Here is a 144,179-nt window from a genome sequence, read left to right as displayed (position 1 = left end):
ATCCACATTTTTGAAACACATTCCATGTTAGATTCAAATTAGCATTTAATAACCAAGCTTACGACTAGATAAACAAAACATATAATTGATACATTAAAAATAAATAAAAGATTTTAAAATTTTGATCTCTAATTTAAAAATAAACAAAATTGATATAAATCTAAATGTTAGAACCTCACATATTTCCACAATTAATGTAAAAACAGCGGTACTTGTGAGATTAAATACTGTAAGGTGAAAAAGAATATATATATTTTTAAGGTTGTTTTAGTGAAATAAGGGTCTTGGTGTCTTTGTCTACTTTAACAGAGTAGTTGAGTGGTGCAATTGTTCCTTTTAGAAAATTACAGACATTATATTTAATTTATTTAAAATATTTTCTTCCCAACATTGGGTGTTTTCTTTTGTGTGGCCCAATTTCAATTTTTCAACCAAAAATCTTATAATATGCTTTGCAAGAAGATCAAAAGATACTTTATCTTACCTACATTAGATTGGCTTTTCATGATTTGACTAATTTCAATCCTATCTTCAATACTAACTTCCAAAATCATTAATGGTGTATATATGGTTAAATTTTGTTGTTAGTCCTTGTATTTTGATAAAATTTATAATATAGTAGTCTTTATTTATAATTCCTTAACTATTTATTGTTTTTGTCATTGATGATGTGTCATATTATGGTCCAATGGATGAAGTTGGAAATCTTATATTCGAGTTTCAGTAATTACATGAGTTTTCTGGAAATTTTATTTTTATTAATTAGTCAATTATTTAATTTAATACTTACAATAATTAATTTTAATTAAAACTGATATAATTATAATTAAAACAACTCCATTGAAATAAGCGTGCAAGAGATCATCATAGTAATTACTTATAGCTTTTCATGATAGCTAGGAAAAAAAAGTTTCACATTCATAACTTTTTTCCTTAAAAAAAGTACGAGACATTGTTTGAATTTATGGTCAAGCTATGGTATTAGTCTCTCCATTATACTTAAATTCGCGATTTAGTTTTTATACTCTTTTTTTAGTAAATTAAAAGAGAGGCGACTAGCGCGACTCGAATCTAGGCCACACTTGGAGCGATGAACATCTTGGCCATCAAGCCAAGACATGGGTTTTAGTTTTTGTACTTTAATTGTTCGTAATGTAATTCCTTTAGTTTTATAGTATCATTAGTTTAACCCGAATATTAACTATTTCAATTAAAATGTTGATATGAACTTTTTTCTTAAAATCACTTATTTTGACACCAAAAATTAATGTCAATTTGATGTATTAGGTATTTTTATTAAAAAAAATCCATCACTATTAATGGTGTTAATTATTTGAACAAACTAATAATATTATAAAAGTAAAAGGACTAAATTATGAAAAATTAAGATGTGAGAACTAAATCCAAAATAGAGCATAATAAAGGGATCAAACAAAGAATTTAACCTGAAATGATTGACCCCTTGATGTAATAATTTCTCAAACAAGAAGTCCATATATATATCGGAGTGTCGTGTACAAAACGAGGGTAAAAGAATCGGCTCGCCGCATTTGAACGGCGGTGCTTTAAACAATTGGACCGCTCTCACCCAACTACATGGGTCCCATGCTTCAAAATTAGATTCTCTTCTTTTCCCTTAATTTTTTGTTGTTGTTTATTTATTTATTATTTAAATCTAAAAGTTTTTAAACAACTACCCATAATTCAGCAATTCAACCAATTTATAATATACTGATAACAATATCAATTGAGCTAAAACGTCGGTTTTATTAATTTATTTAAGAACTCTCCACTGTTTAATTTTTACCATAAAATTTTAACCCAAATTTGTATTTAAAGAACATTAAACTCCCAATCCACTTGAACTAAAAGAAATTTATTATTATTAAATTTCATTTTCTGTACATCCTAAAGAAAATATAAAAGTGAAAATTGCAGACAGGCATTAAAATTTTCTCTCCGACAGTCTTGTCATCATTTCAAATTCAATGGTCTGCCACATTCCATTTCTACCATAGAAAAAAAATGCACAAAATTCCAAAATCCTTATGATCTTGAGGACATGGTATTTTGATGGTTCCCACATGTAAATGCTGTAAGGGATAGTACAAATTATTATTAAATTATCTTAAGCTTTGGCAAATCAAGTTTTTTTTTTAAATTATTTCAAACATAATTATTGATTCCCACTTGAGATAAGAAAAAGATGGTAAATAGGGCCTTCCATACATGACACAACAAAGGCATCCAACTCTACCCATTTCTCAACAAAACATTGGCTGGTCACTTTCTAACCATATTGGAGGCCTTCTCAAAATTAGCAATTCCAGTTCCAGTTCTCTACCACCTGCAATAACTATGAAGTTGATGCACAAAGCTCTACCATAGTCACAACATAAATGTATATGCATATGTATATATAGTTTTCTAGCATAGTCACATGGTCACAATATATACATGTATATATGGACACTGAAGCAATGAACTTACTTTAGAAGGGTGAAGAAGATGAAGGAAGAGTGCGTCATGGAAACAAGGGCTGGTAGAGAAGCCCTGTATTTTCTGGATAACCAAGCATTATATTAAGATTTTGTAGTGCTTGACCCGAAGCTCCCTTCACAAGATTATCAATCTGCAGAACGGGTTTTTTTAAGAGCTCAGAAAACAATGAGAGGAGAGCACATTGAAATATCGTGCGTTTAATACATACAACTGATATGATTATTGCTCTTCCAGGTATTCGATCAGGAAAGACATTCATAAAACAATAGTTGGAACCGCGAACATTATGAGTACGTGGTACAACTCCCTTGTCTAACAGTTTTACAAATTCTTCATCCTGAGAAAAAAAAAAAAAAGGAAAGAAAAAGTAAAACAAGTATTTAGGCACATGCAAACTACAGCCATTGAGAACCCTCAAATAAGATGAGATGCACAAAGTATAAAACCAATCATGCTAGATAAGATGTACCTCGTAACTTTTTCTTAGTTGCTGGTATAAATCCTCCATTGTAACTCCTTGAGACATTTCGACGTATATTGTTGATTGCATTCCACGGATCTGGTATGACAATTAAGGAAAAGAGAGTCCCATGTTCTCAGTTCTTTCGAAAGGAAAAGGAACACACTGATTATTAACACAGGTATGCATAGACATCTCACCATTGGCATTAGGTGCGGTGTGAAACTAACGTTTATTTTTGACTGAGCAGCATCAGATAGTCCTTGTTCAATTTCGGGAACTGCAGTGCAAAACAGAACAAATATCACAGCCTCAGGTTTCATTGAAGAGGATAACAATATTATAAACTTTAGGCCTCAATAGTTCCATTAAAACTAAACATCCCACTACCAAAGTTATCATAGTTACATAAAATAATTAAGTAGAATTAACAGTTCTAAATTGGGTATAAAGAATAGAACAAAAATAAGTACAACAATTTCAGAGAGGCCAGGATCTGTTTACGTTATTACAAGACGTAGACAACTATGAACGCCCCAAAGTCAAGAATGCATTTACTCCACATACTCACCATGGCGATGTTTTGTAACACCATAAGAATATATGCCTTCAGCTATTTCAGAGTATAAATTTGCTTCTTTGGCTCCACGTCCTGAAAAAGTAACCTGGATCAGAAAAAAAATAAAGGAACGCGGCAAGATAGAGAAAAAGCTTATAAAAGGTGCATGTATATGTAGAAGCCAATGAAGGAAGCCAACCAGCTCCACTGACACCAGATTTTGAGTCGATAATGATATTTCTGTGTTCAATGAGTTTAGCCTGCAAGTCTAAGGCAAAAAAAGTAAAACACTGCAAGTGGATAAGGATAGATTCAAATGGTATGGCATTGGCACGACAGCAATCACGCAACAAGATTTTCAATATGGTAGAGATATTAAAAGCAACATTAATATAACATCTACATCATTGAAGAATGAAAACATTGTCTCCTCAAGTCAATAAACTGTGACATGAAACTACTTAAAACACAATAAAAGGACATTAACCTTTATCAAGGGAACGAGCGGAAGCTGAATTGATGTTGGATAACAACCAGGATTAGCAACTAGGCGTGCATTTTTTACATCCTCTCTTGAAATCTCAGTCAAGCCATATACAGCTTCTTTCTGGATTATGGGGAAAACTAACTAGTTAACATAAAGAACAACATAGCAAAAAGCAAAACAGAAGAAACTTTCAAGAACGGAAATGGAAAAGACCATATCATTTGGCACCCCTTCCTAGAAAAGAAACAAGAAAACCATCCAAAAAGGAAAAATTGCAAAAAGAGTAACTATAGGAAATCTCAGGGGTTAAAGAGAATTCTTTCAAAAGGAACTTGCAGTGATATATAATGATTAGGTGCAGTAACTTCTGTAGACTGTATTAAGTAAAGAAATTATCTTGTATTTATATATAACAATAAAAAGAAGAACCTGCAAATCTGAAGCGCTATGTGGTTGACCATACCATTCCTCATACTCAGCGATATCTCTTAGCCGAAAGTCCTGAAAATCATTTCATTAACATTACGTAATCAGCAAACTTTGCACCAGACATGTAAACAGATCTTTAGAAGAACAGAAACATAAGTTAATTGAAAAAGCATACTGCAGATAGATCAACAATCTTCAAATGGCGAGGGAGGCCTTTGATGATATCCTAAAAGATATCAAAATAAACAAATTTTGTCATGATAATTGATAAGAATGAATCTACTACATTAATTGCAAAGAAGAAAAGCTGTCAGGTAATGAAATTACAGAGCACCTGTGTAGTTCCATGAGGCAAACAACAGAATACAGCATCCACACTGGAAAAGTCTGCATCCTTAACCGAAACCATGGTCGGCAGATCCTGCGAAAAACCAATGCACTCAACAATTACCCTAAAGAAAACACAACAATGACATACTTCAGCATTTACAATCAATTATTATATGGTAGTAAAATTCATTCATGCCCCAAACTCGAATTTTTAGTTTCGGAACAAAGAAAGACTGTTTGCTTACTTGTGTTATCAAATGAGGAAACACTGAACCCATAGATTGGCCAGCTTTTCTATCAGCAGTCATCAATGTAATACCAAAGTATGGATGGTTAGCTAGAAGCCGAACAATCTGTGAGAAAATAAAATAGAATTAACATACAACTAACTTCGCTAGAATCAACTTAATTGTAATACTTAACAATTAACATACAACTAAACAACACATTGTATATAAACTCAAACCTCAGCTCCAGTATAACCACTAGCACCAAGGAGACCAATGCGGACTTCCTTTTTGTTCTTTTCTGAAGATTGCATGCATTTTGTTGATAATACTGAGGCTCCTCCTACATAAAACTTTACTCTTTGGTTTCTATTCTTCACTTTTGAAATCTTCACTTCTCCCTAAAATTTGGAACACCCCAAGTTAGATTTTGGGGTAAAAGAAAAATAAAAAAAAAGAAGATATCTTGAAACTAATGAACTTGGATTTTGTGCGTGTGTGTGTTTTCCCCCAACATTTTCTAGGGAAACAAACAGAAAGCTTTTGGTTGAAAACAAACGTACCTTCCGCAAATAACCTTGATTGAAACAAATTGAATTGAAAGTAGCAGTGCTCATTTTTCCAACAAAATTCTGAACCCCAAAATCCAAAGACAGGAAAAAAGAAGAAAGGATGATGGTTGAAATATTAGAGAACCCAAATCAAATCCTAAAACCCTAGAATCTGAGAAAGGGGTTTTCTTTTGTTTGTTAGTGTTACCTTGAAGGCATGTGAAAACTCCGTGCAACTGTGTGACGTGGAGAAACTGAGAAGAGCACGTGCGAAATTCAACGGAACCTTTTCACCTTAGCACCCTACAACTAAAAAATATATTTATATTTATTTTAATTTAATAATTATAATATAATTTTATATATAATTTTTTAAGGTTTTACATTATAGTAGTATTGTATATTGCTATAGATTTAAATTTTATATGTTATAAATTATATAATATAAAACATCATCAACTTTAAAAATGGGAAGAGTTTAAGCCTGAACTCGACCCATATTTTAAATGGACCCTTTTTTGTCTAAATCTATTTTTCGGGTCTAATATTTTTGCTCAAATCTTCTCAAATTTCGAGAGGGCCTTCAAGTATGGACAGGTAACCTACCAGTGAACAGATCTAGACATGATGAATTAGAGAAAAAATTATAGGAAAATATTAACTAGATTTAATGTAAGACCACACGAATCTAAGATTACTATGTTTGATTCATTTGACTATAATGTAATATTGAAATGTTTGGTTATTTGATTGATTTTATCATAAAAATTTAATCAAACAACCAGTAAATATTAAAATTATAACGAGTGATAGGAAGAACCAAAACTGTTAAGCCGGAAAGCTTTGCTGCGGATATTCCGTCTTCCGGCTTTGCCATACAATCTGCCATGGCATCATATAATTAGGTGGTGAGAAAGGGTCTGGTTTTACGAACTCTAATTGCTAGTCTTTCACGAAAAACGATTATGCTTAAGCTATATCCGAATCCCTCTATCGATGATGCAACACTGATTCTTCGAAGTTTTTGGATCCATTATCATTTCCATGCAAATTATATATATGCAGAAGCGGAGATGGTTCATTGGTTGTGCGTCGAAGTTATCGAGTTTTCTAATGCTTTCTTGATTTTTCAGCGAAACTTCTAAAGTATCACAGTAGTTCTAAGCCATTGGAATGAGTAAATTAGATGGTGGGGAATCCACTGCAGACCGTTTGAATTCTCGGGTTAAAAGCAAGTCAGAAAGTCCATTTCATCCAATTTATAACCCAAGCAAGATTAAATTGCACTTTAAGTCCTCAATCTTTTCAAACCTTTCGATTTGGTCCTTTGATCACACTTTCAAATCTAAAATTCTTTTCATTTATTCTCATATCCAAAACCAATTTATTTTCAAAAGAAATCTTTGAATTAACAAATTTTACATTTTTCTCCAGAATTCACTACATCTATTACCGAAATAGTGTTACGTGTTTTTAAATATAATTTTAAAAACAAATAGTAAGATGAAAACTACTATTTCATAACTGTTAAGATAATAAAAATATTTAAATCTAAAGTACATTGTAATTAAATGTATTAACTTGCATGTAATTAAAAATATGTTAGCTTAATTTGATTCATATTTAATATACATTTAAATGAAAGAACAGGAAAAATATAAAATAATATTATTAAAATTTTAGTTTTGAAATGGGAAAGAGTGTAATTTTCTAAAATTCTACATTGAACCACGTGATTTAGGAAAGAGTGTAATTTTCTAGGGATAATTTGACGATCGGTCCTTTAGTCTCTTCTTTCGATTTAATTTAACCTCTAATTCACAGTTTTTTTTAATTACTTGATTTATTTCTTATTTTTAATTTAATTTATTAATATATTAAAATAAATAAAGGCATGCAAAGAGACACCAAATTTACGTGGGAAAACCCTTCCAAATTTAGAAGGGAAAAAATTCATCACTAAAATTCATATGTAGAGTTACATGAGGCATTTACATCAACTCTGATCGGAGTTCAAAATGTTGTCCAGTTCTTGCAATGTGAAGAAAATATTGACGTCGCCATCCTCACTAGCTTCTTTCTAGATATGCAAATCAATACCAATTGTTTGTTTTGACAATCAAATATATACGTATAAACTAGATGTATATATATACAAATTAGCATGCATGAACAAGCTTATGAATATATAAGCTAAATCATAAACATGTAAAATAGAGCAAGGGTTAGGCAAGAATTATAATCAGGCACTCCAAGATTGCCACCAACACTTGCCAACGTCCCAAGGGTTTGGTTGTTGGTTTAAACATGCAGTGAAGGGTGGTGGCAGTGCTTCTGGAGCCATATAATTCCTGACGGGCACGATAGCAAAATCATTTGTTGAATCCGACGGCACCTCCATCGACTCACGTTTCTTGTTCTTCTTGATTTCTTCGTAATCCGGGCTCACAACAGCAGCATCCTTATTCTTAATCTCACAGATAACGAAATCACTCAAACCAGCAGCTTCTTGGTCTTTCAAAGAGAACTCATGCATAATTCATTGACCAATTGATTTCTTGCTGGTGTACGTGAAGTATTTATCATACCTTATGTCTTCGCCGTCCTTGTTCTTCACGTTTTTGATATATCGTCCGAGCCAACATCCATCTCCGGCGGTTCTTTCGGTTCTTGATGTGCTCTTTTTCTTCAACTTCCAGAAAGAGTCTGCCAAATCATGGTCGAAAATATTCCAAGGTTCGCGATTTGCACCGCCATCATCACACCAGAAGGTATGGGATCTCCCTTGATGATTGGTTTAAGGCAATCACAAAGGATTTCTTCTTTGGTGGGAAGAAATCGAAACCCTACAGGAATTTGAAGCTGCGATCTAACAATTGACATGATCGGGGTTTCGTTGTGATAGACGAAGAGAAAGATGGGATTAATTTGGTGGTTTTCAAAGGAATTTCTAAAAGGTTCCAGAAAGATGTCAGGTTATAACCCCATATATATATATATATATATATATATATATCTTGTATCAAATAATTCTTTTATATGTTACCAAAAATTTAATTCGTTTATATATATAATATTCTAAAATAATAATAATAATAATTCGTAATTCAAATTTCATAATATAAAATTGACAATGTTAACCTCATAAGTCATTTTTCTTCTTTTCATCATCACCAAGATTTCAAAACTTGAACATGCAGTATGAATGTAGCTTAATATTCAAAAACAAATGAATTAATAAATATAAAATCAAATCAGAAAATTCTGTTCTGAAATATCAGCTTAATCCTTTTGCTTTTAACATACCTCCTTTCCTGTATTTAAAGCCACGGACTCGCCGGAAAGTTCCTCGTACCGGTGTCGACACGCCGGCACAAACACATCAGAATACGGCCCAAACATAATAATAATAAAAATTAGACACGAAAGTCATTAAAAAGATCAGAATAGTGATAGAAAATCTCTGTTTGAAACCTAAATCTGCACTTTATCATTAAGATATTTAGAATCTAATATGGTGCATGTTATCAGGAGGTTCAGAGAGGTATAATGAGCGTATTTTTGAATATTTCGACACCGTTGACGACGGTCGGAGTGGTAGCGGAGGGTATAATGAGCTTCAGAAAGAAGAAAATAGTTACTATACAATCAATTTTCTCTATTTTGAAAATGTCATCTCTCGAAACCATTTTTAAAAAGTCAAAAAAAATTTATCGACTTATTAAAAATGAAAATTGGAGTCACCACCGATCTTTTATTGCGATGTGATCGGATCACCTTGAAAATAATTTTAGGTCTGCGAATTTTGAGAAAAAATAGGTTCGGGAGTCGGTTACGTACGAGAAAGGGTTAGCACCCTCGTAACGCCCAAAATTGGTACCGAATTGATTGTTTAATGTCTTAATGTCGAAACTTTGAAAAGATTTTAAAATACGATCCTTCGAAAAGAAAATTTGAGTAAAATGAATTGGACGATGAGATTCACTTATTTCAAAGAAATAGATCATCACACTTAGTAAGTTAGAGTGCAACATTTTAAATCCTCAAAATTAAATTTATCTCTCGACTTTTAAAACCTATGCATTATGAGAAAGATATCTGATTATTTGGGTCAAATGAGAAAATCAAAACCCAGTAAGTTAGGGTTCGATTTCACAAAATTCCTAAATATCGAACATTGCATTTATTTTTAAAATCCTCGTCTCGAGAAAATAACATGTCATATCCGATGCGTTAGGACACAACGTGTTGAATTCCCGAGAATGGGTTTTTATTTGAAATTTGTATGTTAAAAAAAATCGATTATTTAGATTCGACGAGGGAGATTGGAACCCAATACGTTAGGGCTCAATTCTCTCGAGGATTCCAAACTTCGAGTATTTTGAAGATTTTTGAATAAATTGATTTTGATACTTAAATGATATTAAGCATAACCTTTTAAACGAATAAAGTATGATGGAGCGATAATGTACATCGTGAAGTGATAATTCGTAAATCACAATACATGTCAACGAGCATAAATAAATCAATAAATACCAATAGATGCATACCATACATAAAGATAATAATCTCATGCCACGCACCATTTAAATACTAGTATGAATGATTAGCAACGAATTGATTATATAATACGAAATAAATTAAAATGAAATAATTGTAAAATAAATTTCAACCAAACGTTTTTAAAATAAATTGGATTTAAGATAAGATAAGTAAAACAATATGAACAAATGGTAATAAAAAATTTAAATAGATAGCACACGAAAACAAAATAAAATAATAATAAAAACTAATACAAATAGATTTAAAGCTAGTGTTGTGGAACAAATTTAAAATTTGAAGTATAAAGCAACTAAAAATGAAATCATATAAAAATAACTTAAGGTAAATTATTTGCAAAGTAGGTTAAAGCAACACATAATAAATTGAAAGAGGATTTTAAAATAAATAGATTTAAGAATGATTAAATTTTAAAACAATTCAAACTAAATAATATATTAAAATAGGTGTTATATACAATAGTTTAAAATATGTAAATAAAGTAATTAAAAAGGAAATGAAATAGCTTGAAATGTAAAATATATTAAAACAATTTAAATAAAGGTTACAATCAACTTGGAACTACCACAAAATACGAGGGTATAAATAATAAATAAAGAAAAGAGGCCAGGGACCATATTAACATATGCGCGAAGATAACAAGGATCTAAATGGAAAATATCCCAATAACCCTATGCTCAGTGCTACATTGGACTAGAACGCTATAAAAATAAAATGCTTGATGCAATTCGAAAATAAAATAAAATAAGGCGAAAGAGGTAAGAATGATTTAGAGATAAATTACAAAACCCGGGGGACTGTATGCGCAAATAGACCAAACGCCCAAAGTACGCGGATCCTTCCCTGGATCGGGTCATCGCACAGGTCGCAGGCCATTAAACGGCGCTGTTTCTTTCGTGGTTAAAAACAAAACCCTAAGCTATCAGAAGCTTTCCTAATATAAAAAAAACTCTCAAGAATCAAAAGCCTCCCCCCTCGCCTATTCAATCTTGGCCTGAATGAAGGGGGATTCGGCGACACACCGAACCAGGTAAAGTTTCTAAACACGCCGAACCAGGTAAAGTTTCTAAACCCTTCCCCCTTTTATTTTATAAATATGCCTATATATATGATTAAGATCGAGCAGTAAAAGAAAAAAAGCCATTAAAAAGGAACCGAAAAGAGAAAAAGGAGAACCTTTTTTTCGTATTGATTTCATTTTTTTTCTTTACAGTATGCGTGAGGGTTCCCCCCTTTTACAGATTCAGTTTAATGGCCTATATAGCTGAAAAGAAAAAAATCAAAGAAAATCCAAATATCCAAATTCTCCCTTTTTTACAACTACTATATGTCCTCTTTTGTTTGGTGCTGCGTTGTTTGTGTTGCAGGTACGGGTATGGAGGCGTGGACGTGGCACATACGTGGGGAGAGGCATGCTCGTGCGGAGGGAGAGCAAAGGGGTTTCCCTGCTGCGGCGCTGGGAAGGGCTACTGCTAGGGTTTTTTGATTTTGGTCTTTAGGGCTTAGGTGATTTGGGCCAGGGGTAACCGGGCTGTATGTAATGTATTTTGGGTCTGGGTAATGGGTTTAAGCTACTATTGTAATTGGGTTATGGTATTGGGCTGTATGAATTTGGCCCATTGTAATTGCCCATTGTAATTGGACTTTATTGACATTGGACTTTTAATAATTTTATTTGGTTTTTATTGTCTATGTTGGGCCGGGCAATATTGGGTCATTACAGCTGCCCCTCTTTGCTCTTTGTCGTGTAACGGGAACGGAGCAAAGACTTTAAAATGACCAATTTTGCCCGGTCATGCTAGACCTTGGCGCTCTTTTTCTTCGAGTTGTCTCATTCCATCCTACTGCATCTTCAAAGGTATAGGAATTAGTATTCGATCCACTCCACCGCAACGTTGGGGAGATAGGATTTGTAACTCGTAATTTTAATTTGCTTAGCTGTGATGTTGGGGAAGCAAGATTCGCCATTATAGCTTCAATCTGCTCCACTGCACCGCTTGGGTAGTAAGATTTGCTATTCTCAATCTGCCCCATTGCAACTTCAGGGGGATAAGACTTGCTTTCTCAGTCTGCTCCATTGTAACCTCAGGGAGATAAAACCTGATGCGATCTACTCTATTGCAACTTCAGAGAGATAATATCTACTATTTTAATCCGCTCCACTACAACTTCAGGGAGATAGGATTTGTGGCTTAAATCTGCTTCCTTACACTTGAAGATAAGATTTGCCGTCTTCGATCTGCTTTGCCGTCAGTACAGGAAGGCAAGATCTGCTATCTTTAACCTGCTCTACTGCAACCGAGGGAGGCGAGGCTGGTGTCTTCGATCTACTTCGCTGTCTACGCAGGAAGGCAAGATATGCTATCTTCAATTTGCTCCACTGCAACCGAGGGAGGCAAGGCTGGGGTCTTCGATCTGCTTCGCTGTTTATGCTGGAGGGCAAGATCTGCTATCTTTAACCCGCTCCACTGCAACCGATGGAGGCAAGGCTTTGTTTTCGATTTGCTTCGCTGTCCATGTAGGAAGGTAAGATCTGCTATCTTTAACCAGCTCCACTGCAACCGATGGAGGCAAGGCTTTGCTTTCGATCTTCACTGATCTGTTCTCTGGGGAGCATGACCTGTATAATGAACCTAATTATGCCTAATGATCAGGATGGCATGATCAAAATGAATCAAATGCTCCTACCTAGACATGTGTGAATGGTGTTTGCATGAATGCAGAATTTTATTTTTCTGAGAATGATCCCGCTTAGGTTGTCATTACTCGAAGTTTATTAAGGCTTTGTCACTGAAGTGCTATAACACCTTCCTTCTCTACTGGCCTTTTTTGAAGAAACACTTAGTTAGATTGCCCCCACTGTAAACTGAAAAAGTTCAATCCATTAGGGCGCAAGATTTGTACCATCATTCTCCCACTGTAATCCAAGGGTAGAAATATGACTTTTCCTCAATCCTCTTTTATCACAATTCAAGGATTTGGGATCTACATCGTTCTGGTTCCTTACACCATTCCCAGGGTGTCGTACCAAAGACTCAAGCGCAGATGAAGGCTCTCTTCTCTGAGGTAACCTCCTCCTCTTGCCTAGTGATCGTTGCTTGCTTGTTTGTTTAAGCTTTGTCACCAACATGGCATCTTGTCATTTTGCTCAATCAATGCATTTGACCACAAAATCCAAAGAGATAGTCCAAATTTAGACCTCTGCACCTAATAACAGGAAGCTCGTATGAGTTATGTAATGGGAAGCTTATTCGGGTTGTATAACGGTAAGCTCATAAAACCATAATCGGGTAGCTTCGAAGAACTATTAACAGAAAGCTTCGGATAGCCATATATCGAGAAGTTCAAGTGAGCCATATCAGGAAGCTCCGGAGTGCCATTAATCAGAAAGCTCACGAAGAGCCTTTAATCAGGAAGCTTACGAAGAGCCACATAACGGGACGCTTATAAGAGCTGCGGTGTGTCTGCAACACATACAGGGTTAAAACCGATCGGGATGCTCCCAAGAGCTATTAACGGAAAGCTCACAAGAACCATATAACAGGAAGCTCAAAAGGGCTAATAACAGGACGCTCTTTCAAGCTGTGATGTGTCCGCAACATATGCAGGACCACAACTAATACGGGAAATCTTTTATCTATCGAATTTTATTTATTCAATCGGTACTTGATGTTTATCACGCATTGTCGGATATAATATTAATTTTATGTTCATAGCAACAATAAATCACATACACAATATTCAATTCAGGCATATAAACATACACAATTTAGTTACACGAACTTACATTGACAATGTTTGTGAACTTATATGCTACTAATCCGTTACTTTTTCTTTACCTCGATCTAGCTCCGTATTTGGTCTATCCGAATCTATACGAGTAAATTTAGCTCAATTTAATACAATTCATATTCAATTCAATTTAATTCACATATTAGGCAATATTATCATTTTGCCCCTATACTTTTAATTAATGACAATTTCATCCCTAGGCTCGAAAAATGAAATTCATACAATTTAATCCTTATTTCAAGCCTAGCCGATTTTTACATGTCACAATAGCAGCCCATTAATTTTATAAAATTTAGAATTTTTCCATGAATTTTATAACTTTTAATTCATCCTAAATCATAATTTCATCGAATTCACTTTACAAAAGTTGTTTATCTATCAACAACCTTTCATTTTCTATCATAAATTTCATAATTCATGCATATCCATCCATAGAAAAACTTTAATACTTTGATAACTTTACAAATTAATCCCCAAGATAGCTAGATTAAGCTATTACTATCTCGGAAATATAAAAATGACTAAAAACGGGACAAGATTACTTACCCAATTAAGCCAAGTAAGCTTGCTTGAACTCTTTTCTCATAGCTAGGGTTTCCATGTAAAATAATTTGGGAAAGATGATAATATGATGACATTTTTATTATTTTATCATTTTTCATCGTTTATTATTTTACTTTCCAATTTCATCCTTTTCTTTATTTAATTTTCTATGGTTGAATCATCAAACTTATCTACTAACTCCTCTCAATGGTCTATTTGCCATATAAGGACCTCCAATTTTGAATTCCATAGTTATTTGATACTAATAGCTACTAGAACTCAACTTTTGCATTTTATGCAATTTGGTCATTTCCATCTAATTGAACATGAAATCGGTAAAATTTTATTAACGAAATTTTTATATGATATTCCTATCATACAGTAGACCATAAAATAATATTAAAATAAATTTTCTTTCGAGCTTAGATTTGTGGTCCCGAAACCATTGTTCCGATTTCATTGAAAACGGGCTGTTACATAGCAATTGTAGAATTGAAATTTTTTTTATATATCTGTTGATTATGGCATATACATATGCTTACTTTGGGGAGTGAAAGAGCTAGAGAAAGGTGGGACTAGTAAAAGAAAGGAGAAAGTTGAAAACTGATTAAACTAGGAGGGTTGTTTCACAATTTGGAGGAAAAAAAGAGATTGTTTTCTCGTTTTTCAAATAATTTATGTCTATAATGACATTATGTTTTGTTTTAGACAATATGGATCTTCTTCTGAATAAGTTACTTTGAAGAGAGTTTTTCTTTCAAGATGCAATTCATAATAAATAAATCATTATATTATTAGGTTTATAAATAATCAAAATGAATCCAATATGATCTTATTCTAAAATACAATCTCTAAACTTATATTTTCCTTTAAAGCTTCTATCTACCAAAATAATATATCAACTCACACAATCACTTTTAATCCATGTCTAATCTTCCCTTTTCTTTGTATAAAATTCATTATTTGCCCTTCAAAATATACTTATTTTAATTTGTTTTTCAATTTAATAGTTCAAGTATATCACGTTATGCTTTTGGCACCTCTTTTAATTTAACCGACCTTAAGAAAAAATCATTGGTTACACTGAGCCAAAGAAAGAGTGTCATTTATCATGTTGTAAAAAATTTGCTCGTATAAATCATAAAAATTCATAAAAATAAAAATAAAATCTAAAATTATATATGTCAATTGTAAAATAAAATTAAATATAAAATTATTTAAATAATCTTAATAATATATGTGAAATAATTAAATATATAAAAATAAAAATGGATAAAATCTAAATTATTAAAATAGAAAAAAAAGTATAAAAAATCATATATAAACTATAAAATATAGGTTAATTTATATAAATACGGTGAAAAAAATTATTTTAGAAAATAGGCTAAAATTTTTAAAATTTATCAATCTACGTGTCCTATATGACATGTTTTCACTACCACATCAGTGAAAACGCATCCTTTAAGACGCGTTTTCCTTTCAACGATAACTTTTCCAATGGCTAACAAAGCTCCAACAGTCATAAAAATTCCTATATAAATTCCTCCAAACTTCATTTTTTTCAACCAAATTCTCCATACTCATTCCTCCTGTCACATCCCAAAAGCAACGAATCCAAAAAAGGTGAGTAATCTGCCAATGGTAGTATAAATTCTTCCTGTCACACTCATTCTTCCTATGTAAACTGTTTTGGCGCATTATGGTAGTATAATCCGCCACCCTGCTGACCTACTGGTGAGTTAGAGTATTAGTGCATACTAGCGTTAAAGTATTCGCTTGTTAGCGATATCTAATAATTTAGTTATAGGGTATCTTCAAGTGAAAAAAGAGTACGCCCCAAAGTTTCGGCTGAACACTAAGACCCTATCAAGTGCATAAGAAAGATGTAGGAGACTTAATTGTCTTTAAGACCATGACATACATGAATCGTCACCAAAAGATAGTACGTTTAATAAATAATATAAATATAAAAGTCAAAAATAGAATCATTAGGTTTAAATTATTGTATAGATGATAGTTAAATTCAACATAATAGATGCATACGCTAAAAAACTAGTATGATTTAATTTGACTGTATTTTGTGATTAGCATGCAGTCCATAATATTTAAATCTCAATATGATTCCCGAATCAAGGCATATCCAATATTATACATTTTAAAATGCATTGATTGCCCTGCAATATATATATATATTTATATATTATATAAAGCATGATTTCCTGAGAAATGGGATATTTTAAATGACTAAATGAGTTTAGTTTTAATATTTAATTTGGTATTTAAGTTTAATTAGGTACTTAATTGATATGTGTGCTTTAGTAAATAAAACATTGGTACTTAATTGGAATTAAGAAAAGTTTTAGGTATCAAATTAAATATTAAAACTAAACTTAAGTGTTAAATTGAGACAAAAGAAAACTCAAGTGTTAAATTGAAAAACTCGGATACCAATTTGAATATTAAAACTAAAATCAAATATGAAATTAAGAAAAAAATTAAAGTATCAAATTAAATATTAAAACTAAACTTAAATACTAATTAGTATATTGAACCTTTTCTAAACCAACAAAAATCACGTTACTCCCATGTACATTTCAATTAATTATTAAACTAAACCACGTAGGGTTTGTGGTGTGGGTATTCATATTAACAACCTCAACCATACATGTTGCGACGCAAGATTATTGGCGCTTGATTTGCATGGTTGTTTAAACGCCATTGGTTTAGCCATTTCCCCTCGCTTGGTCCTCGTTTTCAATAATTAATAATGTTTGTCCTGTATTCATGATGGGCGAGAACAGTCACCATCAAAGTTTAACTAGTGTTTATGGGTTACATTCAGCCGGCTGTAATTTTGAAGTCTTTGGTTATAGGGATTGTGGATTTATTATAATTTAATATGTATAAAATGTCAAGAATAAGTCATATAAAGATTAATTATTTGATCATTTCAGTTTGACGCTTAAATTGAAATTTTTAATTATCTTCCTTTCACATTATTCTTGATTTGACTCTACTTATTTTTATAATTATCTTATTATTTTACTCTTTGTCATATAATAGTCACTGATCAGAGATCCAGATAAATTTTTGGTTATTTACCCACCAGACCCCACTAAATAGATACACGCTAGACATACAGCAAGAGGATAGTTAAGGGAGCTCGCGGTGTCGGCTCGCAAGAGTTGAAGGCAGTTTACGATCCCAACTGACATACACACAAAGAGTTTGTAAAGAGGGGACCGCGAACTCCAACGTGTAATCTAGAACAATACACGCGTCCAACATATCTAAGACTCACTCAGAGTGTTTGTATTAAGAATAAAGGGGTCAAATCATAAATAATAAAATCAAACATGAACAATAATAAAAATATAAATACTAGCATATTTCCTTTGACACTAGAAAAATTACTCTAACACTCTTTTATATATTCACCTTTTACTAACTTTAATGGCAAAAAGTATGCCAAAAGGTTATGATATTGTTGACAAAAACTTTCAAATAGATAAGGCAATAATTACTTGATCTGGTACCAACTAGAAGACATGTGGGTAAATAAAATGATTTTTTGAAATAATCGAAATTTCCAAGAAACAATTAACCAATGACACAAAAACGACCTTTGGATGTTCCAGAGGCCGTATTTATCTATCCTTTAAACAACCCTTTTTTTATTCCCAGTTAGCGACGCCATGTCTTGCATATATAAATAGCGACGCGAAAAATAGAATTAGCGACCCAAAAAGAAAAACAAGGAAAGAGCTTTTGCGGGAATGGTGCTGCAGAGATTAGAGATGTGCGTGGAGATGGTAAAACTAGTTATAAAGTTTGTCATCGTTGTGGCTGAAGCTGTTGGGATTGTCATTCACCAAAATGATAGTAACCGGCCCGTCATAATGTCGATGCCTATCCGCTCTCATGCTGCTCCTTCGGTTCCATTTGTTGGGTTTCTTCCTTAAATTTAGTTTTTTTTGGAATAATTTCTGGGGTTTTTGTTTCTATGCGAAAAACAAACAGATGACTCCTTCTTAAGTTTGAAAACTTTGAGGTTTGCACCTTTTCTTTTGATTGTAATTCAATTTGAGTGTATATGGAAATAAAGGACTTTAAACTCTGGTCATTAGTTTCAATGAAGTTTAATCATGGTTTGAAGGGTTTTTTTTTCTAAAACATATTATATGTTGAATGTATGGCACCTCATATCTGATTCAGACAGTGGACTCGAATTTGAGATGATACGTTTCGTTATTGAAGCAATTCGAGTTATAATCTTTAATTTCTATATGATATAAAATCAAAATTTAAAACATTTATATAAATTTACTGGAAATAGACAAGTTACGAGGGCTTAATTTTTTGGAGACATGTCTTGATTCAGGTCATGCCTGTCAAATCAGTCGTGAATCATCGAAATTTTTTTGAAAATTTATACTAAAACAATGAATGAAGTCAGGTTATCGAAACAAAGAAAGTCACTATGTCACTAATTATTTAGTGAGGTCGCAACATGAATCAAGCATGGTCACAATGTTGGACGAGGAAGTCGTGACGTTGGGATGCCAAGATCGCAACATCACCTATTTTCTAACCCCCAAGAGCATACCTATATAATCTTTTAAGTCATGTAAATGGTTACCTATTTGTGTATAAACAATACCGACACATTTGACATTCTCATTCTTAACCATAGCACTCAATTTACGACATCTAATGCATTTTATCTAAACATGAGTAAGTTAGCAATTTTAAACTCAAAATATATATACATCTCAAACATTCGAAAACATTGCATTTACTGCATCATGCCTTGAAATAAAGAGCGAGGGGTTGAACTTATGGAAACATGCATTTAACCATCATAATTATGTTTCAAATTTCGACATTAGGACCCTTATGGGTCCAAAAGATATCAAATGACCAAAATAACACATAAGACTCATAATTCTTTCTATGTACATACTACCTACTACTTAGGTTTAAAAGGAATATAAACACTTGCTGAGTTGAGTCACAAAGCTTTGGATGCTTCAGAGTTTTTCAAACTAATCTAGGATCTGTTCATTACTTGTGCACGGAATGACCACTTCTGCCATTGGCAAGCGAACACCGGGGCAAAGAATCAACACTAAATAATCAAATATAATGTGATATGCTTCAAGTGTGACAGGGTAGTTGTAATATTTGTAATGTTCACTTAAACACTCAAGTATTCCAAGGATCGAACCCACACGAGTCAGGATTAAGTGATCCTAAATAATTGACATGCAATTAAGAAGTCTAGCTTACTACTCACTATGTGTAATATTATGACAAACCATAATTGAGGTTAATTGTGCTACTTAATTTCCTAATTACGAACAATGACTAAATTGTGAAACAAACAAAATTACAAAATTGACTAATCAATAACAGACAATAGTTGGTTGACTTCCATGTTGTTAATTAACCTTCGGATTAGGGATCTAAATCACTTGTATTCCTAAATTGGCTTAATTTTACCTCTCAATTTCAATTTTACCAAGTTAGACAAATTAGTCCGATTTATCTCTCGACCTCACCAAACTAATCTAGGAATATTGAATCGGTGCTCAATGAGATCTCCTCTTAGTCTCACTCATCTGAAAGTTTCCTTAGCGGCGTCAATCCTAAGTTTTGAAGTCTATTCAATTTAGTGCAAATTTTGCGATTTAATCCCTAAACCAAAAAATAACTAAACAACATTTTCATCAACCAGTCACCTAGGATTTTACTACTCATATTCACTTCTAACCAAGTAACATCTGACATTCAAGCAAAATATGTATCAAAGTAAACCCAAGGAAAAGTTGAGAAGAAAAACTTAAGCTTTCTTACAAAAGCTTGAAGAAAACAACAATGGCAGCAATAGTAGCAAGTAAAAACACAAAAAGATAATATTTTTAACAGGTACAATAAAACAAGGCTGAGTTATATTAAAACTAAGGATTAAAGTGCAAATACAAAGAAATTTTAAGGTACTAAATAACAATTAGCACCAAGCTACAGTAAACTTAACTAACTAACTATTTAACCAAAAATCAGAAAAGTTGAAGCCTAAACCCTAAAAAGATAAAAAAAGTAACAAAACCCTAAACTAAAAAGATGATAAAAATTAAAGAAAGTGAAAAACTTTTTTTTCTTACAGCCAAAAGGTAGTTTTTCAGCTGATTACAACCCAATTTTGTGACCAAAATGCCCCTCAGGGTCTAATTTTGATTGGTGTTGAGGTTGGACAAGGACTACCCCTACAGTAATCTTTTGTCTCCGCTTGACAGGGGTATCATGATACCAAGGCTCTGGTATCACGATACCCACGACTGTCTTGAAATGGGGGGTCCTTGGATGTCTCAGTATCGTGATAGCCATGGTTGGTATCGCGATACCACTGAAGATGGCTTCAATTCTTTTCGTTTCAACACTGGTAACTTTCATGTTTCGATATCACGATACCTCATTCTAAGTGATGTTTTCTTCACGTTTGGGCCACCATCAACTCCCTACAACACTCAATCAACTCGTTCAGTTCCCAATGGCATATTTGGCCAACTTGGGTCTAAAAAATAACATAAATCACACCAAATCACTTATTGAAGCGAAAAGCTAAAACAAAATAAAAACACGAAAAAGACATCCAAATTGCTAGAGAATAAACTCTTCCAGCGTAATGGAGAGCCTAATTTGACATATCAAATTACGACAAATCACGAAACAAACACATTCGCATGCTAAGCATTGATAACTCAGTGATGCTAACATATTTTGTATTCAATGCATGACAATATTAAATAAATAGACATATTAGTATGAGATAGTTTGTCACCTAAAACGATAAGGTAGGTGTTTATGAGTGAAGATAATTCCAACAATACTTTAAGTTTACGTACACCATGTATTGAGCAACATTATTGTAGGCCCTCAATGGAGAGAAAAAAGGTTTGGGAACGTGGTCTAAGAAAAAGATGATGCTTTAAAAACTACTGTTGTAACACCCCAAACCCAACCTAGATGTTATAGTTGAATCAGAGAGTGTTACAAAAAAGGGTTTTAAAACACATCTTTTTGGTTAAAATAAATCGCGTTATTTGATACCAAACAGAGTCTATATGTTTTGAAGAAACTCGTTTTTATAATCTTAATAAAAATGATTATACATTATCCTTTAAAGTATCTGATTAATTTGCAGCGGAAATATGAAAAATCATTTTTGTCTTCAAAAACCATTTGCCAGTGTTTTCAAAACATTTATTCGCATAAAATCGCAATTTGTCAATCATCATAATTTTAAAAAACTTAAACGCAACCAAACCAAAACCAACAGTTAAAACCATATAGTCTAGAGAGTCCCAAAAATTACAAACTCTCAAATAAATCCAGAATTTAAAATACCGCACTAATGGTAATGGGGAAATAGTTTCCCAACAAGTGGTCACCAATGAGCCTCCATCGCACCAACCCGCCTATGACTGAGGGTTACCTATACAGATAAGACAAACAGATGTGAATTTTCGTAAACTCAATGTCTAACCCAACAGAGATAGTTATGCAAAATTCACAGAATCTCATATGCAGACAAAAATAGAATCGAACCTAAGTCCTTAACAAATACAGATATCAAAATCAGATGTACAAAATAGATATATAAAATCTTACCCTCATCCTCTACACACCATCTCTGACCATCCCATCACACCATGTGGGGTTAAAAACACCCACCCATCCCTACACACCATATAGTGTCGATGCGACACATAACATAATAATATACAGCCAAGTGCCAGATAATAGGCGAAAGGTCGCCGTACAGATCACTTCCTCCACATATGCGAATCTCACCCAAAATACAGAAACAAAATATAGAATTAACAGGATTATCATGCTTAACATGCTCGTATACAGATAATATATATTCTAACAGAACAATCAAACATGCATATCAATTTCCTACTTAGATCAGACTATTAGAATATCAGATCATATGAATTAGGGTTTGGTTGGCCCTTACCGACCCTACGGTAGGCCCATAGTCGATCAGAACAACCTGTACGACCCTAGAAAAAAATTCAGAATTTTGGGCCCACATGCCCAAATTGGCCTTGCTCGTGTGGCCTACACGACCTGGCCTAAAACCCACATGCTCGTGTAGCCCACACACCCAATCTAGCCTAGCCTATGTGGCCCATATAGCCACACCTTCGCTGTTACACGGCCATGTCTCGCACACGGCCAGACACACGCCGATGTAGAGTCGACAGTGCCCTTTTTTAGCTTTTGTTGAACCTCAATTTTTCGTGTCTAGGGTACACACCTGGTATAATTTTTGTAACACCCCTAACCCATATCCGTTGCCGGAATAGGGTTACAGAGCATTACTAGAGTTTACAGATTAATCAGACAGAAATTCTAAACATTACATTACATATCAATAGTCATAATAAAACCAATTAAAATCATATTTACTGTCCCTTAAACGAGCCCTCAAGACCCAAAATAGATATTAGTAAAAAATTAGGACTAATTCGAAAACTCAGAGAATTTTTTTCAGAATTATTCAAAATTTTTAACACTATAGGGGTCATACGACCAAGTCACACGCCCGTGTGCTAGGCCGTATGAGCATACTGACTTGCACTCTTTAAAAGATACAGGGGACACACGGCTGTGTCACCTAGTCGTGTGCCACACGGCTGAGACACATGCCCGTGCCTCTGCCTGTGTGGATGAAAATAGGTCATTTTACAAGCCATATTTATCATCCAATTTAGTATCAACCTACAATCATCATTATGCATATTCAACTACTATTTTACCTATCATCATTCAACCACTAATCAATTCACACATAAACATTATAAAACAAATCATGCACCAACCAAAATACCAAAATACAAGCCAAATAATTGGCTAGTCCCAACAAAGTACATATAAGCCAACATTTAGCCAAAATAACATAAACATGCCATTATAACCAAAATCAAACATCCAGAAGTATCGATAGAATTGATGGATAGTGTGATATATCTCCGATAAGCTTCCAACCCGATCAAGCTTCTAATAATTTAAAAAATAAAGAAAAATAAATACGTAAGCAATGATTGCTTAGTAAGCTCATATAAACTTTAATCGTATCAATCCATTTTATTATGAAATTTATACTTATCAAGAATAAACATTTATTGATACCACACGATTCAAGAAACCATATTCAACAACTCACAAAATGAGTAAATCCACAGCATCACTTATACACATTATTTCTAGTATAGTAGAGTTTTAAACAACTTTATACTCTTCCAATTTTCTTTATTCTCATTTGTATTTCTTTACTTTCCACACTCGTTCCATAGGTGTAACACACAAGTCATAAGCATATCATACTTCCATAGCCACAAGCTAGTGCATCTAAACATAGCATTTTTTCAAATTAATCATATGAGAAGCCATTTCACAAGCTAGTGATGAATTAACATGGATTTAGAGCTTTAATTTTGTTATATGATGATTTTATTAAGTGATTTTAATATAAATTGATTTTAGAACTAAATTGTGAAAAGATTAAATATTAGGGTTTGATAATAAATTCTATTGATCAAAGGCTATATGATAGCTTAGAATATTTAGATAAATTGTCAATTGAGAAAAATAACTCATTTGATAGGCTAATTTGTGAGGGACTAAATTGTAAAATTGTAAAAAATTAGGGTAATGTGTAATTTCAAAATTGAAGGGTATTAATTGAGAAGTGAATTGAAACTGAAATGTGTGCTAATGAATGAATAATTTTATATTTTGGATCAAGAGCCCGTAGACAAACGTGAAAAAGAAAAAATAGCAGAATAGTCTCTATACTACTACAAATCTTACAACTTAACTTAGGTAAGTTCGTATGGTTAAAATTTAATGTTTGTTTATTAAATTTATGAATGTTATTATATATTTATTCATATCTATTGTTGAAAATAAAATTATTGTTAAATTATGAAATTGAATTGAATGTTTAAAACGAGTGGAACACGGGGCTGAGTACAATCGTTCTGTGGCAAAGGATGAATTGACAGAAAATGCAAAGGATGAATTGATAGCAAATTACCCAAGTAAACCGAGGTTCAGCAGTTGTTGCGAACATTCTTGTTTACTCTCCGTTTAGATTTCACGAGCTTCTGTTAACTCATATAAGTTTTTGTTTAACCCTAATGGGTTTCTGGTCAGCTCTTTTGAGCTTTTGTTTAACCCTTATGGGTTTTCGTACAGCTCTTATGAGTTTTCATTCTGTAATGGCCCAAATTTAAGGTTATCGGAACAGTGGTTTTGGGACCACAAATCCGATCAGGAAAATTTTATTTTTCTTATATTTTTATGGTCTACGATTTCACAAAATGATTTCGTGAAAATTTCGTTCGAAAATTTCGACGTTTGAGCACTCAATTTAGTCAAAAGGACTAAATTGTAAAAAGTGCAAAAGTTGAGTTCTACATGTTAGAGGTGTCCAATTGTTATGAAACTTTAAATTGGAGGTACTTATATGGTAATTAGACCATTGGTTAAGTTGGTAGACAAAAATGGACATGAGATAAGTGAAATAGAAAATTTTTAAGTTAGGGGCAATTTGGTAATCTAGTAATTAAAATGAATTAAAAGGGAAAAAGATGGCAAATTATGCTCATCTTCTTCATTAGGACGAAATCAGCAAGGGGGGAAGCCATAGTTAGGGTTTTCAAGCTTCCAAGCTCCATAGTAAGTGATCCCAAGCCCCGTTTTTAATGTTCTTTACGTTTTTGGAGTCCCGGTAGCTTAATTTAGCTTATTCTAGCAATAATTTAACCTAGGGTTTATATTTGGAAAAATACCCATAGGTGAAAAGTGTTTATTTTGATGTTTTATGATAGAATATGAAGCTATAAATTATGTTAAACTACTTTTGCTAAGCGATTTTAAGTGAAAACGAGTAAAACGACATAATCGGTAAAAATACCTAATGTTCATAAGTACATGTTAGAGTGGGAATTTGATGTTGCCATAGAAGGGAAAAATGTTCAGCATATCATAAAACATAAGAATAAGAGATGAAGTTTAATTTCCGAGCCTTGAGGCAAAAATGTAATTATGTAAAAGTTTAGGGGCAAAATCGTAATTTTGAAAAAGTTAGAGTCGATGGCTGTTTTGATGAATGTGAGTATTAAATAAGTTAAATTTGCTATTTTAGATCAAGAAGAACGAAACTCAAGGTTAGACAAAGGGAAGAAAAAAGTTGACTAAGTTGGTGAATTGGACTATATTTAATACCAAGGTAAGTTTACGGTAAATAAATACAATATTTTAATAATTATTATTAATGTTGTTATTTTCCAGCAATTATGCATTTATTTTATGAATTTATTTAATGTTGATCCAAGCATGAAATGATAGATAATTAAAATTAAAAAGTCCCGTTGATACATAAGGATGGTACTGGATACAAATGTCATGACATTTGGGTAAAGAGGTCCCATGTAAGACCATGTCTGGGACATGGCATTGGCACCGAGATGAGAGGTCTCATGTAAGACCATGTCTGGGACATGGCGTTGGCACCGAGATGAGAGGTCCCATGTAAGACCATGTCTGGTACATGGCGTTGGCACCGAGATGAGAGGTCCCCTATAAGACCATGTCTGGGACATGGCATGGGCACCGAGATGAGAACATCCCATGTAAGACCATGTCTGAGACATGGCTTTGGCATGTTATTATCAGAAGAGACCCGAGTATCCTTATTGTTCCAATGTAGCTCAACGGGCTAATAAGCGAATCATATTCATGAAAGTTCAGTTTAAAGCATAAATGGCAAGCTCAGGTAAGTTATAAGAGTTAAGAACTTATTATACTATCAATTGATGTTCAACGATGCAGCAAGAGATGAGTAAGTTATGCACACAAGTATTCTAAGTAAATAAGCAAGAGAACTAGAATGAGATTAACTAAAGAGTAAACTAGAGATATAGTCACTTGAGTTTAATTATTTGTTTTTAATGTTGTTATTTATTTGCTAGTAAACTTACTAAGCTTTATGCTTACTTCTTTTATTTCTCTTTCTCTTATAGTATTGCAAAGCTACTTCAAGGATCCTAAAGAAGTCGGAGATCGTCCACACTATCAACCACAATCGCTTTCGGTATTTTATGTCAAAACACGTTTGAGTTATGGCATGTATAGGGATTTAGTTATTTTGTATGTTTGTAATGATGATTTTGCTAATGAATGATGTGTAAGCATTTGATGATGTATGGTCATTAAAATGGTTAAGTATGAAGGTGTTTGTTGTTATGAAAGATTAGGTGATAAATTATGCATGGAAATCATGAAAGGATAAAATTTTGCAAAGAAACAGAATTCAGGCAGCACAGTGACGTGAATTTGAAAAATCACCTAGAATGGTATAAAATGAATTAGAGGGTGAATAATATATGGAATTAAATCTTGTTGAGTCTATTTTCAAGGAAGAATAACGGTGTAGCAAAAGGAAATTTATATTTTAAGATATGTGAATTTTAGTGAGACAAGGTCAGAACTGTTTTTGGAGTCCCCTGTTCTGAGTTTATAAAATCATTAAAAATTGTATAAAAATGGTTATGAGATGTAGTTTATATGTCTAGATTACTTATTGAGTCTATTTTCTATAGAAACAAGTAAGAACTTCATATGAAAATCCTACAGTGAGAAAATTTATTTTTAGTGACAAGAGGTCAGGGCAGTCGATTGGTGAAACATGGGAGACTTTAACTAATAAACTGTACTAATTGGCTAAGCCAAAAATTCTAAAAATTTTATGGTAGGAAGATATATGAGTCTAGTTTCAGGTAAAATTTATCAAATTAAATTTTGAATCCCGTAGCTCGAGTTATAATCAATTTAGTAACTGCTACGCGATTGGACAGGTTTGCTGTAAATAGTGAAATTAATTTTCAAAGTAAATTTTTAAGCTCCGAATTAGTAAGATAAGCTAAGTAATGCCTCATGCTTGACTCCGGCAATGGTCTCGAGTAAGGGGTGTTACACATTCAACCCTTATGAGTTTCTGTTTAGCACTTATGTGCTTCTGTATAGCCTTCGGGCTTCTGAATACAATGTACTCATATCCGTAAGTTGTTCTTCAATACAACAAGGGTTGGTAAGTAACGTATGAAATTAATGTATAAAAACTTAATGTTATGATTGGTATTGATCTTAGATAAGTGAATTCATCAATTAAAGTTGTGATTGGCAGGAATTGTACATTGAATGATTTATTTAAATGATTTGTTATAATATGTATGTTAAGATTTATGTTTAACCTATTGAACTTATTAAGCTTCATTAAGCTTACTTGTGTTGTTTAATGTTCTTGTAGATTAACGTGAGGTAGGGAGATCGGATCAATACATCAAGTCACACTATCTAACTTAATCCGGTAGCTTTTGCAACGTATGTTTTGGTTTATATGGCATGTATAGGGTTGGAGTGGAAATGAAGTACTTAAAAATATGGTTATAAAGGTTATATATATAAATAGAAGTAGATTTTGATAAACCAATGAGATGGATTAAATAGGTAAATTTAAGTAATTGAGTGTTTGTGATGTTATGTTTATCTTAAAACATGATTTTGGCTTGTGTTAATTGTTTGTTTGGGATGTATTGATGTATTGAAATATTGTGTATAGTTTGATAATAAAATGGGTGAGAAAAGTGGCCTTAAAATGACCTATTTTCGTCCACACGGGCAGAGACACGAGCGTGTATCTCAGCCGTGTGTGACATACGGCCTAGCACATGGGCGTGTGTTTAGGCCGTGTGTCTGCATCTTTAAATTTTAGAAACAGGAGGCTCAAGTATTTTCACACGGGCAGAGACATGGACGTGTATCTCAGCCGTGTGTGGCACATGGGCGTGTGACTTGACTGTGTGAACCCTGCACCTTAATTATACAAGTTAGTATGTTTACACGGCCTAACACACGGGCGTGTGGCTTCGCCGTGTGACCCAAGTCAGTAGCCACCCTAATTTGGACACGGCCTGAGACACGGGCATGTCTCTCGACTGTGTGAGACACACAGCCTAGCCACATGGGCATGTGTCCCCAGTACCTTGGAAATTTTTTTTGAAATTTTGCAAAAATTCTTTGAGTTCCCGGTTTGGTCCCGACTTGATTCTAATGTGTATTTTGGGCCTCGAGGGCTCATACAAGGGACAATGTGAATGAATTGTGATTAGTTTCTAATATGTGTATTAAATGATATAAAATGTTCGTAATTAGCCTATAAAGTTCGGTAATACTCTGTAACCTTATTCCGGTAATGGATAAGGGTTAGGGGTGTTACATATTATCTGAGTGGCTTAGTCCATATACATGGTGTGTAGGGTTGGATGGGCCTTTCGAGGTCCTACGTGGTGTGTCTGGTTGGATGAGCTTAAACAACTCTATTGGGGTGTGATTGGGGGACGGAGAGGTGTTTTGGCTAGATGGTGGGTTTTCACTACTTGACTGCATTCATAAGCATCTGATTAAGTGATTGGGTGTAAGTTTGTTTGTCTGCGTTTTATCTGTTTGACTTATCATTTGTGACTGTTCTTGCGTGTGATGAGGTTTTGTAACACTGTGTGTGATGATAAGTGCTTTGCTTGAGTACGTTCGCTTGGGTCGTAGGCTTCGTGTATGCCTTCTGGTTCTGTATATCTCTGTAAATACGTTTCACTGTTGTATTGCTATTTGGAATTCCGGTCTGTAATTTTGTTGTTAGTCTTGTCTCAAACTCACACTGAACTCGTGTAGCTCACCCCTTTAGTGTTCCCCTTTCAGGTACATTACCGAATTCTGATGCTGGATTCGGCATGCTGGAGGTATATATTTTATTATAATCTATATTATAAAAATAGACATATATAATAGTAGTATATTACTTATTACTTATTATATATTATTGTTTATTATTATACTAGTTGAAATATGCTCTAAGTCCCTATACGTTTTTATACATTTGAAAGTTAGCCTTCCTACTATATTATATAATGTTATATCATATCATATATATTAATAATCTACTTTTTAAATATTTGTTTCTTTTTATACAAATTTATTTACAAAACTTATAAATTTTAAATTGTGATTCTACGTTGAAATTTTGGATGTTGCTCATACTTGAAATTCGAGAATTGGACTTAGGATGGTTTGATTTTATGTAATTATATTAAAATTGAATTTATGTATTTGTTTTGTATGACTTTATCAATTTTGAAATATTTTTTATTAATATATTTTATGTGGAATTTTTCCTTTAATTATTAAAAAAATTTAAGTTTTCTAATTTGCATTGTTATAGATTTTTATTAAAAATATATGAATCAAAATTAAATTTATTAAAAATATTATTATATAATAAATCATATTTAATCATTTATGATAAATATAAGCAAAGTTGAATCATTAAATATTAAAACTTGAAGCTGGGGACTCTACATAACTATAGAATAGATTTTAGGACATAAAATCTTTGGTGTAGCTGATAAAAATCTTAGAATTTTTTAATTGTGTTCCTGATATTAACAAAAGAGGAGCTACTAGTAATTGAGATTCATAGATAAAGATAAGAGCTTTGGCAATCATGTTAGAAGAGGAAACTAAGAAAAAGAAAAGGTAACTACCTCAATTGTTATTTATGAACTTTTCTTTGTTATTTTTTTATACCCGAGATGGAGAACATACAAAATAAAGATGTCAAAGCTATAATACTATTTAATAGCCTGGAAACATTGGTGGAGGTGGCGATTGGTATTGGAATCCTAAGTTTGGTGGGAGGACAATATCTTTTGTAGGTGGTGGTTTAGACAATACAGGAGGAGGAGATAGAGTTGGTGGAGGTAAGGATTTTACTGGTGGTGGTGGAGACTTGACGGGTGGAGGCGGTGAGTAGACGGGTGGTGGTGGTGGTGGGAGAGGACGGGTGGGGTGGTGAGCGCACTGGTGGGGGTGGGGAGAGGACGGGTGGGGTGGTGAGTGCAGTGGTGGGGGTGGGGAGAGGACGGGTGGGGGTGGAGAGGGCACAGGTGGGGGTGGGGAGCGGACGGGTGGGGGTGGGGAGGGCACAGGTGGGGGTGGAGATGGAACAGGTGGTGGTGGTGAGGGCACCGGTGGAGGTGGGGATTTTACTGGTGGTGGGGGTGAAGGAACCGGTGGTGGTGGTGGTGGTGAGGTCACCGGTGGAGGTGGGGATTTTACTGGTGGTGGGGGTGAAGGAACCGATGGTGGTGGTGGTGAGGGCACCGGTGGAGGTGGGGATTTTACTGGTGGTGGGGGTGAAGGAACCGGTGGTGGTGGTGGTGAGTGGACGGGTGGGGGTGGGGAGGGCACAGGTGGTGGTGGGGATTGGACGGGTGGTGGTAGGGAAGGGACTGGTGGAGGTGGAACCGGTGCTGGAGGTGGTTTTGGTGGGCGAATAGGAAACTTTGGAGAGAGTTCAATTTTATCAGGTACTGGTGTTGGTGCTGTTGGTGGCTTGGTAGGAACCGTTGGAGATACACGATGTGGCGTAGGTGTGTTTTGGTTAGGTGGAGACCCTCCAGTACATTTGTCCTTGCTACAATCAACCGGGTTGCTCACCACCTGCTTGCACTCTTTATCTGTCTTCTGCTTCATCCGACCAGCCACACAATTACCACTATCATCCACCACAATGTTCTTCCTTTCAGGCTTTATACAAGCCATATGCTCCTCACTGAAATAGTTGTAAGAAAACTTGAAACTAGACAAGCTCGGCAACTTGCAAATATCCTCCGGCACACTCCCCGTCAACTTGTTCCCGGAAATATCTAAAATGTCAACCTTCTCAAAGCCCGAAAAGTTTGCCGGCAAGCTACCCATGAACGAGTTCTTGCTAGCATCGAAAATAGTAACATTGCGAAGCAATCCAATTTCTTGAGGGAAACAACCACCGAGGTTATTGTTTGAGAAAATGATCTCGTCCAAGTTCGACATCTTGCCAATGCTACGTGGTATACATCCTTCGAACTTGTTATTGGCGAATGTCACAACGGAGACAGTCGATTTGCCAATTGTTTCAGGGATGTTGCAAGTGAAGCGATTATCGTTCAAAAACAATGCATCTAGATCCTTTTCGAAGAGCTCAGGTGGTAAACAACCTTCAAAATTATTGAATCGGAGATCAATATACTTGACGCTCGGCCATGACAGTACAACTTTGGGGAAATCCCCCACGAACCAATTGTTGCTAACATCAAATTCATGCATAAGTGTAAGCTCAGATAAGCTCTCAGGGACGATCCCACAAAACCTGTTGGAGTTTAAATGGATCAATGCAACATCCGTCAGCAACCCCAACTCCACCGGAAGGTAACCGGCGATGTCAGCATGGTTAAGATCAATACCAGCCACAACTTTTAATTTGGGGTCATCCATTGCTCGGACACAATAAACACCTTTGTAATCACACACGTTGGGCCCGAACCAGTTGCTCGTGATGTTCTTGGGGTCAGAGTACATAGCCTTCTTCCATGCTTGAAGAGCAATGAAAGCCCTCCTAAGCCTTTCATTCTCGAATTTCTCTGTCGTTTTCACCGTATATTCATACCCGTCGGGGAGTTTACCATTTTTGGGGAGTGACAACAGGTGACGATCAGCGATTGAAGACGCTTCGGCTGTGAAAGTGGGTGTGAATGAACGAAAGAAAATCCAAAAGAACAAATGAAAGCAGCCGAAGGCCTGAAAACTTTGACGACTTGCCATTTTGTTTGTTCACCTTGGAAGGCCCGAGGCTGGTTAGGCAATGTTGATGGAGATGGAAAGGAGCTTATATCGGGGACGAATGGGATGTTGGGTTCTTGCTTTAGTTCTCGAGAAGTTTGCTGGTTTCACATATAATTAGAGGTTCTGTAACTTTAGAGGCGAAGCGAAATGTAAGGCTTATGTATAGATACTATTTAACCAATTTTAACTTGAATTTTCTATCTTTATTTTATAATAGGTCAAACTATATGTTGGTCCTTCTACTATATCTAAAATTCATGATTTAGTTTTTATACTCCAATTCACTATGATTTGGTCATTCTATTTTTATATCAATTTTTTAGCATTGTTAATTATTCTTTTTTAATTGTGCTTTTCTAAAAAAATTAATCAAAAAATTTTAATAAAAATTACGTATTAACTAAATGCTTAACACTGATTTTTTTAAAAAATCATATAAGTATTTTGATTAAAATAGTTAATGGTGTTAACATTTTAGATTAATTAATAATGAAGTAAGAGGGCCAAATTATGCTAAATTAAAATAAAACAGACTGAATTTTTAATTCTAATATAGTAGAGGACAAAACCGAATTTGACCTTTTAATATAAAAAACGTCATAATAATATGTGATTAATTATACCATTTTGGAAGATTAATTACACCAACATTGATGGCACTAATTAAGATGAATACCTTTATTATATAAAAGCAACGAAATTTGGGTATATGATTTTTCCTTAAGCTCGCTATATTTAATTTTAATATAATAAGATCTTTAGAATTTTATAATATTATTAGTTAGACCAAATAATTAATATTGTTGACTGTTCTATTATAATATTACATGATTATATATAATTTGAATGCCTTTAGTGTTATATTTGGATTTGCTTTTGTTGACATTATAAGTCAATGCTCAAGTGAAACATGTAATTGCAACTCATGGAGATCATAATGAAGATTTCTTGAATATTAGACAATTTCATGGAAAATATGTGAAATTGGATGATTTTGATTTTTGATTTGAGGGTATATGATGAAAAGTAACAGTTTTAGGGAAAAATAAAAAGTTTTAGAGTTTGGAGAGTAAAATTTTGAGGGGGAATATTCAAAAAAAATATTGGGGGGGTGGAGGAATGGGTTTGGGGGTGGGATAGGAGAGGAGTAAAAGTTTTTAGGAAAAGTAAAAAAGTTTAGGGGTTTGAAGTAAAAATATAAAATATTATATTTAGATATTTGAATTCAATAAAATCGAACAAAAAAATCGAATTGAGTTGATTTGGGTGGCTTTTTCCATCGAATTTTGTACACCCTTAATAAGGCTTTACAAAGTAAGAATGTTATATGAACTATGTTAATAAATCTTGTGTGTTATTTCTATTTGAAAACTTTTATTAATCCATCTTATTCTAATTTATGTTGGAACATAGTTGCGATATCAAATTAGAATAAGGAGAAAACCAAAACTTTTTCAAAAGTAAATAATCAAACCTACCCAATTCCAACATATAAAAAAATCAAACTTAAAAACATGAATAAAAACTCGAAATTAAGTGTCACTCTTGAAAGAAAAAAATAAACATAAATGATCAAAAATCAAATTGATCCGATTGAAATTGATGCAACCCGAAACCAACACAACATGCTGAAGTGACATATAAATTATATATCACAAATATTTATTTTTCCAATATTAACAAAAGAGGAAGAGGGAAAAGATGAAAGTTACTAGTAATTAAGATTCATATATAAATATAAGAGCTTTCGCAATGATGTTACAATTTGAATAGTAATTGCAAACGCAAGAAAAGGTAATGACATAATTGTAATTTATGGCTCTTTTTTTTTTCCTTTTATGCCCGAGAGCGAGAATATACAATACAAAGATGTTAAGGCTGTAGTACTGTTTAGTAGCCTGGAAACATTGGTGGAGGTGGCGATTGGTATTCGAATCCTATGTTTGGTGGGAGGACAATATCTTTTGTAGGTGGCGGTGTAGACACAACAGGACGAGGAGATGGAGTTCGTGGAGGTGGAGATTGTACTGGTGGGGGTGGGGACTGTACTGCTGGTGGTGGTGGTGGGGAGTGGACGGGTGGGGGTGGTGGTGGTGAGTAGACGGGTGGTGGTGGGGAGTAGACGGGTGGTGGTGGGGAGTAGACGGGTGGTGGTGGTGAGTGCACTGGTGGTGGTGGTGAGTAGACGGGTGGGGGTGGTGAGTACACTGGTGGTGGGGGTGGTGAGTAGACGGGTGGGGGTGGTGAGTGCACTGGTGGTGGTGGTGAGAAGACGGGTGGGGGTGGTGAGTGGACGGGTGGGGGTGGTGAGTGCACTGGTGGTGGTGGTGAGAAGACGGGTGGGGGTGGTGAGTGGACGGGTGGGGGTGGTGAGTGCACTGGTGGGGGTGGGGAGTGCACTGGTGGGGGTGGGGAGTGGACCGGTGGTAGTGGTGGTGATTTAGGCTTAGAAGGTGGAGACCCTCCAGTACATTTGTCCTTGCTACAATCAACCGGGTTACTCACCACCTGTTTGCACTCTTTATCTGTCTTTTGCTTCATCCGGCCAGCCACACAATTACCAGTATCTTCCACCACAATGTTCTTCCTTTCAGGCTTTATACAAGCCATATGCTCCTCACTGAAATAGTTGTAAGAAAACTTGAAACTAGACAAGCTCGGCAACTTGCAAATATCCTCCGGCACACTCCCCGTCAACTTGTTCCCGGAAATATCCAAAACGTCAACCTTCTCGAATCCCGAAAAGTTTGCGGGCAAGCTACCCACGAACGAGTTCTTGCTAACATCGAAAATAGTAACATTTCGAAGCAATCCAATTTCTTGAGGGAAACAACCACCGAGGTTATTGTTTGAGAAAATGATCTCGTCCAAGTTCGACATCTTTCCAATGCTACGTGGAATACATCCTTTGAACTTGTTGTTGGCGAATGTCACAACGGAGACAGTCGATTTGCCGATTGTTTCAGGGATGTTGCAAGTGAAGCGATTATCGTTCAGAAACAATGCATCCAGATCCTTTTTGAAGAGCTCAGGTGGTAAACAACCTTCAAAATTATTGAACCGGAGATCAATAAACTTCACGCTCGGCCATGACAGTACAACTTTAGGGAAATCCCCCACGAACCGGTTGTTGCTAACATCAAATTCATGCATAAGTGTAAGCTCGGATAAGCTCTCGGGGATGATCCCACAAAACCTATTAGAGTTTAAATGTATCAATGCAACATCGGTCAGCAACCCCAACTCCACCGGAAGGTAACCGGCGATGTCAGCATGGTTAAGATCAATACCAGCCACAACTTTTAATTTGGGGTCATCCATTGCTCGGACACAATAAACACCTTTGTAATCACACACGTTGGGCCCAAACCAGTTGCTCGTGATGTTCTTGGGGTCAGAGTACATAGCCTTCTTCCATGCTTGAAGAGCAATGAAAGCCCTCCTAAGCCTTTCATTCTCGAATTTCTCTGTCGTTTTCACAGTATATTCATACCCATCGGGGAGTTTACCATTCTCACGGAGTGCCAATAGTTGACGACGAGTGATGTAAGATTGTTCGACGTCAGTTAATGCGAAAGTGGGTGCGTATGAGCAAAATAGAATGCAAGAGAAAAAAGTTAAGCAGCCGAAGGCCTGAAAACTTTGACGACTTGCCATTTTATTTATTCACCTTGGAAGGCCCAAGGCTGCTTAGACAATGTTGTTGATGGAGATGTAAGACAGAGTTTATATAGAGGACGAATGGGATGTTGGGTTCTTGTTTCAGTTACCGAAAAGAGTGCTGGTTCACATATAATTAGGAGTTCCGGTAATTTTACAGGTGAAACGTATTGCATATATATAGATATAAATGCAACCACCACTTGACCGAGATTGAATTGTACTTCTACCCTTTGTTTATAATAGGTAAAATTCTGATTTTGGTCCTTCTACTTTTTTTAAAATTCTATATTTAGTTTCTAAACTTCAATTTAGTATAATTTGGTCATTCTATTTTTATATTATATTATTAATTTGTTCAATTTTTTAGCATTGATAATTATACTAATTAAGATTAATACTTTTTTACTTCAATTAAACTAATATATTAAATGTAATTTATTTTCAAATGATAATTGAATCATGCTTAGTATTTGGTGAATATAATTATTTTGGTTAAAATATGTCATAAGTTTTACATTTTTCATAAATTTAGAATTTAATTCTTGCACTTTTATTTCTAGAACTTTAGTACCCCTACTTTTTAGATTTCAAAATTCGTATTTATACGGTTAGAATTATTTTGTTGAACATTATTTTATTGGATACATAGCAACCGAACAAATATTTTTTATTTTAAAATATTACACCAATAAATTTAATAAAAATATTTGTATAGTGTTAACAAATAGATCTAAATTTAAAAGTTCGAAAAGTATAATAACTAAATTTCAAATTTATTAAGAGTAAAAACCGATAGCATATTTTAACCAATTGCTTTCTACTTGTTAACATTGATAACTTTGATATTTTTAAAGTCTTAATCTTTTTTGTAATATGTTATTTTTTTGTGAATTATAATAATAGGACAAAACGCAAACTACCAATGCAACTAACGCAACTCGAACCCAAGCCACATTTAGGACAGTGAATACTCTTGACCATCTTTTATTATTAATTAATTGTATATAAAATATACATACTGACGTTACATCAAATATTCTTTTTACATGTTATAATATGTTATAACTCTCGATTTTATGATACATTTTATTGTTCTTTATTTTTATGATTTAGATTTATTATACAATATTCAAACCTTTAGTTAGATGTTATAGTTTCTAGTTAAGTTTAAAAATATAATTTCAATTGGATCTAGGTATAAATTATTTTATATCATTTCGATTTTTAAATTTGTAATAATTTTAGGTTAAAATCATTCAAATTTAATTATCTTGAGGTAAAATTAATTTAAGTTTAAATTATTTTAAAATTTAAATTAAACAAGTTGAAATTACTAATTTAAATCACTTAAATTAATTGGATAAGTTTTGGGTTCCTGTCAAGATAAGAATAATCATGTCGACAGAATTTAAAAACATAGAATTTGATATTTTCTAGTGTCATGCCATTTCAACAATTATTTATATTTTTTAATTTCCTAAAATTATATAATATTTTTAAAGTTTTATAAAATTCAAAAATATTTTAAAATTTTAGAAAATATGAAAATTATAAAATTCTTCCATGATAATTTTAAAATATTATATTTTTTGAATTAAAAATATTTAATTATTGACATAACACACACATAGATGGTCATGTACATGCCATGTTAGCAAAGTTAATGTTTGCTAATTTTTCCCTCCATTTTGGGTTGTTTTGACAAAAAAACGGTAGTTTATGGGTTAAAAGAGATGAAAAATTAAATGAGGGTTAAAATGACTTTTTTCCCAAAAATTAGAGGGTCAAATAAGTCATTATGCATGTTTTCATTGAAAACAAGGTTAAAATTTTTCCTCCTCTTTTATTATACTTAAATTTAGAATTTAGTCTCTATATATAATATAATATAATATAATATAATATTTTATTTTATTTTGATAATGTTATTAATTAGTCAAATAGTTAAAAATAATTGTCGATTAAGTCTGAACTTTATTAAAATCATTGATGTTGCAACAACTTGAAGGACGTAGGTTTATGTATAATCTTTTTAGTTAGGGATTAGGGTCATGGACAGTTTAAGTATTGCATTAAAAAGTAAAAAAATGTAACAATAGTTAACGATATAAATTATTTGAACTAACTGTGATGACCCATTTATGCCCAGGCCCGAAATAGAACAGTCCAGATTACAAAATAACTAGCCCAAAAAAATACAATGGACCAAAAGGCCCACATGAAAACCTTAAGCCCACAACCTAAAGTTTTCAGAAAAGAAAACCTAAACCCTAATGCTTTCCCTCGCGCCGCAGCCTACCCCATGTGCGCCCTCGGCGCGCACACCGCCCGAAGCATGGCAGCCTTGCACCAAAATGGAAAAAATCGCGAACTCCGCCCTCGTCAACACCTCCAGCTGGCCGAACCTGCGAGAAATGACAAACCAAAGCAGCAAAAGAGGAAACAGAGACAGAAAAGAGAAGAAAGCAATATAGGAAGTAGCTTTTTTATAGTTATATTTTTCTTTTTTATTTTTCTCTTTGGCTATATAAAAGCCAAACATGAATCGGAGAAAGGGGGACAAATATTGTAGGAAAAGCGATTGAAAAAAATCAAAAAACAGAATACATAAATAGAGGTGGTTTTTTTTTGCATTCGAGTCTCTCTTTATTTTTTTGCTTTATTTTTATTTTTATTTTTATTTATCTTTGTTATACCAAATAACCAAAAAAAACAAAAAAGAAAAAAAATCTCACCTGCGTCGTGCCAGAGAAGAAAGGCGAACGGTTTCTTCCTGTTTTTCTGAGTTCGACCCATCTATCTAGAGATTTGGCCCTAAATCCTACTTCTAAGGACGGTCGGCTTCAAAAGAGACCAAAAAAGGTCCAATCTTGCACCTCCGGTTGCCGCCTACGGCGGAGGTGCGCCGGAGCCGTAGGTCGGAGTATGGGCAAAAAGAGAGAGGGGCCGAGAGAGAATGAGGGCATTTTTTTTTCGAATAAAAGAAAAAATGAGTATTTTTTTTTTTGAAAAATTTTAGTTTTTATACTGCTACAAAATGGTACCGTTTCATTCAGGATCTTTTAGTGCCAAAACGGCGTCGTTTAAGGCCGACCCGCATGCGACCCGACCCGCTCCAGGGGGATCCGCGTGTTTTCAATGGAAGGGCTAATTGTACTTTTAGTCCTTCCACTTTTTCAATGTTTTCCAATCAAAGATTTTTATTTTTTAAATCTTACCCCGTGATTTTTCTACGAATTCAGTTTGGTCCTTGCTGAAACGATGTCGTTTTGGGGAAGGTAAAATTACCTTTTCAGTGCCCCATGTTATGCGCGTGTTCAGATTGGTCCCTCCCTTTCATTTTATTTTGATTTTACCCCGAATCTTTGTCTTAAAATTCAAATTAGTCCTTTTTTGTTATTTTGTTATTTTATTAATTAATTCAATTTACTTATTCATCACTATTATATTATGCTGTTATTTTTATATTATTATTGTTATTATATTTCTATTCTATTTATTTATCTGTTTAAATATCTTTTAACCTTGTATTATTATTATTATTATTATTATTATTATTATTATTATTATTATTATTATTATTATTTACTCACTTATGCCATTTAATTTTAGATTTAATCATATATATATGTACACATCTTTGGTATATATATACTTACTTATTTTTATACTTTATAATTTATATATATACATACTTGTATATATATATTTATTATATTTTATAATTTATATATATATGTATATACATGTATCTTTTTACATTTTATAACTTTATTCATTTTATTTATTTATTTATTTACATTTTCATCATTATTATGAAAGAATGCTTTAATTTTATTTGCTTATATACTTGTCATTTTGTATGTTATTGATTTATCCCTTTTATTTATTTATTTTATTTATTTTTGTTGCTATTGCTCGTATTATTTTTACATCATCGTGTTTATTATTGTTTTATTACGCATATTGACATCGTGTTTTATTTCTACTATTTCGTGTTAGATTAATTTTATTCAATGCATAAATTATGATTTTGAGTAAGCAAAATCTCGTGTTTAGATTTGAGAAGGTCGTACCCTAACTTACTGGGTTTCGATTTTCACAATAAATCTAAATACACGAATCTTTTCAAACTCAAGTTTTAAACGATCTTGGGAATTAAGAAGAGAGATCGTGTCCTAACTTACTGGGCATGATCCTTTTTTTTCTCAAGTTTTAAATGATCTCGGGAATTAAGAAAAGATCGTGTCCTAACTTACTAGGCATGATCCATTTTTTAAATCCGAGATAGCTAAATATTTTTTAAATAAGTAAATTTTCGGCATTTATTCGCGCATCGGAAATTTAAGACATTGTATTTTCAACTTTTCAATAAAGGATCGTATTTTAAATCTCTTCAAAGTTTTCAATTTTCGACATTAAGACATTAAGTAGCCAACTAGGTACCAATTTTGGGCGTATCGAGGGTGCTAATCCTTCCTCGTGCGTAACTGACTCCCGAACCCGTTTTTCTGAATTTCGTGGACCAAAATCGTTGTTTTAATAAAATCAAATCATTTATTAAAAACAATCACTTTTCGAGGTGAGCCAAACATTTTCTTTTTCATTTTCAAATCCAAATCGACTCCGTTTTTTTTTAAAAAATGGTGTCAACACTAACTAATAACATTATAATAATAAACTAAATTATGTTAAATTAACGTATAAATATTAAATTATAAATTTATGTATAATAGAAGGATTGAAAGCAAATTTTACAGAAAAATAAATATCGAAATGAAAGGAAAGAAAACCTCCAAATTTATTATTTGGTTAGAGGCTAATTGATATTCGAGAGAAGTATTACCATGCATTAATATATTATTTGATATTTATGTTTGATTTTAAGATTTATTATTGTACTGAAGTGTTTTTTTTGTCGTATGTATTTGATTTTGGTTTTAATGTTTACTTTGGTACTTAAGTTTGATTTTAATATTTAATTTAGAATTTGAATTTTTCTCTTCCAATTAAGGTACGTATGTATTTTATTAGAGCACACATGTTAATAATTCATTGGGCCACATGATGACTTTTGATTTAGGTACTAAATTGAACATCAAAGGAAAGCTTAAGTACTAAATTGAGAAAAAATTTAAATACTAAATTGAACATTTAAGCCAAACTTAAGCCTCAAATGGTATATTAACCCTATATAACCCTACTATTCATAGCTGGTTGTATTCTCCCTATTCATTTTCAAATTTATTTAGTTAGAAACAAATTCCAGATGCTCTAATTTTCTTCTCTGTTATTATTTTCTTTCTTTTTGGTTCGTGACTAATTCCATATTAAACCCTGCTGAAGCTAATCGAAGAAAAAAAATTCAAATTATTTTCCGGTGATTATTTATTTTTCTCCATGTTAAGAAAGAATTGAAAATTCTTGAAAATCAAGGAATCGAATTCCGCGAATTGGAAAGAAAAATTGGAGGGAGAAAAAAAAAAGATCGAAAGAAAAACGGGAAAATGAAATCGATGGAGACGATACAGGATCTGATCGAAGATGCCAAAGTACGGACGGTCTGGTGGGCGTTGGCTACCTTTGTCGTAACTTACTTCTTGACTCGTAAGTTAATTAATATGATTCCAAGAATAATTATTTGCTCCATGTTAGTTTTTTTCTTTTTAGCTATTTGAATTTGTTGTTTAAATTGTTTGTTGTGGCGAATGCTTTATTTTTACTTCGCATGGATGCTTTATTTTCCTAGAATTGTTTCTTCTTGAAGCTTTATGGACAATTCCCGTTTAATTGGAATCAAATTTAACTCTGGATTTTCAGTTTCTATTAATTGATTCATCTAGGGTTTTATATTAGTATCTTACGTTAGTGTGGTTTAATTTTTGCTATTAGGAATTGATCGTAAGTGATTTTTGAACTTTTACGAGTTTTTTTCCCTGTGTTTTCTGCTTTTGTTAATGGATGTAGATACAAGTACATCGATGTGGATGAATTTACCTATAGCAATTCTTATTGTTGCTGGATTACGAATTTTGAGTAATGAGGTTGAGTTCAAATGGAAGGTTAAATCAGTTCGTGTTCTGAGTTATTTGTCTCACTTGGAGAAGAAACAGTTGTCCGTGAATGACTCCCGTGTTTCCAGCTCATCACCTCCGCTCAAGTGGAAGCGGAAAATTGATTCTCCTATGGTGGAGGCTGCTCTCAATGAGCTTATTGATAAAATACTCAGGGATTTTGTTGTTGATTTGTGGTATTCGGAGATTACTCCAGATAGAGAGGCACCTGAGTTGATGCGAGATGTAATTTTGGATGCTATTGGTGAAATATCAGGAAGGGCGAAAGAGATAAACCTTGTTGATTTGCTAACTCGGTAGGGTTTTAGTAAGAGAAGGATTGTCAAATTGTAAATATGTTCAAAAGGTTTTAAAGCTCAAAGATTTCAAACAGTTGTCTAATTTTTCAGGGATATAGTTGATTTGATCGGAGATCACTTGGACCTTTTTAGAAGAAACCAAGCTGCAATAGGTGTTGATGTTATGGTAACATTGTCATCTGAAGAAAGGGATGAAAGACTGAAACACCATCTTATGGTTTCTGAAGAGCTTCATCCTGCACTGATTTCACCAGAGAGTGAGTACAAGGTGTGAGTGGAGTGTTCCGATGAAAACATAATTTGCCTTTGCATTTTGCGGTTTGCTTTTGTTTTATATCCTTACACTTTCATTTTTCAGGTTATTCAACGGCTTATTGGTGGAGTTTTAGCAGTAGTATTAAGACCACGAGAAGCTCAATGTCCTTTGGTTCGAACTATTGCTCGTGAGATTGTTACTTGCTTGGTTGTGCAACCTCTTTTGAATTTGGCAAACCCTGGGTAGGTTATTGAGCAATGGTTTGTTGTTTGTTTAAGTTTAAGGTAGCGAAGAATGTAGTTAATACTTCAGTTAAAACTATAGTTCTGTTTAGCAAGTTAGCCTAAACTTTTAGGTTAAGAATATTGACAGTTTCTTTCGACATGTATTCTTATTTAGTGTTTATTTGATTTTTAGAAAGAGTGGAACAATTAGAATACAGACCATCCTACGTTGAATGACATTATGGAACTACAGTGGTTTCTTGGTTAGAATCTTGCTCTTGCTCCCTGTAGGTAAAAGAAGGGAGTGTGTTTAAAATTAAAAGGTTATTCATGATTGTCCATTTTCCGTTGGTATAAGATTTGGTGCTTGCATTAAGAAATGCTTTATTCTTTTTTCTTTCCAATTATGTTTTGTTGTCAGGTGTATCAATGAAGTAATTGAATATGTTCTACTTGCCATTAATGATGGTATGATTAAGGTGGTGGAAGGTTTTGATCAGTCTTCAGTTGAAGTCCGTGGTGATGTCTCCTCCTCATGCAAAATTGCGTCCTTTAATAGTCAGGGAACTGATTTGACATTGGCTAGACTTGATGATCAGAAAGAAACATATTCAGATTCTAACAGATGCGAGGAAGAATCAGTGCAGCCTCGACCAGCTGACTGGGCTCGAAAATTAGAGGCAGCAACCCAGAGAAGAACTGAAGTTCTTGCCCCTGAAAATCTTGAAAACATGTGGACAAAAGGAAGAAACTACAAAAAGAAGGAGAAAAAATATGTAAACACAAGATTTCAAGAAGCTATTCCTAGGGGTTCTGTGACAAAGAGTGCTGTGTTGACAGGGTATCCAGGAAGTGAAATCTCTACCAACAATGTTGGAACTTCTACGGGAAGTGAAGAGAAAACTGTGATGCAGACAATGCCCGGTTTAAATCTTGATGCTCAATTATTTGATGGTAACACAGCAGGCACACAGTTGGCCCCAGAATTCAACAACTTATCGTCATTTGGAGGAGATCATCATGTTAACAATTTTAATGATGCTAGTGAGCAATCTGCTGATGGAAATAAAAGTAGGCTTAAGAGATCCAGTAGTAGCTCCGATTTGAATGTTGAACCTGATACTAAGAAGGTATTTACAGGAGATATTCGAGAGCCGATTATTTCAGAGTTCTACAGCCCTGATTTTGGCAGGCATACTGAAGAATATAGGGGTAAGATTACCTCAAATACAGTACTTCGCAATGAGGAGCCACATGTTCCGAAGCTTAGGTGCCGGGTGAGCATGCCTGTGTATATTGTTGCGAGTTTTGTGAATTTGAAATTTGAACTGCCTGCTGAATCCATATTTGATGTGGGATATAAATGAAAACAGCTTCTTATGCTTGGCAGTCATAGACATTCTATGATCTGTAATCATATTTGCTATGCCTGTCTATCTCTGCAGGTTATTGGAGCATATGTTGAAAAACTTGGATCAAAATCATTTGCAGTTTATTCAATCGCTGTGACAGATGCTGAAAATAGAACTTGGTTTGTTAAAAGAAGGTTTTTTCTCACCCAACTTCTTATACATATATGTGTGTGTTAAATGAAAAAGTCATTTGTTTAAGGGCCTTTAGTTAGTTAATTCCCTTAGATATTTTAAAGTCTTTATAGTTTTAAGCCAGAACGTAGTCATCACAAGAGAGCAATTGAAAGTTCTGGTAACTTGTTTTATTTTCTTCTCTAATTGTTCATTTGACTTTTTTTTTTTAATCCGCAGATACAGGAACTTTGAACGGTTGCATCGACATCTTAAAGAAATTCCTAATTATACATTACACTTGCCTCCCAAAAGGATATTTTCGTCAAGCACCGAGGACACTTTTGTTCACCAGCGTTGCATTCAGCTTGACAAGTATCTAGAAGTAATTTACTTCCTGACCTTTCTTTATTGTAGGATGTTTGCTTTTAAACCTGAGCTTCAATTAAGTTGCCTTTTCGCAGGATCTGTTGTCTATAGCTAATGTGGCTGAACAACATGAAGTGTGGGACTTTTTAAGTGTTTCCTCAAAGGTATGTATCTTGTTCGCATCAAATTGGGTGCTAGTGTGTTTTTTTACGGATGAATGACATCTCATTCTATTTGTGGTTGTCATTTGGTATTGAAGAATTACTCTTTTGGAAAATCTTCATCAGTGATGAGAACCCTTGCAGGTATGTTATTTCTGTTTCTGGTTATCATGTTGTTCTTGCATACAATAACTCTTTTTATTCAGATTATTTCCTGACCATTTCTGATTCTCTTGTGTATGAACAGTCAATGTGGACGATGCTGCTGATGATATTGTACGCCAATTTAGAGGAGTATCAGATGGCGTAATGTGCAAAGCTGTTGATTCGTCTTCTCCCCCTAGTGAAGCCTCTTCTTCAGTCACTGGCAGGACCTTGTCATGGAGTGCTGATGAGATTGCTAAAGACATTTCAAGGCAAAGTAACTTGGAGACAGTGCATAGCGCTTCTGATAACGAAGAAGGTGATAAAGATAGTAGCCATGGTCATGAGGATGATAGATCTGGTTCCCAAGGCCATGGTTGGCATCCAGACTTTGAGTCGAACACAAGTTTGCCTCCAAGGGTGATAGAGCATGGTGGAGAGTCTGGTAATTTAGTCTCTGAGAAACATAATTTAGGTGTTAAAACTGAATTGCTTGGTCAGCAAGGTTCTCCTGCAATAAAATTCCCCACAACCTCAAGCCATATGGAGGATCCAGTTGGAATGCCCCCGGAGGTATCATTCTTTATCTCAATTGTTTTCTTGTGAGAATACTCTTCTAAACTGAGAACTTTTGCTACTTGGTCAATAAAATTTTGGATTGCATTCATAAGAATCTCAACCAAAAGTGAGTATCATTACAAGGAAAATAAGTTTCTTTGTTGGTTGCACCTATTCTCTAGCTACCGCAACCTTTCATTTGGTGTCTATCTGGCTGTGGCCCTTTGCTTTTGTTAGTGATCTTTTGGTTGAATAGTTTCAGCTTATTTAAGCTTACACCATTTTTGAAGATCTCTTTTCTTTTTTTTTTCTTTCACTTGTAATATTTGAATGTTCACAATTGATTTTTTTGCAGTGGGCACCTCCTAACATGAGCGTTCCGTTGCTGAATCTAGTTGATAATGTGTTTCAGCTTAAGAGGAGAGGCTGGCTAAGGTGAGCTAATTTTTCCTCATTTCCATAATTGTGGATTAATTAATTGCTAAAATGCCGTATTCTACCATTTGGTAATTATAAAGATCAACCTAAAAATAATATTGTACCTGGACTTTGGTGTTTCTAATGTTTGTTTTCCTAGCATAGGATTGGTTGATGTGGTGAGCTGATTACCCATCTCAGAACTAACAATTACTACATCTTGTGTTTTCTGTTCTATCTTTTATGAGAAGTTAGTCTTGCGTCTCATAGCTACTTTGTCTGTTCTGAAACAGGCTGCATGATAAAACACTAACTTTGCATGGGTTTAGAGGCATTAGTCTGCTGCCATTGTTTAGTTATACTTCAAGCCTTTTTCCTGGTTTCCTTTTAGCCAGTGGCAACTGTCTAGTCTTTCAGACCATGTGGTCCTGTTTAACTTTAATTGCGTGCTATGATGTTATAAATTTACCTAATTTCAGAATAATTTGGCATAAACATGTGCATTTTAAACATGTGCATTTTTTCATTGATGCAGAAGACAGGTCTTCTGGATATCTAAGCAAATATTACAGCTGGTGATGGAGGATGCCATCGATGACTGGCTTTTGAGGCAGATTTATTGGCTTCGGAGGGAGGACACTATTGCACTAGGGATTCGATGGATTCAAGATGTAAGAGTTGAACAAATTTGAGACAGTTTAACTTTGAGTGTTATATGGTTCAGCATTTGATGCTGTAAAAGCACGAGTTTTGTCATTAAGAGCTGCTTCTACTTGCATATGAACTTTTAGATGGCTCTGTTTCTTAAAGCCCTATGTATACTGATTGGTTGGGCTACTTTGGTCTCTCAATGAGAACTTCACAGGCTGAGGCTTAGCTGTCAGCAGTAGCCCAATCTTGAGAACAATGATTAATTTGTTTCTCAGTAGTTAACCTAGTAAAAAGTGTCTTGAAGAGCCATGCACATGTATTCTTTTCTTTTAATAACCTCTTTTTCCCCAGATTCTGTGGCCAGGTGGTACATTCTTTACAAAAGCAGGGAATATTCAGGGAAAATTCGAGAATACTCAGCCTAACCAGACACCTTCGCAGAACTTCAGCCAATTTGGTGGGGGTAATGTCAATAAACCAGGGTCCTTTGAGGAACAACTTGAGGCAGCTCGTAGAGCAAGCAGCATTAAAAAGATGCTTTTCGGTGAGACTTTTTTCTTTGTTTTTGTCAGATCATAGTGGTGACCTGCCATGACTTTTGGATCTGTGGTTCACATGCTTGCAATTCTCATATGAGCATTGCTTCGAATGATCGAATTCCTTGGTCCAGAGTTGAATGATTATATTTCTAATGACAATTTCTGAAGTCCTTTTGGGTCTAGGTTACCGTGGTCCATAACATGTTTTTTGAGATTATTTTTATATTGTGAAATTTGTTGAGCATGTTTCATATATGTTTTCCCTGGAGCTAGAACTTGATTAATGGTGAAAACCACTAAATGATTAATATTTTTGTCAGATGGCGCTCCGACGGCCTTAGTTAGCTTAATCGGGCACAAGCAATACAGACGATGTGCAAGAGACATATATTTTTTCACTCAGGTTGAGTTGCTATTTTCTAACATGACGTTGATGTTTTTTCCTAATTTCTTCACTTTCTGGTTGTATTGACTTTGTCATTATGAATGCAGTCAACTATATGCGTGAAGCAACTTGCTTACGCGATATTAGAACTTGTAATCATATCAGTTTTCCCTGAGCTGCGGGATCTTGTGGTGGATCTTCATGGAAAGAAACATATTAAAGTTGCATAGGAAGTTGCGGTTTCTATTTCTGTGAAGGAAGTCTGCCGTTGTCTCAATTACATCCATGGAAGCTTAGAAAATGAAGAACGATGTAGTCAACCAGCACCATTGGCTTTGCCTGTGACATTCACTACTATACCAAATTACTAGTAAGCAGTGGTATATATATATATATATATATATATATATGAATGTTTTTGTTTTGTTGGGTTTTAGGAAATTTTGATTTAATCTCACATTCTAAATGTACAGGAATGTAGATTTAGTCTGTATAGAATGTTATATACATTGGCTTACTCAGTCGGCAATCAGCAGCCTGCCTGTTGGAATTTTGTCTTCATTTGTATTTTGGACATTTGAGAAACAAAGTCGGTGATATTCGTTATTCATTATTCATTCCTAACTACGACCAGTGGTTTTGGAAAATTTTCTATTATTAGTGACGAATTACTTTGTGAATAGTTGGTATAGGTATATATAGGTATATTTGATTTGTTCATTTATAGACATGTATGTTCAAGGTTGATATTTTTACTATAGATACTTCAAAATATATCTCCTTCATTTTCATTTTTTTGTTTTTAACTCTTTATTTTCACTACCAAAGCATCTTATTGAAAGATCGTTAGAAAATAAAAATAAAATAAAAGATAACTAAAATATTTTAAAAATAACAAAAGTAAAATTTATGAAATGTTAGCTATCATAACAAAATTAAGCCTAAAATATGTTCACCAACATCTTCGTTGATTGTTGGTTAATATGTTGTTTATGATGTGCAAATATGTTTGTTAATAAACAAATGGAGTTTTAAATGAATGGAGTATATAAATTAGGTTTGAATTAATAAACAAATTGAGTTTTAATTAAACGAACATGATAAATAATAAATACGTCACGATAAATAAGAAATATTAAATTTTATATGCACATATCATGATAAACAGGAAATATGCAAATTTTATATCGAAACATAATAAATGAGCTCAAAGTGTTACATTATCATAAAATATCGTTCATCAATGCTTTCAAGACCCATTCTATATGCAAGTTCTTTAAATGTTTTTGGTTGTAAGACTTTAGTTAATAGATTTGAAATTATAAGACCAATTCTAAAGTGCTTTATAGACACTTATTGTTTCTGAACTTCTTCTTTAACGATAAGATATTTTAATTTCATATGTTTTGCACATTAGAATTTATCACAAAAATTTTTAGTGGCTTGATAATGGTGTTTTGATAATGGTGTAAACAACACAATAATAGTATAGTTTGATCTTCATCGTCAATCTGAACCTCAACGTTCTTTAAATCATTTAAAAGAGTAATGGACTGACTGATGTGATCTCTAAGAAGCTCACCTTCTTTTATGCGAAACGTGAATAGACTTTGTTTCAACACAAAATGGTTAGCCAGAGACTTAGTCGCGTAAAGAGTTTTTAACATTTTCCATAAGGCGGATGATGTCTTCTCCATCAATACCTCCTGCAATATAGTATTCGTGACTCAATTGGATTGTAGACAAGGCCTTTTCATCAAGTCCTTTCTATTCTATTTGATTTAGATTCTAAGGCTTTTTCCCGGTAACAACCTTTTTCTAGCCAGTTTGAACTAGAATTGCCATCATCCAAACTTGCCACAGATTGAAATTTGTGACACCATCAAACTTCTCAATTTCAAACCTTGTTGCTACCATCTCTGAACGAAATGACCTACGAAAATTGAACTAGCTCTGATACCACTTGTTGGGGATCGACTCGATTAAGCAATGAACAAGTAAAAATAGTGGAAGAAATTGAGAAATTGAACACACAAATTTAACGTGGAAAAATCCCTCCAAAGAGGATAAAAACCATGGGCAAAGATAATTTTACTATAATGGAAAAAGAACGAAGAGTACAAAAGATGGAGATAAAAACTAAACACCGAAAACCCGAAAATAAAAAACCCTCAAAACGTAAACATAAAATTCTCTAAAAGTGTTAGTTTAATCACTAATGAGTGTTTTTTCTAAGGTTGTAAAAGAGTCTATTTATAGGCTAAATTCATAAGTCAAATAGTAATAAAATAATCTAGACTAATTAGAGTTTGATTGAAATAAATAAGCGGAGTTTAATTGAAACAAATAAGTAGAGTTAAATTGAAACAAATAAACAGAGTTTAACTGGAAGATTATTTCTCAAATTTGACTGAAATAAGAGCCATACTCAACAATGATATTATTTTTGGTACTACTAAAGAATTGTTTTGCCAAGAATTTTCTAAGACTATGCAAGGTAAATTTGATATGAGAATGATGGGGGAACTCAACTTCTTTTTGAGGCTCTAGATCAAGCAAACAAAAGATGACATCTTCATCAATCAAGCCAAGTAAATAGAGGAGATGCTTAAGCAATTCAAAATAGAGGTCTTGAAGCCTCAATTCACTATAATAAGCACTTCTTGATAAGGATGAAGGAGAAAAGTGAGTTGACACAAAACTATATAGGTCTATGGTTGGTTCATTACTATATCTTACCTCTGATTAACCTGATATTATATTTAGTGTTTGTCTATGCTCTAGATTTAAATAACCTCCTAGAAATTCACATTTACAAGTCATTAAGAGAATCTTTAGGTGCCTTAAGGTTACACCAAACTTAAGACTTTGGTATTGTGAGGACTCTTCCTTTAGTTTGCATGCTTACTTCAATGCAGATTTTAGAGGATGTAAAATAGATAAAAAAAAAGCATTTTCAAAACATGTCAAACTCCTAGAATCCGTATAGAACTACACTACTTCTATTTTACATTTATTAGAATAGGGTTTTTCAACCTTTAAATGGATGTAGTCGAAACTCCTCTTGTATCATTTAATTTTCAACATTAGTAAATTTCTTCTCCTATGCCTGTGATTTTTTCCCGAAAAGGTTTCTACGTAAAATCTGTGTGTTTTATTTTTCATTTTCTTATTACTTTGCGATCGTTCTATTACCATTATCAACGTCTATTATAACAGATGCAGAGAACTACTACTTTAAAAATTGAATATCATGAAAGCAAGTTAAATTTGAGATTAATTTAAATTATATACTTAATATATAAAGGTGGACAACAACGAATTGTCACTGAATATCATGAAAACAAGTTAAATTTGAGATAAATTTTAATCATAAAATTAATATAAAAGGAAAGAAATGAATGCCAACAACCTCTTAGCCTAGTGACAAAGTATTGTGGTATAGGTATAAGAGTTTGAGTTTGATCGCAAACAATCTCATGACTAAATTAGCCAAAAAGGCTGGAAAAAATTGGTTGTTTAGGTTGATTTATGGCATATTTATTGGAATATGTCAATTTTGGAGAGAGAATATGAAAACGTGTCCTATTGGAGCGTTTTGCTGATTGTGCAAGAAAGCGTACCTCACTGGACGCGTTTTGCAAACTGTGCAGGAAAGCGCGCCTCGCTGGACACGTTTTCCCCAACTATAACATCCCCAACGGTCAAAAACTCCAATGACTAGTTTAATTGCTACGTAAACCTAAGCCATTTTCTCCATTTTTCATTCAAATCCAATTCTCTCAAGATTTTAGTTCTAAAATTTTCATTAAATTTCTCTTAAGTTCTGTTGATTTAATTTTGTATTTCAATTTTTATTCATTTTAATTGAATTTTGTAATGACAAATACTCTTGTTAGGTTGGATGACAACCACATTTTTGTGATCTAATTACAAATGATAAGAAAATATTTCTAATTTTTTAATTTTATATTTTGAAATAAAATACGTAGATATTTTATTTAAGAACTATTTAGGCTCAAAGAAGAATCTCTTACAAACGAACTAAAATAAAATTCCAAAACATAATAAAACACACGACCCAAAATTCTTAAAATTAAACAAAACCCAGATCCAGTTAAAGTGAGAGGTAGCTTTAGAGACTTCCGATGTCTTAGCTATATTCAATTAATCAGCCTCAACTCTTGAAAAGCAACAATTTATTCTTAGGAAGCTATAAAAATTTTATCTTCAAACTTTTCATCAGTACGCCACTTCATTTCTAATTCATCCATTGGGATTCATCTTCTTCAACTTATGTTCAGGGTATCCGTCAATCGCCGATTCGTTTCCACCTCTTCCGCAGCATAAGGAGGAATACTATTCACCAGATAACTATTCTCCCCTCTCTTTAGTCCCCGTTAGCTAGGATATGGATAACCTTATTTGATTCTCTGTGGGTAAATAAAAAAGCACAAGAGTCAAAACCTGTACATAACTACTTTGAATCTTTAATATAAATCTCAATCTCAAATCTATCTATCCCCTCTGCCCGTAGTTTCCTTATCACCGATCAAGCGTATTCTTTAATTTCTACCACCGACAACCCGAGATTTAGCCCTAACTGAATCACCTGAAGACACGTCATCGCCTCCACTGCAAAAACTGACGGTATGTTCTCACACATGACTATCTTTGAGCTTATAACCATGAAATTTTTATCTCCAACCACTACCCCTGAGTAGGGGTGTGCACAATTAGGATAAAACCGAAAAAATTTAGTTAACCGGCCGAATTCGGTTAATCGGTCGGTTAACCGAATTTTTTGGGTCGGGGGTCGGTGAAAGATTTTTTGATTTTTCGGTTAACGGTTAATTCGGTTTGAAACCAATCGATTAACTGAATTTTTTTGGTTTAACTGAATTTTACTGGGTAAATACCATGGGCCTCAAAAAGGTTAAATTAAACCCAGCCCAATTTATTTTCTCTCCTCCAAGAACCGAACGTTTTCTCAGCACTCAGCAATCGACTTTCACTTAACACAAATCCTATCTCTTTCTTCCTTACAATCTCAGTCGGATCGGGAAAACTTAGATCCACCATTTTCACACCTTTTTGCTATCCATTTCTCTTCCACCACACCAATACTCAGACCCAGGTTTGCTTTCTTCTAATTTCCCTTTCATTTTTTTTTTCAATTTCTTCAATGGGTCTTTATTGAATCTCTAGTTCTAGAAATTGATCGTTAACTTTGATGTTTAGTAATTAGTAGTGTTGGAGAATAAAACGTGAGAGAGATAAAAAAATATGTAAGAAATTTGCTCTCTTATTAATGAATTCTGAATGAGTAAAAATAAAGAATAAATGCCTATATTTATAGGCTTACATGGAAACTAACTTAACATAAAAATAGCTAACAAATTATTTGGTCAAACTAAAAAATCTGAAACTACCAAGATACTACCAAGATTTTCTAAACATCCCACTAATATGTTATTTTGAATTATTCTCAACACCCCCCTTAATTCAAAGTTGCAGACACCAAGTAAACTTCTAAAATAGCAAATCTTCTCTTTTGATAATGCTTTTGTTAACATTTCTGCAACTGCTCTTCAGTGTTGCAATATTCCAAAGATATCTCCTCTTTTGCTACCAAATCACGAATGAAATGATAATGAATATCTATGTGCTTTGTTCTACTATGAAATGTTGGATTCTTTGTCATGGAGATCGTGGATTTGTTGTCACAAAATATGGTAGTTGCACATTTCTGCTCTTGTTGGAGATCAGTTAACATTCTCCTTAGCCTAATGGCTTGACAAGCTGTTGCAGTTGCTGCGACATATTCAGCCTCTGAGGTTGACAATGTTGTTGTAGCTTGCTTCTTAGAACTCCAAGTGATCACCCCAAAACCTAGAGTAAAAACAAATGCTGATACACTTCTTCTGTCATCTAGAGAACTTGATCAATCACTGTCTGTGAACCCACACAATTTGAAATTTGAAGTTTTTTAGTACCAAATGCCATACTCCAAAGTTCCAGCAATGTATCGCAAGACTCGTTTTGCTGCTCCATAATGAACCTTTGAAGGTTGCTGCATAAACCTGGAAATAACACCAACAGAAAATGCAATATCGGGTCTAGTGTGAGTCAAATAGATTAAACCTCCAACCAAGTTTCTAAACCTCCTTGCATCTGTCATTTCTTCTCCATCCTCTTGCTCCAATTTTTTATTGATATTCATGGGTGTAGCTGCAGGCTTGCAATTAAGCATACTAAATTTACTGAGAAGATCCTTAGCATATTTCCATTGTGAGATAAAAATTCCATCGTCAGCTTGATGAATTTCAAGACTGAGGAAATAATGCAATAAACCCATATCGGACATCTCAAATTCATTCATCATTTGAGACTTAAATTCATCAACAAGTAAGTTAGAGGAACTAGTATAAATGATATCATCAATGTAAAGACAAACAATAATGAAACCATTTTTACCTTCCTTTTTCACGTACAAGGTGGGCTCATTCTCACTTCTCATGTACCCTTTCTTTTGAAAATACCCATCGATCTTGTTGTACCATGGTCGAGGGGCCTGCTTCAATCCGTACAATGCCTTTTTCAGCTTGTAAACCTTTGTTTCGTTTCCCTCCTCTATGAAACCTTCTGGTTGTGTTATATAAACTTCCTCCTGTAGATCTCCATTGAGGAACGCTGATTTGACATCAAATTGGTAAACATGCCATTGTAATTGTGCAGCCATTGCTAGAACAAGCCTCACCATTTCGAACCAAGCTACTGGAGAGAAAGTTTCTTCGAAATTAATACCATATTGCTGTGCATAACCTTTCGCTACAAAACGAGCTTTGTGCTTTTGGATGCTTCCATCTGTACCAAATTTTGTTTTGAACACCTACTTCAAACCAATTGCATTTTTATCTTCCGGCAAGTTGACCATCTCCCAAGTTTCATTCTTTTCGATGGATTGTATCTCCTCCATCATTTCCTTTTTCTATTCTTCCTTATCAGCAGCTTCTTCATAATACAAAGGATCTGAAACGACTAGAGCAAATTGACAGGATGTATAAGTGTCATCAGCATATTTTGGATTCGGCTTTTTGACCCTTGTTGATCTTCTTAGTGGAACTGACTCGTCAGAAGATTCTTCAAGTGTTGTAGATGTTGCTGGTACAGACTCCTCTTTTTTATCTATAGAATCTTTGATGGGAAAAGAGATCTCCTATCTTCTTCTTCATCAGGTTCAAGTATGTCAATGAACCTGTACTCCACCAAGTCCCATAGCTCTTGCGATCTGAGCAATGTCCTCACCTTGATGCTCCACCACTCATATTTCTCACAATTGAAAAATGGGTATGAGTGGTTGAGAGGAAGAAAAACTAGCTGATGCCATTCCAAAAACACTCACTCAATCTTCTCTCATGTTTCCCAAAGACCCCAAACTAAGTGTTTCTCTCAAATCCCTAATGGACCCAAACCTCACTTTCACTAAATTGCCTAAAGGATCCAACCTGGCTCTGATACCAAATTTGTTGGAGAATAAAACGTGAGAGAGATAAAAAATATGTAGAAAAGTTGCTCTCCTATTAATGAATTCTGAATGAGTAAAAACAAAGAATGAATGCCTATATTTATAGGCTTACATGGAAACTAACTTAACATAAAAATAGCTAACAAATTATTTGGTCAAACTAAAAAATCTGAAACTACCAAGATACTACCAAGATTTTCTAAATATCCCACTAATATGTTATTTTGAATTATTCTCAACAAGTAGAACTTTTCAGTGGTAATGATTTGCAAGTGTTTAGTTTATTTTGGCATTTTCTATATCTTTTTGATCATGTTCTTTCTTTTTTTTTTTATTGATATTTCTGGCAGATATATTTTAGGGTTTTGTTTTGTTTGCTTTTTAATGTTAATTGGTCTTATTTATGCTATAAGAATTATTGTGTACAAGTTCTTGAATTGCATTGCACCTTTTAACTTTGGGGTTTCAAATCCCATGCCCATTTATTTATGTACTGCTGCTAATTTTTGGATTCTGGATATTTACCTGCAATCGATACTCTCAACCCTTTTACTTCAACCGTACCTTACTTACATAATCCCAGCCGCAAGCCAACCTTGCATCGCTTGCTCAATCATTGCTGCTATCTGCTTCAGTAGCCTGCTTCTCCAATTGGCTACTGCCGATTGCTACATTGAATTGCTGCTACACTAACTGCTACGACATTTGTTGGTAATTTGCTGCCCATTTCAACCAAGACAACTTGCTACCTTATAGTTCACTTTGCTGCTATTTTGATGGTCAAGTTGTCCTTATTCAGTTATTCCTTGCTGCTATTGAACCGATTAAGGCCTTTGTCGCACCAATTCTTTAGTAAAGTTATTGCCTTTAGAAGCTGTTGTTGTTGCCATTCAAAATTATTGTTACATTTCCAACTCCTTGTCTTGACAAGTGTTTTAGTTTGCCACTAAGAATATAAGCTTGTGAAGGTGCATGCTTTACTTTTATTCAAAATTATTGTTACATTTCCAACTCCTGAGCAAGATTTTTTAATGTTAAAAATATTAAATTTAATTTTTTTTTATAATCAAGCTAAAGATAAAATTTTGACAACATATATACATAATCTAACTTCGAAAGCATCCCCTATAATTGAACCCATACCTTAACACCCCCCAATTCAAAAAAAAAATTGGGACATACACCCTCAGCTGAAAATCAAGAATATATAAGACATTGCTCCAAAATCTACTGCCATTTGCTAAGCACACTTACCATTAAAAACAAAACAAGTGGCGTTCAAAAACAAGCCCACATATCGAGTGCTAACAAGCTAAAAAAGTCAAACTTTTATAGTTAAAATGAATTGAAAAGGAAAACAGGCATCCACTGTAATTTGGCTTGAAGCTAGCCGTACACGTTTCTTGCAGCTAATTGACAGTAATAAGTTGTTAGTGCTCTGCCCACATTCCCTCCATGCTCCTGAACCAGATTCAAGAAAAGCACATCAAGAAACCTAATTAACAATACATAAAACCCTATAAACTAATGTTGCAGTTCAAGAAATTGATAATACCCTAAAACTAGTTTTTTTCTCAAAATCAAGAACTTACCTACTGCATTTGCACCGCAACCATTTCTCTCTCGCTAGTTGCCTGCACAAAAATTCTATGGCCTCCCGACTTTAGTGTCAACATACTCTGACATGAAAATTGGAGAAAAGATAGAGAACGAAGATTTCAAGTTATACCTTCTAATATGAACAACTTTAATCAAAGTGTGATGGGGACTCTAGAGAGCAAATCCTCCATCACTGCCCCTTTCCAAAATTATGTCACGTGTTTTTCCTTTTTATTTTGTTGTAATTATTTTTTAATCAAATCAATTCATCTCTTATATAATTTATAGAATAGAAAATTAGGTTTTGTTGAAGATTGCTCTATATGTTGAGTTTCTTGAATTAAATCTGTAACATTCTGTAAATCAACTTTTTCATTACGATACAATTAGATATTGTATTTTGCAGGTTGGGAAAATGGAGTGTTAGCACAATTCTATCACCTATTTATAGGTTTTAGTTTTGGGGTTTGCTTAGGTTTTTACAAGTAAATCTACATCACTTTCTCGCACATTTTATACTATTCCTAATGATGCTCTCGGTCCCTATATTCTTTCCATATTTAAAATTTAATCCCTTTATTTTAATTTAAAAATTTAGAAATCCAGATAAGTAAACAAAAATCTTGAATATAAGGTTGTAACCAAAATATGTTTATTAGAGTTAGAATGTCTAAATTTCGAATGAGTAGAAGAATTAGACCATCAATAATAACAAATCGAAGGCCATCGGCAATTCATGGGAATTTGCAAACTTAGAAAAGCTTGTCACGTAGATCTGCGTACAGTCCATAGAGTGAATTTTGTCGGAATTTGCTAACTTCGTACCATGAATTGAGTGCTTCAAGGTTCTTGTCTGTCCCAGAAAATGCTAACTGTATGCCCAAGTTGCACCCATTTTGCCCACATTTTGAGGTTGGTCTTGCACAGTCTTGGTTGTTGAGACAAGTAGCTGACTCTCCGGAGCATGAATCACAACCAGAACTTTTCCAAAATAAATTTTGTAGAGTACCTTGTTTGAATTCAAGAACCTATGGATTTAAAACAAACTAAATATGTTATCTAAGCAAAAAATAAAAATAAAGGTAAAAATAAGATCTAATTTCAGTTTTAATCCCTCTATTATATTAAAATTTAAGATCTAATCTCTTTTTTTAGGGGGAATTGTTGAGATGGAAGGGGTATAAGTTCGGGGTTCAAACTTTTAACTTGATATAAATTGTAAACTTAAAATTAATGAAAATCTTTTTGTCATTGCGCTAATGGTTAAATTGATAACACCGTAAATTAATTAATAGTTAATTTAGTTTACATTTTAGCGGTAGCAATTAACAATGTTATCAATTTAGACATATTAATGATATTATAAAAAAAATTGAAAGATTAATCTCAAATTCCGAAATAGTAGAGGAGATTAGTTCAATTGACATCGAAAATTGTTTGAGAACTCTAAGAGCTTGCAAGTTCAAGACTCTTAAAGATGACATTATATGCGTAATGTCTTCTCAAGTATGATTAGGCTGGAAATATAACTAAATAACCCATTAATGAGGTTCTTACCAAAGTGAAGCTAGTTATGGTGTTTTTGTCATCGGCAACCATTATCGGTAATGATCTGGCTGCATATTTCCTCCCTGCAAATGCTACCATGTATCCACCAGCTTTAAGCTTAAAATCCAAGAAAAAAAGGAAAGAAGAAAAAAGTTTCAAAATTTTTGGAAGTTTTGATTAACATTTGCATTTACCTACTAATTCTCATAACATAATACGATTTTTCTAGTTCTACAAAACAAAACCCAAGGCTTAACCTAATTGATTTATGTTGAAAAGCTTGATTTGTTTAGAAATAATAAAAATAAAAGTGTTTAAACGTAATCGTCACAGTCCAACGCGACATACATGCAGAAACAAGAAAGAAACACCAAAATTATTGCAATAAATATCAAGCTATGGACAAGACATGAAATACAAAAAACTGTATGCCCTAAACAATCTCTGTCTCTTTGATTGATAACAAATCAATATGTCTATGGTAAAATATATAAAAAGAAATCAAGGTAAAAAATATACGTACGAGATCGCTGCCATTGATGGTAAGGAGAGAAATTTCGTCTAGCTTTGGCCTAAAAACAGCAAGTTGTGCACTTTTGGTGGCTAAACCAAGGCGACTATCACATGGAGAAAGCTGCACATTTTCGAAGGAGAAAAATTCCTTTTTTGAAAATGCAACACCAAATGTAAACCCATCTAGTTTCTGCACTTTGGCATCATCACATGGACTGTAAACATCATTGGTATCATCTGCCATTGAACCAATCATCATCATCATCATCATCATCAACATCATCATCTCCATGACGGGTTCTCTCCAATTCTTATGATAAGCCTCTCTGCAAATTTATGAATCTAAAGAAGAATTACATTAATGCTTTGTTTGGTGATGATAATAACAAAGAAAAATAACAACAACAAAAAAGACTTCCTAATGCTAAAATCCAAACAAGAAACAAGAAACAAAAACTCTTTCACTAACGATGATTACTAAAATTTACATTAGAACTGAAGACCTAAAGAAAAACATACCAGAATGTGTGTAATCAAGCTAAATATTGTTTAAAGGAACTAAAGATGGTCTTAAAACTAAGTTGTAAAATAAGATTTTAATGGATTGTAGTAATCTTTTATGTAATATTGATGGGGCTGTTAATGTTGTTGTTATGTTGAGGTTCGTGATTCATGGGGGAAGAAACGTAGGACGCGCCCAAACGGTTTTATCGGCAGGCCACGTGGATCTTTGTCTCCAAAAGGATTCACATGGAACTTGGGATTAGGTTTTGAAATTGAAAAAGAAAGCCAAAATATCATATTTTGTATACATATTTGAAACTCTATTTAAATACTTGAAATTGGATATAATTGAGAGATAATTAATATAAAATCATTAAAAATATGTACGAAAGATAAAAATTATTTGATGGTTAAGAAATAGTGATTCAAAAAGGAAAATTATTTAATGGATCGTTTTATAGATTTCATGCATCATCAAGTTATAATAAAATGACAGCTGAAATTTCTTTGATCCTTGCGACTTCTTGTCCTACATTCCAAGACTCTCAAGCACCGTTATAAGACATCAACAATAAATTATAATCCAAAATAAGTATCAACAATATATACTAAGGATCAGTGGCGAATCTAAAGGGGGGTTGGCATAGGCCCCGGCCCCCCCTAAAAAGTAAAATTACTATTTAAATCTTTAATTTTTTTAAAAATTTTAAATTAGTAAAAATAAATGTATATTTTGCCCTCCTAAAATTATAAATTTTCGATTTAATCCTTTAAAAATTATAAAGATATAGACTATAAAAATTAAAATTTCATTCGGCCCCTTAAAAGATTGTTCTGGCTTTGCCCCTGCCAAGGATATCATGTCACATAAAACACCAACGAAAGAGCAATATATACCAAGAATGAGAGGAACAAGGGAACGCCATAGGTGTGTTTGGGTGTTTGTAGACAATCTCCCAGGGAGGATGAATTGGAGATGGCTAAGGCTTGACACTTTTATCCCTTAATCAATTAGGAGGCTTCAATCTATGGTTTGCTTTATATTTGCTTGAGTAAGGATAAATAATCGTAGTTTTGTTGCTTATAAAGATAAGAATAACTCACCTGGTCAAAACTGATAACTCTCCATCGTGTGCACAGGTTGTCTTAAAGGTGTGGAAAGAGATGTGCCAACACTTGAAAGTGAAACCACACTGTAGGTTGTGTATCCAGAGGGACTATACCTTCTTTTTAGAGCTTATTGTTCATGACATTCTATGGTGTTTCATCCTGTTGTGTGATTATATCTAAACAGTATCAACGCATCAGAACACAACTCATGATTGAGCTTGAGAAAACGACATGACTTTAAATTTGGATCAATGTTCAGTCGGCCATGGAATCCATATCATACCGTTTTACTGACTAGAGGTTTACAAAGGTTCATACATGATTACTAACGTTGATCTCGGGCTCATCTTTTCTTATCTCTACTTAATGAATATTTCAGGTCCCTTACAATCCTACAACAAACCAATTTTTTGCTGAAGAGGGATTGGGATATTATAATTGAACACACTTATAGGGAATGCAATGTTGTTCATTCTTTAACTAAGATGGCATTGAGCTCACCGTTGGAGACTCAAACTTAAAGGTATCCATCGGATGAAGCGCTTAATTTACTTCGTGATGATGCTATTCTAGTGACTAAAGGGAGGGTATGCTATGATTAATTGATTTCTAATTTGCTTTTTGTTCCCACAAAAGAAACTAATATTATTGAATTTTTTTTACCCTATTTGCATTTAGATGTACAATTATCAAAATATTTATTTGTTTATTTTTGAATTTTTTTTCAATTGAGTTCGTGTTTATGTCCATTTAAGTCATGACATCAATTCAATAAATTTGATTATTAGTATAAATATATTACTTATACCCAAATTTTAGATTCAAAGTGATACTTGTCAAAAGATCGAGTGGCCCACACGACTTGATAAACTTAGCTTGCCTTGGTTTAAAACCTGGATGATGATTTTTTTATCTTAAGTTGGCCATACTAAGGTCAAGTTCAAATTAAATGATTTTAAAATATTTTTATTTATATTTAATTATAATATATTTTATAAATTTACATATTTTTAAAATTTTTAAATTTAATTAGATATTTTTAAACTACATTTAATTTATCAATAAAATAATAATAAAATCCTTTTCCTTTTGAATATTATCAAGTGAGAGAAAACGCATTTCCTACAACTAGAAAGAAAGAAATGAACAAGAAAATAATAAGTAGGGCCATAAATTCAAATAAAATTTTTTGGGAGAAAAATCATGAAAGACCCAACCATCAATCTTTGAAAACTCAATATTTTTACATAAATTTTTATAATTTTTCAATGAACCCGTTATTAATAGATGATCCAACCCGATCTAATATTTAAATAATAGTGTATATTATAGCATAAAAGAAGATTGGTTTATATGGTATTGAAAAGTTTAGATACCTATAAGCAAATTGTTCAAAAACATGCCAAAAAAAAAAAAAAGAAGAAGAAAATTTATGGATATTACTTTGGATGAGCTAATTAAATAGTGGAGTGAAAAAAAAAGCGTTTAATTTGATTGAGAATGGAAAAGAGTTTAGTTTCTTAATTTAGGTTTATTAGTATCATTCTTTTAAAATTTTATCAGAATTGTTAACAGTCTAATGGATTATTTGGAATTTTTGTATTCTGGCAAAGGGAACATCTCGCGCATGTTTGAGGTGTGCAAAGCCTTTTATCGTGCTGAAAAAGAGGCCACGTCCATCACTGCTTATTTATGGACCTCAAGAAAACTTATGAAGAACTGAATATGTTGTTACCATTCAGTTTAGACATCAAAGTGCAGCAAGCTCAATGAGAGCAAATGGCGGTGATGAGTTGTTTAGCTGGTCTTCCTTCTGAGTTTGAGGCTGCGAAATCTCAGATTCTTTCTTGTGGGGAAATTACGCCTCTTCAAGATGCCTTCTCCAGAGTTCTTTGTACATAGGCCATTATGTCTATACCGAAAAATATGATACTTGTCACTAAAGGAGGCAACCATGATTTTGTCCGAAAGCGCGCGGACTCGTAGAGGAAGGGGAAATGAAGAGAAAACAGTCGATGGCCGCAATACTGTTTCAGGGAACATTGAGTGTTATTATTGCCATGAGTTGGCTCACACTAAACGGGATTGTAGAAAGCTACAGAATCACATTCCTAGAATGTTACCACTGCACCTAGTCATATAACACCCCACGCTCGACTCGATCGTCGAATCTGAATGCCTGACGTCACATTATTTTGCCAAAGTAATTTAGACTAAATAAATTTCCGCAACTTTAATATGTGAACATCAGACAATTTCAAATCAATCATCACTACTATCCATGTACATGCATTATAGATTTCAAATATCTTTAATGATTAAATCCCTAGTTTACACGGGATAGAGGTAGGAGTAAGAATTTGAATCCAAGCTTCTACTATCACATACGTACAATATGTCTCAAGACTAAAAGATTCTTGTCTCGAGTCCTAGCAATATTTGTCTTGAGACATGTTCAACGTGTCTCAAGACTCAAACTCAAACTCAAAAAAATACAAAACAGCCATTTTTGTTCTTGTGACATCAGGATATGTTCATACTGTCTCAAGACACTAACGTAAAATAACCTAAAATGAACATTTACAAGCTTACAACTTACTAACAATTTCACACCTACCTTATACCAACTTATTACCAATCACTTATGCTTCAAATTAACATTCTAGACATATTTATACACGGCATTTAAAAACCACCACAGGCTAACAAAGTCAATCATATAAGTGAACTCTTATAATCAAACATTTTAACTTGCCAAATCAAGAATTGAAATTGGTTTCATAAACTACATAAGATCAAATACCAGAACATACCAAAGCCAACAAAATAAGCATTCAATAATGAGACTCAACCTAGGTATATGCCATTAATTAGATGTGCATACAACATGTACAAACATGAGTTGAGTTGAGTCACTAACCTTGAATGCTTTACAACCTCAATCTATTAAAATTAATCTGAGACTTGCGCACAAAAACAAACATAACCATATGTTGAATATTGATTACTTTAGCTAATATAATTCAAATTTAATTATAACATAATATAAATCAAATAAATAAGTCAAGTAACATGAATATACATATTAATCAAAACCATTTCATTATCAATATCCATATAAACAAATATTCACATGAACCATGAAATTCTCCGGTAATCTATAGTCATTTACCACATAACCATGTAATGTTTACTTACACATATCAAGTTTCAATACACCTCTAAAGTATTTGCATCTATTTAATCATATCAAACCATATCTCTTATTGTCATTATATTTCCATTTCAATAACACATATACTTAGCATAAAATTTCACATTTTAATCACATTTAATTATCATTTATATTACACATTCATTTTCTCGTTTTGTCCCCTATTAACTGACTCAGATTTGGTCCACCAACACACCAGTATATGTATCAAAGTGCTAATCGGGCATAAATGCACCGATCCCACCAATCATACCAGAATATGCTAGGGGTATTTGAGTTGGTGATACATTCTCAATCCCTAGGGTATTAGAGAACTATCACAATATAATACGTGCATGCATAGCGTTGAATCTCCCACCTATCAAAACGAATCTTATGGTGTGCCAACTATACTCGTAACTCTATTCGACAAGGTTAATAGGCCATTATTCACTATTAGTAATTCATCAAAACACATTATAATCAAAGCAACATACCATTATCATAATACGATTTCATAATCACTAATATTTATATTTTTTGATGCATCTCAATAATGTTTGACATCAATATTGTCCGAATGTATCACAAAATATATATCCAACAAAGATAGCAATCAAAAATCATATAACAAGCATGTACACGTTCGTTAAACACATTACGTGTCAAGGAGTTAAGGATATACATGCCTTTTAAACATGTTCACTTTTGATATCTTTCTAATTCCAATTACTTATTGATCTAAGTATAGAAGATATATATATATTGAAAATCAAACATGAGAGCACAAACTTAGATATATACATAAATTCAACACTTACCGCTCATAATACATAAGATTAATATTTTTTCTATTTACTCCTTGTGCTTAAATTAATTCTATATATATTATCTTCCAAGTGATAATGTACATGTACGCTTAATTATCATAATCCAATAATTTCCATTAAAACATGTAGTCAAAATTATTAATTATAATCAAAACAACAACTAACGTTAATAATTCCACAAGTCAAATATTTAATTATTTTATGTGATGAAAAGAAAGTATATTAGCCCAAATCAATTTCATTATTCGTCGTGTTCTCACCTTGTCTTTAGTTACGTTTGATAATTCGTTTACAAAATAATACTAGTACATATTTAAAATAGGCACAACCAACACCAAACATAATTAAATTCTTTACAATTAAGTCCCTTTATGGTACTCGATCTCATTATTGACTCGATCGAATCAAAATTATTTATTAACAAACCTCAAAATTTTCATCCCTTACAATTAAATCCTTAATACCACTTAGTTAATCATATAACCTTAATTAAAACTTGAATCAACCACTTCCACCACATTTCTAACATAAACTTATAATAACTAAGCTTAATTCTCAACAATTCCTTGGTTTTACTCTATAAATTCAATAATGATAACTTCAGTAGTAATTCTCTTCAATACTAAAATTAAATAAGTGGGTTGAATAAACTAAGCTCGATAAATGAAAAATCCATGAAAATTATTAAAGAGCATGCATGTATACCTTAAATTCAATGGCCGATCATGGGAGATAAAACCAAGCTTTCTCCTTTCTTCCAATTTCGGTTCTAAGGGAGAAGAAGGATACCACTTTTAACACACATAATTATTAGAAGGAAAAATAATTATATTATAATCAATGGCTATTATCTCATTAGACTTAATAAAAAGGAAATTGGTGGCTATGATGGAGCGGTGCCACTACTCCAATATATCATGGTCTAATTACATTTAGACCTTTGGTGGATTTGTTATCCAAGTCCCTGGTCCTTGAAAACCATGTCTTATATCACTTAATAATTTGAAATACAATCCACTTTTCATGTCTTCTCTGTGTGACAGCTAAATAATAATTTAATGTCACTTGATGCGATGCTCAAATTCGAAAATTTAATTCCATCAGTCGTTGAGGAGACGTGAGTTACAACACTGGGCATTTCGAGGTGTTACATAATCGACTTATATTTAGCTCATTCACTATCTATGATTTATCAATCGTCAAACTGTATATTAATCAATAAAAAATAAGATCATACATATTTTCCGTCAAAATCTTTTTGGAAAAAAAAATCACGAGGAGAGGAGAAGAAATTCACTAATAATAAAAAAATGAATGGTTTAAGAGGAATTTCGACTACATCTATTTAATGGTTGAAAAACATTGTTCTAATCAAAGTCAAATAGTAGAAGTATAGTTCTATACAGGCTCAACTTGTGTAGTATGGCTCCATAGATCCCCTTATTTTGTCATTGTATTTATTTCTTCAACAAGTGACGAGATTCGGGTCACACAAACTCTAACAAACCCTTAACCTACCATCTTTTTGAGGACATACTTAGTTCTTACTTAATCATCTCGATTTAGTCACCTTACTATTTGGTCCATGTACTGCTTAATTAACAAGCTTCCAACCTAGCCCATATTGCAACGACCCAATTTTAGTCAATGTTAAAAATGTGGTTTCGAAATTGAATTTCATAAAGCGAGTAAGTAAAATTATGAATAAAAGAATTTACATGTTTAATTTGAAAATATATTAGTGGACAATCAAGTAATTAAATCGGTATAAGGACTAACTTGAAATGCAGTTGCTATTAAGTTTTAATTTAAGAAATGATTGAGGCATAACTAATAATTATGCAAGTGACCTAATGGCTATTTAACCATTATTAAATATAAGTTTAGTGGGATGGAATGATTATATTCCTCCATTGTCACTAATTTGTCTTATTATCTTATTATGGTTAAACCTTGTATTATTAACTATCTGATGATGATTAATTAAGTTAATTAATTCATTAATCTAAAGTATATATATTTAAGTGAGTGGGAAAGAGAAAAAGTCACCATCTTTTTCTTTAGTTTTGTCGTCCAAGGCTTAAAAGAAAGAATAAAATTATCTTTGTTCTATTAGCTATTCGGTCCAAATTTAATAAGGTAATTAAGTCTTTTCCTTTGAATTTTTTATAGATTTTAGATTATTTAAGCTTAATGAAGTTAGCCCAAGTGATAATTTTTTAAATTGTTAACTTATATCAAGTTACCATTGTTGAATTTTGGTGAAATTGGAGCTTGATGATGAAGAATTATAAAGGATATGTATAGATTATGTTTATTAGGACTGTATTAAAATGTAGTGAAAGGTGTTAAATTTAATTAGAAATTCAACTAAGCCCTATAGTTAATTTTATGGCATTAGAGATTAAATTGAATAAAATGAAAATTGTTAAGAAATTATTTTATTGATTGAAAGTAAGAGATCCCTAGTGAATAAATGTGAAATTCGATGCTAAATATTGAAAGATATAAGCAATTTGGATAAAGGGGCTAAAACACATAAAATACAAATTATGTTAAATTGTTGTGTTTTCATGCGTTTGTGTGAAACTAATATTATTTTTATTACCAACTTTATCATATGTGATTAAAGACGACGTCAAGATGTCGAGAGTTAAAGGAAGACAAAGATCGTAGTCAAGTAATCTCTAATTCAATATGTGCTTATTAATATGTTTTTATCCGATGCTTAACCTTGTTGTTAGTGAAAGTATGTTTTAGCTCATCATATATTTGTTGGTGACGTTATAGAATCATATGATAAGTGATCAAGGTAAATAACTTTATTATATGCTACGTTAGAATTGATACGAGTAATCAATACTATTGGTTGAATAAATTATGTAAAGTTATGATAGAAACTACTTTGATGCTAATTAAGCTAGATGACTTGGAGAGTAATTGATATCACGAAAGAATGTAAATGAAATACAAAAAACTTCATGAAACTTATCAAATTACTTAAAATTTAAGGTCGAGATTTAATGCCGAAAGGCACATTGATATGTTAACTTCCAAAATAGGAATTTTACTCTTACTGATGGCTGCGACGGTGGCATTTGGGTGGTCGGCGGATGGTCGGTCACTATGGTTCTTTGGTGGTTGAGCAATGGAAGAATTATACTCATACTAAGAATCTACCGGATAATTTGATTTCAGATTAACTATTCTAAAAATAATAATATTTTAATATTAAATTTAATTTAATGGTTATCTTGATAGTATTTTATTAATTTAATGTTAAAGTGATTATCTTAATATTAAATTTAGTTTAATATTTATCTTATATATAAATATTATACTAATTTAATAGATTTAATATTAAATTTATTCTAATATTTATCTTTAATAAGTATTATACTATTTTAATATTAGAGTGATTAAGTTTAATTATAGTTGAACTCTCTAAATTCTCCCTATATAAAGAGAGCCTTGGGTCATTATTTTTCACACACTTAAATTTAAGAAAAAGTTGTAGGGAGAAAATTCTCTAAAGAAATTATTTTAGAAGATTTCTAGAGATATTTTTCTTATTTACAACTTGACTTAAAAGTTTAAAGAAATTGCGAAATTACGAAATTACTCCACTGATAATTTTTGTGAAAATTTTTCTGATTCAAAGTGAGCACACACTCGACAAACGTGAGTTTGAGGATAGTAGAGAAGACTACTCGGCCGACGCGTTCATCCTAGACGAATCGTAAAGGTACAATTGTGATTAAATGTTTATTACTTTAGATATCACAATCAAGTTCTTATTTTGAAAAAAAAATTAAAACTTTGGTTTTTCCCTTAAACTTATTTTCCGCTGTGTTTTTCAAACCCGTTTTTCCAACAATCCAAATTATGGTTTGAAGAAAAGTAAAAGCGGCCATTAAGTATTCTAAAAAAATTCTTAGATTGGCATCATTCTTTTAGTTGTATATGTTGATGACATCATCATTACACGGAACGATAGTGTAAGAATTTTGGCTTTGAAGTCATTTCTTCATAGTAAATTTCACACAAAAGACTTGGGGGCGCTGAAATATTTTTTTGGAGTGGAGGTGACAATGAGTAAGAAAAGGAAAAAAAGTATGTGCTTAACTTGTCAAAAAAAAAAAAGGAAAATAGGAGTTAAACCATGCAACACTCCTATGGTTCCTAATTTGCATCTCACAAAAGATGATGGCGGTCTATTTGAGGATCCTGAAAGGTATAAAAGATCGGTGGGAAAGTTGAACTATCTCGTAGTAACTCATCCAAATATCATGTATACAGTCAGTGTTGTTAGCCAACTTATATCAGCTTCGGTCATTCATCATTGGGCAACTCTAGAACAGATCTTGTGTTACTTAAAAGGAGCTCCTAGAAAAGGTATACTATACAAGAATCATGAACATACCCATATTGAGTGTTTTGTGAATGTTGATTGGGTCAAATTCAATATAGATAGAAGATCTACTTGTAACACTCTATTACTCGTCATGGTCGTCGAGTCTGAGTTACGAGATGCCACATTCATTATCGGAGCAACTTTTGTCAAATACACAGAAAATTAATCATTTCAAATTACATCATTTAAGGAAACAGAAGCATTACAAATATTACATATCATAAATAACCATTTTATGGGTCTTATACAAGTATATGAGTGCCCTTAAATTAACTCGAGATCGAAGAATGATTATTTTGTAACATTTTCAAAACTTTGAGTTGATGTCACAATGTGAGGGGGTTCCTCGTCGCGACGTAACATATTGACTTGGCCAAATGGCCTTTTCATCACAGCGACGAATTTCCTCGTCGTGTCGTGGCCTAGAGTTCAAGCTTGTCCCAATGACATATCTTCAGCGCCTTAATGTGACCTTGTCGTCGCGACAACGTTCGAATGACGTTGCGACGTCACAAACTATTTCTACAATTTCAATATACAAACCTGTAAATTTTTCAACAAACTAACCAATACCAAACTCAACCATATATTAGCATTGCATATATACATTTATAACAGATTCAACTATAATATAAAACACCATCCAACATATAACATTTCAACCTTATCAACATTCTCCTTTCAGTCATTAACAATAAACATTACTTCACAACATGAGAAACGCCTACCTATATCCATATATCACTTTTCACTTTTCCATAAATACATACTTTGTGCCTTAATGAGATTTATAACAAGTTTAAGTTGCATTTATATCAACCATATTCTTATCTATCAAGCACTACTCATTCAATCACTTATAAACACATATGTTAAACAACATGCATCATTTGCAAAGGTATCCTTTCATTCATCACATACCATAAAATAGTTTACATACAAATATTAACCTTCTTATGACTAAATCCACATGCCAAACCAAACTTTCAATTCCTCTTTATTAAACATAGCAAAATACTCAAAATGACTCTACTAGGTACATGCCATTTAACCAACAAAAGGAAATCACCAACTTCGTTGAGTCCGGGATTCTGTTTGGATGCTGAAGTCGGTGCTTAGGATTTCGTATTTAACTTAACTTGCGCATGAAAAAAAAATCGTACGTTGAGTAATAAACTCTGTAGCATTTCTATAATTCAAGAGGTAATAATTTAATATAAAAACATAACAATAAGTATATTGACTCAATTTGTAATTTATATAAGTTCATATATATATTTATATAGGTAAGTATGCATGTCCATCAGATAAGACAATTTGTTTATCATTTCAACATTATTATTCTGTGCCATATTTGTATACTTGCATGTATCCAAATATATATCACAATTCATATCAAATCTACCTTATAGCCAAATCACATTTATATACTCCTAATAACCTTATTTGAATTTTCAAGACGAATACTCAGATTAATCAATCAACATTTCAAACTGGCACCGTAGTGTATTACTAGATAAACTGAAGCAATCATATTGGGATGTAAATGCATCATCAGATATATTGAAATATAGACCTATACAGTTAATAGAGAAACCAATTTCCAATTTCATCACACACTTTAATTCACATTCCATCATTCTCAATTCAACATCAATTCGTCAATTCATCATATAATATAACATAATTCAACTCATTTTCATACAAAATTCCTATCTTAGTTAAGTCATACAATTTTCTATTCTATTCAATTTAGTCCATGTCTCAATATTCAATTTCAAATTTAGCATTTCAACTCAATAACCGTTAATAACTCACCTCAATTTTATATAATGCAAAATGTCATAAATATACAATAACTAGATGGTCTCGGGTCATAGAGATTAGGGGTGAGCAAAACTCGATTTTACTCGAAAAAATCGAAAAAAAATTCGAATTTCGAGTTAAACGAATCGAGTTATTCAAGTTAATCGAATCATTCGAATCAACTCGAATTTTTTTTCGAATTTCGAGTTCGAATCGAGTTGAGTTTTCGAATTCGAATAACTCGAATAATTCGAATAATTCGAATATCAAACTATAATATTTTACATTTTTACCTCAAACTCCCAAACCTTTTTACTTTTCCCTCAAAACTTTTACTCCTTCCCACTTTCCCCCCAAAACTTTTACTCCCCTCCCCTCTTAACCCCCAATCTACCCAAAATCCATTTCCCACCAAAATTTTACTCTCCCATTTATTTTTTCTCAAAATTTTACTCCCAAAAACCCTCAAAACCTTTTATTTTTCCCCAAAATTTTACTCCTCCCACTTTTCCCTAAAACTTTTATTCTCTTCCCATCCCACCTCCCATCTATCCCAAACCTCCCCTCCATTTTTTTTAAATATTTTCCTCCAAAATTTTACTCCCCTATTTACTTTCCTCAAACTTTTATTCCTCAAATTTTTATTTTTCCCTAAACTTTTACTTCTCACCCTTTACTCTCAAATAAAAATCAAAATTATTCAAAAAATCACTAAACATAAATAGTAATAATTTTATTTATATTTACTATTTATATTATTAAATTAAATTTCACAATTTATATTATTTATATTATTGAATTGTTTAGTCATATTGAATATTTATATTAAAATTGAATTATTAATTATGCCATAAAATATTCGTATTAAAATTTTATATTGGTATTAATTTCACATTTTATTTTTAAAATAACTTTTATTAAAAATTATATTTTTACATTTAATATATTTTTAATTCTAAAATACATAGTGACAAGAATCAAGATTATTGAAACAACTAAGCAAGCAAAGAAGCTAACCAAGATATAAAAATTAATAAATAAATTATGAAGTGATGAAAGTTAATAAAAAAATTGATTAAGGTGGAAAAATTTTATTACGATGGGTGACAATGGTTACAAGGACCCAAAATTATTTTTTAAAATTTAACTCGAACAAATATATTCGATTCGATTCGATTCGAATTCCATCTCACTCGACTCGATTCGAGAAAACTTCAAATAAAGTTAGGATGATAAAATGAGATTCGAAAACTCGATTAACTCGAAAATTTTCGATTTGATTCGATTCGATTCGATCGAATGCTCACCCCTAATAGAGATACAAACTGAAAGCTCATTTCACTCGTGACGCTCTCACCATTCCTTTCTTTTTCAATGGTCCTACGTCGATTTTAACCACTAATAATATTTCAGCAATAGTGTAATATCAAATTCTATCTTAATCACATTCAATTACAAAGTCATACATATTTTTTAAATTGTTCAATTTGGTCCTCCATCTCAAAAATCAAACATTTACATACCAATTCAATTAAACTAATCCATCTCAAATTTCAATTCATCATATTCAATTTATCATTTCTTTACGGTTTAGTCCATACCTCACCTTTTGTACCAAATTGCAAACAATTCAAATCACTATCAAACATACACAAATTCATAATTCAAATATATAATAAATTAAATACAATCATATCATATGAACTTACCTGGTCAAAGCAGCAAAGAAGTTGAATTGCAAGGACTAATCGATAATTCTAACTTTTTCCCAATTATCCATATTTTGGTTCAATTCCCGATCTAAACGACAATTCAATTAAATTTATTAATTCCAAACAATTTATAATATCATATTATAAACATGGATCAATTCAATTTCACTTTTTGAATGCCCTAAAATTTTATATTTTATTCAATTTAGTCCCTAAAATACTATAATTACATAGATTTCACACTAATTTTGAAACTTATACACTTTAGTCCTTATGTTCAAAATTAACATTTTTTACTTTACAAACTAGTCTTTTTCAATTCTAAGCTTAAAATTTAACAATTTAATACTAATTTATTCAAGAATTCTCAATGAAACTTTTAGAAACTTTAAAAGTTTTCTAAATTGATATATGGGCTAGCTAAATCAAACTCACACAGCATCAAAAACATAAAAATTACAAAAAAAAAAAAGAGAACTAAATACGCATACCAATTGAGGACGGATTGAAAACTTGAAAAAGGTGGTTTTCTTCCTTCAACATTCGGCCATGGAGAAGAAAATGAATAAAAGATGATAAGTTTACTTTATTTTTGTCTTATATACATTGTTTAATAATTAACGAATCTTATTTAACTTAATTAACTATAATTAATTAACATTAACAAGGTTCGTGGATCCCAATTATCATCCACCACCATTTAACTATATAATAATGGTCTAATTGTTCATTAGGTCCTTTGGCTATTTAAAATATATAGCAATTGGATTTTTACAACTTAGTTCTTGTACCATGATTAACTATCAATTCTGCAAAATTACTATACCAAAATTCAATATATTTCTATATTAACCTTGAAAATACTATTATTTAATATTTACAAACTCGGTTTACGAAACGAGATCCCAAAATTGCATTTCACGACACCATTGACTTTCGAATTTAGCTTAATTAAATTTAATTAACCTAATGTAATATTTATTTAAATAAAGTGTAACATGACTTCATAATCCACTGTCATTGGTTTTATAATGTTTTATTAACCATTTTAACCCTTTGGCTATTTGCAATTTAAGTCTCTAAGCTTTTGACCAATTAAAAACTTATTGCGATAAATTTTTACAATTTAGTTTTTGTGCCTTAATTAAGCAATTAATAAACAAAATTGAATGACCAAACTTTAATATTCTTTTATACCAACTCCGTAAATATTTAATTTAGTACTTACGGACCCAGCTTACAGAAATGAGATTTTGAAATCGTATTTTTTGACATCACTGATTTTCGAGTCGTTACACTACTACTGGGTACTGTGTTTTTATTGATGGAAACTTAATATCATAGAGGAGTAAGAAAAAGGATTTAGTATCTTGATTTAATGCAGAATTGGGATATAGGTCTATGGCACAATCCACATGTGAAATCATGTGGATGCAATAACTGAAATTGGGTTGGAGCATTCATCACCAGCAAAGCTGTTGTGCAATAATCAAGCAACTCTTCATATTGTCTCAAATTCAGTTTATCATAAAAGAACCAAACACATCAAGGTTGATTGTCACTTTATTTAGGAGAAAATTTTGGATAAGTCAATCTCCAGGGGTTATGTGAAGACAGGAGAACTTGACGGGAATCAGGTCGAATATCTATGTAACAAGTTCGACATGATTGATATATATATACTCCAACTTGAGGAGGAGTGTTAACAGTCTGTAAATACTAGTAATTAGGGATTAGATTTTATTATTTCCTTATTGAACTTATACCACTTTATATATGTATTATTGTAAATAATAGAGAAAGATAAACATTTTTCCTTCAAATCTCTTTAGTTACCAAGAATCAATGAGATTGTCCATCTATATGAACTTTTAGTAAAACAAGTTTTTAATTCAGCAAGAATCAATCTGATTGTCCATCCATATCTTTCAATCATTCAATCAATTAAATTAAAGTAAAGGGAGAACAAAAGATGAATACATTTGGGGTAAAAGTATTATAGAGGCTCTTGTACTAAGAGTCGGATAGCATTTTGCCCCCTCTACTCAAAAAATGGGTAAGCTAGTCCCTGTACATTAGATTAAAGAGCAAATCGGTCCTTTCTGTTAAAAATTCCATCCATTTGTATAGTTAAAAATTGGCATGGTTGACGGAATAACAATACAATAACATGTGACATGTGACATGCCATGTGTATCTCATGTTGATGTACAGGGACCAATTTTTAATAGCAAAAATGGATGAAATTTTTAACAGAATGATCAATTTGCTCTTTGATCTAATGTATAAGGACTAATATGCCTATTTTTAGTAGAGGGGTAAAATATAATCTGACTCCTAATATAATGACGTCCATGGTACTTTTACCATGCATTTGGTTGTATAAGTTATAACAAAAATGGGCTAATAGTTTCCTATTCTCTCTCAATGTAGAATGCCTTAAGTAGCCCTGTTTTGGGTCCTTTTTACTAATTAAAATTCGCTTGCTTCGTTTAGTTGTGTTGTTGTTTGTTTTTTGGTCTACCAACGGGAACCCACTCACTTGGTTATGAAAAAAATGGCCCATTGGAGTCTCCTTAAATGGAGATTGATTTTTTTTTTTAGAAATTTTTAAAATTTTTTTTTAATATTCGAGATTGTCCTTCTTAATAATATCATCTCCAAAATTTAAACTCGAATTTTTTTAAGAGTGTAATATATTTTACCACTACACACAACATTTGTTAGTTAATAAAAATTGATTTAACCGTTCTCTCGTATGAATCCTTAGTAAAATAATTTCATCAAAATGAAAAAATAGAGTATAAGATAATATTATTAAATTATTAAATAAAATTATTATTATTATTAATATAATATTCTTGATTGAGTTTGGTATCATTTAACTCAATCGCACCAACTCAAATAAAATATATATTTATAAGTTGCTAATTTATTTTCATTTAAATAAAATCATATCAATTTCTTCTCCTTTTCTTCTTTAATAAAATTGTATCTAAGTTACAATTAACCTTTTCATTACTTTTTACTTTTCTAATTATCTTATTTATGTATTTTTGCTAAAAGCAAATTCTTAATTAAATTACCTATTATTATACATCTAACATCTCATAAATAAAAACTTACCCACTATTTTATTAAATATATTTAATTCTCAAAATGTAAAATTCGAGGACAAAACCCTAACAAACATACATAGATATTTAAATGTTTTTATAATTATTTAGTATATTGATAGTGAATTTTTAAATTTTATAAGTAATTATCATGTGTCCTTGATTAGTATTTTTTAAAATTAAATAAATGAAATTGATTGATAATTTTAAAATTTGATTGTGAAGTTTTTTTATCATGATATTAAATAATAAAGTGATTGTGAAGTTTAGAAATATATTCCCACTTTTATGTGCATTAATGTTTTGAATAGATGAACAAATCTATATGCAACATTTATACTATAAATAAATCATTACTCTTTTATACACACAATAGATGAATGAATAAAAGCAAGTCTTTCCTTTTCTTTGCCATATTATTAAAGCCTTTACCAAATTACATTTTATCATTGATTCCTTCAAATAATTTTACCAATATATACATTTATTGATGCAAATTGATTGCTTATTACCTCTCTTTTTTATGCCAATAGAAAATATATAAAAAAAGGCTTAATGACAAATTTGGTCACTAACGTTTACATGTTTTGTCAAAATGACACTAATTGTATTTTGAGCCTTTTTTTTGCCATCAACCTTTATTTATTTTTTCAAATTGCTTTTTAACATATTTGATGAAAGTACGATTAAAAAGTTAACAGGATGATATAGAATTTCATATGTGGAATATTTTTAATGAGATATAATTTATTACTTAGATAACCCAATAAAATATTTACATGTGGAAAATGATAAATAAATAAATAATTCATGAAGTTAAAATAACTCTTAATTTTAAAAAATAAACGTAATTATCTAAAGAAAATAGCTCATAGTATGAGGTTTCATTCGAATTTTTTAGATAATTACATTTATTTTCTTTAAATTAAGAGTTATTTGCTTAATTTCATGTATGATTTATTTATTTTATTATTTGTCACATGTAATTATTTTATTGGGTTACTAAGTAATAAATTATATCTAATTAAAAATATTTCACATCATCCCCGTTAATTTTTTTAACGGTACTTTCATCAAATCTGTTTGAAAAAGCAGTTTGAAAAAAAAAAGGTTGATAGCCAAAAAAAGGTTTAAAAATACAATTAGGACCATTTTGACAAAGCATGTAAATGTTAGTGGCCAATTTTGTCATTAAACCAAAATTTTTTTATGATTTGAGAATCAAAAACACTGAATGGTTTCTGGTTTCGTCTTCTTTTCTCCCCAAACAAAAATACCAATCATATCTTAAACCCTTATGCTCTATTAATTGATTATTGAATCGATTTCTAACCCTAAACCAACCTTTTTAATTGATTCCCGAATCAGTTTCAAACCAAAACCAACCTAAATCACAATAGAAATTTCCCCAAATCGATTTTCTTTTCTTTTTCCCCAAATCCCCTTAATCAGAATCTGTTTCTAATTTTTTACCTAAACCCCATAACCCTTCAATTTTTTCCCTAAACCCGCCCCAAACCAAGACCCATCAGTCGCTTCACCAACGTGGCAAGTTAACTTGCCACATCAACGGTCCCGTTAACACCCTAACGGAAACTGTTAATCAGTGACTATTTTGTCACTTTTTTATAACGTTAGTGACTGTTTTGTAACTTTTTAAAAATTGAAACTTAGGTGATTGTTTTGTCAGCTATCCCAAAATTAGGTGACTGTAACATCACCGTATATTTAAAAAAACTATGCCAAGTTATTTGATAATATTAACAAAAATAATTTCACATAAGATTCGAAAAGTATAAAAATTAAAAATGAAAACGGAGGGATTAAATTCTGACAGAGTATGAGGTTGATTTATAAAATTTATTTATTAAAAATTGCCCTGTGCATGTGATTCTGGGTGTGGTCCCTTTCCACCCTGGTTTGACACGTGTCCACCAAAACCTTGTCTTTGACGAATGGAATAAATAAAAGGATCTTCTTGCTGACAGATTTGATGGGGTCACCACTGAATCGACATTTTGACTCAGTGCTCCCGACTCAACTCAGTCACCCTACCGAGTTCAACCAAACTCACTATTCTTGCCGTTTTGTTTCTTCCTTTTAGCACTTTTTCTTATTTGTTCTACTTTTTTTTTTTTCTCAGCTAGTGTTTTAAATTTATATCATAATGTTTTTTTCCTTCTAATATTGGTAAAATTTTGGATAATGAATGGATTTTTCACTCTCTTTTTTTTTAATTTTATTGAATTTGTTTTGTTAATATGTATATACATTTTTTACACATAAGGATACAAAATAAGATTCTTTAGGGATTAAATTCGAAACTGAAATTTAACTAAAGATTTGGGTTAAATTAACTATATATGTTGAAAAGAAAAGTTAATTGGCCAAATAGATTGGTCTTTTGAAAATTTAGGTAAATAAATCGTTTTTGAAACGAGTGTTCGAAAACACGTTCAGCTGTGCACGCTTTCTACACAGTTGGCAGGAAAGCTTTTCCAGTTGGGCAAGCTTTCTACTGACATGTCAGGGAAAACGCGTCTAGCTAAACGCATTTTCTTTGGAATGTTTAGAAAACGCTTTCAGCTGGGCATGCTTTCCCGACATGTCAACAGAAATCTTGTCCAGCTAGACGTCGTTTTACATATTCTCTTCAAAAAAGATCTATTCTCCTAAAAACATTACCTGTAGTTGGTTATATGATAAACATTTTATTACTAGAAAAAAAAAAGAAATATGTTTTCTAATTAGAGTACAAACTTAGGATATCATTGAAGTCGCAAGGTGCTAAAATTAGTATTATTGATTTATTAGGTTAAGGTAAGCTGTCTAATCCTTATTTAATTTTATATGTATTATATGCTAGAAATTGAAAATAATTATATAAAATATTTTAGTTCACTATTTTAGTTGGATTCTTATATATTGAGTGATGATTTTCTAAATTTAAAAGGTGTTGTAGGTTTAAAAGTAAATTTTATTTTTAAAATATATCCTTAAAATTTTGTTAAATACTGAACCTACCAATTTGGTAAGTGGGTTGATTTTTCGGGTTTGGATCATTTAGATTTATTAATTTTATCTTTTGAGTTAGATGATTTCAGATTCAATTCATTTTAAATTGTTTGTTCGGATCATTCTGCGTTCGAGTTATTTTGGATTTCAATTATTTCGAGTTTAGGTTGGGTAAACTCAAATTGTTGATTTTAAAGATAAAATTAAATTGGATTCAAGTTTGGACTAGAGACATATATTAAATCTAGAGAAGTTTTGGTTGAAATGGTAAAATTAAATGTCTAAATATTATAAATGATATCGTGAGTTTTATTGATGTTATATAAAAACAAAACAATTTACTTTGTAAAATATGGTTTTTAAAGTTAATTACACCAAACATCCTAAATTATGACCCTCATTTTAAATTAGTCGTTAAACTCTAAATAAAATTAACAGTTATTAAAATTGTTAATTTAACACATTACATCTTACATAACTTAATTTTAAATAGAAAATTTAAATAAAATTAATATTATAAAAATAAATGTTGTAAAAATATTGATTTTGAAATTTTCAAGCTTTTACAAAATTATCATTTGCTCTCCTCTTGTTTTTTTCCTGATTTATTTTATTTTTAGTTTTTAATTTTAAAAGCAACTCCACAACATTTTATTTTTCTTTAAAACTTTAAATTATGTCAAATAAAATTTACATGTAATTTAACTATTAAATTAATAATTTCAATAATGAAAATATCAAATTTATATAACATTATAATTTGAGATATAATTAAAATATATTAAAATTTAAAGATGAAAATTTTCTTATAAATTACTGCATGATTAAACTAAAAAAAAAGACACTAAACTACTGCATGATTAAGAAAGTGTCTGGCTTTCTAACGGTAGGTGAGTTAGCGAAAATAGAAAAAAGAAATAAACTTTTACTACTAAAATACAAAGAGGGAATTGGTTGGACACACAGAAGGTGCCTGAGTTTTAAGCAGGCGAGTTTAGAACTCGGTGAGTGAGTTAGACAAAATGTGATGAAAACTGGGTTAACTTTTAGGTGAACTTGAGGGGTTTTTTTTTAAAAAAATTTAAAGCTTTAAAAGCAGTATTTGACTAGAACAAAAAAGAAAAAAGAAAAAAAGCAGTGGGGAAGCAGAAGATGAAAGGGGAGACCCAGATCTGAAAGCTCTTTTTTTCTTCTTCTCTGTGTTGAGTGTTTTTTCTTTTTCAAGTTGTTTGTTTCCTCTGTCTAATCACTTCGAATTATATTCATATATATATGTATGTATGTACATAAACTTTGAAATTGCAAAAAAGAAAACCCAAGTCTCACTCAAGCTGAAACTCAACATCATTATATGATCTGACCTTTTATCCAAAATGCCACGCCCTTTTTTTCATAAGCTTATTCTCTCTACCACCCTCCAAGAAAAGAAACTGGTAAAATACTAAAAACCCATATCTTTCTCTCTTTCTCCTGCTTTATTCTTCTTATTGTCCTTCAATCTCTGTTTTCTTGTTCTGGTTACTTATGTATTATTATTGACCAAAATTAGGCAGAAAAGTTTTTGTTTTTTTTTGGTGATTTAGTATTTCAGGAAGAAGTTTCTCTGTGGGACAAAGTTTAGCCTCGGAAAAATTAGTGAAGTGTATACTTGGTTTGTGTGTTTCTAGTGGTTTGAACTTTGAAGTGTGTTTTGTAGACATGGAGATGAGATTAGAATGTTAAGACATGGTGGAGAGTGTTTGGTTGGTGGAATTATAGAAAGACTAAGAAAAAGTGAAGAAATTAGTTCAAGTTTTTTGATAGCTGGTGTGATATGATTTTGGTTAACTAATATTTGAAGTTTGTTTTCCTACTGGACGAACTAGGTAAAAATATAATAAAGTAGAAGAAACCCAAGATCTCAATTTTCTCTTAAAGTCCTTTTTATCAGGCAGGTGTTATAGTATTGAAGCTGTGGAGATGCTTTTGAGATCAACTATAGATGCATGATATATATGAGTGTGTTAGTATAGTACTTGAAGAAATCTATTTTTCCAGGTTCAGTTTTGCAGGAAATAATCTGTCTTTAGAAAATTGTTATGAAATGAAGTGTGATGCTTGTTGCTGAATTCATTTTCCCCTAATTTCCACTCATTTAAAACAGTGTGATAATTCGTCCTTATGGATTTAGTTGGGTTGTAAATGAAGAAAAAGTCGAACTACGTAATCTTCATTAATTTTCTGTATATCTTTTCAGTTTACCTCCCATGATCTCGCCTGCATATGAATGAAGGCTTATCAATTTTTACACTTGAACTGATCTGCTGGGTTTTAATGTTGGTACTTTATATGCATTTGCTTTTTTGTTCCTGTATGCATTATTTAGTATAAAGGGGGAGTGGAGAAGACATGGCAAGTTTATATAACAGTAAAACGAATTTATTTCCTGGATTTTGTTGCAGTGAGTAGAGCTCCTGAGGCCAATTCCCTCTTTGCTTGTTTTTCCGGATAAAAGATTATGTTCGAAATACTATTGAAATCTATCTGAACTAGAAAATTGGAAGTGCAACAGGATCTATATAGAATAGTTCATATTCTAGGAAGAATCTCGTACGACATGGCTTTATTACTGATAACTTTCAGATAAAGAAACAAATTTTAGAAAAGAAAATCTGTCCTAATTTGAAAATTGCAAGATAACTCAAGCTGTGTTATTTTTTTCAATCTTCATTCCTGGTGTATACTTAGATAAGGAATCTATTGACTGTCATCAGTTTGTTTGGCATCTCTCTGAGTTACACTGCTAGTGAGTTTCACTAAATTGGCATCAAATGACATAGCTATCTCGTAAGGTATTTTATGAGCAAGAGAAGAAAGTTGTGTTCGTCTACATCTTAATCTAGATTTTAACTTTTTTTCCTTTTATGAATGTTTGTTCATTTGAAAAAGTATGTATGGATTTGGTTTTTGATTTTGATTATACTTAACATGCATATGTGTGATGATGTATATTCTTTTTCGTTGAAATGATTTAAACTTCTCATTTTGATGCTAGCATTACTTTAGGTACAAGGATGGGTTAGTAGTTTTCTTCATCCAGCATGAGGTTTAATCTCACAATGTTATGAAAGTTAATCTGTAAATTATTCTCTAAAACCATCTGAATCCCGATTTTATTCTTCATCGGATAAATAAGCCTAACTTGATTTGGGGTGTCTGCAGAGGATCCCTGATAACTTCGTTAAGAAATTCAGGGATGAACTTTCTGTTGCTGCCGCTCTCACTGTTCCTGACGGTCATGTTTGGCGTGTAGGAATAAAGAAAGTTGACAACAAGGTTTGGTTTCAGGAAGGTTGGCAGGAGTTTCTAGAGCGTTACTATATTCGTGTTGGCTACGTATTGGTTTTTAGATACGAAGGAAATTCTGCTTTCAGTGTTAGTATATTTAATTTGTACAACTCGGAAATAAACTATCAGACTAATGCCCTCGTTGGTACTCAATACAATCACGGAAAACAATATCCATTTGAACAACTTGAAGATGATGAATGCATCTCTCCAGCACTTCAGAATTTGTTTGGTGGGTCTAAACTTAACAACTGCATAAACTGGGGTGGTGATGCCAATCTTCAAACTTCAAAGGGTGTGAATAATCAACCTATTCGAGGTATGGCTTTTCATTTTTATGCGATCGAACTTAAAAAAATTCTGCTAATGAAGTCAAATTGCATACTTCAGGTTCAGGTGCAATGAAACCAGAACCAAAAAAGCGTGGGAGAAAGCGGAAGTTTGATCCTAGTAAATCCTCTTAAACCAAATATTCTTTTCTATTCTCTTTTCTTGCAGTTTGTAAGGAATCGGAATTTCTGATCAGTTGTCAAATGAAATGTAGACGTGCAGGATTCATCTGCTGGACGTGAAGATGATGTTGATATGCGCTTTAGATGTTATGAAAGTGCTTCAGCCCGAAAGAGAACCGTGACAGCTGAAGAAAGAGAGAGAGCAATCAATGCAGCCAAAGCATTTGAGCCAACTAACCCTTTCTGCAGGGTCGTCTTGCGACCATCTTATCTGTACAGGGGATGTATTATGGTGAGGCATTGAATATGATGTGCTTTACATGTCCTTCAGTTTCACCCTATTGTTTGCCTCATCTTGCATTTCTATTTTCTCTTGCAGTACTTACCGTCGTGCTTTGCTGAGAAGCATCTAAGTGGGGTTTCTGGATCCATTAAACTTCAGCTTCCTGATGGGAGACAGTGGTCTGTAAGATGTCTTTATAAAGGAGGCAAGGCTAAATTCAGTCAGGGATGGTATGAATTTACATTGGAGAATAATTTGGGAGAAGGGGATGTTTGTGTTTTTGAGCTGCTCAGATCGAGGGAATTTGTGCTCAAAGTTACTGTATTTCGTGTAATGGAAAGTGGTGGACTAATGCATCGGTCTCAATAAAACACCAGCTGAGTTAAACCTGCATAGATTATAGAGTGCTGGAAATTTCAGAAATGTCAACTCTGTCAAGTGACTCTTTCTTCTCAGGTGACGGTGTAACCGATCTGGTTCCATAAGGAATTAGCTTCTGTGTGCCATTTTCATGTCCATAAGCTTTTTTGGGATGTTTAGCTGCTTAAGATAATGGATGCAAAAATTTTCTGGCTTGACTAGATTTGTAAATAGACTTCTCCATGTAGTTGACGTCGAACCAGATTCAGAAAAATGGTTTGATTTTATGATCTGCTTGATTGGTTTGGTTTTTCCTTTTCATTTACTACTTGGATTGAATTCCTCATGTTGCTTTCATGCTGCAGACTTATATAGTGCTTTAACTTCTTTTTGAGTTTACTGCTGGAAATTTGTGGCACTGCTTTCAGATTGCAATAGAGATCATATATCCTATCTTTCATGGATGTAGATCAGTTTCTCATAATAGTTGTAGCGGTCATTGATTAACCCTTGCCTAAGTTAGCATTGCTTATATTGTCCGAAATTTAATATATGGTAGCCTCAATCGAAAAGATGACGGATTAATTTATGGCTTAAGAATGATGCTACTTTAGAGAGTATGAAAAAGAGTATTTTGAAAAAGAAATTGGTTGGAAACATTAAGTGGATATCCTCTCTGAAGTATAGATTTTTGAGATTTACCAGATAGGCTGCAAATATTGTGCCATGGGTCTCAACAACAACGATGAAATTGTTGAAACAATGTTTGGACATTATCAAAAGAGCAGCAATTGGCGGAGTGGCTTGAGGACCAAGTGGTGACTGGTTGTTTGGTTTCAAGATGTTAGCAAGTATCACAGATATTTTCCAGATTGAAGCCAAAGCTGTTTTCGAAGGTTTGAAATTAGCTTGGAATAAAAGGTTTAGGCAAGTGGAATTGGAGAGTGATAATATTTTACTTATTGAAATTCTTCAATGGGTCTTGCGTCGGTGAGCAGTGTTGTTGAAATCCAACTGATTCATGACTTGTGTCTCAAAGATTGGAAAGTAAAATTCAGAAGTATTCGAAAAACAAATAATAAAGTGGCGGATCATTTAGCCAAGATGACTAGTAGTAATATTGAGCATTTTGTGGTTCTTGAGGGGCCACCGCATGAAATCAAGACCTTATTAGAAGATGATACTCGTTCGAGTATTCTTTAGGAGTCAATTAGTAATTAGCATATTTTTCTTGTATCTAGGCTTGGCCTATGTTTCTTTCAACCAAAAAACAAAATAGCGATGTGGCAAAGGAGTAGTTAGTAGAGTTCAAAGATATTCTCGATAGTAATTACGAGACTCTAAGTTATGCAAGTGCATCAACAACTATGATATCAACATATCATCCAAAGATTCCCTCAATACTAATAAATAATCAAAATTGAAGATCAAACAAGCAAACCTATAATGACATAAAATTAGGATATCTTATCCAAAAAAATTAAAAATACAAAGAATAGTCTCTTACGAGAAAATTCAAAAAATAATAAAAACACTACAACGACAAAGGATGGAATAAATACCAAAGCTATGGCGTCGAACCCCTGAGATAAAATAACAATATACGCACATAAAAATCATAAATCAACATGTATGCTACCTTGACCACGTTCATCTGACTCCGGACGCATTGTCCTCCTCTCCTCGGCTTGGTTAGAAATGACAATCCACTTGTTGCATAAAAAAGAATCAGAATAGCTCGATAACTAGAAAATTTCACATATTTTGATTTGGGTTTATATACCTCATCGTCCCCCTGTGCAGGTTGAAATTGAAGTGGCATTTCCTTTACATGCTGGAGTAGAAGTTGCCATTCCTAATCAAGTTGAAGTTGGCTTTCCTCCCGATAAAAACTCTCTTGATAAATCATTAAAGCATGACATAAATTTAAGGGTAAATTACACCTATAGTAATTCTAAAATATGGTTTGTCCTATTTTGATTACTCCAATTTTTTTTCTCAATTTAGTCACTCTAAATAAGATAATTGTGAGAATTAGTCACTTCCTTTAAAATTTCTAGTTTCTTTTAATTGCGTGATTAATTTACACAATTATCTTATTTAGAGTGACTAAATTGAGAAAAAATTAGAGTGATCAAAATAGGACGACAAAATTAAATATTAAAGAAAGAAATTTGGACATACAAAGTCAACTCAAAATCAAGAATATAGAGCACACAATTCCAGAACCTAGCCCTTGCACAATTATTTTATTTAGAGTGACTAAATTGATAAAAAAAAAATTTAGAGTGACCAAAATAGGATAGCCTCTATTTTAGAGTGACTATGGGTATAGTTTACCCTAAATTTAATTACAAAATTAAATATTAAAGAAAGAAATTTGGACATACAAAGTCAACTCAAAATAATATATATATATATATATATATATAAAGCACACTTTTCTAGAACCCAACCCTCCTGAACCTCCAAAATAATTCACACATTCTTCTGAACACAATAACAACAGATGTGATACGTCAGATGCCAATTGAACTGGCATACAACAAGTTAAAAAAGAAACATTCATATAGTGAGAGTTCAAAAGAAACGTGCATACTATAACAGCCCGCTCAACGAAGACTATATCGAGTTATTGTTTGGCGTTTAGGTCGTTTGCGCTAAGGGTAGAAAATGAGCAAGTTAGTGAAATATTCGTTTTTGACTAGGTGGCGTATTTTGTGGATTCGTCATTTGGCAGACTCCAGGATTTGGCGGACTCTTCTATTAAGCAATCTGTCAACCCCAGATGTTTTAGGCGAACTCATTAGTTCTCAACTTGATAGTTTCATTTTCGTGTTTTAACGTGAATACAATGGCTTAGTAAGTAATGTTAAAGCTTAGTGAGACCTAGTTAGAACTGAACTAGGGTATTTTAATGATTAGACTTTAAAAATATTAAGTAAGTTTATTCACGGGAATCAAGGGCGATAGTGAGATTTTCTGATCCTTCCACTAAACCTTGTCTATTTTGCCTGGGTATATAAGGATATCGATTGTCTGTAAGTATTACTTTTACATCTTCTTCTTCCCTGAACTATCCTTTAAGTTTTTGAAAGACCTTAGGGTAGAAATCTTTAAATGAAGAAGATTCTTAGTAATTAGTCGACACCATTGTTAGTACCAGCTTACTGGTAATTTCTGGTAAACCCTTATGTTATTATCGAAGGAATTTTCGTATTTGCAACTGCATATGCATGGGTTTTTAGAACTGGTTGTTAGGAGGGAAAATTTCTGATTCTGGGTTGCATGCTATCGATTCATGCATGCATGTTAAATTTCAGTAGTTTAATGATATGATATTTATATTTGTTTCTCATGTAGCCCAAGAAGCTAGCGAAGGTCCAATCAATAAAGGCAAAGGACTGTAGAGTAGATTCATGTTTTGGAGTTTCTGGTGAGTTCCTTCTTACTCCTTTTGTAATATAAACTTCCCAAGTAATATAAATTATGTAAAGTAAGTATTCCTGGTAAATTAGGGTGTGGTGTCTGGATATACATGTGTATCAACTAGCGTTGTTCTCCGTGAGTATGGTTAGTTTTGATGTAAATACTCTCCTTGTTGCACGAGCTCAGTACCGATTATAGGTGATATGTAATATGTAATACGTAATATATAAGAAGGAGATTTGTTTATGATGCCTTCGGTAGGGCAGCTACATTGCAAATTGAACTAATAGATCATGAGAACACGTATTTAGCTTAACAGAAATAATATGAGGAGTCAGGGTGGTATATGTATATGAATATGGCTGATTGATATGATTCTGAAGTTCTAGGTCTATGGCTAGCATAAGGATGGGTCATTTGTAAACGTACACGATTATGGAAAGTCATGCTTAAGTTGGTGGATAGTAACCACCCACATGTTGTGTTTATGTTGGCGAAATGGGTCCGTCTAAGTAATGTGTATGCCATTTGGTGTATCGTGTTAGAATCTCACGGTTTCACCCAAAAGTTTGATACCTTTTATAAGTGTTGGTATCCCTGTATATTGTTCTTGGATTTCTTTTTGTATGGAACTCACTAAGTTCGTTTGAACTTACTTTATTATCTTTTCCTTCTCAAACGTGTAGATATTAGAAAGAGATTTTGTAGAAGAGGACTATGCTAGAACTGCTATTGATAGTGAGCCACTTGACTAATTCTGTATCATGCATAATCGATTGGGAGAGTGGCGTGTAGATCTATTTTGTAACCAACTCTTGAAATAATTTGCATCTTCTGCCAAATCACTGTTTTAAGAGAATGTTTACATACTCTTGAAGTATAATGTTTACATACTCTTGAAGTATATGTTAAACCTTAGTGAATTATGGTTTATGAAATCATCTTTTAGTCGTATATGCCATACTGATTTAAATTATATTTAATTTCCAATGACGCACTTGAAACTTTTGTATGGTAAATAATTCACTTTGCGTTTTATATAACCATGTTAACTTTTATAAGGTTTCTGCCAGATGCTTTTTTAAACTATTTTTATTTTACTTGGCATGGACATTGTTATAGTAGGGTTATCGCAAATTCGGGGGTATACGTCGAGACCTTGAAACTATAAAAAGTTCAAGTGTTTTTATCAAACTCAAATGGTTTTAAGTTGTGACATACTACACCCGGATTCGATGATTGGGTCAGGCGTCGGTATTACACATACACTCTTATTTGGTCAAGATACCAACAATTTATGATGGGTCGAAGCCCTCCATATAGGTTTCTGATAGAAATACGCCCTCAGTGTTGTGCCTAAATTACCCTCATACTTTTGATCCCAAATTTAAAAAAGTTCATCAAGAAAAGTGCATTGACAAAAGCCCTAAATGACATAAAACTGTAACACCCCTTGCCCGACTTGATCGTCAGGTCTAAGCTACAGGATGTTGCATTCGTTACCAAAGCAACCACAGTCAATCAAACAACATATAATCATTTAAACATGTAATCAAGAGTTTATCACATTTAAAATCATATTAAACAAACATCTCTGAGTCTTAATCGAGCTTACAGAACCTCTTTTGTCAACCCGAGCACGAATTAAGACCAAATTGCAAAGTTTAAAAAGTTAAGGGTTGACGTCGTGACGTCATCTCTTCTACGTCATGATGTCGTCAAAATAGTATTTCCCATTGCGACTTCAGGCCACTTAACGTTACAATGCCATTTACTGTTGGACGACGTCGCGACGAGCTAAATTGGTTGCCGAGACCTGGACCCTATTTTTGGTAAAAATGAACCATTTGGTACTTATTTCATATTTTCCAACAACCATTCAATATAAACATCAAACACCAATTTCCTTTGGTTTAAAACATACCAAAAACATGATAAACAAGCTCAAACATTCAAATTCAACATCTTAACAAGATAACCAACACTTATTCATCAATTAAACTTCACAATTCAATGTCATGGAATACATATCAACCAAGTTATCCAAATACCAAACCTTATCTATGTCATACCACATTGAGACATATCATTTCACTTCATTTACCTATCCTTGTGCAGCTTATGCACATCTATGGCATATAGGCCTTGAGTTTAACCATCAACCATTAAAATTAGGCCACATTTTAAAAGCACGTTTCAAGTTACTAATGTTCAAATGCATGTTCATTTCATTTACCCATCAACCAAGTTGTCATTACTACTCCATTCCATGCCATTTCACATGCCATACCTATAACCATAATTCATCACATCTATTAGCATAAACATACATATATGCCCAACAACATGTATGATTCAAAACACCAAAACATCATTTCATATGTAATAGTTAAGTCAACTTGCCAAGTATTAAACTCATTTAGATACTAAGATATACACCATGAGACTTATATATATGTCACAACCCTTGACTCAAAATGACGAAATAGCTACCAATTCGGGGATAGTGTGAGCTTCGAGACAATCCGGCTTGACATGTTCCGCAAGGTGACTATTTACAAGAAAAAAAGAAAACAAACTAGATAAGCATATAAAATGCTTAGTAAGTTTATAGGTACTAACCAAAACTTATCTTATCTTTCAACTAAATAAAGTAAGCTACCATAAGTTGGCACAGTTTGGCTAGACATGACGAATCACAACATCAACAATGTGAGCATTAGCTTGTAATCAAATCATATAATAACACATTCATTTATCATGCCAATTCATGTTATATTAAAAAAAATCTCAAAACTAATTCAATCAAGGAATGATTCGACCATATACAATTCAAATTCATTACTCCAGTATATTGTTCATGTGTAATTCAATATTTTTCCATTTGAACATTGATGACACCATTTTTTTGGATGAAAAATGGGGTCGACTTGGGTTTTGAAAATGAAAACGAAAACGGGAGTCGCCACCAATCCTATTTGATAAGGTGTGATTGGGTCACCTTGAAAAGTGGTTGTTTTTAATAAACGATTTGATTTTATTAAAACAACAGTTTTGGTCCACGAAATTCAGAAAAATGGGTTCGAGAGTTGGTTACGCACGAGGAAGGATTAGCACCCTCGATACGCCCAAAATTGGTACCTAGTTGATTACTTAATGTCTTAATGTCGAAAATTGAGAACTTTGGAGAATTTTAAATATACGATCCTTGTATTAAAACGTTGAAAATTTTCAGGAAAAGGGGATATTTCACGTTATTCGAGAAAGAGAATCATATCCAGTAAGTTAGGACACAATATCTCGAATTCCCGATATCATTTAAAACTTGAGTTTGAAAAGATTCGTGTAATAAAGTTTAAAATGATATTCAATTGTTTAAATCAAATGAAGAAATCGCAACCCAATACGTTAGGGCACAATTTCTCAAAATATTAAACATTGAATATTGCATTTATTTCGAAAGATCCTCATCTCGAGAAAACAACGTGTCACATCCAATGCGTTAGGATACAACGTATTGAATTCTCGATAACGAGCTTTTTCTCATTTTTTAAAAGAGTAATCTTGATTATTTAGGTTTAACGAAGAAAATCAAAACCCAATACGTTAGGGCTCGATTCTCTCAAAGATTCCAAATACCGAGTATTACTTATATTTTTAAAATTTCATTTTGAAATCCGAGTAAAAATGAATGCAAAATAATAAATGATGACAATGTAAATAAAATGATACAAGCAAAACAATAAACAATAAAACAACAAATAATAAGAAACTAAAGTAAGAAAATAGAAAATAATAAGCATGTAAATAAATGGGTAACAAAATTAACAAAATCATACAATTATAAAAGATATATAAACATATATATATATGTATAAAATGATGAAGGTATGAAAAACATATACATGTACACATATTTGAAACTACTATACAAGAAAATATATGGAAGTATGTATGTACGTACAAATATATATATATATATATATATATACTTATAAAAATTTAGAAAATATGTATACAGACATGAATATATGTATATAAATAGGGGTTATAAAATATATGCATATTATAGAAAAGTATTTATATACATATTAGTGAGAAAAAACATAGATATATATATATATGTATAAATATGTAGATAAATTATAAAATAAAAAATATTTATGTATATATTAAATAAGTTAATTAAAATATATGTATATATATAAGTATGTACGTATAACCAAATCCAAAACGATGCGAATGGGTAAATGATAATCGAATAATAAATGCAACAATAATAATAGTAATAATAATAATAATAATAATAATAATAATAATAATAATAATAATAAAAGTAATAAAGATAATAATACTATAGCAATGATGACATTAATAATAATAATACTATTAATAATATAAATAATATTGCTGCTAATAATAGAAATAACGATAAAATAACAAAGATATGAAAGTGGGATGAAATTGACCTAAAGACAAAATTTCGGGGCAAATTCGAAATAAATAAAAAAGAAAAAAGACCAAAATGAACGCGCAAAAAACTAGGAGGGGCAAATGGGAAATAATCCCATTCTTGCAAAACGCAAAATCCCAGTAGGGACTAATTTGAAAACAAAAAAAACAATCTGGGGTAAAATTAAAAAAAAGGGAAAACTTGATTATATGACCATTAAAAAGCGGAAGGGCTAAAGGTGCAATTAGCCCTTCCGTCAAAAACACGCGGATCCTCTAGTGGTTCGGGTCGGGTCGGTCTGATCTAAGGTAAAACGACGCCGTTTTGGTGCCTGAGAAGGCTGCCCAAAACGACGTCGTTTTGATAGCCTATTTAAGCCAATTTTCTGGAAAAAAATTCATTTGCCTTGTTATTTCAGAAAAAAAAAAACTTAAAGTTCTCTCCCCCTCCCCTCTTTCAGTCCAAACTCCGGCCTAAGGTCCGGTCATGGGCCACCATGCTTGGGTCATTTGTGTTCTTAGTGCTGCAATGGGGACCAAAAGTTTCCTTTTTTTTTTCGCCGAATCGTTTCTCCGACCCTCCGAACACTCCGGCGGTGACCAAAAGGTAAAAAAAGGCTTCTTCCTTTTTATTATTTTTTTGTTATTTCGAAATAAAAAATAAAATAAAAATAAAACAAAATATATATAAATGAAATAAAAAAAAGACCTTTTATTGCTTTTTGTTGAATCTTTGTTTTCTTCCTTCTTTTTGAATAGATTTTCAAAAAAGAAGAACCCCCTATTTTGATGTTCGAATGGCTTTATATAGAGCCATTTTACAATTTTTTCTCTTTTCTTTGCTTGTTGTTGCTTTCTTTATTTGTTTGCGGTGGCAGGTTAGGCGGTGGCAGAGTAGGTGGCCACTTGCACTTGATGAAGCGACAATGGCGCAAGGCTTAAGGCGAGCTAGGGGCGGCGGCGAGACTAGGGTTTCAGAAAAGCTGAAACCCTAGTTTGACAAGTTAGTTTTGGGTTTGTTGGGTATTTGGGCTTGGTTTAATTTGTTGGGTCTTGGGTTTGGGTTGTAATTGGGTTTTATGTTTGGGTAGTGGGCAAAATTGGGCTGTACAAACATCAAGTTCATTTAATCCCATATCAATTTCCCATTTTCACATTAATTGTTTCACCTGATGAACCCTCATAAACGGGCTCAGATACACAGGTAACTACACCACACTAGTTGCTCATTCAGGCTGAATATAAACATCTCAAGTTACTTATCCGAAATAAACCTTAATAATGACATTAGGTTACTCGTCCGAGCTAAACCTATGTCACATGTAATTTCGAGTTCGCAAAAAATGTTGGATCTCGATAACAAATGCTGAATCTTGGTAACATCTGTAATCAATCTTATACAAGCGCACACAAAACCTTATTGGCCTATCAATCGTATCCTAACATTTACTAAGTTCACACGAGCATCTTTTACACATATAAAAATTACTCTTTAATTTAGTCCAATTCTAGCCTTTATACCAATTCACAAACAAACATATATATCTAAATCAAATACATAAAAACCTAAATAAACAAAAATCGTATGAACTTACTTGATCAAAACACCAAACAAGTTGAACCTTGAGATTAATCGACAATTTTAACTTTTCTTCAATTACTTCTAGTTTGATTCAATTCTTGATGTATACAATTATTCCATTCAATATATGAATACCAAATATTTATACATGATGTCATGACATGAATGAACCTAACTAGTCTCATTTTTATATCCCTAAATTTTTACATTTTATTCAATTTAGTCTATGAAATTGAAATAACCATATCTTTCAATTTTGAGCCTCGATTTAAAACCGACTTCAATTACATTCATTGCAAACCCTCTACACTCTATTTATACCAAAATTTTACAAAAAAGTTTACATTGTATTCACTTTAGTCCTTATGTACAAAACTAACAATTTAACTTTACAATCTAGTCATTTTTCATAATAAAAGCTTAAAATCTATCAATTTAACACCATTTCCTTCAAGATATCAACAATAGAAACTTTCAAAAACTTCAACAGTTTTACAAATTGGTACATGGGCTAGCTAAAACAAGCTCTCGTGACCTCAAAAATAATTTCCCATTTTCACATTAATTGTTTCGCCTGATGAACCCTAGTAAACGGGCTAGGATACATAGGTACCAACACCACACTAGTTGCTCATTCAGGCTGAATATAAACATGTCAAGTTACTCATCTGAGCTAAACCTTTATAATGACATCAGGTTACTCGTCCGAACTAAACCTATGTCACATGTAATTGCGAATCCGCAACAAATGCTTGATCTTGGTAACATATTTAATCAATCCTGTACAAGCGTGCACAAAACCCTATTGACATGCCAATCGTATCTTAACATTTACTAAATTCACACAAGCATCTTTTACACATATAAACATTATATAAACATTACTCTTTAATTTAGTCCAATTCTAGCCTTTATACCAATTCACAACCAATTAATTCACAAACAAACATATATATCTAAATCAAATACATAAAAACCTAAATAAACAAAAATCTTATGAACTTACTTGATCAAAACACCAAACAAGTTGAACCTTTAGAAACTAATCAACAATTTTAGCTTTTCCTCAATTATTTCGGTTTGATTCAATTATTGATGTATACAATTATTCCATCAATATACCAATACCAAATATTTATACTTTATGCCATGACATGAATGAACCTAACTAATCTCATTTTTCAATATCCCTAAAGTTTTACATTTTATTTAATTTAGTCTTTGAAATTGAAATAACCATAGCTTTCAATTTTGAGCCTCGGTTTAAAACCTGACTTCAATTACATTAATTACAAACCCTCTACTCTCTATTTATGCCAAAATTTTACAAAAAATTTTACATTTTATTCACTTTAGTCCTTATGTACAAAACTAACAATTTAATTTTACAATCTAGTCAATTTTCATAATCTAAGCTTAAAATCTATCAATTTAACACCATTTTCTTCAAGACATAAACAATGACAACTTTCAAAAACTTTAATAGCTTTACAAATTGGTACATGGGTTAGCTAAAACAAGCTTCAATGACCTCAAAAACATATAAATTACAAGAAAATGATTTAACTGAACTTACCAATCAAAGACTGAATGTTTGAAGCTTTCAAAGTTTTCTTTCTTTGATTTTCAGCAAGAGAAAGATGACATCTTTTTGGCTTAAAATAACTTATATAATAAGATAAATATTTAACTAATTTAGTTTAATTAACTTAAACACACTCAATTAACTTAATCCATCCTTAATTAATATATAAGTGGAATCTTCCATCATCAAACCACTAATTCATATTAAAATTACTAGGCCAAACTTTAATATACCAACTCAGTAAATATTTATATTTAATATTTAAGAACTCGATTTAAAATGAGATTCTAAAATTGCCTTTTTGGCACTATTAAAAATCGATTGTTACAAAAACTATATCAAGTTAAAGTTGTGTTTTCTCCGGAGAAAAACAAACTTAATAATTAGAAAAACTTAATAATTATCATTGAAAATCATTAAAGCATGTTAAATCTAGCATAAATTTAAGGGTAAACTACACTCATAATAACTCTAAAATAGTGTCTCATCCTATTTTGGTTACCCTAAAACTTTTTTCTCAATTTAATTACTCTAAATAAGATAATTGTGAGAATTAGTCATTTTCGTTAAAATTTCTATTTTCTTTTAATCGCAGTGACTAATTCACACAATTATCGCATAATAAAAAATTTTGGGCACAATATTTAAAAGTTATCGATACACATTGTACCAAATTTCAATACCACATATATGTTATGGAATCTTACTATGCTCTAATAAATTGATTATAATTTATAATTCAATTTAAAAGGTATAAACCTATCATTCAACAAGAACAAATTAATAAGACTCAATTAGATCCTATTGAATTTTCCTTTAATCAACAACAACGATTAATAACACTCTTTGTCACAATTTTAATCAAATTTCAAAATATTTAATAACAAGAATTTAATCGTTAAATGTTTAATTATCCAAAAAAATTTAAAAAAATTCTAGTTTAAAAGAGATTTAATAATTCTTTTCTTAAATCTTGTTTTACCAAAAATAAAAAATAGGAGAAAAGAACATACTAAATAAAACAAACTTAATAAATGTCTTGAGTGGTAAATGAATGTTGAACTTACTAGAGGCAGTGAGTTTAGATCCCACTCTTGACTTTATCTATTTATTGACACAAATTATCAAAAATATTTGAGTAGTTAGGTAGTTAAGGAAGGTGATTCAAAACCTTAAAAAGAAGGTTCAATTCTTATTTAAGGATTTTTTCTTCTTCTTTGCTATCAAAATTTTGAAGATTAAAAGATTTTGAAGGGAAAAAAAGAATTATCGTGATGATAATATGTTATGAAATAAATAATAATAAACATAAAAAGAATAGAAATAGGAGAGCAAAAGAGTAATATGAATTTTATTGATCAATAGAGTTATTTATCATACTTCTTCAAAGTCTATATTTATAAATGAAATAAAATATTAGAGTCCTAAAGTATATCAAATTTATTTTGATCTTGATAGATATCCCTTAATAATAAGATATTCATAACACAAATAAATTTTTAATATATTTTCTTGGTTCATACTTTTTATATGTCAAATATTTACTCTTTCACTTACATTTTAAGTATGGTAAATTCTAATTTTATTAAATCACTTAATTATTTCAATGCAATTTTGTTACGTGAAATATTTATTTTCCGTAGATACCCTCAATGTAAGTAAAATATACTTATTTTTAAAATAATTAATTTCCTAATCGTATATTAATAAACCTATGATATTTATTGCACGTTACATATAAACCTATTTATATTAAATTTTAAAGATAATTACTCATACTCTATGTATCAATTTTTTGAAGAAATTCATTAAAATTTAAAACAAAATTAATATTATAAAAATATTATATACAACCAACTTTTCATACATAGAGCAGGAGCAATGTTACAAAATATTATATCCGAGTTCTATTTATTTAAGATATATTTTGTAAAATGTAAGTACTATATATATCATTTAGATAATTACAATAAAAATATAAAATGATTTAAATTTATTTATAATATCAATCATAAAATTATAAAATAATTTTAATATATCTTAATTGATACATTCAACTAAATCTATGTATAGTCGGATAAAAAACTAATTATTTATAAATAAATGATTTTTGTTGTTGGAACTTACAATCTATAGGCAAATAACCTTAATTTAAATATTAGACTGCTAATGTAATACAATTTAAATATATAATAATAGTTAACACATTAACAAATGCGATGCCCTAACATATATTTAATTAATTGATATCATGATTATTTTATCGTACAATGTTATATAGTTAATATATACAATTGATCCGTTCATCATATGGGTATGCAAACTAGTTAATTAAAATAAGTTATACTGAACCTCCGGGTTGATTATCACCTGCCTTTTTCATCTCCCATCAACCTTTTTTTTCTTTCTTCTCATTCACTATACACGACTTTTCTCTTTTCAATTTGTAGATCTATTTTGTGAGTATCTTTGTTGTCACTCATTAAAACTTCACCGGCCACCAGTAATTTTTCTTGAAAAGTGGGTGGCTCTTCGTCAACTTCTTAATTTGTTTATGTTTTGAGAGTATTTTAGAATAATAAATTATTTCACTTGTCGATTTGGACCCGTGTTGTCTTAAGTTTTTTTTTTGTATTTTTTCCATTGTTTAATAAGTCTTTAGTTTTAGAAGTTTTTGTTTGCTTTTGTAGTATGTTTTTTTAGTTTTGCTTATGCATGTAATCTTAGTTTTACAAGTGATTGTAGGGATGATTTTGTTGTCGTCCTCTTTAGTTTGGTGAATGCTTGATTCTTTTGTTGATTTTTGCTCGCCGTTTTGGACCATTCAGGGTTGATTTCCTTATCGTATTAAGTGCTTATAATCACTCCAGATATGTCATGCTTGAGTTGTGGCAAAGCCAATTGTCAACGTGTCATAATTTTCTATTGATACTAAGGCTAAAGCCTTTGTCATGTTGATGGAGCTTGTTATTCACCATCTACGACGAGTGTTTGCTATTATTTTCTCTCTGAATTGTATAGTTCTATTCATCGAATAAATTAATAAATTTACCTTTGAAAAAAATTACACTCCGTAGAATAGTTAACGATGTTTTGTCTTAAATCACGTGACTTTATTTCTTGCATCTCAATATGATGTTAACACTTTTTGATTATATTTAACTCCCTAATAAAACATAAATTAAAGAGAATTACGAAAGCATAAACTAGACCCATTACTTATAGTTTGCTCTCGTCTTTTCGTTATCCTTTGACAATTTTATCCTTGTGTTTAACCCCATTGAATGACACGAATATGAAAACACAATTAATTTTTATCATTAAACATATTATTTAAACCTTTCATTTTAGTCCATTTTAAAGTTTAATATTCAAATTTCATGTATTTTGCAATCTATCTGGTCAAATCTAAATCTAACTTCGGATCTATATTTTAGGGACCTCAAACTATCATTAATTAATAATAATTTCCAACGACTTTCAATTCTTACAAATAAATCCTTTAGAATTTAGCAATATTTTCTTTAATAACACCTAATTACTCAACACTACTCACTTTAAATCTAAAATGTCAATCAAGTTACTCAATTAATTTTTTTATTTTTATAATTTCAAACTCTCTTTCTTCCTTCATGTTTCCCAACAATGGTAACCAAAGTTATAAAATAACAATTAAAAATTATAATCAATGGATTAATTTAATCTAACATCTAAAGTTCATAATTTATCAAAAAACCACTTGAAAAGTTTACCTTAGTAATATAATAGTAAAGTTTATTTCTTAAATCTTTAATAGTTAATGGCCATGATTCATGGTTAATAATGGTAGTGGAATTTGATGGGCAAGGTTAATTTCTTTCCACTGCCTAATATTAAATTATGGTTCAATTTCATTCAAGTCCTTGGTTTATTTTCAGTTAAGCCCTTATACAAATTCAAATCAAATTCAACTAATTTCAACCACTACACAATTTAGTCCAAGTATTATTTTCTTTAAGCAATTAAATAAATCACCTTATAAATGTCGGTCCTAATTTTCATAATTAACTAATAACTATACACGATTTAATACTCAAGCTATCTCGATTTAATGAAATTCGATCCTAAATTGAACTCTTTGACATCGACAAAAATCGGGTTATTACATAATATTATTCATTGAACTAAATTTCATAAATGTACATAAATAGAACTTTATAGACAACTCCTTTATATTTTGTTTGTTTACTATTTACGGTTAGGTGCTAAAATATTCCCATTTTCCTATCACTCATTTCAAGCACTTAACTTATATTACAACAATGGTGTTAAAACTTTAGTATATATTTTTAGCTCTTGTTTATTTCGTTTTATCTTACTTCCATGATTGATTTTATAATTTGAAATAGGTTTAGGAGCTATCCTTAATCTTATAATAACATTAAATTTTATCCTTTTTATTTATTTATATGCTTATAAAATTTAATTTTAGAGTTTTTAAGTTTTAAAAATAAGGTGTTTAATCTCTTTATGCTTTTTATAAATATAAGTCTAATTATTAATATTATTGAAAATTTTATGTTAAATTTAGATCTATTACAATACTATTTTTATGTTACGATTATTAAATAAGTATTTATTTATTTTAAAATACCACACCAAGTGAATTTAATAAAATGATTTTAACCTTACCATTAACAGCTAGACCTGTATTTTTAAAATTGAAGCGTACCAATTTAAACTGGATTGGACCGATTGAGAGATGGATCCAGAAATTAGCTTTCAACTAATTAGATTTTAGAATCGGTGATTTTTTAATCAAAATGAGGTTTATTGTAATAAGTTAGGTAATTGAGTAATGCTTTGTATATAATTAAAAAAACTACGAAGAAAATTATTATAATTTATATAATTAAAAATATTTGGTGGAGTTAAATTGGGTCGAAGCTAATGTTAGAAAGCACTCTCGATTTCTACTTGGAACTGATCTTTAAGAACATGTTTAAAAGACCAAGGTCGGGTTTAGTATTAAAGGATCGAGGCTACAATGATCCCTTGCTTGCATTTCTAACTTCTCCCGTCGATCGTAGGGCTCCTTGAGCTGGTTTCGGGCTCCTTTTCCCGCCTTGATTTCTTCTCCTTTTTATAAATTGATTTGGGGCTTTTCATCACTGTGTGCTGTTCTCTCTATCTCATGGAGTGGATTTAGTTTCTCACGCCTTTTGTCTGGGATCTCTTGCTTGGGTTTTCTGCTAGTTTGGGTTCTCTCCTTTGCTCAGGCTTTCTACAAACTGCTCTTCCTCTCTTGCTCGGGTCGGGTTTTTGTTACCGTTTTGTAGCCTGTGGTGTTTGGCTTGTCTTGGGCTTTTGGAATTCTGGTTCAGTGTTGGTTTCTGGGGGCTTGTTCCGGGCTTCTCATCGGCTCCATTTTCTGCTCCAATTCAGGAGGTTCAGTGGGTCTCGTTTTTTGTTGGTTGATCTGAGGGCGCCGATATTTGTGTCGTGGCCTCGTGGGTAGCGCGTTTTTCCGACTCGATCTCGCTCGTGCACTCGGAGCTTTGTGGGGACTCTGTTTTGGCCGTTCGTTTTAGAGGGCTCGACTGAGTTTGTTTGTACAGCAAGCCGGAGTCAGGTTTGTGCTTTGTTCTCGGTGTTGTTGGATGTATTGACTTATCTGCTTTAGATTGATAGAGCTTTGACTTCTTTTTCGCTTTGTCTCTTTGACTGGTTGACATTCGTTTAATTGGTTTCGTGGTTGTTGACCTTCGAATCTCTGAGTATTTGCCGCTGCGCTTTTTAATTTTGTTCCTCTTCTTAGTGTGGTCGTGTTTGTTTGACTGCTGTGGCTTGTAGAGTTTAAGCTGCGCGTCTAGGACTTTCGTGTGCTGAGTTTGTCTTTTCAATTTGTATTTGGTGTGTGGTTTAATCAAAGATAACAAACTTACTCAGGGAGGCTGAGATGAAGAACAGCAATCGGGAGTAATTCTGGTATTAACATACATTTCTTTTAGATGAATGTAGTATATATGTACATGCAGCGATTGTAAAACTACAAACTGTCAATAACCAGATTGTAACAACTTAACTAACAGACTCAACTAACATTTAACTGACACTAACAGTTAGCAACAGCTATTTCCACGTATCATACCCTTCCCCTTGTGATAAGCCTTGTCCTCAAGGCTGACAAGATGGAAATTTCTTTTACTGTAAGGTAGATTTCTCTACAAAGATACTCCCTTCAATTGTTGTTTGCCCACCTTCCTCTTCAATTAGGATACATGGAAAACTGGATGCAACTTGGAATGGCTAGGCAAAGCCAATGTATAGGCCACAGCCCCCAACTTATTAATCACTGCGTATGGCCCAAAATACCTAGGAGCAAGCTTTTGAAATTGCCTTTCATGTAGATAGTTCTGTCTATAGGGATGTAATTTCAAATCAACCCAATCTCCAACATTAAAGTTCTTGTCAGAACAATGCTGATCATCCTGTTATTTCATCCCCTATTGTTCTCTGCTCAAACGATGCCTTAAAACCTTTAACATCTCCTTTGTAGCTGTCAAACTCTCATCAACATAATGTACTTGGGGGTTGCATGGAAAATAGGGAACATGCAAGGGTGCTGGGTACCCATACAAAGCTTCAAAAGGTGTTGTGTCACCACTCTACCAAAGGAAGCCATCTACCCCATGCCTTAGGATGCTCACTAGTCATGCACCTCAAGTATGTCTTCAAGCAGTGATTTACTACTTCGGTTTGACCATTCGTTTGCGGATGACAGGCTGTTGAATGGCTCCATTCCACCCCTTGAAGTCGAAACAGATCCTGCCAAAAATTGCTAAGAAAAATGGTGTCTGGATCACTAATTATTGTATTAGGTAGCCCATGCAATTTGAACACATTATCCATGTAGTGTATGGATGAGACGAACTAATAAATTGAGAGTACTTAGTCAGTCTGTCCACAATGACAAGAATAACTAACTTGTGGAATGTTGGAGGTAACCTTACTTTGAGGCAATTGCTCTAGGCAACTCACTTTCATCAACACCTATAGACATACTATTGATGGAGGAGTCATCAACCCCTTGCATACTTAAACAACGAAGTTGGATCACATTACGTTCTAACAGCAGCTTTCCCATTCCCTTATTGGTTATAGACTCCACCTTATTAGGTTGAGACCCTTCAAAATATGTCTCTTCCCATCCAATGAAAATTCCATGTGCAAATTTTTAAAATCCCAGTGAATTACTCTGAATGTCTCGAGCTATTGAATATCAAAAACCATGTCACGATTCCCTATGGTAGTAACATAACATCAGTCATAAGTAGTACCTTGCAGCATCCCTTGCAAGTCTTTACACATGGTAGTACATGTGAGGTTGTTGCCTTCTACCACATTACTTTCATAGGCTTCACGGTAGTAATTTTGCATCCTAGCTTCTTAGCAGTTTCCAGGTCTAGGAAGTTGTGGGCACTCCTCGAGTTGATCAATATGTGCAAAGGCCTCTTTTTAGCTCGACCAATAACCCTTATGGTCCAATACCCCGTGGCAGTTACACCACTTGTAGCATGGATTGAAATATGAGGATTTTTATCATTCCCAACATCTTTATCATCCAATTTTCCTTGTACCAACGTTATCCAACTCAATCAAGAAGAGTTGCTTGCTTTTGCACCTATGACCAACCTCATACTTTTCATTGCACCAAAAACACAATCCCTTGGTCTTTTTTTTCATCAGAATCAACACTAATTGAATCTTGGCATTTTTGTTTTGTGGGTTGAAAGTTATAAGGTGAATATTGGTATTCGGATTTGGTAAGAGTGGTTGTGGCTTATTAATGGTTTTGGTGGGTGGGGTAAGGTGCAAAGACATAAAAGTGGGTTTCTTGTGAAATGGGTTTAATTCTTGTTGTAAATCGGCTACAGTGGTATCTCAGAGTCTAGCCAAATTAAGAGCATGTGTCAAAGTTTTTGGCATAAACATCTTGACGGGTGGTTGTATACAATTTCTTAGGCCATTAAGGAAGAAAGAAATTTCATATTCTTTAGTAATATTAACCTTGCCTAACAACGTTCCAAATTGATCATGGTACTCAAAAATTGTATCAATTTGTTTGAGACTCAGAAGCTCAACCATGGGGTCGCCAAAATACTTGCCCCCAAATCTGCCCTCCAATACCTACACATAATCCTCCCAAGAAATCTCATCCGGTCCCCCTTTTAACTTGATCCAATTTTGGTGCCATTGCTAGGCACAACCTTCAAGGTGAATAACTGCAAGTTTCACCTTCAAATCAAGAGTCTGATCCACACTAAAGAAATGCTTGCATTGAAACAACCATCCATTCAAATCATCACCATTGAATTTAGGAAACCCCACCTTAGTCTGCCTCGTAGCAAAAATGGTGGTCTCCTATGCGTGGCATGAGAAGCTTGAGAATGAACTTCATGCTCTCCTTACAATTGACTCATAACCTGTGTTTGCTGGAGATTCGAGGTTGTAATATCATTTCTCAAAGCAACAATGATATGTTCTTGATTCTACTCGACCCTACATCTTGGCAAGCATCTCTCCAAAAGGTTCTTTCATGAACTCTTCCAACCTTCTAAGATCATGTGAAGGATTGTTATCTGCCATCATAGGTGCTGGAAAGGAGGCTTTGATGCCAATTTGGTGTGCGGTTTAATTAAAGATAAAGAAATTACTAAGGAAGTTGAGATGAAGAACAACAATTCAGAGTAATACCTTCTAATACCATGTGAATGATTGTTATCCGCCATCACAAGTGCCAAAAAGGAGGCTCTAATACTAATTTGGTGCGTGGTTTAATCAAAGATAAAGATTTACTCAAGGAAACTAAGATGAAGAACTACATCTGAGTAATTTTGGTATTGTTCTAGAACATAGAAGAAAGGAATATTTTACATAGCTGTTAACATGCATTTCCCTTAGATGAATGTAGTATATATGTACATGAAGCAATTATAAAACTACAAACTGTCAATAATCAAATTGTAACAACTTAACTAACAAACTCAAGTAACATTTAACTAACACTAATAGTTAGCAACAACTATTTCCACATATTGGTATTTTGGTTTGGAATTGTCAAGGGCTTGAGTAAACTTCAAAGATATGAGCTTGTTCAAAAACATCACCCTACAATGGTCTTCTTGATGGTAACAAAAAAAATCTAGAGCAAAACTAGAGTGCCTACAGAATCAATTGGGGTATGCTAGTAGCTTCTATGTTGACCCATATGGCAGGGCAAGTGGGGGTGCATTTTGGTGGATATCGGATTAGTGGAGAGTTCCCTTTTTTTATTGATACACAGATTGATGATGGCTCTTCTAGTGGGCTCTAGCATTGCACTTTTGTCTTGGGTCATCCGTAAAGAAGGCAGTAGAGAGGTGTGGGAGATGATCAGCTGCCTTCGGTCTAGGGTGAAAGTAAATGATGTTGCATTGGTGACTTGATGCAGTTTGCTCCTCATATAAGAAAGATGGGAGGCATACTAGGGGACCATAGACAAATTGAACGTTTCAATTCCTTTCTCAATAACTTGTGCCTCATTCAAATGGGTAGTGGGGTGATTTTTCCTGGTCTAATAACAGTCTGGGAGATTAGAATATGAGGCAGAGATTGGTCAAGGTCCTCTATACTTCTTCAAGGTGTACTTATCTTTTATGCATATGGTTTGATCTTCCTGTATTTGTTTGGTGTAAAGGGGGAGTGGGGAGACATATCAAGTCTATATAACAGTTAAACAAATCTCTGATCTGTTGCAGTAAATAGGGTATCTGAGTCCGGTTCTGTCTTGTTTGTTTTTTCGGGTAAAAGGATGGATGTTTGTAATATGATTTGAAATCTATCGAAACCTGAAAATTGGAAGTGCAACAGGATCTATATAGAGTAGTGCATATTCCAGGAAGGATCTCATACGATGTGGCTTTATTACTTGTTTAACTTTCAGATAAAGAACCAAATTTTATAAAAGGTAATCTCTACAAATTTTGACAATTGCAAGGTAATTCAATCTGTGTTATTTATTTCAACCTTCATTCTTGGTGAATAATACATAGATGAGGAATCTTTTGACTGTCATCCATACTTTATCATCTGTTTGTTTGACATCTCTCTTTGGATTCTACTGCTGGCAAGTTTCTTCAAATATGCATCAAATGATATGACTACATCTTAATTTAAGATTAACTTTTTTCCCTTTTAGTGAGGTTTGGTCATTCAAAAAAGCGTATACGGATTTCAGTTTTAATTATGATTATACTCACCATATATGGATTTCATTTTTCTTTGATATTAACTTTCTGTTGCTGCCACTCCTGTTGCATTTCCAATTTAAGATTAATTGGATTTAGATTAAATCTTTTTCCCTTTTATTGAGGTTTGGTCATTTGAAAAAGCATATTTGGATTTCATTTTTAATTATGATTATACTTACCGTATATGGATTTCATTTATCTTTGATGTGAACTTTCTGTTGCTGCCGCTCACTGTTCCTGATGGTCATGTTTGTCGTGCAGGAATAAAGAAAGCTGTTTGGTTTCAGGAAGTTTGGCAGGAATTTCTAGGGCATTATTATATTCGTGTTGGCTACGTTTTGGCTTTCAGATATGAAGGAAATTCCACGTTCAGTGTTCGTATATTTAATTTGTACAACTCGGAAATAAATTATCATTAATAAACTATCAACCTAATGCTCTCATTGGTACTGAATACAATCGCAGAAAACAATATCCATTTGAACAACTTCAAGATAATGAATGCATATCTCCAGCACTGCAGAATATGTTTGGTGGCTCTAAACTTAGCAACTGCATAAACTGGGGTGGTGATGTCAATCGTCAAAATCCAAAGGCTGTGAATAATCAACCTATTCGAGGTATGGCTTTCCATTAATGCATTTGAACTTAAAAAATTCTGCTAATGAGGTGAAATTGCGTACTTCAGGTTCAGGTGCTATGAAACCAGAACCAAAAAAGCGTGGGAGGAAGCGGAAGTTTGATCCTAGTAAGTCTTTTAAACTAAAATTTTTTTCTTCTTTTCTTGCAGTTTGCGAGGATGGAATTTCTGATCATTTGTCAAATGAACTGTAGATGTTCAGGATTCATCTGCTGGACGTGAAGATGATGCTGACATGCGCCTTAGGTGCTATGAAAGTGCTTCTGCCCGAAAGAGAACCGTGACAGCTGAAGAAAGAGAGAGAGCAATTAATGCGGCCAAAGCATTTGAGCCTATTAACCCTTTCTGCAGGGTTGTCTTGCGACCATCATATCTATACAGGGGATGTATTATGGTGAGCATTGAATATGATATGCTATACATATATTTTTCAGTTTCATCTTATAGCATGCCTCAGTGTGCATTTCAATTTTTTTTTCTCTTGCAGTACTTACCATCGTGCTTTGCTGAGAAACATCTAAGTGGGGTTTCGGATTCCATTAAACTTCAGCTTCCTGATGGGAGACAGTGGTCTGTACGATGTCGTTATAAAGGAGGAAAGGCTAAGTTCAGTCGGGGATGGTACGAATTTACATTGGAGAATAATTTGGGAGAAGGGGATGTCTGTGTCTTTGAACTGCTCAGATCAAGGGAAATCGTGCTCAAAGTTACTGTATTTCGTGTAATGGAAAGCGGTGGACTAATGCACCGGTCTCAATGAATGCCTGCTAAGTTAAGCCATCTTAGATTATAGAGAGCTGGAAATTTCAGGAATGTCAAAAACTATGTTAAGTAACTCGTTCTTCTCAGGTGACGGTGTAACCAATCTGGTTCCATAAGAAATTAGCTGCTGTGCATGTTTAGCTGCTTAAGATAATGGATTCTAAAATTCTCTGGCTTGACTAGGTTTGTTAGTAGATATCTCCAATGTAGTTGATGTTGAACCCGATTGGGAAATTGTGTTTTAGACTTGATGTTATGGTCTGCTTGGTTGGTTTGAAATTGAATTTTTCATTCCTCTTGTTGCTTTCAAGCTGCTGTCTTATATTGCTTAAGCTTTTTTACTGCTGAAAATTTGTGGCACTGCTTTCAGATTGCAACAGAGATTATAGATCCTATATTTCATGAATGTTGATAAGTTTTTCTCATAATAGTTATAGTTGTCATTGATTTGCATTTGTATTTTGAAAAGATGTTTATCATTTATCAATAAGCTAAACTACACATTGGGAGCAAGGTCTCACTTTGTTTGTTATTAGTCGTGGTGTTATGAGAGTCTCAGTTGAATTGCAAGGAAACTTATGTTGTCTGCACTTTTTACACCTAATCTTAAACTTGTTGAGAGCGACAGCTTGCAACATTCTAATTTCTACACAATCATAACATCAGAGAAATAACCAGGTTTTGAAACTACTTGTTGATTCAAATATGCAGCTTTTTATGATCCCAACAGCAGGTGGAGTGCAAAACAAAAACCCTTCATGTCCAGATCTTAGTCTCGAGTTTGTTCTATGTACTATACTTACCATATATATATAAGCCTTTGACATGAAATAAATTTTAAAGCCAAACTTCTACTTAAGTAAAAGGTGGAGATGGGTGTTGGATCAAATTTTATCACAGTTGAGCTGGTCGGTATTATTTTGTTATTGAAAATTTTAAATTTTAAAAAAAGTTTTAAATAAGTTGAATTAAAATTTTGCTGAAAATATAATTAAATTCCTAGTTAGAGAACATAGATATGATAATATATATTTACAATTTCTTTTAAAGAAAAATGAGAAACAATATAAATTTGAGTTGTTTATTTACTTGTTTAAACTTTATGTCCAAGGAAAAAAATTAAAATTGTATAATTTAACATTTTTATAGAAGTTTTAGACTTTCATATATATATATATATATATATTATAAAAGATATATTTTTAAAAAATATTCTTTATAAAAAAATTTAAAAATATTCTTTTTTGAAAATTTGAAGATTATTTGAATTTTCTTTTGTAATTTATTATTTGATTTACTTAAGTTGTAAACATCTAACTCACCTTAAAATGAAAATTTAAATTATTTATTCGAATTAATTAAAAATAAAATAATTTATTTCAATTAATCCAAAATTTAGTCTATCAAGATTAATGTTAAGCAAGAAAGTTCTACTAGAATTTAATGTAATGTAACTGATTCTGGCATCATTTGTAGTTGGACCCCACAAAAGGGTAAGTTTGATGGATGGTGCAAGAAAATAAAATAGAAAAACAAGAAAAATCTTATTGCATAGCATAGAAAGTGTCAAAGGAATGTAAGAAGTTGATCATCACAGTCTCTGAGTGTCTGGTGGTCAAACAACAACATAAAGCTAGCTACTCCAAAAGAAAACAATGTCACAGCCAACGGGTCCATCTTTGCCTCACAAGAAATCCTGCATCTTCTACAAGTTAATGGTGGCCTCCATTCTTCATGACAAGAAGCTTGTTAAGTTCTCTTTCTCTCTCTTTGTTTGGTCTCTGGCAAAGTTGTAAACTTGCTGCAAGATTTATTTCCTTCCCTCTTTATTTTCCCTTGTTCTCTCGCTCTCTTTGGGAAAGTTGTAAACTTGCATGAAGGGTACTTTCTTTTTGACTTGTTTAGTTGGTATGGAAGTTCAAAGAAAACAAATTTAGGGGTTTTGCATCAAAATTGAACCTATTTTCCAAGTTTCAAGAACATACTTGGATCATACAAACCAGTCTTTCCCCTACTGTAATTAAAGAGGAAGAGAAAAAAAAATGTACTTGAAAGTTTCAAGCTTTATTTGGTTGCTGTAAAAAGCTGAATCAAAAAGATTGAACTGTTAACATTTCTACTTTACCTTTTGGATCATCAAACACTTTTTGCTTGCTTCATTATCTTATTATATTGTATTTGATCTCTTCAATTAGTTGGATTCCCACTAATCTTTTCAAATATCCATAATGGGTGTTTTCTTTTTCCACTTTATTTCATGTTTTGGCCTTGAAAATCTGTTCTTTGGGTACTGTCCATGAAAAAATTGCATTAAAGTAATTGCAAGTTGTGGTTATTGTAACGCCCTTCTGATTTAATTATCATCAATGACTGTTACAACCACTATATGGCTTATATTATATTTTTCCCAGATATTGACATTTTTTTTGTTTTTTTAATTGGTAAATCTTTGTTTTTCAGCTGCAATGTTCAAAGCAATTAAAAACATGCTGTGTTGTGATAAAACTGAATGATGTATCGAAAGTATGATCAGTCATTGATTCTGCATCCTTTTTACCGCATTGTCTCTTCTAGTTCATTCGATTTTGAAACGGATTCTAACTTGGTTTTTGTACTTACAGAAGATCCCGAATAAGTTTGTCAAGAAATTTGGTCATGAACTCTCTTCGATCGCTACACTTAACGTTCCCAGTGGTCGTCTCTGGCTAGTGGAATTGAGGAAAGAAAACAAAAGAGTGTGGCTTGATTGTGGTTGGACTGTGTTTGTTGAATACTATTCTATCTGCAGTGGTTATTTCTTGGTCTTTAGATATGACGGGAATTCACATTTCAATGTTCATATATATAATCTGAATGCTTCGGAGATAAACTATCAGTCTAATGGTCTAAATGATTCTCGAGAACCTGGTCACGATAAACATTTAAAAGATGTAGAAGATGGTGCCTTTGCTCAGATTCTGCGTTCTCAACCTACATCATCTAGTTCATGCTTTTTGATTGATGATGATTTTGATGAATGTGTAGATCATGATAGGAAGAAACGTAAGAACTCTACATTTCTTGATCAGAAAAACAATGTGGATGATTTACGAGCAACGGTTCAATCCACTCGAGACAAAGGCATTCAGTTTAATGGGGTTGAGCTTACAAGTGCCGCAGATGAAGGTGGACTGAATTTCTTGAATGGAACACAAAAGAACACCAAAGAAATAAAACAAGAAATCGAACCCGGTAAGCTCCTTGAACTTAATGCTTTCTTTATAGGGTGTTCGTAATTGACTTTTTCTCATCTCTAATTCATTGAAAGATATAGATGAATACAAGTCATTAGGCAAATTCATTGTGAAAGAAGAGCTTCCAGCCATGAACTCCCCAAGAAGCGATCATAAGAAACGGCGAGATGCAACGGCAGAAGGAAAACAGATTGCTTTACGTGCAGCTGCAATGTTCAAACCCGATAATCCTTTCTGCAGGGTTATCCTACGACCATCCTATGTATACAAGGGAATATTTCTAGTAAGCCCTTGAAATATGATTTGATATAATTTGTTGAGCTTTGAAATATTTTTTGACAAAGGTTGTCACTCCTTTTTGCTTCTGCAGCATATCCCTCGCTGCTTTGCTCTGAGATACCTGAACGGAGTTGATGGGATTGTTACACTTCAGGTGTCCGAAGGGAAAAAGTGGCCAGTCCGATGTATTTATGGGCAGAGCAGTTGGAAGTTTAGCAAAGGATGGGCTGAATTTGTCTTGGACAATAATTTAGACGAAGGGGATGTTTGTGTATTTGAGCTGATTAGCACAAAGGAGATTGTGCTGAAAGTTACCATATTCCGTGTTCTTGAAGATGGCGTAGCAGTGAACCAACTATAATCCCGTCATTTGTTTGTTCACCAGCTAATACTGTCAGGTACATCTTTCCTTTCCTGCTACACAACATTGAGATCGTCGCGAAATGCAATTTCATAACTTTAAATAATAATAACAACAATATCAAACTCGATTAAGACGGTAAAAATTTGTCGTAGATTTACCTAGAGGTTGAAGTAATAACTTGGCTAAAAGATATCAAAGATAGAAAGAATGAGGCTAATGGTTATACTTCTCATATTATATGTTTTGGCTGCTATGTTGTATATACGAAATTCCGAAGTACGAAAACGATTGAATAGCGTGTATGGTGTTTGCAGGAGTTGATCATACTTGTCTCTGCATATCAATGCTTGTATTTGTAGCGTTAGGTTGCTTCATGCTTCAATGTGAAAGCCTTTTTGATGTTTCAGTGTGAAGAAAAGTGTCCATATCTTTGTAGCCTAATGTGTAGAAAACTAGATTCCTAATTGTTGGAATTTTATTATGTAAATATTCTATGTTTTGCCCTTAATATTTGCTGAATTAACGATATGAAATTTTATGCATAAAGAATTAAAATGAAGTGAATTAAACAATGTTGAATTATAAACCAATTGAATTGAACTTTTTTTTAATTTTATAATATAAATGATATTATTTTTGTAATTTCTATCATATAAAAATGATAACATTATTTTTAAATATTAAAAGATTTGTTTTAGTTATCTATATTCTAAACTTAACTTCTAAAGAAATTTTAGGAATAAAAGGGTAAAATTATGATTTTCATCCTTGTATTAACAATGTTATGTTTTAGTCCAAATTACTAACATTGTTAAAAATATAGTTCATGTGGATTTAAAAAAATCAAAAACATGAGATTAAGTTTTTAATGAAAAGTAGTGAAAATAATTATTTTAATAATATTATAATTTCACTTTTATACACTATATCTCGTTCAAGATTTATGGTTCAAGATTAAATCTCGTGTTTGAACTACAAGACGAATGTCGATAATGACAAGAAAAGAGAAAAAAATTAGAACATACAGATTTTACGTGAAAACCCTTTTGGGAAAAAATCACGGGCAGAGAAGAAGAAAATTCACTATGTCGAATTCTAATAATTACAAGGAGTATAGACTGCATTTATTTATAGGTTTAGAAAACTTCATTCTAATCAACATCTAATAGAAGTAATGCAGTAAGGTTGAAACACCTTATTCAGATCAATATCAAACAAAGGAAGTAAACTTCTATATAGATTCTTCTTGTGCAGCCTGTACTGTTTGGGCTTTCAGCCTTCGCCCTCGCGGATCCCCTTAGCTTACCACTTGTTTTTTATTTTAATAAGAATTTGGGTCACAACTCTAACAATCTCCACCTTAACATAAATTCTCAACGAACAAGTTATCCACCTCTTTCATGAAACCCCTTAAAGATTTATCTTCAGCAATGAACACCAACCAAGTCTAAACAATACTCAAACTTGGTTATAGGAAGTGACTTAGTCATCATATCTGCAGGATTATCATGAGTACTGATTTTGCTCACAACAATATCAGCACAAGCAATAATATTACGAACAAAATGATACCGAACAACAATGTACTTTGTTCTCTCCTGAAACATTTGATCTTTCGTAAGAAAGATGACACTTTGACTGTCACAAAATGCTTTACTGATTTGAAGGTCGTCATCGAGTTCACTAAAGAGCCCTTTTAACAAAATAGTTTTTTTAGAAACCTCAGTATTCGCTATGTACTCAACTTCAGTGGTAGACAAAGCGACAACAGTTTGCAAGATATAACTTGTGAGATATCTTCTTTTATCAAGGTCTTCAGCAAAATTAGCATCAACATACCCAATGACTCTATCTCTATTTCTTCCAAACTGTAAGCAAGCAATAGTAGTACCTCGTAAGTATCTCAAAATCCACTGAATTGCTTTACAATATTCTTTATCAGGGTTCGCCGTGTATCTACTAATTGCACTAACTGCATATAATAAATCTAGACATGAACAAACCATAGCATACATATGAGATCCCACTGCACTAGGATATGAAACATTTGACATGTAGTCAATCTCATCATCTGATTATGGAGACAAAGTTGATGAAAGTTTGAAATGGGCTGTTAAAATAGTACTAATAGGCTTAGCACCCTACATATTGAACCTGTAAAGAACTTTATCAATGTACCATTTCTGACTTAGGTACAATTTACTTGCTTTTCTATCTCTGAGAATCTCCATACCAAGTATCTTCTTTGTTGCTCCCAAATCCTTCATCTCAAATTCTTCACTAAGCTAGGCTTTAACTTTTTTTTATCTCTCTTTTATCTTTCGTTGCTATCAACATGTCATCAATATAAAGGAGTAGATACACAAAATAACCATTATTGTTCTTTTTAAAATAAACACAACTATCAAAGCTACTTCTTTTAAAATCATGAGAAGCCATAAAAGAATCAAACATCTAATATCGCTGCTTTGGTGACTGTTTCAAGTCATAAAGGGACTTTTTTAACAAGCAAACATAGTCCTCTTTTTTCGAGACTGTAAAGCCCTCTGGTTGTTGCATGTAAATATCATCATCAAGTTCTGTATGCAAGAACGTTGCTTTTACATCTAATTGTTCGAGCTCCAAATCATAAATGACCACAATACCAAGCAAGACTCAAATCAAACTGTTTCACAATTAGAGAAAACACATCTGTGAAGTCCACACCTGAAATCTGATTGTAACCTTTTGCAATAAGTCTTGCTTTATATCTGAGTTCTTCAACTTTCGGAGTCCGTTCTTTCCTCTTAAACACCCATTTACAACGAACAACCTTCTTACCTTTAGGAAGCTTCGCAATGTCCCATGTTCTGTTCTTGTCGAGTGACTCCAACTCTTCTCCCATGGCAAAGATTACCATCTATATCTTCAGCCACATTTAAAGCATAAACAACTATATCAGCCTCGACATACCTCTTTGGAGGTTTACTTTCTCTTCTAGTTCTGTTTTGGCAATAGAATATTATGGTGAAAAAGTGACTATGTTCTAATTTTCTGTACTAACTTGAGGAGTCGACTCTGTTGTAGATACTAAATTAATCTAAAGCTCCACTTGCTTTTTTTTATTCTTTATTTGAAGAGTCTTTAAGAAATAAGTTAGGTAGCATAGCAGTTTTATCAAAAACATCTCTACTAATGATAACTTTTCTATTTCCAGGACGCCATAACTTATACCCTTTTACACTAGCCTTATAACTAAGAAAAACACATTTAATAGATCTCAGTTCCAATTTTTCATTATCAACATAAGCATACGTAGGACACCCAAAAATATTTAAATAAAAAAATCAGTAGGCTTACCAAATCATATATCTTGTGGAGTCTTTTTCTCAATGGAAGCAGATGGAGATTGGCAATCGAAAAACATGCAGTAGAGATTGCTTCAGCCCAAAATGACTTTGGTAAATTAACATTTGGCAACATACATCGAACCTTCTCCATGATCATTCTGTTCATTCGTTCTGCAATGCCATTTTGCTGTGGAGTATGACGAACTATTAAGTGTCTCACGATCCCTTCTGATTTGCACAATTCGTTAAATTCATCAGAACAGAACTCTAAGCCATTATCTGTCTGGAGGTGTTTTATCTGTTTTCCTGTCTGTTTCTCAACCATAGTTTTCCAAGACTTGAATGTGAAAAACACATCGCTTTTCTGCTTCAGAAAGAACGCTCAAACTTTTCTAGAAAAATCATCAATAAGAGTTAGCATATAATTAGCTCTACCTTTTGAAGGCACTTTGGATAGTCCCAAAGATCAGAAATAATATAATCCAACATTCCCTTCGTGTTATGGATTCCTCTAGTGAATCAAACTTTCTTTTGCTTCCCAAAAACGTAGTGCTTACAGAACTTCAGTTTGCTAATGCCTTATTCATCAAAAAGTCATCTTTTGTTCAATTCTGCCATGTCGTTTTCACTCATATGCACTAGAAAGCAATGTTAATAATGTTGCTTAATTTCGGTGAAAAAGTCATTTCTCTATTAAAGAAACAGATTTGTATATCATGTTGAGAGCAAAGCCTTTTTTTAACGAAAAACACGTGATACGAACTCGTCTCGTGATGTTTTGAGTCGTATGTGTTGCCCAATCGTGAATTGAGTAAGGATGGATTCGTTTCGGTTTTAAAATGAAACAAAATAGAGATAATGGCTTCAAACAAAGGTAATAAACAAAATAAAGAGGAAACAATAACAAATTAATTGGCTAAGACCGAAAATGAACCAACAATAACGAATTGTTGACCCGAATCTCAAAATGGTCTTTAGGTGTTTTTCGGTTAAAGGAAACAGGAAAGGAACCTTGACCCACTATCAACTATGATAGGAACCAAAGGTATATTGAACGCCACACTATGAAAGTGATAAGTTCGAAAACAAGAAATGGATAGACGCCACAAGCTAAGCTTGATAAGTCAAATCAATTCCGAAAGAACAAAGAGAATTGGATAGCTCACAATTCAAATATTTCATCTATTTTCAGCAAAAAGTTCTCTCCTCTAAGGCTGATTACAACTATTTATAATACTAGAACAAGGTAACCGAATGGTCAAAAAAATATCCAACTAAATGTGCCATAAAAACTAATGTCTTTTCTTATGCTTTGAGCCAAGTAACTCCTTCCATAAAATCACTTCAATTCAGCTGATTTGAATGTCTTTAATGGCTAAAAAAAATGACTCTTGAGTTGTCCTTGGCTAGTTGAATAGACACCATCTCTTAACCAGCTCCTTAATGACATTCAAAGGCTTGATTAATTTCTCTTGAAAGCTCCAAAACAATTGGAAGTGGAAGAGTTGTTGCTGAATTTTAAAGGGCATAAAATGCTCTTTAAAATCTCCTTTAATGATCTTTAAGCTCCTTTTTAACAGCCCTTTAATTTAACTCAAAAGAACTTGAACGACCACTTATTAAATGTGTAATGACCTTGAATTGTAACCACTATAAGCTAAAAGTCACCTGCAATAAACACATTAAAATGAGTTTATTAAACACATGAAAACACTTATTAATCATAACTCACACTAAACTTACTTAAATAAATAAAGTAAAACATATATGCAATAATTATTCCAAGAACTAGTTTAATTAAAGAAGCATAATTAAATGAACTTAACTCATGCATCAATAAATAATCCTAGGAACTAGATTAATTAAGAACAACACTTATTAAATAAAGTTAAACAAAAACACTTATTAATTAAAACTAAGATGAGTTGAATAAATGTTCAAGAACTCATTTATTAAACTAAGATGCTTAAATGCATGGTTTTGAAATGCAAATTTAACTAACATGAAAGTTACATAATTAAACTAACTTGACTTAATTTAATGATGCAAAATTAACTAACATGAAAGTTACATAATGCATGACTTTATTAAATGCGAACACATATTAATGATGTGCAAACTATGACATAATTAAAAACACAAACTAAAATAACTAAAATTAATGAATCAAAGTCCGTATTTTCCAAAGACTAAATTAACAAACTAAAATTAAAAGCTTCATTTTGCACTTGGGCCCCTCGAGTTTGGGCCAATCTCGGTAGCATCGAGTTGTGTCGTAACATGATGCGTTTGGGATCGCATCAACACGTGACTATTCTTTGATGAAAATCGCGTTTTATTAATAACATCAAAACAGTTCCAATTTATCCTAATTTTTCTTACGTAACCAAAAACTTAATACTAAATTTCTAGCAAAAGCTTGGCTGCGGAAAATTTACTTGAAAATTTTGCCTTTAAAAGGAAAACTCATTATATATTCATAAATACGCCATTTGTTTAAAGTTTCTGTTATGGAAAACTTGTTTAACAGAATAAATATCAAGCCGAAAATAAAGTCCCAAACACAATTTTAAAAGTCTAAAATGTCCAAAAAGTCCATATAAACAAAAAAAAGTCCAATGCGTACTTAAACCGAAAGTGTGAAATCCAAGCTCCAAAGTCTCTGTCCAATCTTAAGTCTGAGGATCACCTGAAACGAAACAAACAAACGTGTGAGCTTTACGCCCAGTGTGTAATTTGGCCCATGGTAAATATATAGATGAATCAGAGTGTATCATAGCATATCAAATTTCACAACAGAGCATATCTTTTATCATATCTTATCATATCATATCATATTTCATATTATGTCGTAGCACATTTCATATCATATCATATCCTACCCCCATTCGCTACACACCATCTCCGTCACACCAACCATCCATCCAATCACACCAATATGTGGTGGTATGCCACTCATAAATATGCATATGAGTTGCCAAACAGAAATTTTACGGTTTAGTCGCCATAGTTGCAGTAAAAACTGCCATATAGTATTGCTACATCATGTTACATCCAACCCCAAAACATAGACAAAATCATAGTCATAATCATACATACATATATCATAAGTCTTAAGACATGCATATTGATATATTTTCTTTTAAGGAACATAGCATAGCATATAGTTTATACATAACACAACTTACTTAGCATACTTCCTAAGCTTACCCTTATGTATATACGAACTAAAACTTACATTTTTCCAGGTCTACATGATGCCCACGAAGCTAATTTTTGAGTCCCTTATTCGACCCCTAATTGGGCCTTAAAATTGGCTAAAAAAGCCCATACAACCCAACAAGCTAGCCCATGTGGTCCACACGGTCTACCAATCCAAGTCGTGTAATCACACACGATCGTGTGGCACACATGATCTACTACACGGCTTGGCACACAACCATGTGGCATTGGGCAATTTCAAAAATAGCCTTGTTTTACAATTTTCTTGAGTTTAAAGCAATATTTTGGGTTAGTTTCATACACTTGGCAGCAAGAATGATCCACCACACAATCATACTCTTTGAACCCTACAATTACAACTTTGATTTAATACAAAAATTCCATTTAAAATTACCCTTTTATTAAAGAACACAGTTTCAACTTACACAAACGAGCACTTACCACAAAATTACAACAACTTCGGCCGTTCCAAAAACTTAATTTGTAGGAGGTTCGTCTACCACCACGCGCTCTGCTCTTAACCACAAAAACAAACCCACAATACAACATTACTCATAAAATAATTTATCAATGAATTTTCACTTCGAATAATGAAATCCCAACCTCAAAAATTAACCTTTCAAACAACTTACCAACCTCGACCAAATCCACCACGAGGAAAGGAAAGAAATAAGCGAAACAGCGGAATCACAAGAAGCAATAACAGAGCTTTTTGTGCAATAAAAAAATTTTCAATGAAGAAATGGTAGAATAGAAAAAGAAGAAACAGATGGTCGATAAGAGGAAAAGAAAATAAAGAAAGAAAGAAAAATAATAATAAAATAGGATAAAGAGAAAGAAAGAGACTTGAGAGGCTTTTAGGGGATAATACCCACTAAATCTACTCCCCTCAGCTTATCCAAAATTGGAATTCAACACAATTTCTATCACTTAGGCGCACAAGCATGGAAGCAAAAATTTATTATTATTTTTTCTACTTTGCAACTACCGGAATTTGAACTCAAGACCTAAAATAAACTTCAAAAGCACTTAAACAACACACCTAATCCAATTATCTAACAAACTTGACCAATCAAAATCTAAGAAATTTTAGGGCATTACACAAGTAGTTCTTCAATCCAATACCGGTGCTTTGAAAAATTACCACCTTCATTTTCTAACTAAAATTATAACTATGAAATCCCTTTATTAAACTTTTTGCATCTTGGACCCACTGATGTTGGAATGATTTGTCCCCTTTGACCTAAGTTTATTGACAATGAAAGCACAACCCCTTTCAACAATGACATCCATAAATCTCAAATCGAGAGCAAATTCAAGGCCATGGAAACATGCAAGAGCCAGATATGCATGAATTTCTTTTAGTACAAGCTACAAGGACATGACCATTATGGTCTCTAATAACAATGCCAGATATTGAATCATGGGTCTCTTTCTTGTATAAGGCATCAAACTTGACTTTTACCAGTGAGGCCGTCGAAGGGTTCTATCACAATTTTCATGTAGTTTTAAATTAGTTTAAGTGACAAATCTTTTTTATTTTAAAATTTTCATATAATCTAATTTAATGAAACTCCTTAGACTGACTTATCAATTGAACTTCAATTATTAAATCAAAAAAATTGAGAGACTAAATTTTGAAATTAAAAGTATAGAAACTAAAAGTGCAAAAGAATATATACAAACTAGAGCATAATTAAATACATATTTAATATATTATATTAGTATCCAATTTGTTAAAGTAATATTACTATTCTAAATTCTAATTGTTTTTATATGTGCACAATTTTATACAAATATAGGTACAAATTGTCGTGTGGTTTTAGGTAGTCCCACACCCCTACCCGTTGTGTCGTCTTCAACTAATTCAGCCCTCAAGATTGACTTCTCGACACTAATTGCCCGCTAATAGAAGAAAATTCCTTCCTCCATCTAGCTACCCACTTTTTAATGTGAACACTATTATATGTTTGAATACTCCTTCCAGGGACCACTGAGATCGACCTAGGCGTAACACGTTGGAAAAAATCTTATTAAAAAATAATTTTATTGCAGAACGAAAAATAAAAAATTTGAAACTAACCCGTTTTGTGATATTTATAACAATAAACTCTAGACCGAATTTGTACTTGTGTTTTCAGATAGACGAATTCTTTTCGTTCTCGACTTTCAACCAAATGATTTTCTTCGCTATTCTCGTACCACGATTTGCTTCAAGTGTGGGATTGAACAAATCGAATCAAATACAGAACCAGAATTTTTTTTTACTTTCATTGGGAAAGTAAATCTCTCTTAAATAGAATTTGGTAGAATCTCAATTCCCAGAAAATATAATTTATTCTTAAAATAAATTTCCACTACTTTTTGCTAGAATAGCAATATTGAAAGCTTCAGAGAAATTTGTGTTTTTCTCTTTTTGTTGGTGTGATCTGAAACCTACTAGTGCCATCTATATATAGGGAGAGTTGAAAGAATCTTGGTTGAGGTGGTAGAATACAAATGATATTATTTTGATAGAAAAAATCTCAATTCCCTCTAATTTAGGGAGAGGGGCGGCAACCTTAGATAGGAATACTACACTGTGTTTGGTTTAGTGTAATAGGTAATCCATTACGCCCCGATTACGCGCCTATTACATTACGCCCCTATTCCGGCGTTTGGTTCGCTGTAATAGATATTACGCGCGTAATACAATCCCGACCTAATCCCCAAATTCCCTGCTTTTCTATTCCCTTCCCAAATCCCAGATTACCTATTATGTCCGGCTTCCCTTCCCAACTCTCTGTTTTACCCTCCCTCCCTACCCGAAATCGACCTCCACCCTCTCCTTTTTCTGTCCCCATCATTTCTCCTCCCATTTCCCACTGCTTCATTTTTCCTCTCGGAGCACGTTTGGTTGTTGAATCTTATTGACGGCTGGGGTTCCTCTCCCTCGGAAATCCTTAACTCTCGACTAAAATCGCAAGGTAAGGATAATGGGTAATATATTTTGTTTTTCTTTTGTTTACTATGCTTTTGAGGTAGAGTATGTTTAGGTCTTAACAGTTCTCTATTTATGTTGATCGAATTATTTGGGGTTAGCTTAAAATCACTACAAAGTTAAATGTCTCCATCTCTGCAAGTCCCCAAATATATATATTTTTGAAAAATTTTGAACTTGGGAGAAGATATCTAATTCTTATAGATTGGTTTAGTTTTCTATATGGAATGGACATTGTTATCGATTAATCCTAGTCGCTTGATGAATCTTTCTTCTTCTTTGACTTCTCTTAACTGCTTTGGGTGTCGTATGCAATGGAACTTCTCTTAATCTATCTCGAATACAACTAAATAAAATTCATATTTTTCAACCATTCTTCCGAAAATTTATTTTGTTTGTTTTGCAAGTATCTTTGAAGTGTAATGTTTTTTTTTTCGGGTTTGATTAAATGGAGAAAACAAAGATGATGATTATGGAGAGGAAGAAGATTCGACTATGTATTACTTGATCTTGAAGTCGTTCGTAGGTGATTGACATCCTCCAAATGCACCTTATACTCTTTCTCAGTAAGTTCTAAATTTTGTATGTTACAAATTTGTTAAGGTTTTTTTTGGCGCTTATGTGAAAATTAGAATTTATAACTGAATGAGTATTTAGGAAGTTTAGTCTTGAATACATATGACAGATACAAATATTTTTAAAAAAACTAAGAACCCGAGAAGAAAGCTTTGCCTTTGGTTTTTGTTGCTCGATGTTCATTTTATATTTGTTAATTCATGAAACGAAAGCTCTCATATTTTTACTGGTCAGCTTACGAGGATTAGGGAATTTTAATGTGTTGATAGAGATATTCATCTAGATATATAATACTAGCTATCCGTGTGATTGCTTTAACTATGGAGAACTTAATCTAGATAAACCTTGTTTAGATTATGTATGTACTTGCTTTGTACTTGTTGGATTTAATAAACATTAGATTCGGCAATCTGCATTTCAGCATTTATGGTGTTATATATTTATATAAAATTTGGCAAGTTTATAATTTGTATTATATAAAATTTCTTACATTTGTGTATTCATTTAGTTTGCAATATGATTAATCTTAATAAAATCAACCTATATATGTTTTTGTTCTTTGATTGGAGCTCTGCATAGATGAATCTGATTTGATTTTGGTGTGTAATTGTAAGCTTCTAATTATTTGTTTAGCGATATTCTTGCACGGAAATATTGCTTACTTGATTTCTTGGTATTTTGTTGTCGTTTTGAACAAGGTTTGATTGTTGTTTTAACCCTTTTTCTTTGATTTATCATATTGTGATGATCGATTGTTATGAATGTCGTGGTGCGGATACGATGAATCCAATATTAATCATAGACAAAAAGTGAAGTCGGTGAGTTGTTAACTTTGCAAATCTTGCTATATTATTTAAATCAAGGTCGATGTCGATGTGGATCATGACGTGACATGGATTTACCAAAATTTTCTATGTTTTCTCTATATTTGGAGGACCATTCCTCCACACTAGTGTCTGAATATGTTATGTATACATAAAGAAACTGAAAAGCCCGAATATGAAGAAACAATTGGGACTTGCTTTGTTTTCTCTGAAGATGGTGAGCAATATTTCTGTTATACTTACTTTGAGCTAAACCGGGACTTGGTTAACTTACTCCATCCTATTCTCTCTTTGTTATCATCTTCTTGCCCTTGCATAGCGGAATAGCAAGTTACTTGTACAATCCAGCATTCTTGTCGTGTTATTATTATTTTCTATGTCGTATTGCATTTAAGGTGTTATATAGTTTGTGACACGATAAATCCATGATAGATTTTGGCATGTTCGTGCATACATGTTGTGTTCCAAGAGTTGAACTTCATCCGTAACATAGGTCGCCTCTTGGTTTATTCTGCTTCTCAAACATTTTGCATTTTATGAATTAATAACTTGTGTGTGAAATTATGATTTACGAAGCTTCACTGTAGTACATGAAGAGACAGTCCATCGAGGCAAATCTCTTCTCGAGCAAATATATGCTAGATCCAAATCAAGCTCCGAGAAAGCAAGTAAAACCATCGCTCGACTTGTAAGATTCTCAAGTTCGATTGTTACTCGACGAGGATGTTCAAGTCGAAACAAATTCCCAAAATAATTCAATTTTGTAAACTAGCAAACTCAAAATTTGTAGTTAAATGTTGATCCTTAACTTTGAAAGTAATTTAATGAAATTTTGAAAGTAATTTAATGAAATTCAAGCTTAGTTATGCTCGAGGAAGAGTCCATATTTTTAAGCGGTGGATCTTGTATATAAACTATTCAAATAGATTGTAATTATAATGCAAACAAATGTAACTTTTAGTAATGAAGGTGTGATTGATCCAATTATTTTAAATTGTATAAATTCATATAAGAAAATTTATTATTAAGAATTTTATGAAATTATATATTATTATTAAATTATATGTAATAATAATTATTTTAAATTATACAAATTCATATAAGATAATTTATTAGTTATAATTATTTTAAATTTTATTAAATCATATATTTTAATTAAAATATATTTAATATTAATTATTTCAAATTATCTTTTATAGTATCATATATTATGATTTGAGTAAATTCATATAAGAATATTAATTATTAAGAATTTTATTAAATTATATATTTTAATTATAATATATTTAATAATAATTATGTTAATTTATATTTTATAGTATCATATATTATGATTTGAGTAAATTTATATAAGAATATTGATTATTAAGAATTTTATTAAATTATATATTTTAATTATAATATATTTAATAATAATTATGTTTAAATATGATTAAATTATTTATTATTGATATTAATAATCTTATTAAAATTTAAATAACAATAACAATAATCATTTACCAAAACAAATTTATGGTAAGGGTATTCTAGTCATTTTAGTTTTTTCCCTTATGCTATTACACCTCTATTCCATTCAACCAAACACAAGATTACTATTACGCCTCTATTCCATTACATTCAACCAAACAATTGATTTGCTATTACGCCTCTATTCCATTACGCCTCTAATTCATTACGCCTCTAATCCATTACGCCTCTATTCCAATACAGCGAACCAAACGTGCTCCTAGGGTTTGTTGTCCCATGTATTCCATATAAGGGGAGTTGATCCTCTCCTATATCAGGTCCAATTATATGTGCTTCCTAGACTTTAACCCAACACTTTATAATTTATTCTTACCCAGTACACGTTTTTTTTTCTATTTCTCAAATTAAATATTATTTGTTTAATTAATTTAAATTAATTATTTTCTTAATTAAATAATTTTCTCTACCTAATTTTAATTTTGTTAAAATCATGAAAACTTTACCGTAAAAGAATTTATGAGAAAATATATTTAATTTTTCTACATTCAATTGGATTCACAATGATCAATTAATTTAAATCCATTTTCAAACTTCAATTATTTAAATAATTAAATAATAATTTGAAAAACCATAAATTAATTATCAGGTCATTTCCATACTTAGTAAGAAAACCACATTCATTTTCGAATGTAACCCATTTTCTGACCATATCATTTCTATCCATTTTTGTTCATTTATTTCATCCTACAATTCATTTTTGGTTTCAACGAGCTAGCAGAATGAACGATTTGACATATGCAATTAAGGCTCAAATGATTTATAATTAAGTTTTAGTTTTTCGCCTATTAATTATAAACTCATTTAGTCACGAAATCATTCCACTATAGTATCGTGGTTGAGCTCTCCCCAAGAGTATATCATTACAAAAGCAACTTTATCAATGCTCGTCCAATGATCTTGTTATAAGTATGTTAACCTCATAGGATATCCTTAATCTCTTTGAGATAATTTCCATTCTTTCAATATGATCCTATATTATCTCATGGTCATCATTACATCTTCTTTCATAAAAAGTCAATTACTATCAAACAGTAATCAAGTCATTCATCAAAAAGACGAACGACTTATGGTCACGTTTACTTTTCATCAACCATGTAATACCAATGAAAGGATATCATTTACCCATGTCTTAGGATATGAATTCCATTATTGTGAATGACACTACATATTGCAGAAGTTGTACACCCAATGCACCAGCTTTCGGTTCCTCATCTATTCGAACTCAAGTTTTTACTTACATCAAAGTGTACGAGTCACGCATACATAGTCTGTCATCCACTCAGGATTTAGGTATCCTACACTATAAATGTCATAAGTGAATAAACTCATAAACGAATTCAGAATCTATTACTCTTGGGTTCAATCTAATTTACTGTCAGTCCAGCAATCACATCTATGTATCTATCTTCTAGGAGTCATCTGCTCCAATTCTAAGACAAAACATCTCTCTAATTGGGCTTTGATAGACAACATATTAGTTTTTCAATCGGTTTTCTCATTTCCGATTAGAATAAGGACATGTTTAGTTTCGTCTACTAATATAAGTTATCTTTTCGTATTACAATTTGATCACATAATACCACTTAGTATTAGTTTAAACATTAGACAATCAATGCGCAACATTTGCTTCCATTTTGCTTTGTGTGCAAAAATCATATGAGGAGAATCATACAAAGTATATTAATGTAACCAATGAATCTGTTTTATTAACTAATATGTTCAAAAAAATTACAAGTTTACAAACGAATATACAACACTCAGGCCACCGATTTTTTAGTGTGAACACTCCTACATGTTTCAACACTCCTTTTAGGGATCACTAGGACCCACCTAGGCGTAACAACCTCATACTGCTTGAAAGAGTAATAGAATGGGTCCCACTATGTATGTCCCCCACATACTCCATGATGATAACCACCTTGCCACATCATGCAAGTAGACAAGAGGGCATCTCCTATAAATAACCTCTTTTTTTTTTAACAAACTATATATACCCTCCCAAACGATGAGAAATGAATATTTTTCCCTTTTAGAAATCATTGAGTCCTTATTCTCTACATATCAGCCTCCTCAACTCTCACAACCATCTTCTTGTCCTTTTTGACTCTCCGTCTGTTTAGGTGAATCAGCCTCCTACAGACTAACACAACTTCCTCCTTGTTTTCCCCCTTGTTGTACTCAATATCAACATTATGAAATATTTCAAAGGTAATATTTCAAGGGTAAACTACACCCAATGTTACTAAATTATTAGTAAGTTTATGTTTTAGTCATGTAACTTCGAAAAGTTACAAAATGGTCACTAAACTTTTCGAAAATTTTCATTTAAGTTATTGAACTATTCGAAAGATTTTTATTCAAGTTCCTAGATTATTAAGTTTTTTTTTTAAAGTCTGACTAGAGAGCCCCAAGCAACGATTCGATGGTCGATCCGATGGATCAGTACCTATCGATAAGTAGAAGAACATATCTTAGATCTAAGTTGATCTGACGGTAAGTGTCGAATATCGGAAAAGAAACCTGTTTGGATTTTAGTTTGCATATTTATGACGTTCAAAATTGTTTCATGAAAAAAATCTGAACTGTAGAACAGAAAAAAGAGTGCTTTTGATTGATGCAAGCAGTGAGAATAAAAAAGACCATACAATAATAATTTTAATAATTCAATAACTTAAATAAAAAAATAGGATAGTTTAATGATTCTTTTATAACTTTTAATAGTTTAATGATTCTTTTATAACTTTTAAATTGAGTGATTAAAATGTAAATCTAATATAGATTACACATATTTCAACTCTCTGTCAAAAAAAAGTAAAGCAAAGCCGGACTATTGCTTGGCATTGGCAGTGATAGAAATAAACCCTTAACGTAGTTTGTGGTAGTTAGATCTTATTTTATTATAGGATCACCGATGGATTTTGTAAGGCCTTTTATCGCGCCACCCAATATAAAGGTCAAAGAAAGTATATAGCATACTGATATGATTATTTTAGGTCACCTTTTTCTTTTCTCTATGAGAAGATCTACGTATTTGCTTTATTGTTGCAAATGTGCAATGGAAAACGATGCATGATTTTATGGGGTCACCACAAATGATTAATGGATTTTATTTGTAGTCGCGCTATGCTCTGCATGTCTTCCTAGTTTTCGATTTTGCATGGTTTAACGCGCGACATAGTAAGCAACCCGTCGAGAAGTTTCGAAACGGAGAAGCTTACCACACTGCTCTGGATAAAGCTATCTAAAAGTGCACGATTTTTTTTAAAATAAACCACAAGCTAATATTTATTCTTTTAGGATTTAAAAAAATAAATTTGTCTTTAGATTATTTAGGAAAATAGGATAAGTTTTTAATATATTTTAAAGAAAAAATTACAGTTCATTCATTGTGATGTTGACACGTGTCTTTCTTTTTAAGAAAAAGGCGAACAATGTCACCTATCATATTTTCATAAAACAATCATTTAGCATGACTGTTTTTCTATTCATACTTTTGCTTGGATTAATATTTAATGCTTTATCGTCTTTTAATCCGTTTTATAATCCATAAAAGTTAATTCTGTTTTATTAATGTGAATAAACTATATGAGGACATATTTTTTTGTATGATCAATGATTTTTACTATAAATAAAAATTAATCTTTATAGAAATTATAATTGTCTCTTCTAATGAAATCATTTCTATGGTTTAAACTTGCATCTTTTCTCTAAAATTTACCTAACATCATTAAAATATTTTAAAATTAAATACATTTTATTTTAAAAGACATATGATGATCTGATCTACAAATAATATATACACCATCCATGGATGAAAAATTAACTTTTTCGTTAAAAGGGGAGAGAGTGAAAAAAGAAAGAAGTGCTGATGAAATAACCCTTTCTATAGAATTATTTATCTAACGACGTGCATCATACGTACAACATCAGTGCTCCATCATCATAGAATAATCATTTCATGCATTATCAAGATTTTAAGAACAAGTGGTGCTTTATCAGGGAAAGGAAAAACAAAAGTTGAAGCTTTAAACCACTTTTACTAGTGTCAAAGGCTCTGGTTGGTTCATAAAATTGAACGAGAAACCTCTCGCTTTAGGCCTTCCAACTCCTCAACATCAACCCAGACCTCTTCAACGTGTATTTCTTTGCCAAATAACTTGATGGGTCTGCGAACTTTTCTCTGTGCTCGAACTCTGAATCTCTTTTTGGTCGATAAATTGTCTAGGTCGCCGTAAAGAACGAACCTGTCCTTTATTTGCAGACCCTTTGCTCTAACATACGCAAGCCAACCTGAAGACAACACAGGTTTGGGGTGGCGAGCTTTCCTTTTGGAGAGCCCAAATATCCAACGCTTTCCAATTCCATCGGCGGCTTCGAATTCCATCTTGTTTTCACCTTCAAGGAATTGAAAAACTTTTAGAGCCTTCATGGGAAATGATAGCCTCACACCAACGTCGGTCTCTGATAGATCTTTCGAGAAAATTTCATTTGTTTCGGAGTACAGTGGTGGCACTCCCATGGCTACCACGTACCTACGGTTTTAGGGTTTTTCTTTTTCTTTTTAACAACTATGGCGAGTAGAGAAATTTGAGTTCTTAAATAGGCAGAAGGGGGGGGGGTCCAAAATGTAGTGCAAAAGTGAATCGAATACATTTGGACAAAATAAGTTACTTGTGAGACTAGTAAACATGATTCAGATATCGAAGACAACAAGTGGCCAGCCCAAATTGGACAATCGGCAATAAGAAAATCATAAGGCACTTTTCATATCCTTGACATGGAAACGAATTATTTGGAACTTTATTCTTGTATTAATTCTTGTGGTATATAATATTAGTACATATTACAAAGTCGGTAGATGCTGAGAATAACAGAGTTTAAACAGAGTATCATTAACTAGCTGTTGTTATTCGCTAGCTTGATTGATATTGGTATCGTTATGAATGTAAAATGACGTGAATTAATTGGTATCGTTATAAATATAAAATGAGGTGAATTAAAGTGCATTAAAATATTTTACTAAAAAAATTAAAATTCAACCTATACTATTTGGAGATGTTCAAGTTTTGAGTTAATTACTTAAGAGAGATTAATCATTGGATATTGGTTTTATAATAATAGCAAAGACATTAATCAATCAATCTATGAATAACCGTCGGCTAGTCCTCACGATGATAGATTAATTGTACTAGACATCCTCAAACAATGATTCATATTTTAAATTGATTCATAAACTTTAAAATGTTTTAATTAAGTTCTAAAACATCGGTATCACATTAATCATATTATTCTATAAACTTAATGTTAATTAGCTTACGGGTTTAAATGTCAACTTAGATCTAACATAAAGCATGTTCCAAAACATGCATCAAAATTTAATTACTTGTATTCCTACGATACAAACAATTTGGATATGATGTGTTGAAAAACATACAATGTCATTAACATTTAGGAGAGCGATAAATTAAATTTTTGATTCACGTATTTTAAATATAATCTATATTAAATACAAGCTAACATTTAACACTCAAATTAAATATTAAAGGGGTGTTTGGTAAGCAAGTTTTGAGTATTTTTTAGTTGATTTAGACACAAATGGAAGATTGGGTAGTCAAACCCTCTAATTGTAGTCTTTGGTGAATGAAGGTTTGCAAAAGCTTATTGAGCTAAAACCTTCAAAACAAAAAAACGCAGGGATGAGCAATTTTTTTCATAACTGATTGGGAATGAGATATGTGGAATGACATATTTGACCATGCTTGCTCAAAAATTAATCCCTTTACCATATGCTCTCCAACCTAATAGGGGTGTCAAGATATCAATAGCATTCATTCTCCCATTTTTATTTTTATCTCTAAAGTCCAAAGTAAATCTCAAAAAAAAAAAAACTCTACCATGAATCTACAAAAATCAACTATGGAGATTCATTTGCAAGATGATTTCATCAATTAAGGTTAGCTCTTTCTATGATTTTAAATTGTTGTACTTTTTTTGCCTTTATTTGTCGAAAATTTTTGCCCCTGTAAATCGATTTTTTCCTCCCTGTTAGTCAATTTTTTTACATGCATTTCCACTCAAGAAGTTAAGCGTCTGAGTACTAATGAAATGAAAAAAATTCGTAATGGCATCACTACTAGTTTGATGGAAGCTAGAAGACAATGTCATGTTTATTAAATATTTATTTTTACTTGGTTGGATATGAATCTATTTTTTAAATATTTATGTACTCTTAATTTATTTTCAATTTACTTGTATAAAATGATTTCTCATACAACTTTATATTAATTGAAATATGCTATTTGACAAATTTATTTAGAGTGTGACATAATCATCACTAATTTCCATACTAAGAACATGACATACTTATCACTAACAATATAATTTACAATTATATTGATACACTATTAATATTTATCAATTTTCACAATGTTAATATTTGCAAATAAGGAACTTAAGAAATTTGTTTATTTAAAATTTTAAAAATATTCACTAATTAATTTCCATAATGAATGTTTTAATTCTTTGGTAATAATATTTTATTTCAATAATTTAACCCAATAAAGACTAAAGTATTATAAGCAAATAAATATTTAACAATAAAATATGGCATGCCTTTATGTGACATTTTACACATATCAGCTAAGTTTTACAAAACACTTTTAAATAAACAATTAATGGAATCAGTTGATCAAATTAATTAATAGAATTAATTAATCAAACCAACCACTGCAATCAACTAATTGCCAAACACAACCTAAATAAATAAATAAAAACTTAATACAAAGTTTTAAAATCATCACAAATTTCAATATTTTGCTGGACTTTTTTTTGCATTTCTATCGTAACCTGCAAAAGCATGGCGAGAAGATAGATAGTCGTAGATTTATGGGTTTCACCCGTCAATGGATATTAGCTGCAGCCGCACCTTCATATGCATTTGCGCCTGTTTCTCGTTGTTTTCACGCGCGACATGTCAAATCAACGCGTCGGTCGACAACGACAAGTTTTGAAAGGGCAAAGCGTACGGCAATCCTCTAGTTAAAGGACGATGAGGTAATTAAATTTTGGGTAAATTTCATCGGTGGTCGTCTAACTATTAGAGTATTTCTATTTTGGTCATTCAATTAATTAAAAATTTCAATTTCATCACTAACATTATTTAAAAATTGATGATCTGATTGCTCCTCCACAGAATGTTGATATGACTTGTTGCTATTGGTATAATAAAAAGTTTAGTCCCAAACATTTACATATTTAAACAATTTGATTTTGATTTTAAAAATTATTCTTTTTCCTTTTTTATAGATTTTATCATCAATCATCTTATATAGTCTCTAACATGTTCTATCAAATAAAATACCATTTAAATATATTTAAACTTCTCTCTTTATTCAAAGTTCATGGGTATTGTTCTTCGGTGCTTTGGTCATCTTCAATAACTTGAAGCTGTTAAAAGAAGTTGAAAAACATGGCGTGGGACTGGGAGAAATAATTGAATAGATAAATGGGATTGAGGACTTAGGTTTTAAGATCTAAGCATTTTAACTCCTTAGAATTAAGTTTTTAAGGAAGAAAATGAATCCATGATAATCTAAAAGAATTTTGATTTCACTTACATATAATTAAAATAATTTTTAACATTTTATATATTTTTCTTGAATTTTAATTTTTATTCTTTTAAAAAATTAGAATTATAATTTGTTGAATTTTTTTTTACAAATTGGATCAAATTGATAGTATAAATTGTAGGAGATAAAATTTTGTTATTATGCGAACAAGAGAACGAGCGCGTCAGCATTCCATTAACTATTTAAAAGAGTGATAAAAAATCAAATTTCAAAAAAAATTATGATGAAATTAAAAACTTCAGTAATTGGGTGACCAATTTATAAATACTCTAATAATTTGATGACTACTAACCCATTTTACCTTAAATTTAATGATGACACAACAGGATGGCGTAAGACAACTCGTGCGGCTTTTATAAATGGCTAACAGAATCACCTTAGGCAACCGAAGGTCATCGTGGTTCACACGCAAACGACTACCGCGCTTCACCCTTCAATTCATTGTTTTCGATCGATCTTAAAAAATAGTTAAGGGGTAATATTTTTTTTTAAAATTTTTTCTTTGACTTTTTTTTTCGAGATTTTTTAATATTTTTAATTAAAAATAAATATTTATTTTTAAAATATTTTATTATATTTTTATAAGACGTTTGTCCATCCTTGAACTTAGAAATATATTGGAGTGGAAATGAATTGGGTTCGTTCGAACCAAGACAATCAATTTTTTGAATTATTTAAATAATCCGTTATAATTCGATTTAATTTTGAGTTTTTCCTTATTAACTTTGAAATTGAAGTTTAATATTTTATTTTAACAAAATCACTTTGTTTCCATATGTTTATTAAAATTTCATTTTTTAATTATTTAATTATTTATATTTAAATTATAATTTCTCAACTTTATAAGATTTTATAAATATTTTTAATACAATTTTAAAACTTTATAAATATATTTGATTTAATTTTATAAAACACTAACATAATATCAAATGTTTTGTAAAATGTATTTCGTATTAGTTATAAATAAACTAAAATTAATTATAAAATAATTTTCCTGTAAAATCAATGTTTTTCTATAAAAATTGGGTAATTTTATATAAACCTTTAGGTTTTCCTCTTATTGGAAAAACTAAAATTAATTCTGAAAGGAAAATGAAAAGATAAATTGATTTTCCCAATAAAACTAAAAAATTTTCCTATAAAAGCCCAAGTAATTTTCCGTAAAACTCATGGTTTTACTTTCCTTTTATTAAGAAAAAAATTGAAATTAATTTTAAAAAAGAAAAAGTAAAAAAATTAAAAAGATAAAATGGTTTTTCTCACCCTAATTTCCCCAGTAAAATCTCAGGTTTTTTCTTCACTAAGAAAACTAAAATTAATTCCTAAAAGGAGAAAAAAATTAAAATGATAAAATGAGTGACCAAAATGAAAAATGACTAAATTTGAGTGCATCTAATGACAAATTAACGGCAAATGACTAAATTGATAAAAGTATGTAATGATAGTGTCTAAACTGTAATTTTTTTTATTTTTGGTGCCCAAATAAAATTTTATGAAAGTTGAGTGAGTTGTTTACCCAAAAATATATGTTAGTGATCCAAATTCAGCAAAATTTACACGTGTCCAAGTCACATTAGCAAATAATATTTTTTAAATAATGAAATAATATATTTATATCCGGCCAACACAAGTCCGGCACTTGATTCGATTCAAAAAATAAAAAAATTTTGAGTAAACCGAATTGAGTTATTCAAAATTTTCGAGTCAACTCAAATAAGTAGTTCAAGTTTCGAGTTCAAGTCGAGTTGAATTTTAAAATTCGAATAACTCAAATAATTTGAATAACATATTAGTGTAAATATCATTTTGGCTCTTATCAATTTTGAAAATGAACAAATTAGTCTCTCAAAAAAATATAAAATAATTCAAAATAATTTTCAAAATTTTAAAATATTTATAAAATTCCAAAATTTATATTTTAAAAATATATATACAAATTTAATAAAATCTCTAAAGAATATTTAAATAAAGTTAAATTTTATAAAATAATGATTTTGGAACCTAAATAAATTAATTAATGATTCAATTTTATCATTTTGAAGTTTTTTTCTTATTTTGCTTTGAAAAAATTTCAAATACATATGATTTCAAATTTATGTGCTAAAATGTGGAATTAGTTATCTTGTAATAAGATTTTATTTTGAAATGTTTAACTTTTTAATTTAACTTGAACAATTTCAGTCTACTCGACTTGACTTGAATTTCATTTCACTCAACTTGATTTGAAAAAAATTCAAATTGAGTTAGGATGATAAAATATGACTCGCCAATTCGATTAACTCAAAATCTTTTCACTCGATTTGTTTAAATTCCCACCCCTAACTTTCATAGTCTAAGCTTTCAAAATTTTTTTATACGCAATACCATGAGCGTGGCAAATGAGTCTGTAACAACCTGATTTTCAGTGATGTCGGAAACAGTGGTTCGAGGCCACCAAATCCAGCGAATAAGCTCATAAATTTTATTATTTAATATTTACGAGTCAAATATGGTTTAAAAATTCTTTAAATTAATAATTATGTCTTATAATGAATTATTAGATTCGAGTGATAAAACCCTAGTTCAAGTGGTTTTAGAAAATGAGGTATCGAGACCTCGTTTCTATAAACAAAGCCATAAATATTTTTATAAATATTTGCGGAGCGTAATTAAGGTAGTATTAAAGTTTCGTTAAAAAATTTTAACGTTTCGACAGTTAATTAATTAAAAAGGACTAAATTGAAAAAGGTGCAAAACTTGCTAATTATAATAATAAAGTGACTAAATAGCTTGATTAATAAATAAAGAATGACCTAAATAGAAATTATGCCTAAATGAAAAGATGAGGCGGCGTAACATGGAAAAAATAATAAAATAAAGCCATTAATGGCAAAATTGTAATTAAATTGAAATTAAAATAAAATAAAGTGAAATTAGAAAGTTTCTAGGCAATTCTTTATTCTTCTCCAATTTTCGGTTCAAAAATAGATGTGGGAGAGATCCTTGTGTTGGTTCTTCAATTGTGCTTCATCAATTTTGCTTCATGTGAGTTCAATTCTTACTCGTTTCTTGTAATTTTTATATTTTTGAGATTGTTACAATTAGATTCAACTAAATCTTACTCTAGTTTTTGATTTTGTTAAAGATTTTGAATGTTGCCATTGATGAATCCATATGATTTTAGTTATTAAATGATGAATTTGAGATGTTGGTTGATATTTAAAAGTATTTTATTAAGTAATTTTGTTGAATTTTTCTATTAGGGAATAATTTGTTGAAATAGTAAAAATACAAGGTTTTTTGTGAAATTATTGCAAAATTGGACTGTATTGAATGCCATGAATATTCTGCTAGCATGGGTTTGCATTAAAATGGTTAATTTACATGATTTGGGCTCAGGGACTAAATTGAATAAAAGTAAAATTTTAGGGGCAATTTTGTAAAAATGACCAAATTGCATTAAATGAATTGTTTTATTATTTAAATTAATAAATTGAATGAAATATTAATTTAGATAAAGATCGGGTGAAAAATCGAGGGAAATGAAAAATTACCAAAATGCTCATGTATCTTGGTATTTCTGCAATTTAGACTGCTAAGTTCGTATGAACTATATTCTGTATAATTTTGATTAAAGCGAATGTTATTTGGTGATGGATATTATATATATATATATATGTGTGTGTGTGTGTGTGTGTGTGTGTGTTCTATTATTGGAATTGAATTATTATTGGAAATAGATTATCGAATTTAATACTCAATTTGGATTGAACATGGGATTGAGTACAACAGTTCTGTGGCAAAGGATGAATTGATGGATAAGACCATAACTGTAACATCCCGATTTAGGGCTTAGTTGAAACAGAGGTTTCGGGACCACAAACCCGATGAGAAAAAAATTATTTTTACTATATTATTATGGCCTACAATTTCACGGAAAGATTTCGTGAAAATTTCGTTAAAAAATTTTGACGTTTGGGCACTCAATTTAGTCAAAAGGACTAAATTGTAAAAACTAAAAAAGTTGAGTTTTATTGGTTAAAGATGCTTAATAGCTATGAAATTATAAATTAGGGGTCCTTATATGGTAATTAGACCATTAGTTAGTGGTGGACAAAAATGGACATGAGATAAGTGAAGTAGAATTTTTTTAAGTAAGGGCATTTTAGTCATTTAGTAAATAAATAAAATTAAAAGGAAAAAAAGTTGTAAAAATTGTATTCATCATCTTTCTTGCTGGCGAAACTTGAAAGAAGCCATAGCTAGGGTTTCTTCACTTTCTCAAGCTCATAGTAAGTGATTCCAAGCCCCGTTTTTAATTTTTTTACGTTTTTGGAGTCCCGGTAACTTAATTTAGCTTATTCTAGAAATAAATTAACCTAGGGTTCATATTTGGAAAAAAATCCATAGGTGAAATATGTTTATTTTGATGTTTTATGGTAGAATATGAAGCTAGAAATTATGTTAAACAACTTTTGCTAGTCGATTTTAAGTGAAAACGAGTATATTGACATAATCGGTAAAAATATCTAATGTTCATAAGTAAGTGTTAGAGTAAGAATTTGATGTTGTCATAGAAGGGAAAAATGTTCAGCATGTTATAAAACATAAGACTAAGAGATGAAGTTTAATTTCCGAGTTTTGGGACAAAAGTGTAAATATGCAAAAGTTTAGGGGCAAAACAATAATTTTGATAAAATTGAGTCAAGGACTGTTTTAATGAATGTGAGTATTAAATAAGCTAAATTTGCTGTTATAGATCAAGAAGAACGAAATTCGGAGCTAGATCGGGGAAAGAAAAAGATTGAGGACTAAAGTGATCACATTTTTGTACCGAGGTAAGTTTACGATAAATAAATGTAATATTTTGATATTTTTCAGCAATTATGTATTTATTTTATGAAATTATTTAATGTTGACTCTATTTCGTATTAGTTATAAATAAACTAAAATTAATTATAAAATAATTTTCCTGTAAAATCAATGTTTTTCTATAAAATTGGGTAATTTTATATAAACCTTTAGGTTTTCCTCTTATTGGAAAAACTAAAATTAATTCTGAAAGGAAAATGAAAAGATAAATTGATTTTCCCAATAAAACTAAAAAAATTTTCCTATAAAAGCTCAAGTAATTTTCCGTAAACTCATGGTTTTACTTTCCTTTATTAAGAAAAAAATTGAAATTAATTTTAAAAAAGAAAAGTAAAAAATTAAAAGATAAAATGGTTTTTCTCACCCTAATTTCCCCAGTAAAATCTCAGGTTTTTCTTCACTAAGAAAACTAAAATTAATTCCTAAAAGGAGAAAAAAATTAAAATGATAAAATGAGTGACCAAATGAAAATGACTAAATTTGAGTGCATCTAATGACAAATTAACGGCAAATGACTAAATTGATAAAAGTATGTAATGATAGTGTCTAAACTGTAATTTTTTTATTTTGTGCCCAAATAAAATTTTATGAAAGTTGAGTGAGTTGTTTACCCAAAATATATGTTAGTGATCCAAATTCAGCAAAATTTACACGTGTCCAAGTCACATTAGCAAATAATATTTTTAAATAATGAAATAATATATTTATATCCGCCAACACAAGTCCGCACTTGATTCGATTCAAAAATAAAAATTTTGAGTAAACCGAATTGAGTTATTCAAAATTTTCGAGTCAACTCAAATAAGTAGTTCAAGTTTCGAGTTCAAGTCGAGTTGAATTTTAAAATTGAATAACTCAAATAATTTGAATAACATATTAGTGTAAATATCATTTTGGCTCTTATCAATTTTGAAAATGAACAAATTAGTCTCTCAAAAAAAATATAAAATAATTCAAAATAATTTTCAAAATTTTAAAATATTTATAAAATTCCAAAATTTATATTTTAAAAATATATATACAAATTTAATAAAATCTCTAAAGAATATTTAAATAAAGTTAAATTTTATAAAATAATGATTTTGGAACCTAAATAAATTAATTAATGATTCAATTTTATCATTTTGAAGTTTTTTTTCTTATTTTGCTTTGAAAAAATTTCAAATACATATGATTTCAAATTTATGTGCTAAAATGTGGAATTAGTTATACTGTAATAAGATTTTATTTTGAAATGTTTAACTTTTTAATTTAACTTGAACAATTTCATACTACTCGACTTGACTTGAATTTCATTTCACTCAACTTGATTTGAAAAATTCAAATTGAGTTAGGATGATAAAATATGACTCGCCAATTCGATTAACTCAAAATCTTTTCACTCGATTTGTTTAAATTTCCACCCCTAACTTTCATAGTCTAAGCTTTCAAAATTTTTATACGCAATACCATGAGCGTGGCAAATGAGTCTCAGAATAACCCGATTTTCAAGGATGTCGGAAACAGTGGTTCGAGGCCACCAAATCCAGCGAATAAGCTCATAAATTTTATTATTTAATATTTACGAGTCAAATATGGTTTAAAAATTCTTTAAATTAATAATTATGTCTTATAATGAATTATTAGATTCGAGTGATAAAACCCTAGTTCAAGTGGTTTTAGAAAATGAGGTATCGAGACCTCGTTCTATAAACAAAGCCATAAATATTTTTATAAATATTTGCGGAGCGTAATTAAGGTAGTATTAAAGTTTCGTTAAAAATTTTAACGCTTCGACAGCATTAATTAATTAAAAGGACTAAATTGAAAAAGGTGCAAAACTTGCTAATTATAATAATAAAGTGACTAAATAGCTTGATTAATAAATAAAGAATGACCTAAATAGAAATTATGCCTAAATGAAAAGATGAGGCGGCGTAACATGGAAAAAATAATAAAATAAAGCCATTAATGGCAAAATTGTAATTAAATTGAAATTAAAATAAAATAAAGTGAAATTAGAAAGTTTCTAGGCAATTTTTATTCTTCTCCAATTTTCGGTTCAAAAATAGATGTGGGAGAGATCCTTGTGTTGGTTCTTCAATTGTGCTTCATCAATTTTGCTTCATGTGAGTTCAATTCTTACTGCTTCTTGTAATTTTATATTTTTGAGATTGTTACAATTAGATTCAACTAAATCTTACTCTAGTTTTTGATTTTGTTAAAGATTTTGAATGTTGCCATTGATGAATCCATATGATTTTAGTTATTAAATGATGAATTTGAGATGTTGGTTGATATTTAAAAGTATTTTATTAAGTAATTTTGTTGAATTTTTCTATTAGGGAATAATTTGTTGAAATAGTAAAAATACAAGGTTTTTTTGTGAAATTATTGCAAAATTGGACTGTATTGAATGCCATGAATATTCTGCTAGCATGGGTTTGCATTAAAATGGTTAATTTACATGATTTGGGCTCGTGGACTAAATTGAATAAAAGTAAATTTTAGGGCAATTTTGTAAAATGACCAAATTGCATTAAATGAATTGTTTTATTATTTAAATTAATAAATTGAATGAAATATTAATTTAGATAAAGATCGGGTGAAAATCGAGGGAAATGAAAAATTACCAAAATGCTCATGTATCTTGGTATTTCTAATTTAGACTGCTAAGTTCGTATGAACTATATTCTGATAATTTTGATTAAAGCGAATGTTATTTGGTGATGGATATTATATATATATATATATGTGTGTGTGTGTGTGTGTGTGTGTGTTCTATTATTGGAATTGAATTATTATTGGAAATAGATTATCTAATTTAATACTCAATTTGGATTGAACATGGGATTGAGTACATCCCCTGTATGTGGCAGAGCATGATGAATTGATGGATAAGATTATACATGACATACTTATATATTTTGAATATCCATTTATTTATAGTTAGGAGCATGAAGTAGACAAACCTCAAGAAAAAAAGGGCTATTCAACAATTTCAAGCTGAAGATAAATTTGAAGTTAGTGAACATATTGTCCCAAATGTATTTAGGCCACCAGAAAACTAATTTTGTAAAATCTGAATGATTGGGTCTCATTACAATTAAGCATTCAAGAATGCATGAAGTGAGATTTGAAGATGGGCTTTATAATGATATCCGACTGTGACCTCTCATCATCAAAGGGCTACTCTTACATACTTTATCTACTAACACATACTGGCCTAATGGATTTGATACTTTAATTACAAATTCAGTAGATTCTATAGGCATATTTATACTAGGCATCAATCTCATACAAACATAAGAATGAGTCGAACCCGGATCAATTAAAGCAATAACATTAGTATCATAGAGAGAAAATGTACCCGTAATCACATCAGGGGAGGATACCTCTTCACGAGTACGGATAGCGTATGTCCTTGCGGGTGCCCTGACATTTGGTCTAGCAGGTGAATCTCTGGGCGTACCCTTGTTACTTGCTCCAACTTCTGGATTCCTCTGTGATCTACCTCTAGTAGGAGCATTTCCTGATCTCGCACTCAGTATTACTTCTCTTTTAGTTGTTTCGGGACAATCCCGAATAAAGTGATATGGTGCACCACATCTGAAACAGGCATTTTCATTTGCTCTACACTCTCTAGGATGACGTCTACTGCATTGGGCACATTCTGGCCTAGTGGGTCGAGTACTACCTGCACTTGCAACTGTAGTAGTTTGAGCTCTAGAACCCTCAAATCTTCTGCCTCTGTTTCGACTAGAATATCTGGCTGAGAAATTTGATCCACTAGGGAACTCTCTAGGCCTCTTGGAAGTAGACTAAAATGATATGCTCATCTTCCTTTTCTTTATGTCTTGCGCTTCAATTTCAGCTTTGCCCTTTTCTTTTTCTTTTAACAAATCCTCTTCTTTACAGACTCTCTCAACCAGAACAACAAACTCTCTGATTTCTAAAACACCCATTGACAATCGGATATCATTATTAAGCCCATCTTCAAATCTCTCGCACATATTGGCTTCGGTGGACACAAATTCCCGAGAGCCTGACAAATTCATGTTCATACTCGATCACAGTCATCTTACCTTGTTTTAACTCAAGGAACTATTTTCCTTTCTGATCTATAAATCTCTAACTGATGTACTTCTTACAGAACTCCTCCTAAAAGAAATTCCAAGTAACCCTCCCACTAGGTACTACTGACACAAGAGTCTTTCACCAATGATAAGCCGAATCTCTGAGAAGTGAGACAACACACTTCATGCTTTCTTCAGGTGTACAAGATAATTCATCAAAAACTATGATAGTATTTTCGAGCCAAAATTCTGCTTTCTCTGCATCATTGTCTTTAGTAGCCCGAAATTCTTCATCCCCTTGTTTTATGATCTTATCAACTGGTGGCCTTTCCCTGATAACTATACCTGCGGCTGGAGAAGCTACATGGGGAATATGTGAATCATGATGGGGTGGAGTTCTAACAGCCGGATTCGTATGAATGAACTCTGCAAACCAATCATTCATAGCTTGGAAGAAGGCTTCTCGAGCTCCTCCTCCCTAACTAACTGAAATGGGCCTTTCACTAACATTAACATCTGGTGGCACCGTCCCTTCAGTGGGAGCGGGCGCATTACTCTCCACTTCATTTGTACTAGCTCGTTCGGGATCCATAACTATAAAAGAAAACATTTCAAAATCGTCAGGAGTCGTCACACTATCAAAATATATAAGTATGGCATGTATAGCTAGACTCTAATTCATACTGAATATTTCGAGAACCAACTAAACCTGCTCTGATACCAATAAAATGTAACACCCCTTACCTGATACCATTACCGGATTTGAGCATGAGGCGTTACTTGACTTAACTTAAAAGTTCGGGGCATAAAAATTTACTTTTAAAAGTTATTTCACTGTTCATAATAAGGTTGTCCACCTGCGCAGCAGTTACTAAATTAATTATATCTCGAGATAAAAAAACTTGAAATTTAGATCCGTAAATTTTCCCTGAAACTATACTCATATATCTTTATACCAAAATTTTTTTAGAATTTTTGGTTCAGCAAATTAGTACAGTTTATTAGTTAAAGTCTCCCCTATTTCACTAATCAACTATCCTGACCTCTCGTCACTAAAATTCAATTATCTCATTGTACAGACTTCATATGGTTTTCTCACTTGTTTCTACAGAAAATAGACTCAATAAGGAATCTAGAAATATAAACTACAACTCATAACTATTTTTTTTACAATTTTTAATTATTTTCCAAATCAGAACAGGGGATTTCGAAAACCACTTTGACCTTGTCTAACTAAAATGAAAATATCTCAGATTACATAATTTCTTTGTCTACATGTTATTTTTATATGAAAATATACTCAATAAGCTTTAATTATATATCTCATCCACCCTCTAATTAATTTTCTACTATCCTTGGTGATTTTTCAAAATCACGTCACTACTGCTGTCTCAAAACTGATTTACTACCAATTTTTATTTTATCATGATTTCTATGCATAATTTATCACCTAAACATTTATATCAACAAACACCTTCATACTTAGCCATTTTAATAACTAATCATCATAAAATATTTACATATCATCTTTTGGCCATATCTTAAGAATATACAATCGAAATGACCAAGTCCCTATACATGCCATAGCTCAAAACATTTATCGTCTTAAAATACCGAGTTGTGGTGGTTGATAGTGTGAACGCTCTCCGACGTCTTCAAGATCCTGACTATGCTTGATAATACTATATGAAAGAAAAAGAAATAAAAGAAGTAAGCATAAAGCTTAGTAAGTTTACAAGTAAATAAATGACATCATTTAACATAAATAATGATATGCAAGTATCATGTTCTTAAGTTTTCTCTTTACTTACTCTCATTTACTTGTTTACTTACATACCTACTTAGATAGCTTAAGATTACAACTTGCTCTTCTCTTGCTGAAATATTGGTTCTCACTGATAACATAACATATATTCTTAACTCTTATAATCACCTGAAGTTGCTAATTATACTTTTACTTGAACTTCCATAGAACATAATCTGTTTTCTAGCCCGTTGAGCCACATTGGAATAATAAGGATACTTGGGTCTCATATCTGATAATAACATGCCAAAGTCATGTCCCAGACATGGTCTTACATGGGATGTTTCTTGTACTGCCAATGCCATATCCCATATATGGTCTTACATGGGAGTTCTCATATCGGTGCCCATGCTATGTCCCAAACATGGTCTTACGGGGGACCTCTCATCTTGGTGCCAACGCCATGTCCCAGATATGGTCTTACATGGGACCTCTCATAATCTCAATGATGCTAATTACATGTCCCAGACATGGTCTTTCATGGGATCTCTTTACCCAAATGTCATGACATTTGTATCCAATACATCCCTTATGTTTTAACGGGGCTTGTATCACTAATTCTCTGTCATCTCATACTTGAGTCAACATTAAATAATTTCATAAAATAAATACATAATTTCTGAAAAATAACAGCATTATTAATAATTATCAAAATATTGTATTTATTTACCGTAAACTTACCTCGGTACAAAAATGTGATCAAATCTAACACTTTAGTCCTCAATCTTTTTCTTTCCCCGATCTAGCTCCGAATTTCTTTCTTCTTGATCTATTATAGCAAATTTAACTTATTTAATACTCACATTCATTAAAACAGTCATTGACTCGATTTTTGCAAAATTACAGTTTTGCCCCTAAACTTTTGCATATTTACACTTTTACCCCAAAACTCAGAAATTAAACTTCATCTCTTATTATTATGTTTTATAACATGCTGAACATTTCTCTTTTCTATGAAAACATCAAATTCTTACTCTAACACTTACTTATGAACATTAGATATTTTTACCGATTTTGCCAATATACTCATTTTCACTTAAAATCGACTAGCAAAAGTTGTTTAACATAATTTCTAGCTTCATATTCTACCATAAAACTTCAAAATAAACATATTTCACCTTTGGGTATTTTTCCAAATATGAACCCTAGGTTAAATTATTGCTAGAATAAACTAAATCAAGTTACCGGGACTCCAAAAACGTAAAGAACATTAAAAACGGGGCTTGAAATCACTTACTATGAGCTTGAGAAAGTGAAGAAACCCTAGCTATGGCTTCTTTCAAGTTTCAGCATCAACAAAGATGATGAATACAATTTTTACATCTTTTTTTCCTTTTAATTCTATTTATTTACTAAATGACTAAATTGCCCTTACTTAAAAAAAATCCTATTTCACTTATCTCATGTTCATTTTTGTCCACCACTAAATAATGGTATAATTACCATATAAGGACCCCTAATTTATAATTTCATAGCAATTAAGTATCTTTAACCAATAAAACTCAACTTTTGCAGTTTTTACAATTTAGTTCTTTTGACTAAATTGAGTGCCCAAACGTCAAAATTTTTAAACGAAATTTTCACGAAATCTTTCCGTGAAATTTTAGGCCATAATAATATAGTAAAATAAATTTTTCCTCATCGGATTTGTGGTCCCGAAATCACTGTTTCGACTAGGCCCTAAATCGGGATGTTACAATAACTGGGTTATGGCATTATGAACGTAAGACCATATTTGTACCATGGTTGTGTTTATATGTAAGACCATAGCTAGGCTATGACATTCTGATGATAAGACTATAACTAGGTTATGGCACTACGAATGTAATGGATGAATTGACGGCGAATTACCCAAGTAAATCGAGGTTCAGCATTTGTTGCGAACTTGTGTGTTTACTTTCTGTTTAGCTCTCATTCTGTTCAGCCTTCGGGCTTCTGAAAACGATGTACTCATATCCGTAAGTCATTATTCGAATGGTAAAATAACAGGAGTTGTTTTTGGATGATATATGCATATGAAGAAACAGTAAGAGAACGATATGTGTCATGATATGTATATATATCAATATCTTGATATGTTGATACATGGAAATTATGTAAGTTGTGATGAGTAATAAACTCAAGTGTGATATGTTGATAAAATAAGTTTATCAATGTTGAATTTATATGAAATATATTCAAATATGCTAACAAGTGTTGTTGTTGACGCTTAGACAAGTGCCAGGTTACTGGTTAAATGGTAATATGTTTATTATATGATGCGTTGAAAGGGTAAGTGCTCAAATGAAACTATACTTCTGCTAATGAAAGAGGGGTAAGTTTTAGTTATGCAATTTCTTATCAAATGAGTTATCGTGTGATTAATTCGAAAAAGGTCTATGTTTAAATGCACTAGCTTGTATATATGGTTGAATGATATGCTTATGATTCGTGTGTTATGCATATGGAATGAGAGTGGAAAGTAAAGAAACGCTAATAAAAATAAAGAAATGTTGGAAGACTTAAAGTTGTTTAAAATCCTACTATGCTATGAATATTATGTATAAATGATACTGTAGATTTATTCACTTAGTGAGTTGTTGAATATAACTTCATGAGTATTATGGTAGCAACATTAGATTATTCTTGATAAGTATAAATTTGATATTTGAAAAGGAAGTATTATGATTAAAGTTTATACGAGCTTACTAAGCATTCATTGCTTATGTATTCGTTTTCTTCTACTTTTCAGATTACCGAAAGCTTGATGGGGTTGGAAGCTTGTCGGAGATATATTACACTATCCATTGGTTCTATCGGTATTTTTGAATGTTTTGATTTTGGTTATAATGACATGTATAGATATTTTGTTTAATGATGGCTTATATGTAGTGTGTTGAGTTTAGCCACTTATTTTGGCTTGTTTTGAATGTCTAATTATGACTTGTTGATATATGTAATGTTGATTGTAGATAGACACAAAATTGGGTGAGAAATATGGCTTGTAAAATGACCTATTTTCGTTCACACGGGCAGAGACACGAGCATGTGTCCCCTACTTCTAAGAAAATTTTTAAAATTTTGGGAAAAATTCTCTGAGTACCCAGTTTAGTCCCTGATTCACTTTTAAGGTGAATATTGGGCCTCGAAGGTCCATCTAAGGGACAATATGAGTGTTATATAATTGATTCTTAATATGTGTAACAAAAGTTGGGAAATGTCCGTATTTAATTCGTAAAGTTTGATAATACTCTGTAACCCTATTCCGATAACGAATGAAGGTTAAGGATGTTACAGAGTCATTTTGGGAGAATTTTAGAATTAAAATTTTATTTTTTATGCATAAAAATTATCGTTTCGTATTATAGATTAAGAATGTATTTAGATAAAAATAATAATTATTAGAATAATAATTACATCCTTACATAATTAAAAAAATGTGATCTTTTAACGAGGGTTGATAGAATATAATTACATTTAAAAAATTAATAGTTATAATGGTTAACTTTCCTCCCTAATTTCTTCAATTTTCAACTCTTATAATAAATGAAATAAATTACTCAATCATACCTTATATATATATAATTCCAATCAATTAATCAAATCCATTGACCATTCTAAAAATTTATATGTTTGAGATTTATCCCCCATTTTTCGTAATTTCATATATCTTTAGAATTGTAGAAATTTCAGTCCATGAAAGTAGAATTTAGGGTTGGACCTACTTGCTTTTAAAAATAAAAACCCAAAGAAGATACAACAATGGCCCAACATTGAAGGTGACTCAAAAAGTGGAATAAGCTCAATTGGCCCTAAATAAAATGTTATATCCATACATATATATACACACTCTTGTCCACCTACTGAATTTTGATCAAAGTTATAATAATACGTGGTATTGTTACACCTATTGAATTCGAGTATATTAGAATGTATTATCTTTCTATTTATTAAAAAGAGAGTAACTGATAATTCTAGGCATCCTATAATAAAAAGCTGAT

General features: G+C 32.0%; 7 protein-coding genes and 1 long non-coding RNA gene across 15 annotated transcripts; 4 read left to right on the top strand and 4 right to left on the bottom strand.

The window, feature by feature from the left end:
• Positions 1–2,026: 2,026 nt before the first annotated feature.
• Positions 2,027–5,726, bottom strand: LOC105783987 (probable N-acetyl-gamma-glutamyl-phosphate reductase, chloroplastic). 2 transcript variants are annotated; one of them, XM_012609717.2, is made up of 14 exons: positions 5,558–5,726; positions 5,234–5,395; positions 5,013–5,120; positions 4,772–4,858; positions 4,613–4,663; positions 4,438–4,509; positions 4,009–4,128; positions 3,721–3,781; positions 3,534–3,614; positions 3,163–3,242; positions 2,972–3,061; positions 2,711–2,839; positions 2,491–2,632; positions 2,027–2,356 (listed from the first exon to the last, which is right to left on the bottom strand). In XM_012609717.2, the coding sequence occupies exons 1-13, from the start codon at positions 5,609–5,611 to the stop codon at positions 2,525–2,527; spliced, it is 1,203 nt and encodes a 400-aa protein (XP_012465171.1). In that variant the 5' UTR covers positions 5,612–5,726; the 3' UTR covers positions 2,027–2,356; positions 2,491–2,524. The 2 variants fall into 2 exon arrangements, with proteins under 2 accessions (XP_012465171.1, XP_012465170.1); XM_012609716.2 differs by having other exon boundaries at positions 2,027–2,347.
• Positions 5,727–30,205: 24,479 nt separating this feature from the next.
• LOC105783894 (pollen-specific leucine-rich repeat extensin-like protein 3) lies at positions 30,206–35,926 on the bottom strand. The gene is made up of 2 exons (XM_052626528.1): positions 34,127–35,926; positions 30,206–32,188 (listed from the first exon to the last, which is right to left on the bottom strand). The coding sequence occupies exons 1-2, from the start codon at positions 35,888–35,890 to the stop codon at positions 30,206–30,208; spliced, it is 3,747 nt and encodes a 1,248-aa protein (XP_052482488.1). The 5' UTR covers positions 35,891–35,926.
• A 4,988-nt stretch (positions 35,927–40,914) lies between these two features.
• On the top strand, positions 40,915–48,150 carry LOC105783062 (hypothetical protein). 3 transcript variants are annotated; one of them, XR_008192663.1, is made up of 16 exons: positions 40,915–41,503; positions 41,864–42,266; positions 42,360–42,537; positions 42,628–42,767; positions 43,171–44,026; positions 44,195–44,295; positions 44,513–44,657; positions 44,737–44,805; positions 44,901–44,946; positions 45,050–45,519; positions 45,860–45,939; positions 46,457–46,592; positions 46,924–47,116; positions 47,432–47,514; positions 47,604–47,866; positions 47,970–48,150. XR_008192663.1 is itself a non-coding variant. In XM_012608246.2 (15 exons), the coding sequence occupies exons 1-15, from the start codon at positions 41,404–41,406 to the stop codon at positions 47,724–47,726; spliced, it is 3,123 nt and encodes a 1,040-aa protein (XP_012463700.1). In that variant the 5' UTR covers positions 40,915–41,403; the 3' UTR covers positions 47,727–48,150. The 3 variants fall into 3 exon arrangements, 2 of the variants coding, with proteins under 2 accessions (XP_012463700.1, XP_012463703.1); XM_012608246.2 differs by having other exon boundaries at positions 47,604–48,150; XM_012608249.2 differs by lacking the exon at positions 40,915–41,503 and having other exon boundaries at positions 42,126–42,266; positions 42,344–42,537; positions 47,604–48,150.
• Positions 48,151–57,230: 9,080 nt separating this feature from the next.
• Positions 57,231–59,354, bottom strand: LOC105784567 (uncharacterized). Of its 2 annotated transcripts, none has more exons than XM_012610470.2 (4): positions 59,204–59,354; positions 58,695–59,026; positions 58,181–58,288; positions 57,231–57,651 (listed from the first exon to the last, which is right to left on the bottom strand). In XM_012610470.2, exons 2-4 carry the CDS (start codon positions 58,974–58,976, stop codon positions 57,376–57,378), a joined length of 666 nt encoding a protein of 221 aa, XP_012465924.1. In that variant the 5' UTR covers positions 58,977–59,026; positions 59,204–59,354; the 3' UTR covers positions 57,231–57,375. The 2 variants fall into 2 exon arrangements, with proteins under 2 accessions (XP_012465924.1, XP_012465925.1); XM_012610471.2 differs by having other exon boundaries at positions 58,695–59,010; positions 59,204–59,340.
• Positions 59,355–61,928: 2,574 nt separating this feature from the next.
• LOC128036243 (uncharacterized) lies at positions 61,929–65,120 on the bottom strand. The gene is made up of 2 exons (XR_008193030.1): positions 65,027–65,120; positions 61,929–62,325 (listed from the first exon to the last, which is right to left on the bottom strand). It is a non-coding gene; the product is annotated as an uncharacterized LOC128036243 (long non-coding RNA).
• Positions 65,121–79,475: 14,355 nt separating this feature from the next.
• Positions 79,476–83,096, top strand: LOC105782416 (B3 domain-containing transcription factor VRN1). Of its 2 annotated transcripts, none has more exons than XM_012607141.2 (5): positions 79,476–79,817; positions 81,586–82,030; positions 82,102–82,161; positions 82,256–82,455; positions 82,543–83,096. In XM_012607141.2, exons 1-5 carry the CDS (start codon positions 79,758–79,760, stop codon positions 82,813–82,815), a joined length of 1,038 nt encoding a protein of 345 aa, XP_012462595.1. In that variant the 5' UTR covers positions 79,476–79,757; the 3' UTR covers positions 82,816–83,096. The 2 variants fall into 2 exon arrangements, with proteins under 2 accessions (XP_012462595.1, XP_012462594.1); XM_012607140.2 differs by having other exon boundaries at positions 79,477–79,817; positions 82,084–82,161.
• A 15,684-nt stretch (positions 83,097–98,780) lies between these two features.
• On the top strand, positions 98,781–105,837 carry LOC105782417 (B3 domain-containing protein REM19). The gene is made up of 6 exons (XM_012607142.2): positions 98,781–99,465; positions 104,387–104,499; positions 104,591–104,745; positions 104,814–104,873; positions 104,960–105,159; positions 105,253–105,837. The coding sequence occupies exons 2-6, from the start codon at positions 104,477–104,479 to the stop codon at positions 105,523–105,525; spliced, it is 711 nt and encodes a 236-aa protein (XP_012462596.1). The 5' UTR covers positions 98,781–99,465; positions 104,387–104,476; the 3' UTR covers positions 105,526–105,837.
• A 1,227-nt stretch (positions 105,838–107,064) lies between these two features.
• Positions 107,065–109,911, top strand: LOC105783885 (B3 domain-containing transcription factor VRN1). Of its 3 annotated transcripts, none has more exons than XM_012609584.2 (6): positions 107,065–107,275; positions 107,988–108,050; positions 108,149–108,758; positions 108,835–109,043; positions 109,131–109,437; positions 109,718–109,911. In XM_012609584.2, the coding sequence occupies exons 1-5, from the start codon at positions 107,183–107,185 to the stop codon at positions 109,398–109,400; spliced, it is 1,245 nt and encodes a 414-aa protein (XP_012465038.1). In that variant the 5' UTR covers positions 107,065–107,182; the 3' UTR covers positions 109,401–109,437; positions 109,718–109,911. The 3 variants fall into 3 exon arrangements, with proteins under 3 accessions (XP_012465038.1, XP_012465039.1, XP_052481941.1); XM_012609585.2 differs by having other exon boundaries at positions 107,066–107,275; positions 108,841–109,043; XM_052625981.1 differs by lacking the exon at positions 107,988–108,050 and having other exon boundaries at positions 107,066–107,275.
• The last annotated feature ends 34,268 nt before the right edge of the window (positions 109,912–144,179 follow it).

The sequence above is a fragment of the Gossypium raimondii genome, chromosome 13 (assembly GCF_025698545.1).
Source record: "Gossypium raimondii isolate GPD5lz chromosome 13, ASM2569854v1, whole genome shotgun sequence".
NCBI lineage: Eukaryota > Viridiplantae > Streptophyta > Magnoliopsida > Malvales > Malvaceae > Gossypium > Gossypium raimondii.
The sequence above is the reverse complement of the archived record's forward strand: the minus strand, read 5'-3'. Positions and strand labels throughout refer to the sequence as shown.

What these genes read in the sequence shown, in the direction of transcription:
- LOC105783987 (XM_012609717.2), bottom strand. Translation starts at nt 5,611, where the DNA reads ATGAGCACTGCTACTTTCAATTCAATTTGTTTCAATCAAGGTTATTTG. An exon ending in AGATTGTTGATCTATCTGCA is followed by an intron (nt 4,510 to 4,612) that starts GTATGCTTTTTC and finishes AATGATTTTCAG; the next exon opens with GACTTTCGGCTAAGAGATAT. An exon ending in ATCTGGTGTCAGTGGAGCTG is followed by an intron (nt 3,615 to 3,720) that starts GTTGGCTTCCTT and finishes TTACTTTTTCAG; the next exon opens with GACGTGGAGCCAAAGAAGCA.
- LOC105783894 (XM_052626528.1), bottom strand. Translation starts at nt 35,890, where the DNA reads ATGGCAAGTCGTCAAAGTTTTCAGGCCTTCGGCTGCTTAACTTTTTTC. An exon ending in CACCAATGTTTCCAGGCTAC is followed by an intron (nt 32,189 to 34,126) that starts TAAACAGTACTA and finishes CAAAGTTTTCAG; the next exon opens with GCCTTCGGCTGCTTTCATTT.
- LOC105783062 (XM_012608246.2), top strand. Translation starts at nt 41,404, where the DNA reads ATGAAATCGATGGAGACGATACAGGATCTGATCGAAGATGCCAAAGTA. An exon ending in CACCAGAGAGTGAGTACAAG is followed by an intron (nt 42,538 to 42,627) that starts GTGTGAGTGGAG and finishes TTCATTTTTCAG; the next exon opens with GTTATTCAACGGCTTATTGG. An exon ending in TTCCGAAGCTTAGGTGCCGG is followed by an intron (nt 44,027 to 44,194) that starts GTGAGCATGCCT and finishes CTATCTCTGCAG; the next exon opens with GTTATTGGAGCATATGTTGA.
- LOC105784567 (XM_012610470.2), bottom strand. Translation starts at nt 58,976, where the DNA reads ATGGAGATGATGATGTTGATGATGATGATGATGATGATGATTGGTTCA. An exon ending in CCATCAATGGCAGCGATCTC is followed by an intron (nt 58,289 to 58,694) that starts GTACGTATATTT and finishes TTGGATTTTAAG; the next exon opens with CTTAAAGCTGGTGGATACAT. An exon ending in CCATAACTAGCTTCACTTTG is followed by an intron (nt 57,652 to 58,180) that starts GTAAGAACCTCA and finishes TTAAATCCATAG; the next exon opens with GTTCTTGAATTCAAACAAGG.
- LOC105782416 (XM_012607140.2), top strand. Translation starts at nt 79,758, where the DNA reads ATGCCACGCCCTTTTTTTCATAAGCTTATTCTCTCTACCACCCTCCAA. An exon ending in AAAGCGGAAGTTTGATCCTA is followed by an intron (nt 82,162 to 82,255) that starts GTAAATCCTCTT and finishes AATGAAATGTAG; the next exon opens with ACGTGCAGGATTCATCTGCT. An exon ending in TGTACAGGGGATGTATTATG is followed by an intron (nt 82,456 to 82,542) that starts GTGAGGCATTGA and finishes TTTCTCTTGCAG; the next exon opens with TACTTACCGTCGTGCTTTGC.
- LOC105782417 (XM_012607142.2), top strand. Translation starts at nt 104,477, where the DNA reads ATGAAGGAAATTCCACGTTCAGT. An exon ending in GAATAATCAACCTATTCGAG is followed by an intron (nt 104,746 to 104,813) that starts GTATGGCTTTCC and finishes TGCGTACTTCAG; the next exon opens with GTTCAGGTGCTATGAAACCA. An exon ending in TATACAGGGGATGTATTATG is followed by an intron (nt 105,160 to 105,252) that starts GTGAGCATTGAA and finishes TTTCTCTTGCAG; the next exon opens with TACTTACCATCGTGCTTTGC.
- LOC105783885 (XM_012609584.2), top strand. Translation starts at nt 107,183, where the DNA reads ATGTCACAGCCAACGGGTCCATCTTTGCCTCACAAGAAATCCTGCATC. An exon ending in TTCTTCATGACAAGAAGCTT is followed by an intron (nt 107,276 to 107,987) that starts GTTAAGTTCTCT and finishes TTTGTTTTTCAG; the next exon opens with CTGCAATGTTCAAAGCAATT. An exon ending in TATACAAGGGAATATTTCTA is followed by an intron (nt 109,044 to 109,130) that starts GTAAGCCCTTGA and finishes TTGCTTCTGCAG; the next exon opens with CATATCCCTCGCTGCTTTGC.